General features: G+C 41.8%; 7 protein-coding genes across 10 annotated transcripts; 5 read left to right on the top strand and 2 right to left on the bottom strand.

Annotated features, from left to right (window-relative positions):
- Positions 1-1,620: 1,620 nt before the first annotated feature.
- LOC146645843 (GATA-binding factor 2-like) lies at positions 1,621-9,352 on the bottom strand. The gene is made up of 6 exons (XM_085395007.1): positions 8,836-9,352; positions 8,659-8,749; positions 5,922-6,234; positions 5,702-5,841; positions 2,084-2,209; positions 1,621-1,967 (listed from the first exon to the last, which is right to left on the bottom strand). Exons 2-6 carry the CDS (start codon positions 8,737-8,739, stop codon positions 1,806-1,808), a joined length of 822 nt encoding a protein of 273 aa, XP_085251133.1. The 5' UTR covers positions 8,740-8,749; positions 8,836-9,352; the 3' UTR covers positions 1,621-1,805.
- Positions 9,353-10,857: 1,505 nt separating this feature from the next.
- Positions 10,858-16,025, bottom strand: cdk20 (cyclin dependent kinase 20). Its single transcript, XM_085394153.1, has 8 exons — positions 15,337-16,025; positions 15,082-15,195; positions 14,319-14,507; positions 13,969-14,090; positions 13,318-13,380; positions 12,568-12,691; positions 11,709-11,864; positions 10,858-11,492 (listed from the first exon to the last, which is right to left on the bottom strand). Exons 1-8 carry the CDS (start codon positions 15,409-15,411, stop codon positions 11,301-11,303), a joined length of 1,035 nt encoding a protein of 344 aa, XP_085250279.1. The 5' UTR covers positions 15,412-16,025; the 3' UTR covers positions 10,858-11,300.
- uxt (ubiquitously-expressed, prefoldin-like chaperone) lies at positions 14,695-21,151 on the top strand. 3 transcript variants are annotated; one of them, XM_085394157.1, is made up of 8 exons: positions 14,695-14,983; positions 15,109-15,240; positions 16,673-16,798; positions 18,116-18,197; positions 19,283-19,350; positions 19,535-19,642; positions 20,217-20,280; positions 20,636-21,151. In XM_085394157.1, exons 3-8 carry the CDS (start codon positions 16,701-16,703, stop codon positions 20,696-20,698), a joined length of 483 nt encoding a protein of 160 aa, XP_085250283.1. In that variant the 5' UTR covers positions 14,695-14,983; positions 15,109-15,240; positions 16,673-16,700; the 3' UTR covers positions 20,699-21,151. The 3 variants fall into 3 exon arrangements, with proteins under 3 accessions (XP_085250283.1, XP_085250280.1, XP_085250281.1); XM_085394154.1 differs by having other exon boundaries at positions 14,697-14,983; positions 15,109-15,302; XM_085394155.1 differs by lacking the exon at positions 14,695-14,983 and having other exon boundaries at positions 15,034-15,302.
- Positions 21,152-27,337: 6,186 nt separating this feature from the next.
- elk1 (ETS transcription factor ELK1) lies at positions 27,338-63,394 on the top strand. The gene is made up of 11 exons (XM_085393253.1): positions 27,338-28,399; positions 41,361-41,569; positions 41,661-41,846; positions 41,942-42,115; positions 43,036-43,182; positions 43,833-44,255; positions 44,342-44,492; positions 44,635-44,783; positions 46,518-46,601; positions 48,289-48,390; positions 54,123-63,394. Exons 1-11 carry the CDS (start codon positions 28,375-28,377, stop codon positions 54,219-54,221), a joined length of 1,749 nt encoding a protein of 582 aa, XP_085249379.1. The 5' UTR covers positions 27,338-28,374; the 3' UTR covers positions 54,222-63,394.
- A 4,048-nt stretch (positions 63,395-67,442) lies between these two features.
- Positions 67,443-89,461, top strand: LOC146645847 (leucine-rich repeat neuronal protein 1). Its single transcript, XM_085394245.1, has 13 exons — positions 67,443-67,634; positions 75,455-75,617; positions 75,710-75,855; positions 76,779-76,880; positions 77,180-77,364; positions 77,878-78,120; positions 78,524-78,646; positions 78,776-78,898; positions 79,166-79,580; positions 80,757-80,886; positions 80,980-81,158; positions 81,768-81,926; positions 82,189-89,461. The coding sequence occupies exons 2-13, from the start codon at positions 75,536-75,538 to the stop codon at positions 82,735-82,737; spliced, it is 2,436 nt and encodes an 811-aa protein (XP_085250371.1). The 5' UTR covers positions 67,443-67,634; positions 75,455-75,535; the 3' UTR covers positions 82,738-89,461.
- Positions 89,462-93,313: 3,852 nt separating this feature from the next.
- Positions 93,314-132,866, top strand: otud5a (OTU deubiquitinase 5a). 2 transcript variants are annotated; one of them, XM_085393664.1, is made up of 9 exons: positions 93,314-94,265; positions 101,057-101,147; positions 120,323-120,387; positions 120,475-120,631; positions 120,707-120,855; positions 122,336-122,521; positions 124,046-124,250; positions 124,392-124,463; positions 130,924-132,866. In XM_085393664.1, the coding sequence occupies exons 1-9, from the start codon at positions 93,678-93,680 to the stop codon at positions 131,055-131,057; spliced, it is 1,647 nt and encodes a 548-aa protein (XP_085249790.1). In that variant the 5' UTR covers positions 93,314-93,677; the 3' UTR covers positions 131,058-132,866. The 2 variants fall into 2 exon arrangements, with proteins under 2 accessions (XP_085249790.1, XP_085249789.1); XM_085393663.1 differs by having other exon boundaries at positions 93,318-94,265; positions 101,054-101,147.
- A 2,688-nt stretch (positions 132,867-135,554) lies between these two features.
- pim2 (Pim-2 proto-oncogene, serine/threonine kinase) lies at positions 135,555-139,110 on the top strand. The gene is made up of 7 exons (XM_085394621.1): positions 135,555-135,877; positions 136,361-136,461; positions 136,575-136,625; positions 137,155-137,363; positions 137,463-137,632; positions 137,747-137,923; positions 138,044-139,110. Exons 1-7 carry the CDS (start codon positions 135,820-135,822, stop codon positions 138,220-138,222), a joined length of 945 nt encoding a protein of 314 aa, XP_085250747.1. The 5' UTR covers positions 135,555-135,819; the 3' UTR covers positions 138,223-139,110.
- The last annotated feature ends 844 nt before the right edge of the window (positions 139,111-139,954 follow it).

Consider the following 139,954-nt stretch of genomic DNA (forward strand, 5'->3'; position numbering starts at 1 on the left):
ACAGAAAACATACAAATATAGTACTTTTTAGTTCTGCTTTGTGGATATTATAAATGGAATCCAGATTGAAGGCGAAACAACAATTCTTAAGCGAGCAAAGATCCAGATACAAACGGGCAAAATAAAGAAGAAGAAGAAAGAAGAAAGTGTATTGTATTGATCCCCGTGGGGAAATTCCTCTCTGCATTTAACCCATTCACTCTGTGAAGCAGTGGGCAGCCATTGGGGGCCCAGGGAGCAGTGTGTGGGTACGGTACCTTGCACACAGGATTATATATATATATATTATATATATATATATACGTATATATGTATATATACAGGCCCAGGCCTCTGGTAGAGGACCCGAGCTTGAAGGATAAACCGCCCGCAGGGGCGTGCTGGGTGTTTTTTATATATATATATATATATATATATATATATATATAGGATGTGGAGGGTGAAGGTAACGGTGGTCCCAGTGGTAATCGGAGCACTAGGTGCGGTGACTCCCAAGCTAGGCGAGTGGCTCCAGCAGATCCCGGGAATAACATCGGAGATCTCTGTCCAGAAGAGCGCAGTCCTGGGAACAGCTAAGATACTGCGCAGGACCCTCAAGCTCCCGGGCCTCTGGTAGAGGACCCGAGCTTGAAGGATAAACCGCCCACAGGGGCGTGCTGGGTGTTTTTATATATATATATATAATAGTAATATAGTATAGTAATATATACAGTAATATATATATATCTCGGTCGTTGTGTCTTTGGGCAAGACACTTCACCCGTTGCCTACTGGTGGTGGTCAGAGGGCCCGGTGGCGCCAGTGTCCGGCAGCCTCGCCTCTGTCAGTGCGCCCCAGTGTGGCTGTGGCTATAATGTAGCTTGCCGTGAATCTGTGTGTGAATGGGTGGATGACTGGATGTGTAAAGCGCTTTGGGGTCCTTAGGGACTAGTAAAGCGCTATATAAATACAGGCCATTTACCATTTACTATTCATTTGTCAAGAAATGTAGAGGGAACATTATTATTTTTTATTATTACATTAAAGTTGAAAGTCTGCACTTCAAGCACATATTGACTGCTTAATGTAAAATCCCAAAACTCAGAGTTTCCCCACGTAAGGATGAATCAGATATTAATAATTAATCAATAACTGATCAGACTTTATGTTAAACTGAGTTTTTTCAAACCTGTTTTCTGGAACGGGTCCTGGATTTAAAGCCATTTCTAAAACGTTGAGTTTTACGTGTGTGAGGCAGCTGAAACTAAACCCAGGCTGTTAATGTTTATGCATTGGATCACATGAGTGATGAGTTCGTCCTGGTAGCTGTCAATAAATGCTGCTGTCAGAAGGAGGGGGGAGTGGAGGAGTGGGGACCCAAATGTAGGAGGCAAAATAAGATGTGTTAAATAACAAAAAGTGAGTCATTTATTGGGCTGGAGACAAGGTCCACAGTAAATACAGCCAACAAAAATCTAAAAACACAGGTGATCACAGAGGACGGCACACAGGAAGCAACAACAGCAGACACGTCTGAAAAGCTTTACCCTCACAAATTTCTCTTCAAGGTTGTGCGAGCAGCTCCTGTCTGCAGGGGTTCATGGATTTATTTATTCACTCGATTGTTCTGATAATGAAGAAGAAGGTCCTGAGCTGATGTTTTCCTCTGGTGGATTTATGAAGGTTCAAAACAGAGAGAGATCAGAGGTAATGAGATCCTGAGAATCTAAACATGCACGTTTCTTGCATTACAGTTTATCTCTGACTGAATTCTGACAATAAAACCTAAACTGCTGCAGATCGTTTTACCTGCAGCATCAGGTCACCTAAAACCCGACAACGCTGCTGTCAGCTGCTGTGACATCACTGGGCTGGACCCCCTTAAGCAGCTTGGTCTCTGATTGGTCAGTTTTCCTCTTATTCTTAGTGACTACTTTCCGTTTTCTGGTTTGGATTCCATCTTTCTTCAAGGCCAGCGGGCGATTCACCTGCAAACATTTAACAAAGACTCAGCCTCAAAGTACAAGGAACACCTTCTTTGCTGTTTTACTCTTACTAGAGGAAGTAAAGCATGTGGCCAGAGCAGTATTTTGGTTTGTAGTACCCGGTGTAGTCTGTAATAGAGTCCGCAGGCGTTGCAGACGGCTTCTCCTGCAGAGTTTCTCCTCCACAGCGTCGTGTGCTCGGTCAGACAGTTGACACACTGAGTTCCTTTCCTCTGAATCCTGCTCTGGAATAACACACCATACTGTTTTGAAATATATTTTGAGGTAATTTAACACAATTTTCTTTTTCAAACACGATGTTTTAGAGGGAACAAGAACAAGTTTCCCACAGGAAATCTGAATTTTTCAGTAATAAATAAGAGGAAGAAAACTGGCAGGACTTTCAGTGCATGCCCCTCATCCAGCAGATGGTGGTGGATCTGTTCCTGTTGTTCAATTATTTTCTTAAGCAAAAGCCTCAAAACCAGAAGTTTTACCATCAGAATATAAATGAAGTACCTAAAGTAAAAGTACTCAGTCTGCTGAATCACATTCATCATATTAGAGGATCAGAATTACTGATCGGTTATTGTGTCACTTTATTGTTTCAGCTGGAGGTGTTTTCCATTACTTATATGGGCAGGGTTAAATATAATAATACTTAATAAGAAGAAGAAGAAGTAGCTAAAAATTTTAAATAATGGTATGGAGTACAAAGTACATTAAAAATAGTATTTTCAATTTAATTTTATTTATACAGCACCAAATCACAACAACAGTTGCCTGAAGGTGCTTTATGTTGTAAGATGGACCCTACAGAGAAAACCCAGCATTCATATGACCCCCTATGAGCAAACACATTAGCAACAGTGGGAAGGAAAAACTCCCTTTTAACAGGAAGAGACCTCCAGCAGAATCAGGCTCAGGGAGAGGCGGGGCCATCTGCTGCGACCGGTTGGGGTGAGAAAAGGAAGACAGGATAAAAGAACAGTATAACAGCATCTAAGTAAAAAGTAGTAGAAACGTGTCAATAAAGTAAAAGTACATTAAAATTGTGCTTCAGTAAATGTACTGAGATACATTCCATCACTGGTCTTGTCAGCAGAAATAAAAAGGTTTACAGCCTGATCGCAGCTGTTTTAATGACCTGCTCACTTTTGAGTTTGTTAGTTTCATGACTGCTTTGACTGACCCAGCACAGGCGGGCGACCGCTGGGCTTCACCTCCACTCATCTGAGTCTCTACAATGGACCTCTAGACCTTGTTTTTGTATGAACAGACCATCGGAGCAGTCTGTGCTGCAGTGTGACTGAAATTCTGTGTTTTTGTTTCTGAATCTGCGACCACGCAGGGGTCCACATGGGTCCAACCGACAAAACTGATGTCATCAAATGGTGAGCATGAAGCTCCGCGCAGACGTCCAACTTTTTAATGACTGCTTGGACTCTTTCACGCAAACATAAAGTGCACCCAAATGCCCTTTGAGCCGACTTCAAGCAGACTTCAAATAAGTATAACAGAAATAACTCATCCATCATCTATGCAGTCGTTCTGGTTTGAAACCGAATGTAACCCCTAGTTATGTGCACAAATTAGTTAACTAGCATTTAACTAATGATTTCTGTGTCTGTGCACTGCCCCTGTACAGCTTAAGGATGCTGCTTACTAATGAAGCAGCACCAGCTGCTGAACAAACGAGCATTTGAAACGTGTTCCCTTCTAACTCGAACCAACCAAATAAAAACAGTAAAAAACAAAAATGCAAAGGTCCCGACGGCACAAACCGGAGCGAAGCATCTTTGCGTCTACGTCCATCTTTTATAAACAGTCTAGGATTTTAACCCCAACCACAATCTTTTCCTCAACCTCAGCAAACAGCAAAAGCAGAAGTAAACAAGGAGTGAAAACAAAAGTCTGCTGTGAGTGAAACCGAACACAAACCGAGCTCCCCAACGGCGCACTACACCTGCCTTCTTACACTGTTACCACCATTGCTTACACATTTACAACAGCACTCCAAATAATCGTTATCAATTAGTTTCCAAAGCAATAATTAATATTTATATTTTTATTCCTCGTGAACAGTAAAAAAAACCAAACAACTATTACCCAAAATTAACTTGAAGTTTTATTATAAAGTGTTAGATGGTGTTGTTCATATTGTTCATCACTGGGTATCATAAATAGTTAAGAATTAGTCTGTCAATCAGAGGAGCCACTGAGGCAGGCAGCTGTTCAGGGCCCACGCCAGTAACTTCAAACTACAATGACCTGATCTCCCTAAGAATGCCTGAGCTGGAGTTTTGATCAAACCTGATAACTGATGTGATCAATGAAAATGGTAAATGGTAAATGGCCTGCATTTGTATAGCGCTTTACTCAGTCCCTAAGGACCCCAAAGCGCTTTACACTACATTCAGTCATTCACCCATTCACACACACATTCACACACTGGCAATGGCAAGGTACATTGTAGCCACAGCTGCCCTGGGGCGCACTGACAGAGTGAAGAGGGGAAGAAGAAGAAAAGAGGAAGATGAGAAAACTTTGGCTTTAAACAGTGGTTAGCTTGGCCTGCAGAGCAGCCTGGTGTGTTTATCTCCGCAGGCTGTCACATGACTGAGTTGAGGGTGTATGGCGGGAGTCAGAGTCAGGACACCACCGGTACACTGTAGACCGAAGGAACTAGGAAATATGGCATAAATATCTTACAACCAGCCAGCTTGGTCCTGGCATCATTACTGAGCTAAACCTGGTCTCTTCCATTTCTACAGTTGCTGGTTTACTCTCTGTTTTATTGGGCACCAGTAACAGAGTGAAAACTGCCATCTTGAACAGTTTTCTCTAGTTCACTGATGACAGCTGTGTCTGCTGGGGCTAACTGCCAAAGCTGTGAATGCTAACTTATGAAACTGAGACGCAAAGAAATTTGGATGTGTATGCTAAGGTACTCTGATTACTCTGATGTACTGGTGTAAATTATTGTGCTGTGTGTACTTTATTGTCCATTCATCCATTCTCTTCTGCTCATCCTCATCAGGGTCACCCATCCCAGCTACCACAGGACAAACAGAGAGACGACAACCGCTCACACGTACATTCACACGTATGGGTAATTTAGAATTCTAATTCTATAATGTGAAATAATTTACTACATCCCTTCATTAAGTTTTCTCAGAATGATTACGTTTCTGGCACCAGCAGGAAAGAGAAGGGTTTGGTCCAACCTTTAAATGTTAACTATAGGTTCAGGATTCCACTTTTAACTGATTATACTGTATGTACAACGTGCTCTGAAGAGTCCCCATGACAGGACGTCATGTTCCCGTTTGTCATGTCAGTTCAGTCATCAGAAACAAAAAAAATGATCTTTGAAAGTGATATACTTTCTTACTTATATTACTATTTATAATGTGAATTTCTGCCAAAGGCCCCAACAGACACCAGAATCATCAATGACTGCAGCTTTGCAAGCAATTTTTATTATATAAAAGATAAATTAAAATAGATACAGATGCCTGTGAGGGACTTAATTAAAATTAAAACAATAATGTAAACTTCAAAAAAACTCTTCATATATCTATATAAAATGTTATATATAAAAGTCCTACCTGCTGTACAGTGTAGAATTTTAATTTTCTGATGCTCATTTTAAATTGGTGCAATATTATCAATAAAACACGATTTTCAAATTAAAACGTTAATACAATTTTTCAAATACGTGTGTGTCATCTTACAGCTCGTCTCTTCGGTCTCAGCAGCGGTGTGTTGTTGGCTTCCTGTCCGAGGCTGCAGGTGTTACACAGGAGTCGACCTGCAGCGTCTCGCCTCCACAGGGGGGCGCTCTGCGTCCCACAGCTCACGCACTCGCGCTGCTCTGAGCAAACGATGACAAATTACACATCAGCACAAAAGACACACACGCTGATCTACTAGCACAGGCAGGTAATTACTCACCTTGTCCACATCCCTGCCCCCAAGACAGACTGTCAGGTAGCATCCAGTCACCTGCAGAGGGGGAGGAGGGTGTGTACAGGTTGCCATGGTAACTGTTACATCCAGGTGTTGAGGAGAGGAGGTGGGTGGGGGATGGAATCAGAGCATGATTACTATACAAGGATGAAGAAGACGCAGGTGGGATGTAAGCAGGGCTCGGTGACTGACAGCTGGAATCATTCAGCCAGAGGCAGGGGCTGAGGAGGAGCGAGGGTGGGGCCTCTTGGGATGTGCATGGTGATTGGAGGAAAGTGTCTGAAAGGACAGGCCCCACCTGAAAAGAGATCATATCAATGTAAGAGAAACCTGCATCTGACATCTAACAGATCAGCTCATATCAAATCTACCGCAGGCTCTCTGACCCCTGAGGAGCCCGGCTGTGGGGTCAGTGACGTAACAGAAAAGGCGTAACAAGAATAAATAAATATATCATGTATACAGGGAGTGCAGAATTATTAGGCAAATGAGTATTTTGTCCACATCATCCTCTTCATGCATGTTGTCTTACTCCAAGCTGTATAGGCTCGAAAGCCTACTACCAATTAAGCATATTAGGTGATGTGCATCTCTGTGATGAGAAGGGGTGTGGTCTAATGACATCAACACCCTATATCAGGGGTGCATAATTATTAGGCAACTTCCTTTCCTTTGGCAAAATGGGTCAAAAGAAGGACTTGACAGGCTCAGAAAAGTCAAAAATAGTGAGATATCTTGCAGAGGGATGCAGCAGTCTCAAAATTGCAAAGCTTCTGAAGCGTGATCATCGAACAATCAAGCGTTTCATTCAAAATAGTCAACAGGGTCGCAAGAAGCGTGTGGAAAAACCAAGGTGCAAAATAAGTGCCCATGAACTGAGAAAAGTCAAGCGTGCAGCTGCCAAGATGCCACTTGCCACCAGTTTGGCCATATTTCAGAGCTGCAACATCACTGGAGTGCCCAAAAGCACAAGGTGTGCAATACTCAGAGACATGGCCAAGGTAAGAAAGGCTGAAAGACGACCACCACTGAACAAGACACACAAGCTGAAACGTCAAGACTGGGCCAAGAAATATCTCAAGACTGGTTTTTCTAAGGTTTTATGGACTGATGAAATGAGAGTGAGTCTTGATGGGCCAGATGGATGGGCCCGTGGCTGGATTGGTAAAGGGCAGAGAGCTCCAGTCCAACTCAGACGCCAGCAAGGTGGAGGTGGAGTACTGGTTTGGGCTGGTATCATCAAAGATGAGCTTGTGGGGCCTTTTCGGGTTGAGGATGGAGTCAAGCTCAACTCCCAGTCCTACTGCCAGTTTCTGGAAGACACCTTCTTCAAGCAGTGGTACAGGAAGAAGTCTGCATCCTTCAAGAAAAACATGATTTCCATGCAGGACAATGCTCCATCACACGCGTCCAAGTACTCCACAGCGTGGCTGGCAAGAAAGGGTATAAAAGAAGAAAAACTAATGACATGGCCTCCTTGTTCACCTGATCTGAACCCCATTGAGAACCTGTGGTCCATCATCAAATGTGAGATTTACAAGGAGGGAAAACAGTACACCTCTCTGAACAGTGTCTGGGAGGCTGTGGTTGCTGCTGCACGCAATGTTGATGGTGAACAGATCAAAACACTGACAGAATCCATGGATGGCAGGCTTTTGAGTGTCCTTGCAAAGAAAGGTGGCTATATTGGTCGCTGATTTGTTTTTGTTTTTGAATGTCAGAAATGTATATTTGTGAATGTGGAGATGTTATATTGGTTTCACTGGTAAAAATAAATAATTGAAATGGGTATATATTTGTTTTTTGTTAAGTTGCCTAATAATTATGCACAGTAATAGTCACCTGCACACACAGATATCCCCCTAAAATAGCTAAAACTAAAAACAAACTAAAAACTACTTCCAAAAACATTCAGCTTTGATATTAATGAGTTTTTTGGGTTCATTGAGAACATGGTTGTTGTTCAATAATAACATTATTCCTCAAAAATACAACTTGCTTAATAATTCTGCACTCCCTGTACATCAATATAAATCAACTAAATATCAGATGAGGAAATCTGGATGCGTCACAAAAGAAGAAACAAATAATTTCCTGTAATTACTTTTAAAATGGCCTCAGAAGGCCTCGTTCTTTGAGGAATATCAGGAATTTTTGTAAGACCAGGGCCACATTCATCGAACCGAGCTAAGCTGCAACCCCTTTAGTCCCCGGGTACCATCTCTGGTACACACGTTTTTTGGGAGTTTTTGAGACATCTGCATCATCAGTGTGATTTCTTTCCCCTGAAAAGCCTAAATAAATTACACAATACTTTTTTAAACATTTTTTTAAATGCCAGACGTCGCAAATACGATACAAATGTAAAGTCATATGCAGAAATTCAAATTTCAAGAATTTTTCAAACTAATTTGTCAGATGTTTCAATAAACTCTCCATTTTCAAAAAAAAAAATTCAGTCTTCTTTCAAAGAGCTAAACGTGTGCATAAGAATCACCAAATAATTTATGGCGAGCCAAATAACATTTTCAATAACATTATCAGGACGGCACTTTTTACTTCTGTACAGGTAAAAGCACATTAAAGCAAAAACATTAACTACTTATTCAGAAGAAAGAAAACCCCACTCCATATGTTTATTGAACATCAGATTACATACTTCCATACTTGTACTTGATTACATTTTGACTCCATAAGCAGGAATATAATAAAACACTCTCACCTTCGTACTGAAGCTTGTTTCAGATCTGTTGGACGTCACAGCAGAAGACCAATAAGCTAACGGCAAATAGTTTGACATCATCGCTGAATTTCTAAGAGGAGGAAAGAAAAATTAAAGACTGAGTGAGTGCTCTCTCTAACACAAAGGATCACTGCTCTATTTTCTGATGGTACTCACAGAGGCTGAAGAGCTTTGAGGGCTTTAACTTCCTCTGAATGCTGCTCTGGGGTCTGAAGGAGGGCGACCAGGAGGAAGAGGAGGTGTCTGACTCCTCCTACAAATTCTGACGTGGGTTTTTTGAAGGGGATTTTTTTTATTATTGAAATTTTGAGTTTCCAGTGTTTACATAGCTGTTATCATTTACTGCTGTAAACATGGTATAATATGAGATCACTGTCAGACTACTGGAGTCCAGGTTCAGCCCACAACTGGCCTCAAAAACACATCAAAAAGTATAGAAAAGAAAAAAATTCTTCTTCTACTTTTCCTGGTCTGCTGTTCCAGTTGTGGACGCTCTAGTTAAACATCGCCACACACAGTACTGAGGTCAGTGTGTGTACAAATAATCACTAATCCACAGGTTCAGTCTGCTCTTACACTCCGTTTCAGTCAGTTTTTTTTACTCTTGGTTCTGTAAGATGTCAGTGAGTGCATTCTTTGATATGGTCGTCTCAGGCACACAGCTCACGCTGTAAACACATCATTATTTTCAAGATTAATTCTCAGATTCACACCACCTGGGTCTGGGTGCAGTTCCCCCCTCCAGGGGCAAGGGTACCTAGACCCGGTTTGTAGAGCACGCTTGGGGAGTGTGATCGTGTGTACAGCGTCTCTTTATGTCTGTCTCCACGTTGGTTGAGTGTGGAGTGAGTGCATATGAGAGCATGGGGGGGGGGGGGGGGGGGGGGGGGGGGGGAATGGATGTTTGTGTCTGTGTGTGCCTGTATGTCTGTGTCTATATGTCAGGTTGGGTATCAGACGCCACCTCTCTGGGGACACCTCAGGCCCTCCAAGGTTTGGAGGCCTATCTCCACCCACCACCACTTCCCCTGCCAGTGGCGGACTCCCTCAGGTGTCGGTGCGTTGGTGGTTCTTTGTGTCTGGGGGTGGGCGTCCAGGTACACACCAGCTCACTCCTTGGCGGCCGCTTATCGGGGCCTGGAGCCTGGGGCTCGCTTGGGCCCCTTCGGAGGTGGGGTGCCCCCGGCCTCTCGGCCTGGGGCTCGGTCACTCAGGCACAGCTGGGGGCCGGCGGAGCTCATGGGCGCGTCACTGCAACTCCCCCTGGCTTCTGCTCCGCGGCTGCTGAGTGAACCCTCATCTGGGACTCTCCTCAGCTCTTACTGGAACAGTGGCGTGGCTGCCCCTCTGTTGGTCTTCCATGGTCTCTTGTGTTCTGGGGGCCTCTGGATGTCTGGAGTTTTGATCTCCTCCATACCTGCTTCATGCCCTGGAGGACGGGGCTGTGGCCCCCCCCCCCCACACTCCCTAGCAGATCGTTACATGGAGAAACCTTTGGAATACAAGCGCGCTGATCCACACAGGTATGCACACGGGTGTTCACTGCTCGTAGACCCAAATTACACCTTTCTTGGCTGCTACTTCGAAGCACATCTGTCCTGCGTGCTGCACAACAACATTGAATATTTAGTATTTACTGCTGTTTACACTTAGCTAGATTAATGCGATGGTGTTGTGTTTAGTATGTTGCTTTGTTTTTTTTGCTTGTTTTCTATTCTTCTCTCAACAGGTGATCCAGGAGATTTTTATTTTTTTTCTCCCCCCCTTTCTCACTGTCCCTCTCCCCTTCTGTTTTTCCTTTCCTTCCTCTTTCTTTCTCCCTTTCCTATCCCTCACTCATGTCTGTCCCGTCTGTAACATCTGAAAATAAAATATAATAAATAATAAAAACAAAGATCGACCAAATGGACCAATACGGCAATGCCACGATGATCCATTTGGCAAAGTAAATCCATTGGGTATCCTTGTTGGTCTTCAGACAACAATTCTGATGGCTAAAGAACCAAATGGGACAGGCAAAAAAAAAAAAAAAAAAAAAAAAAAAAAAGATTAATTCTCAGAAATGACATATTTAAAGGGAAAAAATTGTCAGGAACCAACCCAACTTCTCCACACTTTACTTTAAATAAAACTCACAACATGTTTCATAAACAGAACAGAAACAAATATTTTTAGAATGAAAATCTGCTTGATTTTGTGTGGTGTTTTTTTTCATTATTCCATCCTTTTACCAAATGGAGACCCAGTGGAGCTAAACATTAATTCCTTTTAGTCGATAAATTCAGTTTGTGGAAATTTAACTGTATTAGGTCATTTTCTCACGGTTATAAGTGGTTACAGAAGAGGTTCAGGCTCAGGAAAGACCGTCAGAAATCTTCTGTGTGAGCTAAAGTTCATAAAACAATGAGGATTCAGTCCGAAGGAGAGGATTTAGTAAACTAAGAGATAAAATAAGATAGAACTTTATTAATCCCTCGGGTGGGTTCCTCTGGGAAATTCGACTTCCAAAAAGCACAGCAACGACCGAAGTTACAGTTACAGAACTAGATAATAAATAAATATATAAAACAAGATTAACTGGTATAAGAGCAGCTGAGAGATGATAAAGATCAGCGGTCAGTTCAGAGGCAGGAAGCGTATCCATGTATTAGGGCAGGGTCTACCATACTGTTCTGCAATGGTAGGTCCACTGAGAAGTCAGTGGGCGGAGCCTGGAAACGTTGGCGGGGGGGTCGCCCTCCCCTTTCAGGGATGGGCAGCTCTGAGTGGTGAGCAGGAATTGGTGAAGTGAAGAAATATGGATGGAGGAGAGCCTGCAGTAAGGAGGAGAGGACATGGAGAGCACCGATCAATAATCAGGTTATTAACCTTTATCTGAGTGATAATGGGTGATAAACAGACCACAGTGATCAGGGAAAATATAACGGCTATGTCCAAAGAAATGATTCTTTATGTAAAAATGAGAGGACCTCTGACCGAGCCCTGAGGAACTCCGTTTTTAAACTTAAGCTCTGCTTCAGGTTTCTTACCTCTCTGGCTGAGCAGCGCTGTTTAGATGGATACACCAGGAACTTATAGAGCAGGTCCACTGCCTGAGGGGGCGTGTCAGGGATGATTTCCTCCAATGGGATCGCTGGATTCTCCTTAAAGGTGATTTTATTGTAATCTGGCAACTCCACTATCTCCTGGAGACAGACAGGAGAGGGATTAAAATGTTTTAACCAGTTTCACAGCCATAAAAGAAAAGAACAAGACAAAATTAAACTAAAGCATTATTTTACCTCAGCCTTCAGATAAAATCTCACACAGACCACAAAAATGGCACCAGACTTCAAACAGTTGTTGGTTTTTAGAGTAAATTACACAGGATCAATTTTAGGTCCAGTTTAATTTCTCTACATATTTATCATAATTTACTGCTAGTCTACTGGATTTCCTTTAATCTTAAACTAAACATTTTAAATAAAGCTAACTGGAGACCAACCAATATTTCAGGCAGATGATTGCAGGCCTATCACATATAATAATATACTGATGATGATTATAATGTAGACTATGCACTAAAAAAAATTATTTTTAAAAAATAACACATTTCGTCTTTTTAGCACATTTAAATTTAATGAACATGGATATCGGCGGATATTTATATGCACTATGTGCAAAGATGAAAGAGTAAACACTGCCACTGAGTGAATACATGTGGAAATTAGGCATCCTCATTGTGTTTACATTTTCAGAATATCAATTTATATAAAAGGCAGAATGTGTGAGATGATAATTTGATATAAAGCTTAATAGTTTAACCTAATACAAAAAGATCCCTAAGAGAATGAATGTATATTAATGTAACGTCCCCTGAAGTGATGGAAAAACCAGTGTGTGTCTTACAGGCCAACTGTCCTGAGTCGGGGTTCCCAGCACTCTGAGGACACAGCAGAGCTGCTCGATGTCGTTCTCTCCAGGAAACAGAGGAGACGAGTTCAACAGCTCCCCAAAAATACAGCCGACTGCCCTAAAACACACACACAAGCACTCACACACGGACTAAACAGAAAGCTGTGACTTCAGACTGCTGCTGCCCCCTGCTGTTCATCTCTGATCACTGGACCCATTTACACCTGAGCAGGAACTGTGAACACTAACAGAGTGAGTGTACGGAAGCTAAAGCTTACTCTTTCTATGTTACATGGTCCCATGTTACATAGTATGTTAAAGAATAATATATAATAAAATACGCTGATACAGGAAAAGAATACAAGCATGCACAACAGAAACAAAAGCATCCAGGTTTATTGAGTAAAAGCTAAACAGCGGAGGATTCACAGTAGATAATCAAATCAAATCAAATTTATTTGTATTGCACATTTAAAGACCAAAGTACACCAAAGTGCTTTCCAGTAAAACCATGATACAGATAAAATCACAATATAAAATATGAATTACAGATATAAAATAATTACATAATATAAATGCAGAGCCAGGTGAAAAATCACACTAATTAGCCTCGAATGCCTGGTTAAATGTAAGTCTATGTAATGTAAATCTATATAATGTAATGTAAGCTGTAATGGTCGAACAACAGCAAAAAAATAATACTGTGGGCGCTACTTTTAGCAGCATTTTCAGGGTTGTACTTACCACAGGTCGACTCCCTCGTCATACTTTCGGGCTCCGTACAGCAGCTCAGGGGCTCTGTACCATCTAAACACACAGTGGTCAAATATAACTGAGCACATTTACTGCACATTACTGATAAAGTACTGATGTCCAGTTGAAAGTGGTGATTATTTTAGAATGAACTGAACCAGCAAGTCACATGACATGGCGACTTTAACATGATTATTATTCACAGGCGTAATGAGCACCTCAAATCTGAATATGTGAATCTGTTCTGTGACACATTTGTTCACCAGTCGAGCTTTAAAGCAAGTCTGAGTGAATATTTAAAGTATCATCTGACTGCATTTTACATGTCACCACGTGGATTTTTCCCAGCAGCACTAAAGCTAATGCTGTGTTAGTGCTACTTTACTTTATAGAGCCATTTTCTGTATTACATTCAGCCTTTTAGATACTGCATTACTGCATTTTATATACAAAAGTACTTACTTTTAGGTTCATTATATTGCATTTAAATTTTCACTCGAGATCTTTCATTTTACTGTCATTTTTCTATTTAAATGAGCATTTTGCTCTTCGTGTTTTGTACCTCACTGAGTTCTTTTGGTAAGTCATACTGTATTTTATTTTGATTAGCTAAAGCTAGCTGCTAAATAAAGTCATATTTACCTGGTGGCCACCTGGTGGCTGTACAGCCTCTCTCCCTGCTCGCTGAATAGCCGGGCCAGACCAAAGTCTGCAATCTTCAGGTGGCCTGAGGAGCTGATGAGCAGGTTTGCTGGTTTCAGATCCTGCAAACACACAAACGTCACTTTATAATGGTTTGATTTATTTTGTTAAAGCAAAAGAAACCCAAACTCTCCACATATTTCACATATTTTCAGCTTTTCATTTATTATGAATAACCAACAGTATTTAAATATCCTTGTATGTTTAAGTGTTGCTTGTTACAAACGCAGGATTCACTGAGAAAACAGTCAGATGACTCATTAATGATAATAACTGTTAGCTGCGCTCACCCGGTGCATGACATTGTTGTGATGCAGGAAAGCCACGCCCTTCAGCAGCATCATCATGTAACTTTTGACCTGCGCAGGAGTCAGAGGGCGCTGGGAATTCCTGATGACCTCAGAGAGGTCAGACAGCATGAAGTCGAACACCAGGACGAAGCCCGTACCGTGAGGAAAGACGTCCTTCAGCTTCACCACCTGAGGAGGAAGTCACAGAAAGAAGTCCTGCATCCCTTCAGACTCCAGACACTCTGCAGCTTCTTATAATTTTCTCATATAGCCTAATCTCCTTTTTATTAACATGTCTGTTATGCTCGGCTCTGTTCTTGCTGCTCTGCTCTGATTGTCTATGTTTTCCATGTACGAATTTTTGGTTTCTGTTATATCTTGTTTGTGATATCCCCCCAGCCACCAGGGGAGCTGGAGTGTATCCCAGCTACCATAGGGGAGAGGCAGGGTACACCCTGGACAGTCTGTTGCAGGGCTAACACATAGAGACAGACAACTATTTGTATTCACATTCACACCTATGGGCAATTTAGAATTACCAATTAACCTAACCCCACTAACTGCATGTTTCTGGACTGTGGGAGGAAGCCAGTGTACCCGGAGAGAACCCAGGGAGAACACGCAACCTCCACACAGAAGGGACTCATACTCAGGACCTTTTTGCTGTGAGGCAGCAGTGCTACCCACCGCACCGCTAAACACTAATCAAATTTTAAGATTAAAATGACTCTTATCTGTAAAAACTCTCTGCACATTCACTCACATGCTCGTTGTCCTTGATCTCCTGCAGTGCTTTAATCTCCCTCAGAGCCTGGTTCGGAATGCCGTCTTCCAGCCTCCTCAGAGCCACTTTCTTCAGAGCCACCGTCTCCCCTGTCTAACACACAAGAGCATTTCCATGTCACATTTCTAAGCCGCTGAGGTTAGACTCCAAATTTAATGCTGATCGGATTACACAAAGAAAAGGGGGGGGGAAGAAATGAGGTAAGATGCAGACATAAAAGCACCAGTCCGTCACCTCAATATGTTTGGCCTTGAAGACTATGCCATGAGCTCCTTCTCCTGTCCGACCCAGAATGTTGTACTGCTCCATGTTTTCATGAGCGTGTAAAACAGCTTCAGTTAATCTGGATTTAATCTGGTCACAACTCTCACTGATTTTTTTTTTTAATTCAAAGAGTGGTTTGAAGTAAACCCCCAATGATGTACAGATTAGCTCCTTGGAGCAGAAAACCAGAGAGAGGAACGCCAACCTCGAACTTCACTCATAAATTAAGCTGTTCATGATGCTGCGCACGTTTTCTCAATAAGATATAGTTATTAAACTATTATTTTAAGCCCAGTAAAAGTTGAAACCGTTAACTTACATTCGGCTTGTATTACATATGCAACAACAAACAGCTGTAAAGAAAAGTCTCTCAGAAAATAAATCCTGAGACAGCTAGCTGTTGGCTAACGTTGCCTTGGCAACGTCTTAACTCCGATTACCCAGCTAAAATTTTAAAACTTGTTACTGTTTAACTTCTGCTCCCGCAGACACGCACGCTTGTTAAGAAAGAAACTACAAAAACGACGATATGTAATTTTTTAATACGCATTTTCATTTAGGACGTTTTAATAATTGTTTCGTGCTACAGATCCGCCCGTGGTCTGCCATGTTTGTTTACAGTGACGTCATGAGACAGGACCACCATAGAGCCAGAGCAGGTAGAAAGCATTAGGCAGAAACAATGTTTTATTTTATTTTATTTTATTTTTGATTCTTTTTTGTTGTTCTTGTTCGCTGTTTCATTTTTTTAACGTTCAACTTTGTTTTTCACCCTAGTTTATAAAGCACGTCTTTTGAACTGTATAGAGATGTACTTGATGTGTCTAAAATTTAAAATCTGCTCAGGCAAATCCTTCTAATTTCCCTGACCGACAGACAGACTTTTTTGAATCCAATTGGGAAATTCTTTTTTACAGCAGCACGATAAAGAATAAAAAATTATTCACTCCGTACTGGTATTGTACATAACGAAAAAGGCTTTCTATTCTAGTATATTAAAAAAAAATAAAGTAAGGCTTTTTTTGAAATTCCGAATTTATGCTATCATTAGTTGACAAGCGTTTGCTGTCGTTTTGTCTTTTCTGTTCTCACAAAATCTATTCTTTGGGTTTATTTGGAAACCCGGAAGTACTTGTTCACAGTTTCTTCCCATCCGGTGTAGAGTGGCGTGTTTACGTCCTGTGTTAAGCATGCTAGCCGGAGAGTTTGGTATCCAGAAACATTAACGTTTACGACAGAGAAATCGGGTAGTTGGCAGCTGGACTTTATCTGCAGCTCAACCGGATGTTTTTTCTGTTGTTTGTAGCTTCTTTAAAAGAGAAGACAGTGAAGAAATGTCTGCTCCCGACAATGCCACAGCTAGACCTAACGTGGACCAGAAGGTGCTGCAGTATGAAACCTTCATCAATGAAGTCCTGAAGAGAGACTTACAGTAAGAAGACACTACCGCTGATGTCTGAACACAGTTTATTATGTCCGTACAGAAAGCTTTATTCAGTTACAGAACTTTAAAAACTAAAGTAAAAGAAATGTAATCTGTAGTTAAAGTAGTGCAAAATACTTGTGTAGATAGATAGATGTAGATATGAACTCAGATTTTTTTTCCTGGCAGACTTTGAGCAGGTAGTAGAGGCGATATGAAGGTCAATGAGGAGTGACTACAAATTAAAGTAATTTAAAGCTTAATTAACAGCCTAATAAATGTCAAGTCTCACAGCTGCTGATTGTATAATAGTGCTGGTGTCATTTTTGGTCCCCCTCTGTGCCTTAATTACTTGCAGACTGATTATTAAATACTTACACTCACAGGTCACTTTATTGGGAATACCTGCTCAACCCAAATATCTCATCAGCGATTCATATGCCAGCAACTCAATGCATTTAGGCATGTAGACGTTGTCAAGACAGCCTTTGCGTGCAATGTGTTTTTAATACAGTGGGATTGTCATACATGTCACTGCTGTGCCAGCACTGCAACAACTGGGTCAACAAACCAGACAGAACTGGAGTGTTTTGACCACACTAAGAGGAAACATCTTAAATTCCGTACTGCTTCACATTCTGTAGCCAGTACTGCAGAGCAGAGCTCAGCATGAGCTAACAGAGTGCGAAGCACATCCAGTTATGTTAATTTACAGCTTTATATTGTTATTCTTGCACACTATGACACTAGAGTAGCTTTGCATGATTCATAGTAATCATGCAAAGCTACTAATTATTACTAAAATAAAAAATTTTTGCCTTTGACATGACCGGTGTAGCTCCTCAGACAGCAGGTGGGTGGGCTATATTAGGGATATCTCTTCTCAATGACATCATACAGATTCAAGACTTGGAAAAGTATTTAGAGGAATCTAAGGCCTTAGCCTTTGGTTCACATGGGTTACTTGTACATGCACAGACCCGACTGGTTGTGTTTAATGTGAACACTGAGAATTTTATTAGGGTGTAAGAAAAGAAATACAGAAATTACTTTGTACAATTACAGAACAAAATGGTGCAAAAATCTAAAAACTACATGTAAGAAGGAGCTCAGTTATATAGAAAGGATACAATAATGAGTTTGAATCTGTTGTAAGTACACATGTGTGATGGATAAGAAGGGTAGATCTAATCTTACAGGTATTTATGTGGTTCTTCAGGTTGGCATCTGACTGTTTGGTGACACAGACTAAAGAGCTGAATTATTTTGGTCCATCTGAAGGCGTTAATGTTCTCTGTAAATCAAGTGACGGCTGTCGTTTGGCAGGAAGGTGGTGGAGCAGAGGGATCAGGTTTATGAGAAGATCTCTCAGTACCTGCAGCTGAAGAACACCATACAGAGTCTGCAGGTAAACGCACACAAAATGTATTGTGTTATTTTGAAGGCCTGTAGGTTTTTCAGTTTAGAAAAGAAGAGATTTCCACATTAAACTGGAGATCGTTGTAGTGATTCCCAAGTGTTTGTGCTGGCTGTCATTCTCTGTTAATGTTAAACGCTTCAGTCTGCTGGTTAATGAGCTGCAGACTGAACTCTGCTGATATAGACATCTCTCTCTGTAGCTTCTCTGTGTGAGCTGTTTCTGTAATTCAGCACACTCTTCTGTGAGGAAAGGTGGAGGAGCTTATCGCACCTCCATCAATACAGCTGAGCCTCACTGCAGCTGTTTATCCAGCAGATCAATACGTGTGGCTCATTAGGCCGAGAGCTGTGAACCCAAACCTCCATCGTCTGGATCAAAGAGCCTGAAACTACAGCTGGAAAAAAAAAACATTCAGACATTTTACCTCCACTTTTCAGATATTTGAAAAGATACTTTTTTATTTGTTTTTATTTTATTTAGAGGATAGAAGTTTTAATTTTAGTTTTCAGATATTTTTAAAATAATTTTCATAATCATTGATGTCTGTGTAGGTTTTCAGTCATCCGGGTCATGGCAATCTAAGGAGCTTGGAAATAAAAGCGACTCAACTTCTTTAAGTTTCTTGAAGACGTTTCATCCAAGAAGCTTCTTCAGTTCTAAAACCAAACAGTGGAGAGTCCCAGGTATTTAAGTCCTAGTGGGAGTTGTCCCATAAGAGGGTCGTTGACCGACTATTGATCGTGTGCCTCATCACACACCTTGGCTCATGTGATGTAATATTTTGAATTCTCCACTATTTGGTCTTAGAACTGAAGAAGCTTTCCAGCTGAAACGTCTTCAGTCGCTTTTCTTTCCAAGCTCCTTACATATTCACTGATATATTTTTCTGTGGAAACCCCTCCAAACAAGCCAAACTCATTCAGTCTCTTTTCTAACTGTCATGTCATGAACTTTAACCTCTAACATGCTAACTGAGGCCTGTAGATGCTGAGATGGAGTGCTTTTTTTCTCTGAGCTTGGGCCGCCTGTTCCACGAGTGAATGAAAGTCACACTCTTCTTTGTGTTCCTGCAGGAGGCGGGCTCTCAGCAGCTGAAGACTGACGTTGATCTTGGCTGTAACTTCTACGTTCAGGCTGAAGTGTGAGTTGCTGACACACGAAGGTCATCAGCAGCTGTTCTGCATTCAAACAGGCACAAATGCTGCATTTAGGCTAATGAAATGTGCTGCGAGACTCCAGAGAGGCTAGAGGATCCGTGCTCTGTGTTTCCGAGAGGAATTCACTTCCTGTTTAAACTCAGTTCTCGTTTTCTTTTCCTCCATCAGCGAGGACTCATCCAGGATGTTTGTGGCCGTTGGTTACGGTTTCTTTGTGGAGATGACTCACGACGAGGCTCTGAGGTTCATCGAGAAGAAGACGAGTCAGCTCACAGCGTGAGTTCATTGTCACTGTAACACTGTTAAGATTAAAAGTAGGAGAAAAAAGCATAAAAATTTAATTGTTTCAGATATGTTTCAAATGAAGGTCAGGATTTCACTTTGTTGTGAAATTATTTGAAAAAAATATGTTAGAACTATTTATTTTGAAGTGTCCTGATTTTGTTTTTAGATATTTTTGGTGGGTTTTCTGAACATCTATGATTTTATTATTAATTTTATCTTTAGATATTTCTCAAGTATTTTTTTCACACTTAAATTTTCCAGTTTAAAACATTGATATTTTTGTTGTATTTTTTTTTTCTGACAAATTCCTGTTTTTATTGTACTTAAAAATTACGTTTTATTTGTTTTATTTATTTATTTAGAATTATTGGAATTATTGCTATTTTTTTATTTTATATCTTTTGTAAGATTTTTTTTTTAAATTTTTATTATTATGATTGATTATTTTTTTATGATTTGTTGTTGCAGACTGTCTATTAGCTAGCTCATGTTAGCTCTTTGCTAGCACTGTCACTTTCTCTGAATGAGAGATGCTAGCCATGCTAACCCTGTGTTTGTGTTACAGCTTCACTGAGCAGCTCACAAAAGACTCTGCCAAAATAAAAGCCCACATCCGCATGGTGCTGGAGGTCAGTTTCTTCTCAGGCGGATTATAGGACAGTTTTTATATAATAATAGTTTCTGTTGGGTGCAGGAGTTTTCCTCTGGCTTATACTTAAGTACTAAATAACTTGTTACTCATTTCTGAGGATTTTACAGTCAGTGAAGTTTGAACATTGAACTGGAAATAAAAAGTTTTGCCCACCTGATGAAAAATAATCAAGATCAGATTTGAATATGTTCAGTTAAAAAACTGTTTTTCAGTATTTACTGGTGACAAAAGGGTTAAAATAGTCAGATTTATCTGATTTATGATCAGATGTTAAAGAAGCAGGTAAAGAATCTGATTGGCTGCTCTTTTCTTCTTTATGTTTCCCTCCTCAGGGTTTGAGGGAGCTGCAGGGCCTGGGCGACCTGCCAGAGAGCAGAAGAGGAGACGTTTTTTAGACTTTCCCGCCTGACCAGCTGCAGAGGACGGGTTAACGAAAGCCGGCTGCTGATGTCAACGGTGTGCTTTGGGAAAACAGGGTCGAGGAGAAGGAAAGACTTCAGGTCTAAAGCCTGAAAGTCGTCACAGAGCTGAAGAGGAGGATTAGTGCCTGAGCCTTCTCAGAGTCAAAACTCACTGTCATGAAACGCGTACACTCGACGTGACTTTGTGTCTTTGTGAAACTCGTCTGTTGAAAATCAGAGAATATTCCTGTTTTTTGTTGTCTTCAGTGTCACATTGAAAAGGGGGCTGCTCAGAGATGATCCTGCAGCCTCTAAACAGACACTTTCAGTCAATGTGACAAATTCAGGTTCAAACAAACCTGATCTCATAGGTTGAAAACAATGTGACAGGAAGTGAGTGATGTTTCACTGTTTGGAGTTTGAAATAAATTGTTTTGTGAAAATGATCCAGACAGCTTTCCTTCCTTCAGTTTGTTGGACCTGTGCTCAAGGTGTTTCCTGGGTTTTCATAGAAATTCTTTGGATGTTTTACTGATCTTTGAGGATTTCACTTTTTTTCCCCTGACTAGCTGTTTTCTAAAGTTCTTTGAGAATGATGTGTTTATTCAGGTGTTTCAGAACTTTTAGCATCGTCCAGCCTCCTCCTGGAAACCCTGCTGAGGCTGATCCGACACCAGGATGGGTCCACATTAACGGGTGGTTACTCTCCTCTCCTGGTTCTCTCTTGAGCCATCTTGAAGTTTTCTCATGTGTTTCAGTGGTAATACAGATGTCTGTTCTCCTTAATCTTCTCTTTAATGCCCAACAAGTTGAAGGCTTTAGACACAACACCTCCTCATCCGGCCTCCACTGGGAGACACTTTGCTCTCCATTCAGCTTGCTGACAGCCGGCCTCTTCTACGGCGGTCAGCCATCCTCCAGGAGTGGGGCTGGTGACTCCCCTTTGCCAAACACGGTGTGTCTCTGGTTTCCACAGTTCGGTCCAAGTTCATGTTCTCTTTGATCCTGCTGCCTCATTCCCACCATCTTCCTCCTCGACTGCTGTTCTCTTCCTGGACTAAGCAACACGTCTTTCGCTTTGATGATGTCACGACAGGAAGCCGAAGAGGCTCCCAGACCAGCCCTGGCTGTTGTCATCACTCCCACCTGCTGCAGTCTGCTGCTCAAACAGCCTCCTCTGCCCCCCGCCTCCTCCCTGTCCCCACTTCACGCTCAGCTTTGGCCATATTTGGATCTCTGTACTGCCACACTTCTCTGGCTCTCCCCACTTTGAGCTTTTTGTACTATTCCTTTGTACGTTATTCCTCATGATAAACTTTTTACATGTCAGTAATTTTTTCAATAATATTTTTAAATGATGTTCATTCATTCTATGGACTAATAAGCTTCCAAAACAAGTTTCAGTTATTTTAATATTTTGAAATATTTATTTTGCTGAACATGTGTCCATATTTGTCTTATTTTCTTATTGTTAGTACAAACGTAGTACAATTTTCTCTATGTTAGTACTTTTTAATTATTTCTACTTTATTTTTATAAATATGTTTCAGACATTTTACTGATTTAAAAAAACATATTTTACTAATATAACATTTATATGGAGTAATTTAAAAGATGAGTACAGCGACTGTGACTCACGTCTTTCCACCATTATTTCAATCAGAATGCTTTTGTTGTTATCACATTATAAAATACAAAAAATCGAGTGCGAGTTCTGTCTCAAAAAAAGAAAAGTCAGCAGAAGATGATAAATAATGATCAATATTAAGGTGTCAAGCATGAAAGAGACGGTGCTTTACAGTATTCGATTTCAGACAGTAACTGCACTGTTTGCCTTTGTTTTGATGGACTTTTACCTTCAACCACCGGGCAACAGGTCAAGCAGAGTCCAGAGTGAGAAAACTTCTTCTGCTCACCTTCAAGGCCATTCATAACCTCACACCTCCTTACCTGTCTGACCTGTTAAGCACCACCTTTTCTGTCCACTCGCTTTGATCTTCTTCTTCTATCCAGCTTTCTGTGCCTTCCTTCCGCCTCACCGCCATGGGCAGCAGAGCTTTCAGCTGTTCTGCTCCCAGGCTGTGGAGCTCTCTGCCCCCAGGTAAAGGAAACATTGGTTCTCTCCCCCAGTTTAAATCCCAACCCAAAACCCATCTGTTCAAATCTGCATATTCACTGTGAGCCCACTGTTTGTTAATTTTATCTTGTGCTTTTGTTTTTTTATTGTTCGTCATTGTTCTATTATGTGTTTTTATCTATTGTACAGTGTCCTTGGGTGTCTTGAAAGGTGCTTTATAAATACAATTTATTATTATTATTAATCATATTTAGTGATTATAAGGTGATATTTTGCATTAACAGCTTCTTGTAGGGAGGGGAGTGTGCAGCCAGCAGTCTTTGGTAATGTGTTTGTTATTTCCTTCTGATTACCCTTTTTATCTGCTGCAGAGCATCCGGCTGTTAGGCAGTACACCGGGATGCTTTCTACACATAATAAAAGGCCACCAGCAGTTTGCCATGCACACAGTTCCTCTCCAGCAACCTCAGGAAGTGAAGTGCTGCTGAGCTTGTTAATGTTCACAGACCAGGTGAGTTTGTCAGAAATGAGGGTCCTTCTCTACACGGTTCTTACTATTAAACAAATAATTGAATAATCTTAGAAAGAAATCTTTCATTTGGGAGATAAAAGGTTGTGCCAGAACAGAAACATCCTGCTCCGAACGGGTGGAAATCTCTGCAGCAGGGTCACACGTGATCCACTGTCCACATACTTTTGGAAATCCTCCGATGAGATGCGATTGTGCGTCGAACTGACGCACAAACAGACCCTCAGCATATGTAACGATTATTGAAACAAGATGTAGCGGTGCTTGGCCATTAGCTCAGCTGCTTTTTAGAGATGCAGCGCCATAAAGAACCTGTTGCCATGGAAACTGGATGCTGAATAGAGGCAGTGGCGTAAAGAAGCAGAGGGAAAGAAAGAGAAAGATGTGATGCCGACTGAATGGCCAGAGCTCGGCCAGCATGTGGTCGATTCTAGCTGCAGTCAGACAGGAGGAGGTGATTTCAGCCAACGTCTTTAGAAGAAATCCTTAATGAGAGTCGCTGTAAAACAAAATAACGACGTCAAGTTTGAAATCAAGATTCAAACCCTGTTACTCTGAGTGAAAGACGTCATCCCAGTGCACTGCAAGAAAGGATCTGTGGACATTTGCTCTCTCTCTCTCTATCCTTCTTTTATCGATGTAAAACCTTCAAGATTCAACTTCAGGAGCCAAAAGCTTTTTAATCTTAGTCATTTTCGTTATTTTTATTGATGTATTGCAGATCTACAGTATTTTAGTTTTAGGTCTTTAAAAGAAATTAGAAACAGTTAGAAATATTCCGTTTTGCTTGCGATGCTTTGGGAATTTATTTAAACATTCCTCACAACAAAAAGACAAATCTGCAGCACATTGCTGAACTAGAACACCACCTGGGTGTAACAAGTGAGAAGATCTGCCTTTAAGTTTGCCATATGTTATTAAAAACAGTCTTTATACTCCAGTAAACTGCTGATACTGAGAGGAGACCAAAGAGGACACTCTGCAGGAGTGAGGCTCACGCTCACATTTGGACTTTTTTGAGCTTTTCAGGAAACAGGAAGGTGGCTTGGGTTTCCCCCAGTCTGAATTATACTTTGCTGATATATAAATACATTATCTTTGTGGCGTGGTTGATTTCCTGGCACTAACCTAGATGAAAATGGCTGTTTGGCTGTGGATTGAACACACGTCCTGCAGGCAGACGTCTCTCACATCACTCCCGAACAGTTAGACTTTTACAGTGAGAATCCTAGAGTGCAACACCCATTAAAAGTCTGGTCTCAGATGCTCACTATACTGACAAAAATCTATATGCTGACACACTGATATGCTTTAATCATGTATAGCAGGTCTGGAGGAGCTCGTCTTTAAAGTCTAGAAGCAGAAGGGTAAGAGTATGAGGTATTGATGGCCAGCTACAGCAGACGTTTTAGTTTTCACATTTGCATTTATTTTCATTTTTAGAGTTTGAAACAACTCTAAAAATCACGTCCTAAAGTATGAACAGAGACCTCTTCATGCAGCTTTACAGTGTCCTGAATAATCAGACGTCTTCCAGTGGAGCTGTAAAGCTCCATCCTCGGGATCATTCCGACTAGACTGGAATGAAGAAGTGGACGCTCAGATCGCTGATGAAGTCTGGGAAAAATCTTTGGAAAAAATTGGTGGTACTTGTATAAATGCTCACGTTCAAAACCGTCCACAGACTACACTTCTCTCCATCCAGATTACATAAATTATTCAAAGACATTCCACCTCTGGGTGTGAAAGTTCAACAGAGAAAGGAACCCGATCTCATCAGTGTAACAGATTACAGACTTTGTCACCAAGGATTTAAACAGGGGGGGCTTTGTTTGGCCCCTCTTACAGCACAGTGTAGGGTGATGATTCGAGCAGTGTGGAGGATTAGCACATTTCCTACAATCCAGGAAGTCTGAGACGCCTCCAACAAGTCAAACAATGCAAAGGCTGAAAAGTTGAACTGAAACTTTTTTGGTCTTATTGATGATGTCACACTGTCCTATAAATATGTATAACAGGTAATAATGTAATTGAGTCTGTATGCTAACACCATAAATACTAACACCTAAATCCTCCTTAAGTACCTTTTTTTTTTAGCTCTCTCAGAGACCTTGTAGTTTAATCTACCTGATGTTTTATAAAAAGATAAAATTATAATTAATTGATTATTATAAACAATATTATACTTCTTATAAAGTGAATATTATGAATAATTAGTGCTTGAGATTATTGCTGCATTTTAATTTTGCAACATGTTTGCAGTTTTAGTTCAATATTCCTTTCAGCTTTGATTTCATTTTACTGTTTACTGAAGACAGAAATATTTTGATAGCATTTTTATAATATTTTTCACTGCTTTCCTCCTTAAACGTAAATGAAAGATTACAGTAGTACTGTCAGTAGCAGTGCTCACACGATGTTTACCATGAGTATAGGTCAGGGTCACCTCATGGCTACAGCTGGTTCCTAGTGACAGACTTCAAACTTCAAAACAAAAAGGTTTTCGTCTGAATTATTAGAGAATGAGCTTTTTAACAAAAATAACGTCCAGTTTATATAATTTTGTCACAACCCGGTTCTTAAGGATATGACAAAGAGGCGGACACACCTTTAAGAAAATAGTTTATTAAGAAATTAAAGAGAAACTAATTCAGCACACGGCATGGTGGCAGGGAGAGAGAAACGCGGGAGTCCCAGCCACATATTTATAGTCTGGGAACACACCTTCCAGGTGTGCTCAGGAGCCCCGCCCACCGAAGACCTGAAACACATGTAGAGAGAAAAGCCTGGGAACAAGGGACAGAGATTTAACTGTGAAAACCTGTGAACAAATTTAGACTTACCTTATTTTATCACAGTACCTGAGATACGAGCACTATTCCCTGTTTCCAAAATGGGATTGGCCGTGCGAGCGGTTATCTTTGCAAAGACCGCAGCGGTGCGATGAGAGTGCAGATCTGACATCGATAAGATGCGTTTCACTGAGTTCGTTCAGCAAAGTTTGGCGGAGTTACTCAGAACTCCTGTCCATGGAGCGCACAGCCGTCGTGACGTCACCCCCCGTTGCTGCAGAAACGGCGCTTTCACTCACCGGAATTCAAACAAAGCGCGAAAGGATGTTCTTCAAAATAAGAGCACATAAAACCCGCAAACCTTTCATTTGAAAACGTAATTCCACACAGATTTATGATAATATTCATTGGCTGATTCGGTCACTGATTCGAGGTTTAAAAACAGGGCAAAAACCCCAAATATATAAAATAATTTTGCTAAAACCCAGACAACGAGCTGATGCGGAACTTTGAGAAGCAAGTCTGCACTCAGAAACCTCATTTTAATGGTTAATTAACCTTAATGTCAGTGGTCAATGAGACATGAAAATTACACGTGTGCACTCATCAGTCAAATATGAAAAGTTTGTCTTTAGTGAAGACTTGAGACTCCTCTAAACACTCTTTTACCTACACTGTCTTTTCTTTCTTTGTTTTTTACTCTTTTTTTCTATGAGGAAGTGTCTCTAATGACACTCTCAGGCAGAGAAGCCTCCACCAACAATTACAGCATTACAAAGTGCAAAAATATTAAAACAAGTCACTGTAACTGTTCTTTAACCAGTTAAATGATCAAAAATCTTTATATTTGTCAAGCTCTGCAAAAGGTGAATACCTTACTAGGTATTTAAAAAATGTGAGTAACTCAAAATTTTGAGATAATAAACTTAAATTTTGGCATATGGCTAGCATTAAATAAATGAATAATAAAATAAATAAGTAATAATGGTAAAAAAAAAAAAAAATACATTTAAATTAAAAAGTGCTGGAAACAAGCTTCCATTCCTGAGTTTAGGCAAATAATCGATTTTAAGTAATCTAAAAATATCAAAGTTACAAGGCTTGTTTAAAAAGATCTATGGTAGCAATAAGAATGAAAAACGATCATTTCCTACAGAGAGAGCGTGGGGCGCTTGAGCCATTTTAGTTTTAATCTGAAGGTACACCGGAAGTGATGCCGTTTGTGTTGAGGCTAATCTGACGAGAATGGAAGCGTTGAGGAGGCGTGTGGTTCCAAACAGGAAGAAACTGGGAAAACACGCATTAAATACGATATCCTCGGACACAGCCTACTAACAGCCTGGGGCAGATGGTACAAACTACTTTTTCTCCATGCCGGAGGCCTGTGGACCGTTCCTGGTGTACTCCTTTTAGATCTGTCCCGCAGTCGGAGGGGCTGTTTGGGGGGGCTGACGCACCAGCAGAAGCGCAGGAAGGCGGGGGGCTGTCATAGCAGCAGGCTAGGCTAGGCTAAGCCTGGCTAAGCTAACCTAAGCGCTGCAGCCCGGAGAAACCTTGAACTTGTGTAAACTTTGTGGAGTACAACACCGGAAGTAGCATCACCGGAGTGGTTAAACGACAACCACGGACTCCACAGATGAGACAAATATACACAGACGTCTATTATTTTTATAGGTTTTTTTTTTCCTAAAAAGTGTTAGCCTGGCAGCGGACTTATAGCCAGTTAGCTGTTGAACACATCCAGGCTCTGGCAGAGGGACGTGAGCGGGAGAAAATCGCCTCAGTTTGCCCCATGCACATCCGCAGAATGGATCTAATTTGCGTTGTTAACCAGTGAAAAGCTATTGGACGCTAACTAACACAGTGGATGTTAATTAATCACTGAGGTATCAGCGGATGAAGATTGTTTTTTGACACATAAGAGGGACTTTTTTTCTGTTTTGTCATATCGGTTTTTGTGATAACTTCTGCTTTCCGTTAGTGTGGTTATCATGGAGGTAGGGGAGCCTGGCAGCGGCAGCTCGGAGCGGTTACATAACGCCAGCAGGCCGGTAGAGAAGCTGCTGAACGTCGCCTCCTCTTCAGCCTCCTCAGCCTGGCTCTGACAGCTGTAAACCCCCTCCAGCGCATACACACACACACACACACACACTCACAGACTCACAGACGCACAAACAGACACAGACAGACTGACAGCAGGACAGCAGCATGGAGGTGGTGTGAGGCATCTGGGAGATAGAAAACAGCAACGAGAAGGATCGTTTTGCTGAAGATGGAGTCCAACCCACTGATTAACGGTGAGAAATACTGCTGCAGGATACAGTTGCGTGCGTGCGTGTGTGTACCGCAGTCCTGCGTGTGTTTCTGTGCACTTTGGAGGGAAGAAGCAGCAGCTTTGCAACAGGTGTGTGGAAGCTGCTGTGGCCTGCAGCTGGGTTGGACCTGAATTGTTTTCATGCTGCTGCAGGCGTGTACAAACTTGCAGCCTGAGAGAGAAAATCCACACTAAATGCTCTTTAACTATTCACAGTAGGGGGGCAGAAAGTCACTGCAGGGGGGATGGTGTGTGTTTATATGTTTTCTGTTGCTACAGCACTAATACCTGTTTATGATTTGGAGCAGAGCACACTACTAGAGATTAATACAGGGGTTATGAAAATGACAGTTTCTGCTTTATTTTATCAATTCATATGAACATAAATGGAAATGCAGCATGCTAAAAAAAAAACATTGTCAATCAGTAACTTCTGAGATGGTATTGCATAGTGAATCGAAATCTATTTGTACGTCTCTGCAGTTTTAATTACATCTTTTTTGAAAAGATCAACACCACTGGTTGAAATACAGTTCCAAACCATGACAGAGTCTCCACAGTGTTTTACAGGTGGCTGTAGACACTGTTGTAGCTTTCTCCTGACCTCCTTCATACATACTGATGATGATTTGACTCAGAAATATCAAATTTGGATTAATTGCTCAATTAGACCCTTTGTCAGTGATTTTCACTTGAGTTCTTGTGTAATTTTCATACATCAACCTTTCCTTTTCCATTCCCTTTCACTGCTTTCTTGACTGCCACCCTTCCACTGAGATCATTGCTGAAACTTCAGTGATCTCTCAGGTCCTGTGTCAGGTTTTTGCTGGATTTGTTTTAAGGACGTGACTTTCAGATGCTGTCTGTCTGATGTAAACAGTTTCTTAGTTCTGCGAGTTTTTCTTTTGTCCTTAACTTGTCCACTTTCTTAGATTTTTCAAGGACATGCTGCACACCATGGCGAGATATAATGCAAGTGCTTGGCAATGTGGTCGAGCAAAAATACTACAGTATGCACTACAGTTTTACAGTACTGTGCAAAATGGAACAACGTTGTGATGATACTGATTGGTTTTGGGCTGCAATTGAGGTTATCGATTGCTTCCATGTGTTCTGCTTTTGCTAGTTGGCACCAGAAATACCTGTTGGCTAAATGAATGATTTTTGTTTTATAATGTACAACGGCAGTATCTATTCGTTCAAAAATGACACAACTTCATTGACCACTAGCCAGAGCAAAAGCCCTGACACATAGCTGTGGCCCATCTGTCTGATCTGACCCATTTTTCCAATCCGATGCCAACTTTCTGGCTGTGAGTGTGTGATACAGCATACCTGTTATCAGCATTAAATTAATAAACCGTGTGTAACCTTGGCTACGTTCACTTTGCAGGTCTTAATGCTCAATTCCGATTTTTTGATCAAATCCGATTTTTTTGTCTGCTTGTTCACACTACGAATAAAATGCGACAGCAAACGTGCTCTAGTGTGAACGCTCAAAGCGGCCCGCATGAGCAAAAGATGTCACACACAACGCGCTCTGTTTAGACCCAGACCAAACAATATTGTTTGACTGATGGCCCTTAATATAAAGACTTCGGATTTTACGTTTCCCAATTTTTGCTTTAAGTTATTTTGTTATTTACATAATAATGTAAATAACCTAATAATGATCCTTATTGCTGTTTTAGAGGAGCGGTGCTTCAAAGGATAGTTGCAGATTTCTGTCAGAATCTGCAGATTATACAGTACAAATAAAATGTTAACGTTGTCTTCCCAACAGTTTCACTGACATCTACTCTGGATGGCCAGGAAGCGTTCACGATGTGTTCTCCAGCGCTGATAATTAGCATCTGTCTTGTGTCAGTGACGTAAAAGACGGATTTAATGCGACATGACTATTCAAACAGCAGTCGCTTTCTAAAACATCGGATATGTATCGGATTCAGTACCACATATGACAGTGACCCAGATCGGATTTGAAAATATCGGATTTGTGCCGTTCACACTGTCACACCATGATCGGATATGGGTCGCATAGGGTCAAAAAATTCGGATTTGATGTGCCACAGCCGCTCTATCACGTGACACATACTGCTCCGACGGGCTAAGGTTATGAGCTGAGTTTGGCTGCCACGATTAGTCAACTAGTCACGATTACGTCAACTATCAAAATCGTCGACGACTGGTTTAATCGTCGACGCGTCGTTTGAAGCTTTGTAAGATCACAAAAGACGCAGGAATAAGTAGCATGATTTAAGAGTGCAATAACGGACTGAAACAGAAGATGGCAGCACTGCATGTACAAGGATGCCAGCTGCCGTTAAACCCTGAAGAAGAAGAAGCAGTGTCCCAGAATTCATATCGCAGCCCAGCTCAGTTTCCAACAATGGCGGCAGCTAGTTAGTTTTAATATTACTCTTATTATTCTTTCTGGGTCACAAAATAAATGTTTAGCATATTTTCAGGCGAGAATGTAGCTGTGTAAACCTCAAATATCTTCTCAGTTTATCAAGACACTAGGGCTGCTCAATTAATCGAATTTTAATCACGATTACGATCTGGGCTTTCAACGATCATTAAAAATGACTGAGCCGATTATTAGCCCCTCCCTCATTTATCCGCAACACCTTAAAGGCCGGTCCGTGAAAATATTGTCGGGCATAAACCGGTCCGTGGCGCAAAAAAGGTTGAGACCGCTGATTAAGAGGACCCGAGGGAAGCTCGGAAAGCTAAGCAGAAGTTATTTGGAGAGGAGAGTGACTGCCGTTGGTTGAAAAGAGAGGTAAAAAAAAAAAAAAAAAAACTTCAGTGGTGTTGCACACTATTTTATATTATTTTTTAAAGTCATTATTCAATACATTGTTATTGTTAACCCTTTAAAGCCGGTCAGAGCAGCACGCTCCGTTTTGTGTAACTATTTTTAAATCCCTGTAGAACCTGAACCGTGTAAGCTAGCGCAATAATTTGTTTTGCATATGAAACTTACATCTTATGTCATCAGCTTGTCCTCGGTCACGGTTTCCTTCCACATAAATTGCATAAAAAGCGCTTGCAGGAACAAAAACATAATATTCCAGAAACACGCTTTGCCGATCCGATCAGCTGTTCGTAACACTTCGCACATTGAAACAGAAGTCACCGCTAACTATCACATGTCCGCCATTTCCTGCCCGAAACCGGAAGTGATGTCATTTTCGCGGAAAATGTAGTTTTTTTTTTTACTTGTAGGCCTTAAAAGCCTATACTGGTCATGTTTGACTTTTCTGAATAGTTTCTGGGATGCTTAGAACTCGAATTGCACTGCTGGAAATAGTTTATTTTGATGCACCTGCTGTTTTCTTTGCAAATTTGCATCATAGGATTGTTTTTGTTTTTCCTGCAGTATATAAAAATTGGTGTATCTCCAAAATAAAACTATGAAGACACTCAAAATTAATTTCCTGTTGTTGTAAACTATTTTTTGCAACTTTTTTGTATTTAAAGTTTTGAGGGATAAACCTCTTAAATTTCTCCAAGTAGAAATATATGTTAAAAAACAAAAACGATTTTCAATTTTTTTTGTAGTTTATTGCACTTTTTTGCAATTAATGTAGTTACTATGGACTTAATGCATACATATTATTAAAATATGGGCTATAACAGTTGTATAGCAACTTGAAATGCTCCCACAAATGGCACTACAACATGTAAAAAAATAATATAAGCTCTGGCGGACTTGGTTCTATGGTAGGTCTTAAAGGGTTAAATAAATATCGTCAAATAATCGAGATCTCAATTTCAGTGAAAATAATCGTGATTATCATTTTAGCCATAATCGAGCAGCCCTACAAGACACCACATATTTTCAAAAGCGCTCCGACGTTTTCGGAGACATCTGTTACCCACCAGCTCGATAGCTAGCCGGGGGCTAGGCTCACTAGAGCCGTGAGAACACCGGACTCCCGGCAAATCGTTTTCAAACCCACTGCCGTCTTTCGCTTTCACTTAGATACCTTAAAACTGTTATTGTTTGGCTTTTTCAGTATTTTATTAGTTCCTGAGTAAATCGGTTTGGCTGAGATTAAAGTTATAGTTTTTACACAGCTGAATAAACGTCAAGGAGACAGCTGATTATCAGAAGTGTGAGATGCTCGAGAATATACTGCGGTGTCCTGTTATATTTTAGATAGCAAGGAGTTTATTAAACTTCACTGAAACAATCTGCAAATGTCATTAAAATTTAATAACCCATCAACTTGTCTTTATTTTTAGTTAGCACTTACCTTAAACACTTAAAGCTGTAAGCTAATGATAGTTATATAAGAGCAGATGCTGCTGGGGCAATAAGCTGTACGTTTTACGTTCAATGGATGCATGATCTGATTAGTCGACTAATCGCAAAAATAATCGGTGACTAGTCGATAGGGCTGAACGATTATGGAAAATAATCTAATTGCGATTTTTTGCCCCAATATTGCGATGCGATATGCGATTATTTTTTAAGGTCTTTGTCTTCTGTATTATTAAACAAAGACAAGCAATACATCATATAGTATGGCCAATACTATATTACATTAATTTTAAACTGTTCTTTCCTGGAAGACAGACCTCTGTTATGATGACATGAGGTGATGCATGAATTGATGACTGACATTTTTATTTAACTTCTTCAATCACAACAGTATATTTGAACATACACAATAGTTTATTTTTAGCTTACAAACATCTGAGCATAAAGTGCTGACAAGGAACCCTGGTGTAAACATTAAAATGAAAGTCAGTACAATGTGCAGATTGCAGAAATATACATAAAAAAAATCAGTGGCTTTACCACACTCAGTTTTTCGACATCTGTGAACTACTAGACAGTCATTCAATTAAAAAATAATATTAAATAAATAAAACTAATAAATAAAAAATACACACATCTTACTGATCTCTGCAGTCAGTAACATTACACATAAAGTGCAAACATAATAGCAATTGTATAAACACACACACAAACACGCCTTTAAAGTTTAAAGGCGTGAAATTGGACGGTCTAGTTCTGATTAGCGTCACCGCTGTCTCGGTGGAGTTTAATAAACTCGGCCGTCTGCTTCTTGCTATCTAAAATATAACCAGACACTGGTGTAAATTCTCGACTGTCTCATACTTCTGTTTAATAAGTTTTCTGTTTGACGTTTAGTCAGCTGTGTGAAAACCAAGGAGGAACCCACCCGGGGGATTAATAAAGTTTTATTTTATCTAATCTAATAACTTTAATCTCAGCCAAACCGATTTACTCACGAACAAACAAAACACTGAAAAAAGCCCAACAATAACATTTTTAGGTTGTCTAAGTGACTTATATATTACGTTTAACCCGAGCAGCGAAACTCCGCGGTGATCTGAAAATGATGTGCCGGGAGTTGTGCCGTTCTCGGCCGCATCAGTAACCCTCGAGCTCCCGGCTAGCTGTCGAGCTGGTGGGTAGCAGACGCCTCTGAAAACGTCGAAGCACTTTTGCAAATATGGGATATCTTGATAAACCGAGCAGATATTTGATGTTTACACAACTACTTTCTCGCCTGAAAATATGTTAAAAGTTTATTTTGTGACCCAGAAAGATTAGTATGAGTAATTTTAAAACTTAGTAGCGGCCGCCATTGCTGGAAACTGGAGTTTGGCTGGGCCGCGCTATGAATTCTGGGATATGGTAGTAATTTGGACAGCCTTCGGCACGTCGCTGTGACGTAATCGGTCTACAAATGCGGCCTCAGGAGGATGCAGCCCATGAATTTGGACATGTCCAGAGTATAATCGCAGCCTTTGCGGTTAGAAAATTGCACTTGATCATGTCGCGATATTATCGCAAATGCGATATATCGTTCAGCCCTACTAGTCGACTATCAAAATAATCGTTTGTGGCAGCCCTAGAGCTGAGTTACGCCATGTTGCAAGTTTTGTGAGGTGCTTTTGTGATATTTAATGGATCGGATTACATTTTTCATTACTCTCCGATATCCGATCCAGTAATTTAGGTCAGTATCGGACCAATACTGATACGTAATATCTGATCGGTTCATCTCTAGTAAAAAGTAAGGTTTTGTTTTGTTTGGGGGGGTGTTGCAAACATAGGTTTTGCCCCCTGCTGGCCAATAGAGCGAATGCAGGTTTAGGGCACAGACTGCAGTAAAGATCCAAGCGCTCTGGGCCTGTGTGGTTTATGAAGTGTGGCGTCTGCTTGAATTTCACTGTAAAAACTGTCATTAACACAGCCCTATCACAGACATGATGCCTACTGTTATCATGGAGACAGTGTCAGGTCTGTGATGTAATATCACCTGCTGCCATGGCAACACTGACTCATTCTGATGTGTGTTGAGCGATGCTGTGAGATGTGACATGTTTCTGGTATGATGCGTGCTGATGAGGAGTCACAGCGCTGTCAGCTGTGCTATCGGGACCATCGTGTGGTTGGATTCCACGTCATTTCAAGGCTGAAGGTCCCTCTCACAAACATCCTGTTTTTGCTTTGACTTTATTCTGAAAGTTTTGACCAGAAGTGGTGATTTGTATCTTCTGAGCTTTCAGGATGTTCGTCTTCAGTTCTTTATCTGCTGTGTCAGTCTGTGTTTTTGGAGGAAAGTACATGTTCACTGCCATGTTCCAGACACCTCTTGACTTTGTTGACTCTGAAATAAGAGAATCTTTGGGTTATCTGTTCAAGAAAAGAGCTGATTTTAAACTGTGAGCCACTTGCCAGGTTCAGAGCATCTGCGAATCTAACCTGCCTGCTTGGCAGGTTATATTCTGACTCCTCCCCTTCCTGCTGCTCTTGAAGGGGCTATCTGATACTCTTTTCATTTCCTCTTAAATAGAATCGGTGTCAAAGCTCGTATTGAAGTGCATTAATGCTGTATTATATTAAACACAGTCAAAGTTTCAACATAATGAAGGCAGCGTATATACGAGGACATATATGTGCACCAAAAGAGCTTCAGACTGCCCAAACACCCAGTTTCAGAGAGTTTATTTCTACTCTTAGGTCTAAAGATTAAGATGGCCTTAATCATCAGGCGACTAAAATGACCAAGTGGGTGTCATTTATTACCCCATTGCATTTCATACAGGAATATATACTGTTTCCTTTATCTATGACAGATGACGAACATATTCTAATGAAACTAAATCATATTTCTATTATCTTGTTTTGTTTTTTTGGCATCACAGTTTCCATACTTTATGCCATACTTGGCTGGTTTAGAAGAGATGTGAAAACTCAGAAAGTGGCCAACTGTTCACCCACACAGAGATCAATAGCAGTGATATAGTATTTGAGTAACTGGGCTACAGACACAGTCCAAATATCCCTAAAAGCAGCCTGTCTGTCGGCTCTGGCTCATCGGTTGTCGAACCACAAGCACTTCAGGGGCATCTCTGAATCTCGACTTAGAGAGACGACCTAAAATGACCTGTTTCAGTCAGGGGAAGAACTGAGGGGCTGCACCACGGCTCAGTATAAGATTTATGAAGGTTGTTTTGAACTGTGAGTCATGCAGAGCTACTGTCAGAATGGATTCCTGTTTAATTGGCATTGAGGAATTAGCCACAAAACGATTTTCAGAAAAGCCGACAGTGTTAGAAAAAGAGGTGTCGGTAATGTATCTTAAACTGCCATTGTTTTAAATCGTGATTTCAATTTTAAATCCATTAATCAATCAGGCTTTTTATCCGACCAAAAGGTAACAAAATATTGTTTAATTTCCTTTGATATTATAAATCATTGACAAATTAATCTTTTATATTTTTAAGCTGCACAATCAGACAAAGTTTGATTGAAGACTAGTTTCCTTTAGTAAAACCAGACACTTTCCCCTGTAACCAGAACAGTATGTTGAGATCTGACTGACAAACTGATGTCAGGAAGCAGAGAAACCACAGTGCAACAGGACGTGGTTTCTGGGAACAAACCAGTGGTTCGACTCAGTCTGTGTTTGGGTTTTTCTGTTTTCCTCTCAGCGTTTGTTCTGTGGGAACTTCAGAAAAGTCTGCGTATTCAGAATATGGATTAAGACAGAGCAAAGCTGTCACACTCTGGCATCTAGATGTGTAATAGTTTATTTTCTGAACTTGTGAACGTGTTCATTATAAAACTACGGCTGCAACTGATGTTGACTCTGGCATTTCGTTTTTCAGTTGCTCAAGTATCTTGGCTGTAGTAGAATTAAGATTACTAAAATATCAGCCAGTTTAAGTATAAAAAGCAAGGGTACCAAAAACTGAAAATGCACTAAATAAAAACAAGTAGTAGCTAAACTGAGCTTCAATTGCTGAAAATTCCTTTTTCAAAACAAAAAAAGAGCAGAACTGGAGCTGAAGATCATCAAAATGAAGAAGTGCTGAAATAAATGCTGTACAAGAGAAAAAGAGCAGAAATTAGCTCAGCAGGCAGTTTCTGATTGGTGGCAGTTTGTAAACACCCCTATCACACAAATGTGGACACGCATGTCCCCACACAGCAATGTTTGCACATAAGGACACACACACACTGTGATACACACCTGCCTCTGTGTTTCTATGCCAATCAGTCTGAACCAGTGTCTTTTATACAGTCACTGGTCTGAATCTGCTGAATTTAAATCCACCTTTCAGGAGCAGCTTGTGTCTGCATCCTTAAGTCATTTTTATGCTCACTGCATCCTTTGTGTCTCAGGTGTCACATGACGATTTTCACATCACATCCTGTGTTGTGAGAGACAATCTTTGTAGCGCGTTGGTCAGTCAGTCACCTCTTCATTTTTGTAACTTGGAGCATTGATCTGCAGCTGTCGCAAAAATCCTACACCGAAGCTCAGACTCGTGCAAATACACAGAGTGAGATGTTGTAATCGGTTTGAGAACTGAGTCTTAGGCTACGTTCACTCTGCAGGTCTTCGTGCTCTATTCAGATTTTTTGATCAAATCTGATTTTTTTGTCTGCTTCTTCACACTACAAATAAAATGTGACAGCAAACGCGCTCTAGTGTGAACCCTCAAAGCAGCCCGCATGCGCAAAAGAAGACGTCACACACAACGCGCACAGCATTGTGTGACTGATGGCCCTTAATATAAAGACTTGTTTCGGACTTTACGTTTCCCAATTTTGCTTTAAGTTATAAAGTTATTTTGTTATTTACATTTGGCCTAATAATGATCCTTATTGCTGTTTTAGAGGAGCGGTGCTTCAAAGGATAGTTGCAGATTTCTGTCAGAATCTGCAGATTATACAGTACAAATAAAATGTTCACGTTTCTCCAACGTTGTCTTCCCAACAGTTTCACTGGATGGCCAGGAAGCGTTTGCGATGTCTTCTCGGGCACTTCTCCGGTGCTGATAATTGGCGTCTGTCTTGTGTCGGTGACATAAAAGACGGATTTAATGCGACATGACTATTCAAACAGCAGTTGCTTTCTAAAACATCAGATATGTATCGGATTCAGTACCACATATGAAAGTGACCCAGATCGGATTTGAAAATATCGGATTTGTGCCGTTCACACTGTCACACCATGATCGGATATGGGTCGCATAGGGTCAAAAACATCGGATTTGATGCGCTTTCGCCTGCAGTGTGAACGTAGCCTAAGTTTCTAGTTTTTCTTTTATAAATTTTAAAATGTCACTGTTTGAAAACCATCCATCCATCATGCAGGGCTTTTGAAAACCATAAAAGATATAACAAAACTAGTAATACCTTAATGGTGTTGGGACCGGTTTAAAGTTTTTTCTCTAGCTCAAAGTATGCGGAACTAGTTACGTTTCAAAGTAGGGTGGGTTTAAAGAGGATTAGAAGATTTTTCCATTTCATTCAAACCAACAAATAAAACTCATAAAAAGAACGGTTTCCGTAGCACAAAGTATACAGAAGTAGTTAAGTGCCAAAAAAGTGCAGAGGGTTTTAGTTATGTGAAATGCTTAAACAGCATTCACATTATTTATTTACAGGGATTGATGGAACAGAAGATCAGGCAGCTGGGGGGAGGAAGAAGCTTTTATAAAGGTTAAATAAATGCGCTGCACTGTCAGCAGAGAGGTGCACGAGTCGCTCGGCTCCGGCTCTTATTTTTTAACTCATCAGATGCAGTTTCTTTTTCAGAAACCAGAATTTCTAATGGGATTCCCACCGTCTGCGGCGGTGGTTGTTATGGTCAGCTCACAGTGTGAGGGCAATCTGACTCGTCTCTGTGCCACGCTGAAACCTGCGTGCAGAGATTAGCTGCTGCATTCATTAATTCGCGCAGCGCCCTTGTATCTGGCGTAATCGTCGTCATGTGTTTGTGTGAATTTTCCTGCAGAGATCAGGTTCACGGTTTTGCTCTGCTGTTCCTGCACAAGGTAAACAGCACACCAAGAATTCTGCTGAAGCCTCTGCTCTATCATTACTGAGCAGCAGTGGTGGAAGATAATAAAGTGTATTTACCCAGGTACTGCTTTTGTGGTGCTTTTATTTCCCTTTTGTCTGCAGCTATAGCGTTGTTTGAAGAGCAAAGGCTTTTCCTTTTTTAACCTCTCAAAGAAAAAGTAAACCGTTCTGCTCTGCTAGTTAAAACTTGTTTCTGTTGACGTCTCTGCAGTTCTTCACATTCACTTACATTCTTTTTGTTCTGATTTATTGAGTTTGACTGTGCCTAATTATGTGCACTTGCACTAGCGAACAGTAACAGTCTGGAACGGTGTTTGATTTGGATCTGATGCTCGCTCCCAAACTTGATTACCTGGTTTATCCAGTTCTTCTTTGTTTACTATGTGGCATGCCAGCAGTGGTTTGTGGGTTGCTGGGAGGGAGGGCTCACATAGTATGGAAGAAGCTTACAGCTTATGATCATTTGGATGCTTTTCAGTTTTCATGCATTTGTTTGTCACATTTTATTGTACAAAGTTAGGAAATCTGTGTTTAAGTGGAGCCACATGTTTCCGTATGTGTAAAGAATGAATCCCAGCCACCTCCTCATAGTAATTGATACAGATCATTCATTTTATCATGGGTGTTGGCTCAGTACTGGGAAAAGTTGGATCAGTGTCTTTAACTTGCACGGTGCAATAAGTTTCATGTACATTTGCTTGAATTATTTATTTAGATAAATATTCATTTAAAGGTTCTGCTCTTTAAATATTTTAATAGTCCAGTATAGAATAAATTAGACCATAATGCAGAGTCTTTACTCTGGGACTGGAGTGCAGCTCCACAGTGACGCACCGCAGCAAGCTCGGGAAGATGGAGCCCAGTCTAGAGGAGTCAGAGCTAGTTAGCAGTAACTGGACTTTCAAAATAAGAGCGAGGGGATTAGCTAGTGATAAGCTGAACATGGATGGTGGCGTCCCCTTGGATGCATAAAAAAATACACATCCAAGAAAAAAATTTAAGATATTTAATATATTTGGGTGGGTTATCCCGTCCAGGGTCAGGTCACGCTGTGTGCTGATTGGTGATTCTGTGAATCCTGTGATTGTGCTGAAGGTCAAGGTCACATTTGTCACTTCACGTAATAACCTGTGAATCAGGATGGCCAGATGAGCTACTGCGCCTGCTTTCAAAATGTGGACATGTATATTATCGCACTCTGACCACATCACATCCCTCTCTCACAGCGGTGACCATCCCACTATAGAGGTCAGCTTTTTATTGCTGCCAACAACAAATAACTGTAAACAAACTGTAAATACTGCTAAAAACCAATAATAATCTTCAGCGTTATCATTAACATTAATAAGGGCTTCACATCCTCCTCCGAGTATCCCTGGTCCTCCGTGTGTCAGATTCATGCTGACACCACAGTGGCTGTACTGAGTGCCTGTGAGCTGATGTCAGCAGTGAACCCTCCTCATTGCTCTGTTTTTCTCTCCTCACCCTTGGTTACCATTGATGAAAGGTCTCACCATGGCGATGGTTTCCAAGGTGTTCGATAGGTTAGTTGTGTACCAGGTCAGCCAATGGTAATGAGGTTCATTTCCATGGCTGACAGGCATCTCCCTCTGTGTAATCTGTTTAATGTTGACCTTCTCAGAGGAGTCTCTCTCTGGCTTCTGCTGGAGAGTACTCATTCTCTTAAATCCCTGACTGTGTGATTGTGTCTGACAGTCAGAAAGTATTACACTCCGAGGCTTTAAGCAAGTTTCAGCTTTAAAATGACTTATTTCCTCGTAAAACTGTGGCAGATTATTTTTCTGTTGTGATTTTATACCGTAAACTGATGTTTGTTTCAGGTGAGCTGGCCCACCTGTGCTCTCACCTGTCATTCATTACTCTGATGACCTGTTTGGTTTCCTGCAGCAGTTTTACGCTGAGCTTTATGCTGGATTTCTGACTGGAAACCATAGTCTCCATTATTTTAATCAGTCTTAAGTAATTGATTTAATAAACATGATTCTTCTTCAAAAATTGACAGATGAAAAATTGGGCACAGAAAGGAACGGTGTGATATGCTGGCTAATCTGTAAGCGAGTTGAAGCCAGTGTAGCAGATGGTTTTGAATGTAAAGCACATCTCCCAGGATTGATCGCCGTTTCCTTCTGGGTTGCATCCTCCACTTGGGATGCAGACGGAGCCAACAAGGTGTTCGGGGGGCAGCAGACTGCGTAGCAGCCGTGCAGACGGTGACACTTGTGCTCCTCGTCTATTTTATTATTTTTATTTTTTTGTTTGTTTGTTTTTGTAGGCTTGCGTGTGGCGCGCCTGGGAATGCCCGGGAGTGTAGATGTAAAGCAAAGTTTTGCCTCACATGTCTCCTTCAAATACAGTTGCTGAAGTGTTTTTAGAATATTTTGAAATCTTAAATATTTATTCCTGCCAGCCAGTGAAAGAACTCCTTTCTTCCAAAGTATAACTAATAGCTGGATTTAAGTGGCATTTAAGTGGTTATTCAGCTGCCCATAAATGACTATAATAAGCATGGTCTTTATTTTTGAAACAATCCTCAACTGTCTGTCCGTGTCCTCAGCGATGGACCCGTCCATCACGCTGTGGCAGTTCCTGCTTCATCTGTTGGAGGACCAGCGGCAGCGTCACCTGATCTCCTGGACAAGTGAGGACGGCGAGTTCAAGCTGCTAGACGCCGAGGAGGTGGCCCGCCTGTGGGGGCTCCGCAAGAACAAGCACAACATGAACTACGACAAACTGAGCCGGGCACTGAGATACTACTACGACAAGGTACTGCTGATAATACTACTGTTACTGCAGCAAAACGAGTACTACGTTACCTCCAGGTCGGCAGGCTCACCATTTTTTCCCCCTCTTTCAGAATATCATAAAGAAGGTGAGCGGCCAGAAGTTTGTCTATAAGTTTGTAAGTCAGCCTGACCCCTCCCTCCCCGATGGGATACGCAGTATAGAGGAGGGCCAGAGGAGGGACGTCAGCGACTCAAACAACCAATCAAAAAGCCTTGGGGGCGTGGCACCAACTTGTCCGACAAAGGGCTTGCCCCAGGTACGTCCACACTTCCTTTGTTTCCTACAGGGTGTTATGAATAATTGGCTGATTGCTTTTTTTCTTTCTTTGCGTCTGTCTGCGTGGATCACCAGCGCTCGTCACCCAGCAGCTCCCAGAAGAGCTCCAGAAACGACTACATGAAGTCCGGCCTCTACTCCACCTTCACCATCCAATCCCTGCAGGCCTCACCCAATCCACGGCCAATCAAATCAGAGCTCCTCCTGCAACAAGAGCCTGTCCCCAAAGTTGATCGCACACCGAGAGAGGTAAAAAGAGTTAAATGTTACCCCCTGACCCCTCTGTGCACTTCATAATAATAATAATAATAATTCAGCGCAGCTGCTGGACTTTGTGTTTCACACTGCTTGAGGTTGTGCAGCTAACATTTTTTTGTTATTTAATTCCTGTGATTTATGCGGGTTGTGAAAGGATTTGCTTTTTTTTTTTTTTGCAAACGTATTTATTTTACCAGAGGAGGACCTAGTCACAGTTAATAAGTGACCTGCTTCTGAAGTTGATCCAGAGTCACATCACAGCAAAATTGAACAGAAAAACGAGGTGCTGTTCATAGGAAATATTAGACACTTGTTTTCACATCACTGTCTTTGTACATTTAAGCAGTGAAAATTTAATCTTGTTGGGCTCCTAATGCCAGTCTATGCACAGATAGATGGTAAATGGCCTGTATTTGTATAGCGCTTTACTTAGTCAACGACCAGGACAGAGAGAGCAGGGGGTCGAACCGGCAACCTTCCGATTACAAGACAAACTGCCAACTCTTGAGCCACGATCGCCTCACAGCGCTTGAGCCCCATAGATAGATGGGGCTGGTTGTGTCTTCAATGACATTTGGTTAGAGTCTTTGTCAAATCAGTCTATTCTTCTTGTTATCGTTAACTTCACCCATCTTGAGGGTCGTAGTCATTATAAGTTGATTAGGAGTAAAAGCAATATTTAGCTTTTTCTCCTGTTAATGTATTATTTCTTTTTTTTAAACGCTTTTTTTTCTTATTTATTTTTCTATTTTTCAAATGGATCTCTAATACACTTTTTCTTCCTGACCCTTGCGCTGCCGTGCCATGTCTATGTCTGTGCCATATGACGAACACACGCATGTGCACATGCACTATTTGTGGCAATCAGCTGCTCTAACTCCAGGCCTTTTTTGGCGTGTCCTCCTCCTCAGGTGTGTGTGTTACCGGAGTCTAAATCCTCTCCGTCCGTGGGGAGCGCTGCGGACTCTGTTCTCCAGGTCATCGTCACTCAGACGTCTCCCTGTCCGACCCCGGCTCTCAGCCCACAGATACCAGCCAACTCCAATGGCCAATCACAGGTCAGTAAAAAGTCACGCCTGGTACTTGGTTACTTGTCCGAGAACACCTAAAGCTGGACAGACACTGTGCGATGAGCTTGCCTCATCCTACAAGTTGTGCCTCCATCGCTTGTGTCCAGATCACCCGCTGCGCTGCCGTGCTGCTCCGTCTTTTCACTTTCATTTCTGTGTTTGCGTGTGCGCAGTGTGAGAGGCTGCAGTGACACCCTCAGGACGGCCAACAGGATTTCAAACAGGTTTGATTTTCTTACGACCAAACGATTGATGATCGGGAGCTGGTCGTGAGGTGTTTATCGCTTCTCGTTACCTCACGTATACTACACGATACACGATGAAGGCGAAATTCGGGCCGATCACCAAAACGGTCGCACGACTAAAAAATCGGCTCAAAATGAGCCAAAAATCGCACTGTGCATGCCCAGCATTAGATGACTTTATTAGATATCTCTGCTCTCAGTGACATCGTACAGATCCAAGAGTAGAAAAAACTACTTTAAACGAAGCCTGTTTTTGACTCACAGGGGTTACTTGTACGTCTACTGAAGTCATTATTTGCACCTTTGTCAGTATTCAGTATGAACATCCACCACTGGAACGTTATAAATATGATGGAAAATAACATCGTTCTCGTCTCTGGTTGACATTCCCAGAATCCTCCTGCTGCTCCGCTGAGCGACCCTCCCCAGATTTATCTCACCAACATGGGGGACCCGTCCACCCTCATCACTCTCGGAGGGGGCACGGTGAGCCCCGTCCCCCCTCCTCATGTCTCAATGGGCACACAGGGCCCACAGCAGGAGGATTGTGGGGGCCTTACCAACCCCACCAACTTCCCCTCGCACCACCCGCATGCTGCTCCTCATCAGTCTCACCCTGCCCCTGTGTTCGTTATTATCAACCCACCTCTCAATCAGCAGCAGCAACAGGTGCCGATGACGACTGCTGCTCCTCCTCCCTCTGTCGCTCTTCCTCCCACCGCCCGTCCTCCACCCATCGTCATCAAGGAGGAGAATCTGCCGTCAGAGCAGGAGCTGCTGGAGATGGTGACACTGGATGGGAAACGGGTGGAGGAGGTAAGAGGAGGAGGAAATTCTGGGTTTTTAATAAAAGTTTAACAGAAACATGGTGCTAAGGTGGTGCCCTGTGCTCTTCCATCCAGGTTCCTCAGCTGATCTGTGACTCGGGAGAGCCAGAGCCTCCCCCCACCATTGTGGAAAGCCCGCCCCCGCCCTGCATTGATGCCAGTGTTGGAGTTCAGCAGCCAGCAGAGGAGGAGAGGACAGAGGGTGAGGGCCAGGACACGCTAACAGGTGACAGGAAAGCATTTTAGATGATCTCCCTGATTGAGGAAAGGGTTTTTCTTCCCTCTCTGGGTGGAGCCCACCGAGACCGCCTTTTTATGTCTATTCCCATAATTCATTAGATTTCATTCCTGCGATTTGTTTCCTTCAGATCCAGTCATCCCCCCGGTGACGACGTCCTTGCCGGTGACCTCTCCAGCAGCTTCATCCTCGGACGCCGTTCCTCCGAAACAAAAGAAGCCACGAGGCCTGGAGCTGCCCTCCTCTCCCTCCCTGCCCCCCGGCCTCTCCCTCGATAAGGTCTGCAACACTGCTGGTCACTTTACTAAACATCACATGTAAAAGTTCAGATGTGCTTTACAAACATAAAAAAAATATTTAAAACAGAAAGTCAGGAAGACAAAGTCTGAGGTCAGTAAACTATGGCTGCTATGGGTTGCTATGACATAAAATCAAATGTCATAGCAACCGGCGGGATAAGTGACTGGTCAAAACAGTTACAGTCACCTTTTCACCTCTGCTTTGATACCAGGCTCATCATCTAGCTGTGAATCCCTCAAAGACATTTTCTCATATAGTCATGTTTTAACATTGGAAAAATGCAGGTTTTGGTTGTGAAATGGAGAAACATCACTATGTGTGCTATGTAACAACTTGAACGTTAGACATTTATCAGATAAATTGAAGTTTCCAGAATCCTTTGAGTCTGTGATGTGAGTCTCACAGCACTTAAATAAAACGTCCAGGACGAAAAGCTTTTAGCTTTTTCTCTTAAAGCTTTTAGCCGCTCTGGATGTGTTCGTTTTCTTTTCTTTAAACATCAGCAGCACATACTGCAAATGTAAATGACTATAAGACAACTTCAGAATACAACAAGATTAGGTGTAACCACAAATTTATAACATATATCCTGCTAACAAAGAGTAAAAGTCCATATATATTTTATTGTACACATTGTAATACATATTTTTAAAGTGGCAGTGGATCTACTACAAATGACAACAAATAACAGGAATATGCAGAGACTACTGTTAAGACAGTAACAAAAATTAATTGCCAGTCATGCAGAAGTCCGTGGCCACCCCCACAGAGGCTCATTTTAACTCTGTAAAAACCCAGATATTTCCACTTCTGCATAAATAATCACTTTAAATATCTTTTATTGATTTAGGTTTTATTAAAAGGATCTTAAATAGGGACACAGCTGGGCAGTTATTTCTGTCAAAAGCAAAGCGACATCAGCAGAAAGATGTCGATGCTGTTAACAAAGTATGAAACAGTCGGAACATGCACTCCTTTCCACACGGCAGGAAACGACACTGCCAGCCTGCCCACTGGCACTGACCGACTCTTCTTCACAGCTTTTGGACTCGAGTGTCGTTTGCTGTGTGGAGTCTGTGCGCTGACTCTGCAGGAGGAAAGGATGGCACCAGAGTCAGGGAGCGATAGGACACGCCCACACAAAGCAGGCCTGCTACGCCCAGAACGTGTTGTTTAACAAACAAATAATTTAAGTAGAGAGTTTAGTCCTCGGTGATCGTTTTAAAGAGCTCTAAAGTCTTGAATATTGTAGTAAAGCTGTGTAAGTTTTCGGGTTGCCAAAAATGTTTTTATCCAGGAAAACCCTGAAGATATTTTGTGTGCTGCGTCCTCGAGTCCTTATCATGAGCGCACCAAGATGAATGTGACACGTAAACAAAAATCTTCTCCACAGTCCATGATTCATAAGTTTAATCATTCTGCAGTCTGTTTGTTAGCTCTGTGACACACTTCTAATCGACTGTTAGGTTTGCTGAAATCTCACAGCGTGTAGGCGCTTTCACCCTGAACTCTAACTCCGTGTGAGCCTTGGCTGTCACAAGATTAAATAAAAATCCAAAAACACATCAGAGCTTTTAACATTTTTATTTATTTTCTCCAAACTATGGGATTATAGGGATTTATATATATTGTGTATATGTGCAAGTGTATGAGTGAATGATCGTGCTGTGTTTAGAGGTAAACGTGTGCTGTTGCTTCCTGTTCCTTCTGCAGGTGAATGCAGCAGTTAACAGTTTATTGGCTCCTGGATCAGCGACCAACACGCTCACCCCGACTGTCATCACCTCCCACGCTCTGGTAAACACTCGCTTGTCTATGTGTGGCACACGTGTCTTTATTCATATAGGCGTCTGTTCGCAACTTGGAGGATTGTGTCGTTCTAGCAGCGATCCTCTTTGCATCGCTGCTGCTGACAACAAGTTGACACGAAACACTTTCCTCTACAGCACCACAGACCTTGAATTCCCTGGAACGTCACTTATCTGTTGTTTTGTCTATAGCTGTTTGTTTAAATTATCTTTATTTCAAATCACGTAACACACAGCAGACTGTGAGAGTTTAGTGTAGAAAACTTCGCTCTCGCTCTGCAGGCCTACTTGTTGTTCCTAGAGTATTTAAAAGTAGAACAAGAGGCAGAGCCTTCAGTTTTCAGGCCCCTCTTCTATGGAACCAGCTTCCAGTTTGGATTCAGGAGACAGACACTATAAGCATAAAGTTAGGGCTGGACCAGGTGACCCTGAATCCTTCCTTAGTTATGCTGCAATAGACGTAGGCTGCCAGGGATTCCCATGATGCATTGAGTGTTTCTTCTTCAGTCACCTTTCTCACTCACTATGTGTTTATACACCTCTCTGCATTTAATTGTAAGTTATTATTAACCTCTGTCTCTCTTCCACTGCTTGTCTTTATCCTGTCTTCCTTCTCTCACCCCAACCGGTCGCAGCAGATGGCCCCGCCCCTCCCTGAGCCTGGTTGTGCTGGAGGTTTCTTCCTGTTAAAAGGGAGTTTTTCCTTCCCACTGTCGCCAAAGCGCTTGCTCATAGGTGGTCGTATGATTGTTGGGTTTTTCTCTGTATGTATTATTGTAGGGTCTACCTTACAATATAAAGCGCATTGAGGCGACTGTTGTGGTGATTTCGCGCTGTATAAATAAAACTAATTAGCATAGAGGTGCCAAACGTGCAGCATGCATTTTAGTGTTCGGGAACAGAAATGTACCCAAAGTTCAAAGTCTCGGGAAACATGTTTGAATCATAAATAACTTTATTCATAAAATGATAATTTTTTTTCATCTTGTTGGTTGTTGTTGTTTTTAGAAATGACCTCAAAGTCATTTTCAATACAAGTGAATCAAAATATTGTTCTTCAGTCCCTAATTACATGTGAAGGTCTTGTATGTGTTTATAAATCCTCTGTGATCTGTTTTTCTCCCAATATCTCAGCCTGTCCATCAGCTAAAAGGATGGTACATTGAATTCAAACATTTTCATTAAGAACTTGTTCTTGTTCACTCTAAAACAAATTTAGAGTATATGCACATATGAAGACTTTCAAGTTTAAGTTTAACTGGCTGAGATCAGATTGAGCTCTGGTTTAGTCCATTGTTCAGTTAACCTTCATCTGAAATGCTGCATTGATATTAAAGCTTGTTTTGATGAGTCATTCTTCCTGTTTTTGATTTGTTCTGCAGTGTCAGGAGTTCTTGAATTAAAGCTTCTTCTTTTTTTTCTTTTTTTTAACATTTTCTGTCTTTAAATGTGTCATCTGCATTTGTAGAGCGGCTGATAGGAACAACCTGCATTCCTTCCACAGAAAGGAATAAAGACGGATTTCACTGTTAGATACTCTGACTTGTTGATGTAAACAGAACTGAATCTGGTTGGGACGTCCACACAGGAAGTTGAATCATTTGTCAATTGTTTTTCCTTGAAATGTTCGTTCCTGTCAAACACTCTTGGATGTTTCTGTCCATTTATCCTTCCAGACTCCGGTCCTGTTGACGCCCAGCCCTCTTCCCTCCACCATCCACTTCTGGAGCACGCTCAGTCCCATCGCTCCTCGATCGCCAGCTAAACTTTCCTTCCAGGTAATAAATACACTGAGCCCACTGCATGCAGTTCCAACATCCTGAAACACAAATCCACAAACAAATGGACGATAACAAGTGCGACAAAATTCACTTCAGTACCAAAACTCCTTCACAGTAAAATCCTTTAATCAGCTGGAAACATGTGCAGGAACTAAAAGACAATATTGTTTTGGTGAAAGAGAAAAGAATCAGTCTGCAGGTGAAGTTTGTGGTGAAAACTGAAAGAAAAAAGTGTTCAGAGCTGGTTCTCACAATAAGATACTCGTCTTTTAAAATATAATCTGTCGGTTGTTCATTTGCAGAGCTCACACTGAACCTTACCTTACAGCCACATAACGCTTTGGTCTTTGTCTGTATGCAGGTTTGGTAAATGAAACCACAGCTTCAGTTTCACAGAAAATTCACACGTTTGTGCAGCAAGTTTGCAGTTCTGCTTGTCGCTTCACGCACGCCGTCATGCACACTGGTTCACGTTCAATACATCAGCAGCTGTTAGTTGGGAAGTTTAGACACTTAGATGCTCATTTACACCAGAAGTGAAATCCTACTGCCTGTGGTGATCCGCTTCATTCCTTCTGCAACAATTCATGTCTCAGTCTGCGCTGAAAAGATCATTTTAGAGGCCGTCTGTCATCATTATCGTCCCTTTATCTCTGTGTGCATGTTTTCTGTTGAGTTTGTCATTAAATAAGTTTTCACCGAAATATTTTTCTGCAGCCAAGTTTTAAACAAATATAAACATAAAAGCAGAAAAATTCTCTTATTTCCCTAAGGCTGTGTTTTCACAGCCCGGCGTAGAAATGAGTGGTTAAAAGCATAAACTGTATAAAAGATGGACGTAGCCACCATCATGTCACCCTTTGGTTTTGGGTTCTGCAGCAAGCTGCAGCTACAGACTGTATGGGTGCATCACACACAGACACCGGCTAATTAGTGCAACAAAACAGAACCACAAACTTCTTGCAGGAGCCGTACTGTAGAATACAGGGAGTGCAGAATTATTAGGCAAGTTGTATTTTTGAGGAATAATGTTATTATTGAACAACAACCATGTTCTCAATGAAGCAAAAAAAACTCATTAATATCAAAGCTGAATGTTTTTGGAAGTAGTTTTTAGTTTGTTTTTAGTTTGAGCTATTTTAGGGGGATATCTGTGTGTGCAGGTGACTATTACTGTGCATAATTATTAGGCAACTTAACAAAAAACAAATATATACCCATTTCAATTATTTATTTTTACCAGTGACACCAATATAACATCTCCACATTCACAAATATACATTTCTGACATTCAAAAACAAAACAAAAACAAATCAGCGACCAATATAGCCACCTTTCTTTGCAAGGACACTCAAAAGCCTGCCATCCATGGATTCTGTCAGTGTTTTGATCTGTTCACCATCAACATTGCGTGCAGCAGCAACCACAGCCTCCCAGACACTGTTCAGAGAGGTGTACTGTTTTCCCTCCTTGTAAATCTCACATTTGATGATGGACCACAGGTTCTCAATGGGGTTCAGATCAGGTGAACAAGGAGGCCATGTCATTAGTTTTTCTTCTTTTATACCCTTTCTTGCCAGCCACGCTGTGGAGTACTTGGACGCGTGTGATGGAGCATTGTCCTGCATGAAAATCATGTTTTTCTTGAAGGATGCAGACTTCTTCCTGTACCACTGCTTGAAGAAGGTGTCTTCCAGAAACTGGTAGTAGGACTGGGAGTTGAGCTTGACTCCATCCTCAACCCGAAAAGGCCCCACAAGCTCATCTTTGATGATACCAGCCCAAACCAGTACTCCACCTCCACCTTGCTGGCGTCTGAGTGGGACTGGAGCTCTCTGCCCTTTACCAATCCAGCCACGGGCCCATCCATCTGGCCCATCAAGACTCACTCTCATTTCATCAGTCCATAAAACCTTAGAAAAACCAGTCTTGAGATATTTCTTGGCCCAGTCTTGACGTTTCAGCTTGTGTGTCTTGTTCAGTGGTGGTCGTCTTTCAGCCTTTCTTACCTTGGCCATGTCTCTGAGTATTGCACACCTTGTGCTTTTGGGCACTCCAGTGATGTTGCAGCTCTGAAATATGGCCAAACTGGTGGCAAGTGGCATCTTGGCAGCTGCACGCTTGACTTTTCTCAGTTCATGGGCACTTATTTTGCGCCTTGGTTTTTCCACACGCTTCTTGTGACCCTGTTGACTATTTTGAATGAAACGCTTGATTGTTCGATAATCACGCTTCAGAAGCTTTGCAATTTTGAGACTGCTGCATCCCTCTGCAAGATATCTCACTATTTTTGACTTTTCTGAGCCTGTCAAGTCCTTCTTTTGACCCATTTTGCCAAAGGAAAGGACGTTGCCTAATAATTATGCACACCTGATATAGGGTGTTGATGTCATTAGACCACACCCCTTCTCATTACAGAGATGCACATCACCTAATATGCTTAATTGGTAGTAGGCTTTCGAGCCTATACAGCTTGGAGTAAGACAACATGCATGAAGAGGATGATGTGGACAAAATACTAATTTGCCTAATAATTCTGCACTCCCTGTAGAAAGCCTTTATCGCCATTGTACATAAGACATATCCAAGATTTGGTGAAATATTCTGTACAGTGCAAAAACATTGAAGTAGAAAAATGAGAGAAAACAATGAAAGCTTATAAAACTATGTAAAGAATAAAGGCTGCTATAAAGAAGACACACACACATATTAAGGATTCACCATTCACTGTTGAACTTCACATTAGTTGCTAAATAATCATTTGTTTTGTTTATTTATACGAGCTCAAATTTGTGATAGCTCAAGGGAAAAAACTGAGTTTGTTTTACCCGGCGCTTGGTGCACCTGTGCTGCAGGGCAGGAGGTTGAACAGTTAGATGTCCAAGGTGAAAAGGGTCTTAAATTATTTTCCTCGCCCCGCTGAGACACCAAGATCTGGAGATGTCCTCCAGGGAGGGCAATGTGCAGCCGGTGGTTCTCTGGGAAGTGTTGATGGACGTCTGCACTGAGCAGGTCCCACACTGTGATGCATTCACTGCCTGTTCAGTTGTTATGAAGGTGGAAAATATTCATAGAGGCCCAAAAGGGATTTTGCACCAGGCTGTAAACATGCCTTTTAATGCTGTAAAGTTGTGCATTTTAACATGGGAGTCTGTGCGTTAACACACTTTCAGAACGAGTAAGTCAACTGTATGAAGCAACAACTGTCGCTCGCTCATGAAAACTGACTCGCCTTCAATTTACTGAGCGATAAAATGACACGATGAAGCATCAGCGTAGCATCAGTCATATGTTCAGTGGAGACTCTGTAGCATGGTGTCCGGCCACACTGGCTTTATGTAGTGAAATTAGAAGACGATTTATGGATGACCATCATTGATGGGAGGCCCTTATCTTTACTTATTTGGCATTGAAGAGGAAAGCATCATCACAGAATCACCAAAGTATAAAAACTGGTTTTCAGGACACAAGCTCCTCTACCACAAGCACACACACACACACACACGGCTACTGTGCACTGCGGGTACCTGAATCTGATCCAGGATGCCTGCACGCACACACATACACACACGCAAACACACACATATACTATGTGAGGACTCGTATTGACGTCAGCCTTAATCTGAATATAGTTCTAAACATGAATCGTAAATCCAGGTGTAAACCCTTTAAACCTGAAGGTCTCAATCAAAGTGAGGAGGGGCGTCCTCGCATGATCTAAGATACACACAAGTCCCCACATTGATAGATGAACGAGAATACACAGAGCTGGTTTGTGTGTCTGCAGGTTTCTGGCCCAGCTTGAAGTCCGTCTGTTATCTGTTATTAAAGGTTCAGTTCACTCAGTGCATAAACAACAGCACATTCTGAGTCTTCTCTCTGACGGAGTCGTAATAATGATTATAATGCACTAAAATACACTGCACATTATCTCGTTACAATGGGACCTGTCAGGATGTGGGTTATATTAGACAGCCGTTGAACAGGGAGCGCTTGAAGCTGATGTGTTGGAGGCAGGAAGGATGGGCGGTGCGAGGATCTAGGCCAAAAAATGTTTTAAAAAGAAGAGGGAAAAGCTTCAAACGTTAAATATTTTTTAATGTTTGCATGCCTGTGTGCACAGTTGGGTAGTTTAAGCATTTATTTGTCTATAACTAGTATCATTAAGTCATTTCGTCCTGTGTTCTGAAACAAAGGTGTTAAGTTTTCTCTGCTGTTTGTATCGTGACGCTGTGATACTTTGTCGCCTCCTTGTGGTGCAGCTAAAAACTGCAGGCTGTGAAAACCCTGCAGCTTCTCAGTAACATCTTTCATGACCTGCTAGAAAAAGCTGTGTTTTAACCCATTTTAACTCTTCAGTAACGGAAAAAGTGTTCAGCTGGTTTTTTACATTGTAAGATGAGGATTTGGGCTACAAGTGTGAAGAAACCAAAAGGAGAGTTTTTAAGCGTTCTGTGTCCGAGCGGAAATGTTCAAATATGAAAGATTTTCCACCATGTGCTCACCAGACCTCAGTGATCTAGTGAGACTATAAATAAATATCTGTTATTTAAACAGGTTGCCTCTTTATCAAGACAGACCAGTGTACAAGGGCAAAGTGTGCAGTTTTAGAGCAGGCAGAGGTACAGGTAACCCTTGAGGCCTGAGATTATGAGTACTACATTAAAAATGTAAGTAAAGAACAGGTAAACCAGGCAGGCTTAAATCATAGTAAGTACCCCTGAGTCCTGGGTTTCTCAGGGTTATGTCTGTATTTTAAGTAAATGAAGTGTCAGAATATTTTTTCAGCTTCCATCACGTGCCCAGTGGGACTTTACAGAGTTTACAGACACTGTTTGGGAGTTTTGCTTTTATATAGTTTAACCATTTCAAGTACTTTTCTCCAGAGACTCAAATGTTCGACCTTTAATCTGAAGACAAAGTGTTTAATTTGAGTCATTGTGTGATGTGTTATTCTTGGAAAAACGTAATGAGACGAGATACACTGCAAGATCGCAAATCTCCACCAAGACACCTCAGTCTCTGGGCACGATTTACTTTTAAGGGAATAGTGTTTGTATTTTGTATGCAAACATTGTTTAAGAGCAGCATGAATAACACCAACTTATGATGTAACATTATGCTACAGTTTATTTCTAACTAGGCAGCTCATTCTCGTTTTCTTGACTATATTTTAAAGATATAAAATATTTATAGGTCAACTTGAAAGAAACCCAGATGTGTGAGGTCAGAGGTCAAATGTGACATGATACTTTAAATTTTAATATGTTACTTTAACACACACCACACTTGTAAGAATCATGGTTTCTAAGTTGAGGCTGTTTTCAACCAATAAATAAATAAAAGACTGCAGAACCAAATTTTAATGGATTGTTAACATCAAAACTTTATTCAAAGCGTTTGTGTTTACAGATAAAATGGCATGCAGGCATAAAAAGGAATCAGTTACACATTCTTCCGTCAATGTGCAAACCTTAAAGTGTTCAGAAGCGACGGGCTCAGTTTGCTTAAAAATGCCTTAAATGTCCTAGAATCGGTAAATTGGCTACTGAGGAAGAAAAATAATTCATAAACCTCATCAGTGTGCATCATGTTCTACAGAAAGACAAAAAAGAAAGTGAAGCTGAAAAACAGCTGATTTTTACCAAGTTGGCAGGATATTTTCTAACATTCCTTCAAAATAAAACGTCAAGTTTTCATCTTCAGTGTCTCTTTCTGTCTCTTCTCAGTTTCCCTCTAACGGCAGTAATCAGATCCACATCCCGGCTCTGAGCGTCGACGGCCTCTCCACCCCCGTGGTCCTCTCCCCGGGGCCCCAGAAGCCCTGAGCTCCCCGCCCGCCTGAAGCAGCTCTTCACCGGGCACAACCTCGCCCAATGATCTCCTCAACTCCTGGAGGGTCGGAGGAAAAGCCGGATCTGCACTGACTCTGAAATGCATCACTAAAAACCCGACGCCATGAGAAGTTTAGGCTGCATCGGCTGACTCTTTTTGGGTAGGTGTCATGGTTTGTGTGGGCCTTTCACTGGTGGACGCGTTCACAGCCGAGGATCAGTCAGACCCTCCGCTGATTCTTACACTTTCCAACAGGTGGGAATCTGCGCTTTGTCCTCCTTCCACCTTCCTGTTTCTTTCATAGCTTTGTACTCAAACACTATGACAGCGGGGTTTCGAGAGAACCAGATGCTTCTCTCGACTTGAACCCGACACGAGGACATAAACGGCAACTAAAGGCCACGAGAAGACGGAGGGATGTTTTTCTCTTTTTCTACTGGTGTTTTTTAAACCTGTCGTTGGATTTCTTTCTATAATATTGTGAGGTCTTTACCTTGCGATGCAAAAGTGCTCTGACGTGACTGTTGTCAAATAAAACAGCTTAACCTTGAAGATGGCTTTTATAGCCGGTCTGCTTACTGAAAACTGACAGCAAACAAATGTCTGTTTTCAAACGGTTTCTTCAGTGTGTGACGGAGGGGAACCGGAGAAAAGCTGGAGCCGTCTCTTATTTGAGTTTTTACTAAACAGAAGATTTGACTTGACGTTTTCTGGGAGTAACTGATCGCGGACTGGAAGGAGGGAACGTTCACATGTTTGTGTGTAAAAGGATCTGCAGTTCCTCATAATCTCACATTTTTTCTGATGGGATCTTTTGTTTTTTAAATTCGAGGTTATTTATTTCTGTCTTGTTTTCAATGCACCTTTCTCTGCAGATTCCTTAAAGGTTCTTGACTGTTTTTAAAACAGTCTCATCTTTTTTTCCCTCATTTTTTAAGCTACCAGGCGACTCTCTCCCAGTTGGAATTTAATTTCAGCACCAACACTGACATTTTATAAACTCACCTTCTGCTGGATTTCGTCAGAAATGACTTTCAGAGCCATTTAAGGGTTGTTGCTTTGCTCTTACTGGCCGATTTTAAAGGTCACGCCTTTCTCTGGTTCTGCATGGCCTGTTTTTTTTTGTTTTTGGTTGTTTATTGTTTGTTTTGTTTCGAGTGGACTCCTCAGCAGCATTTCGAACTGACCAATCACAAAGGATGAAGATGACGGTGGACCTGAGGTTTTTCAAAGCCAAGTTCTTTCTCTATAAAAGTGTCTAAATGTGACAGATTGTATATTTTCTCACAGAGTTTAATGTCCAAACTGAACTGAAGTGTCTGTCAGACTTGATTTAAAGGTTTTACCGAGGACAGAGTCACATTCCTTTGGTTTTTAAAACAGTGATAGATGAGTTTGCGTTACTTATTAACAACTGCTTATTGTTTGAATCTCAGCAGTCATTCCAGAGATTTTATTTGAGCAGCTCTGAAAAATAAATGTTTTGTTCCAAAAGCCTTGGAACAAATCTGCAGTCATGTTGCCACAAGTTGAAAGAGTCGCATTTATTCTGCTTTCACTGAGAGTGTAGGATAGCCTTTAATATATTGAAAGCTTTTTCCGTGCAAAGACCAACAACAAAGGACCGAGTTTAATGACACTCTGTCATACCGGGGCTTATGATTGAAACATTTCAAATAATTTGATCAATTTGTGTTTAATAAAGCACCAAAAACCATAAAAAACATAAATTCTCCAACATCCAAGTCAAAGTCTACGTCCTCATTTTGTACAAACATCAGCACAACATTTCAAAATTAAAAAGGCATTAGAAAAGCATCAGATGGTCTTTAGTGTCAACCTTGGAACAAGATGACTAAGAAAATGTTTTTTTTCCTTTATGGCTTAAACGCGTATTTAATTGGATCTCTGAAGACATCCTTGATGGCAGGGGCTGATTTATCTGTTTATCTGTGTGTGAAAAAAATTTAGTTCTCTGAAATTTAAATAAAAACTAAACTTTCAGATAAAATACAAATACACAGGAACTGGCTCTAACTTTAGTCTTTGTCAGTTTGGTAAAATTTGCTCTCAGAGTTGAACTTAAACTCCTCGAGGTCATAAATAATCTGACCACATCAAATGTCAACGACCTCGTAGTACCATGTAATCCCATCACAACACCTTACTCTCAGACTGCTGGCTTACTTCTGTTTACTGAGTTTCTAAAATTTAGAGTGAGAGGCACAGCCTTCGGTGTTCAGGCTAATCTCCACTTTCAGACTCTCTCAGCTTTGCTGCTGTAGGCTCAGCCTACTGGAGGACTTCCCATGATGCACTGAGAGTTCCTTCTCCTCTCCCACCTCTTCACTCCCTGCTGCAGATCGCAACGTTTTCTTTCTTGATTCTCGGGTGACGTATACGTCTGCCCCTCCCTCAGCCTGGTGCTTCTGGAGATCTCTTCATGTTTAAAAAGAAAAAGTAGTTCTTTCTGCCCTCTGTGTTGCACACAGGGGATCAGCTGATTGTTGGGGTTTTCTCTTCAACCCCGTAGACTCTTTTTGATTTAATTCCAATTAAATTAAATTAAATAAATTTGAATGAAAAAGGAAGAAATGAAACCTTTTAAAAACTAACAACTAACACTAAACACTTTCATTGATTTAAAAACTAAACTCAAACAAACTAAAATTGAACTGAAACCTGATTAACGATTAAACATAACTGTGTTAAATGTTGTCCCGTCAGTTCTTACAGTTGGATTTGAGATTATTCAAAGATGAGCATCCTCTAATCTTCAGGGCACCGCAGTGATTTTTATCCACTTAAGAACTTTAAAAGATCAAAACTCTGCAGAACAAAGTATCAGATTATCAGTTTTAAACATTTTTTAAATCCTTGCTGGTAAAGTTTGATAATTTTAGGTTGTGAGACATGCGGTCGTATGTTTTGTTCTCTCAGCATCGGCTATGAAGCATATGAGTTTTACTGTACATGATTTACAAACAACTAGGAGGCTTCATGCATTAGAACAATGATTAGTTGGATTTTGTGCAGTCTTTAGTTTTGTTTACGGACCTTTTCCACTAATACCTGCTCGGCTCGGTTTTCAGGGTTTCCCATTAGGTGGTAGTACCTGGTACCTGCTCCATTGGGGTTCTGAATGGTCCTAAAATGTGACTGCATGTCAACAGACAGCATGCAGCAGATGGGCCAGTCAGTGGCGTCCCTTGATGTGTCATGAGAGCAAGTCCTTTACAAAATTCCAAACCGCCATTTTTGAAATCCGGCAGTGAGGGAAAGTGGCTCCACACAAACCAACACCGTGATCCGGTGATGAGGTGCAGACACTTGGCATCGGTTTGGCAGCAGGTATACCAGCGCTTCGATATCCTCCACTGTTGTGTTGTGGCGCATACGAATGACATCACAGGAATTTTGGCGGTGTTGCCACAGCAACCCCAAGGACACTGATGCGGTTGTATTATAATAGAAAACGACTGAAACAGAGTCGAGCCGAGCAGATCAGACTGGATACTTGGTTCTCTCCGATGACCTGTAGTTTTGCTTGATTTACACAAACATGTGATTTTTAAAGCGTGTTTGACGGGAACTTGTGGCAACATCGAAAACCTGCAGAGACAAAAAAAAAGTTTTGTTTTGTTTTGTTTGTTTGTTTCCCCCAAAATTGTAGACAGACACTGACTCATGTTCCTCTAAAAAAAAACAAAAAAAACCCAGACTGTTGATGTTGTTGTTGTTGTTCGTGTTATTTCTAATGCTAGCTGTGGTTGCCACGGTAACCTGACCCGACTGTTGCCGCCCTGCAGGTTGCTGTTGTCATTGCTGTTGTTATCGTTGTTGCTGCTGGAGCTGTTAACGTGTTTCTATGCTTCTGTGTGTGACGCCAAGGCTGCAGACACACACACACACACGCACAATGCAATCTTTGTGAGGATTCATTGGAGGGGTCGATCCGTCCATGCTAACTCAAGCTTTGCTCAGTTACTCGCTGTGATGTTGCTACTGCTGGCACATCTTGCGCTCTGGCTCGTTGCGCACTTACACGTCTTTATCACATAAATAAGATCATCTCCCACGTTTGCATCAAGGGTGAGGAGGAAGCTCGGGCATAGATACCCAGAAGGTGCAGAACATGCTCCAAGAAAACAGAAGTTAACGAAAACTTGTGTTCATATTTGAATTACCCCTTTCTCCAAATTCATAACATTACGTTTCGATATTTCAGTGACATTTCTCTTAAGATTACAGTTTAGGGTGCACTGCTGTGCCGACCACGCCACAAATTAATGCAGCATCACTGCTGTGCTTTTTACCAGCAGCATGGTGTCATTACCAAATCTGTAACTACCTGTTTCTACTTGAAAAGTATGATGGGGGAAAGAAAATACTGCACTAACTGAGCTAAGAGATTTTTGGTGGCAAAGGTGGGCCCACTGGTGGTAGTCTCTATGGGAAGGGCTGCCAAAAGAAATGCACAGTCATCCATATTTCTTCTGTACAATACTATGCTTTGGGTTGCAGACCGGTTCAGAAAAAGGCAAGAAAGCGGAAGTTGCTTTGCTCCAACAGTGTTTAAAGTTCAACAGACAAGTTGGAGAAATTTAGGCAGGCGTTGAAGCGCAGCAGGAGCTGCACTTTTCTGCACTTCCACTAATGGCCAAAGTGAGTCAGTCACTATTGACTCATGTTCAAATGTCCAACTTAGGTAAAATGGTCTTTGCACCTAGAGCAGGGCGATATGGCCAAAAATATTTATCACGATATATATTTGAAAATTTGTGATAACGATATAACCGACGATATAATTGATGCGAGACAAAATACAACTCCACAACATTACTAGCGGAAAAAGACAACCTTCCATTTATTTTCACTTAAACAAGAAGCTGGTTTTTATGTACATTAAAGCTTTATAAAAATGTAACAGTGCAAATGCAAATTCCTTGCTGAAAGTTTAACCAAAAGGCATTTCCAGTAGAAATGGGCTGACATATCCTGAGCATAACCATGTATAATATCCACTGAAGTTAAAAAGAGGTGCTTTGCAACATTAAACTGCAGTGTGCAGTACGCATTTTTCGGACCATAAGGTGCACGGGATTATAAGGCACATTAAGCGAAACAAAGCAGTCAGATAAATCAAACTTTATTCAACTCATTCTTCTTGCTTCCTCCACTTCTGTACCATTGATTCATTAATGTTGAATTCTCTGGCAGCTGCTCTATTCCCATGTTGCAGTATATTAATGACTAACCTCGTATTGTGGATGGATTATCTCAGTTGTTCTCCTGACTGAAGTTTGGTCCGTTTACAGCATCCTGCCATGCGATTGCATTTGTCTCTAACCATGAAGAACCTTCACGTTAACTTTTATAAGTGGAAAAGTGTTAGTGTTGGTCCTCCAGCTTCACTGTTTATGTTATGCTAACATAGCTGTGTCGCTAGCGATCACGTAGCACATCATTATATACCAGCTAGCCCAACTTCAGTAACCCTACAAACGTCACTGCTGTTTAGTTTCCTGTCTTCATTTATGTTGGAAGTGATAGCAGAGCTGTACGTTTGATTTTTTTCAGAAATCTCTCAGTCAGAACATGCAATATCATGCTTAGGTAACTAGCGAAACTAGCGAGCTAACTTCCGCTAGCTTCCTGCTAACTTCTAACTCCGTTAAATGTAATAACTTTTGTTTTCATGGATGCCTGGAAGTTAAACTTTATAGTTACACCTGGTAAAGCAGCAATGCTGATCGTTTTATTAAAGATGAAAGAATTTAGACAGTTTTTAACGCTCAGTGATGCTGCAGTGTTGTTTGACCTGAACGATACGGAGTTTAGGACCCAGATTACTCCCAGATTTAAGAGCATCTTAGTCCGACAAATATGACAATAACGACGGCCGCTTGCATGTTCTGCAAAAAAATGTGCTTTGTCGTGTATCTGACGGACAAACACCCAATCAGTTCCACATCACTGAAGTTGCACCATTTTTACAAACCAATTCTGGTTCATCTGTTTCACTCAACAATCGGCCATGTGCGTATGAAAACAAAGGCACTGCGCATGCGCGTTTTACTCCCATTCTATCGCGATATTTCATTTTCCTATCGTTGCCTAACATTATACCGGTATTACCGTGAACGGTATAATATGGCCCAGCCCTATTTGCACCCTACAAAATATTATTGTGAAAAATGTAATTTGTTTTGATTTGACAGATGTTCCCCTCTGCTAGTCGTAGAACTGGACCTGTCTTGTGTGTGCTGTTGGCACTTTTTGGATTATTTTTAATGGAAAAATGTGTCTTTGTTTACAGTCAAATGTAATGGCAGCAAGTATCAAGTATCTAAGCTTTTAGGTTCAAGGTTGGTTGAGCTAAGAGCAGTGCAGTGTCTGCAGTGAGGTTCAGGCTGAGGACAGGGGCGCTCTGGATTTGGACAGATGGTTCATAGATGAGAGGAAAAGCCCGACTACCCAACCTTTCAAAGGTGGGTCCTCACAAGGTTGACCCTCTATTTGGTTCCCACAAAGATAGCTGTGCAAGCACACACGCGCACACACACACACACACACACACACAGCTGGAGCGTCAGGGACTGAGTGAAGCTCGTATTCAGTGTTTCCACCTTCACTGAGGTTATTCTGCAACTCGTTAAATACCTGAAACATCTTTCTTTACTACTTAATTTTTTTTACAATGTGAAGTTTAAAAAGGAACAAAAAATCTGATTCAAGATAGAGGTTCTAGTTTTCTCTACCTGATCCAAGCTGGAACCATCCTTCATCAGCTCCTCTGAATTCAGCCTCAGATCGGTCCCTGACGGCGGGATTTCCCAGCCTTTGCGGCGACGTAAACGCAGCACCAAGCCATCGTGTTCGACTGTTCTCTCTTTACAGCATGACTCTATTTTTCTATCAGAGATGATGTGTTTATATTGCGTATAAGATTTAAAGAGTGATGAAGCCTTAAAGATTTCAGCTGCAGCAGAAGAAAGATGCATCCTCATTTAAAAAAAGAAAGAAAGAAAAAAGATACTACCTGTTGTGTATCTTTCTTTCAGAGCATGATGATGAAAAATAAGCCATTTATAACTTTGTGTATCGAGTTTTGGACGCAGGGTTTGAGTCTGACATGTTTAACTTCAAGCTAACCTTTCTCTCACCAGCAGAACATGACGAATGTCTTTATATCGATTAGAAACTGCTTTGCATTCTGGGTAATGTCCAGATTTCTGTTTTTGAAACTCATCACCATCTGAGCGAACTTGACGAGGGGTCTGCTTTGCAAACGCTGCCTGTATGCAGATGAAAGATGCTTGCAAAGTGACATTTGAGGAAATACTTCACCTGCAGGCCTTTAAGTCTTAAAACAATATTTTCAGACGTCTTTAATTCACAGAAGTCTTAAACTGTCTCTCTCGAATGTGAATCACTGAAAGGAAAGCACGTTATGGAAGAGGCAAAGCAAACCCCTGCCTCCAGTTACATAAGGCATCTTTTCACTGTAGGGGCAAAGTGTTGTAAAGGTATCTGCCTTAACAAAGTTCTTGGGCGCTTTCTCCAGGTTTAAAGAATCAGAATCGAAGCCACTCAGCGGTTCCTACCCCGAAAAGGGTTTCTGTAGAGTTGGTTCCTGAGATCTGAACATGCGAAGATTGAAAGCCAAAACAGCCGGCTGGTTCCTGCAGTCAGAGGCGGTCTGTGGACATGTACTCAGGATTTGGTGATGAGTTTCACTTCATAAACATCATCAGTTAGATTTTCTGCTCTGGTTTCTTGACATTTATAAAGGAAGCCGTTCCTTAAATCCAGTGAGGAACATCTGTTGTTCCTGAGCTTTCTGTCTGTTCACTTGAGGCCTGGAGTTTTCTCAGTGGTTTTCATCTCATAAACCAAAAGTTGTTTGGGTTTTTCACGTTGACGTCCAAAGCCTGGACAGACTTTGCTGCCGGTCATTCTGCATTTGAGCGTACCGTCCAGCTGCACTTCAGAAACTGTTCGTGTGCAAACCAGCTCAGTGCAACTTAATGAATCTTTGTCTTACTGTAACAGTGTTTAGAATTATAGTAACTTTGATATGGTAATACATCTAATGTATGACTTGTTCAATGACAAAACATAACATGAAAAATGAATAAATATTCACGCCTCTTTTAAGACAGTGATTTCTTTTTATAACTAATATTTATAATCTGCTTCCTGTTATCATATGTATGTATCTGCTTTACTTTTTAGTAATTTAAATATGAAATAGGTCATTTATGCTGGGAAGTATGAGCAGCTTCTTGTTATAATGACAAAGATAGAATAAAAGTTTAAAAAAAGGCGTAAAAAGAGAAATTAAATGATGACGGTTCTGGTTTTCACCGGGAAGAGTTTTTTGTTATAACAACAACTGCCTCCTTATGTCAAAGGTTTGTGGAAAATAACTAGAATTTAAGCTTAAAATCTTTCTTGCCAGAAAAGTTTAACATTATGCAAAAATAAAAAATTTTAAATGCTGTCATTCAGTTACTTTTTTTTAATTTTGCAATTTTGAATTAACATTTGCACGTCTGTCGAGCGGTTTCATCCTTTGGTTATTGAGCCTTAATTGCACAGTTTAAATTTCTAGTCTTGAGGGCAAAACTAGCAATTTAAACTTAGAGAAAGAGTACTGACCCATGATCCTTTGCAGCAGAATGACAGACAGAAAGCTCCGGAAGCCGATGGCTGACGCGCCTCCTAATTGTAAAGAGGTTTTCTGTCCACAGTTTGTGTGGAAATCTTCACTGTATATAGACACAAAATATAATCTGAACATATGAATTTGCTATATATTCTGTACCATGTGACAGGCCTGACCAATGGGCTGGGGGTTGTTAATGACGTGTTGTTCCTGTGGCCTGTCGTTGCTGTCAGATCCTGCGTGGCCCCTCCCCTCCTCGGCTGTGATTGGCCATGGAGTTTATTGATGTAAAGTGGCGGGGCCTGCTTTTATTTTTCTGAGATAGAGTGCTACATGTTTAACATGTTATTTACTGGAACCATTTAAAAGAAAAGCTATTTTTTATGGACGTGACTTTAGTTTTTGTTGGTGTACCATGTTATGCTGATGATTCCTCTTGTTTTCTACAAACACACATGCACACACACTGGGAGGACGGTAATAAAACTATTTTGTCCTGTACAGTTTGTACTGTCTCATTTATGACTTTTGAATGCTAAGCATACCTGGGCACGGGAAGCCGTTTAGTTCAAACTTCTAGCATACATGTTGAGTGCTTGTGATGAGTTACCCTTAGTTAAAAAACAATAAACTTCAGATTTAGAAATGTAAGAATTCTGAGAGGAAACGCTCGCTCAGGATTTTGCTGATTGTTATATTGTGGATCACTGTGGATGTGGGGTACTTTTACTGCACCGCTTTAATGCCATGGATTTAATCTCTGCTAATGCTAGCGCTAACTCGGGCCACCTCACTTGCCGCTCATGTGACACGCTCCCATTTCTCCATCAAGAGTCTCCCAGTGGAGGTTAGAGAGCCGGAGGCTGCAGGTCCCAACCTTAAACCAAGTCTTCACAGTTAAAGATAAAGGTTTACCAGGACCTCTTTTTGTCCCCACATGTCAGTGTGATAACAGACAAATGTCCCCATAGCATCAGTAATGCAAGTACACACACTTTTCTGATGGGAATAGTGAGTTTTAATCCAGACTAATCTGGATTTGAGAGGCTGCAGGATTGTTTTCACTCAGCAGGAGTTCACACAGAGTCTCTCACACACACATAAGATGCTGTGTGTGTGTGTGTGTGTGTGTGTGTGTGTGTGTGTTCGCCTCAACCAAATTTTCAAAGATAAGTTTTCCATTTTATTGTTTACACTGAACTTTGACCTGATTTGTCATAAATCTCCTGCAGATAACAACATGAAGGCTGATGACAGTTTATGTGATGTGTGTGTGTGTGTGTGCGTCTTCTTACACACACACACTGATTCTCAGGGTACAAGCTGACACACATTTACAGATAAAACAGGTTGGAGGAAAAACCTACTTTGCATTGTGGGAGAATTTGGGTTGAACTCGAACGAGGAGGGAATCAGATGTCGGTGCTTCCATCCAGCTGCAGCTCAGAGGTTTAATAAAACATGAATCCATGCTTTACTTTTTATTAAACCTCTGATCCTCTGAACATGAGTTCACCTCTGGTCAGGAAAAGAGCAGGTGGAGTAAATCCTCCTGTTGGCGTCCTTAAACCACACAGAAGAAAGGACGAGCCTTGGAGCTGTCAGTGGTTGGTCTTGTTGTTCTACGGGAGACGCTGATCATTTATTCCAGTATGAACAGAGATTAATGGAGGCTCTGAGGAGATGTAGCCCAAAAATGTATTTTCATCATCGATAGAGGAGAACAATTGCAGTTAAAGCCCCGAGTCTCATAGACCTCACATTACCACCTTACAGCATTTTGATTTGAAGCATGATAGCATCAGCTTCAACCCCCAGCAGCTGCTTCCTATACACACACACGCTGGTTTAACTGTACTGCTAATGTATGGTTACTGTTTTCTGCAAGGTGCAGTTTTTATGGTCTAATTAGCTTTCATGTTTAAAAAGAAAAGATTATTGATATTACATCTCTGAAAACTGAAACAAAAAGGTTTGAATAATTATCTCAGCAGTTTGACCCCGGCTCGCCCATATTGGCTAAGAAGGTGAACACAGGACTGCTGGCGTTTCTTTTGAGGAAGTGCTTTTAACACTAAATATTTGCAATTGGTTTTTGTTTTGTTTTAATTTAAGTCATGCTTTCATTTTCATATTCATCTCCAACAAAACAGGAATTTTTTAAATGATGTTTTATCCACAAATTGAGAAAAGGTTATAATAGCAAACAGCAAGTGTCATCAACTAGACGTTCACCCAAAGAAAGGACCCAAATGCACACCAAATAAATAACAAACAAATAACAGAATACAGAGCGGGCAAAGCCTTAAGTAAATAATAACCATGGAGGGTCAGTGACTGGGACGGAGAGGGAGTGGCCTAGTAAATCAGGTTGCAGGAGCGGGCACAGAAAAGGCATCAGAGGAACAGGAGGGATTCTGTAACAGACGGAGAGGCAGGAACTTCACAATCATAAGCAGGTGAAACGAGAAGGTCGGAGGGCAAAGAGATGGAGAATATCCAGGTGAGATTGAACCAGGGAATGCAACACCTCCAAACACAGGGAAAACAGAGTTACACGAGGAAGAAGCAACTAGCATGAGTCTCAGAGGGTCAGTCTAGTTCTAGTTACCACACTAGTGAGCATAACAAACTGGTGAGGAAAGGCAGGTTGCACAGGTTTAAGTAGCTCTCCCGCTGATTGCTTGCAGATGGAATACAGGTGAGGCGCTGGCCCCACCCAAAAGGGGAGGACCCACAGCCACAGATGGAAAACTCCCACGGACCATGACAGGAAGTGAGGGGACTTAATCCAACTGAACCACTCTGAACTTGAAACTGCTCTAAAAGGCTTTTATCAGTAACTTTTGTGACATCAGAAACCTGACTGGATCAAAGTCTCAAGACTTTATAATGTCCATCAGAATCGGATTTAAAAAAATAAAGATATTTAAAAGTCCTGCTGAAACACTGCTTTGTCAGTGTTTTAAAGATTTAAGGTCTGATATGATGAGAAGTGTTTGGTGTGGATTTATTTTTTACTGCTCTAATCTGTGACAACTCCTGACTGATATTAAATTAGCTGATATTTGTGTGGAGTTTGGTTCATATCTGTGATCAGAATGACGATCAGTCTTCTTTTATTCTTCAGCATCTTGTTTTCTTTTTCCTTTTCACCACCGTTTAAACGTCTTCATCATCTCCCTCCTCTCTGTCCAGTCATTTTTAAAGTGAGCCATCGTCACCTCGATGTCCTCATCCTCGCCTTCGCTCCATGTACAGTAACGCTGACTCACCCTGAGGATTTACTGGATCAATGTGAGATCACTCATGATGTCAGCAGGTGTCTCGCATTACTTTGGTTTCCTCACAGTGTTGAGTGCTGGACGTCCGCAGAGATCAGAGAACCTCGCTGGGACTCGCAGTGGAAATTAAATAAAAATGCAGTAACTAAAAGATAACTGTGGATGTTTCTGCGTGTTTATATTTGATCCTTTTTCCATTTTTGATTTCTTCATGTTCTCACCTTTCTGTCTGCATCTTTTCTGGGGAATATCGAGGCGTTCCCAGAAATAAGCTCTGGGTCTGTCGAGGGATCGCCTTCTGACTGGATTGCAAAAAATCCTCAGTTGGCTCCTTCTGATGTAGAGCAGTGGCTCCTCACAAATCTCTGTGGCTTTTTTAATACTAACAATTTCTTATTTACTTATTGCGTTACAATCCTAGAATTGTTGCTGGTATTATGAAGGCGATAATGATAATATTAATTCATTTATTCCATTTTATCATGAACACATTTGCTACATGTGATCAATCACAATTGTAGAACTTATCAAACTTTTCTCTTTTGTTTGTTGTTTGATTCGTTATCAACATTGTTTGTTTGTTTGTTTGTTTGGTTATTTTTTTATACTAAATAAGAATAAATACAAACAAAGCCCCCAAATTGTTTTGTTTTATGGAGGAAATGAAGCAATGTGTTGTTACATTGTTGTTCACTAAAACTAAAAAACCTTTTAATTTCAGTGTATTTAATTTATATTTATAGGCACTGATTGAATTTCCATGAAATGTCCCAATAAAAAAGAGATGAAGTGCGATGTAAGCTATAAAGCACTGACATCATGCTTAGATACTCTCTGTTTAACAGTAAACTCTTTGCGTCTGATGTGTGACTGAAGACATTTTGACTTGTGAAGTTTCAAACTTCCTGTTTAAACTTTCTGCTGGTTCGTGCCTCAGATCAGACAGCACCACGGAGACACCACAGAAGAAGAAGAAGCAAAGTAGAGAGAGATAACAAGGGGAGCGCAGACTCTCAGTCATTAGGTGAATCTGGAGCATTACGTCATGTCAGAAGACACCCACCCTCCCCTTCCTCCTCATCATCATCGTTCACCCTCCTCCTCCTCCAGCGCTTCTGTGCAGCATCCGAGCTCCCTGATTGGTCCCTCGTCCAGTGGCCTATAAATCCCATTGGCTGATGGGAAGTCAGCTGCCGCGGACCTGACAGAGGACAGGAGGGAGAGAGGGAGGGATCCTTCAGATAAAAGCGCCAGCAGCAGCAGGACTCGGCCCGCCCTCATCTGGATCACCAAAACATCAGCGGACCGGAGAACCGCCCGCTTCTACCGGACTCATTCCGCCCGGGCTCTGTGGGGCTCTGTGAGGCTCTGCCCGGCTCTGTGAGGCTTTGCCCCGGGCTGTGTCTGCAGCTGCGGCTGGGAGCAGGAGAAGCAGCAGGCGGAGGAGCAAGGTGAGAACATGGGCGTCTGTCCTCACTGGAGCACGGAGCTCTGCAGGGACACCACAGTGAGACGGAGGGACGAATCATGAATCAAACCCGGGTTTAATCCCGGGTACTCACCTCAAAGTTTAGCATTTCTTTATTTTCACAAAGAAAAAGAGTCGCTGCTGCGAAACACGAGCTTTGTTCCTAAATGAGCCGAAATGCAGCTGGATGCTGATGACACTGAGTGATAAAGAGAGAAAAGATGAACGGGACTCTAATCAGTCTCTGTGTTTACCGCACTGTGCAGGGAAAGTCAACTTCAGTCTTCAGGCATTGTTAATTTTTAACTTTAAGAGTTTTAGATATAAAACATGACATCAAAACTACTTACAAAAAAATCGGGTCTCATGTGGTGTCTTTTTAAAGTTTATACAGGTGTGTTATTCTTGTCGTCTCTTGATTGTGCTACACAATCATTTTATGAAGTTTGGGTTTCGAAGCAAAAGTCCAGTTTATTCAGGGATCATGGGAACTGTAGTCTTTGCTATAAAATGAGTAGAAAGAGTGTTTTTGAAGAAACCCTGTCCCTGGCTATCCAAAGACTGTATATAAAAGATGGAAATTGTCAGGACTTCTCATTTAAAAAATGTTCCAGCAGTACAAACATGGTTGAGAGGCCTGGTTCAGTGATTTTATTTAGCCGCAGTTTCGTCTTTCAGCCCGTGAGGTTGACGCTCGGTCTGCAGTGCCTCCACATTTTTATCAACATTATTATTCCAGATGTTCTTGCAGATGTATTAATAAACTGTGTTTGCTGCTTTGATCCGTCTGCACTTTTTATGGGCTGATTGACAAAGTTTTAAGACTTGGTGTCATGGTCCCTGGTATTTTTGTTGTGTTTGTTTTTACAGTTGTTCTTTTTCCTTCTTTTTATCATCTTCCACACCTTTTATTAGTATCACCTGTTTGTTCCACCTGTATGTGTAGCTTGCTATTCCTCTTTCCTCCGGTTCCTTTTATTAGATTCGAGTTTTGTTTGTTGGATTTTGTGTTTCTTGGGGTTCTTTTGACTCCGCCCCCAGTGTTTTATTGGCGTTCAGGCTCGTGGGTTCAGTTTCAGGGTAGCAGTTTGAGTGTGGGCCAGGTGTGCAGTTTTTGTGGTGCTGCTTTAAGACTTTAGTCATTCTTTTGTTTTAATTAGGTTTGCATAATTTATTGTGTTGTGGGTGAGGTTGTTGCACCACTTAAAGTAAAAATATTTACTGGGTTTATAATGTAGATTTGATGTCATCAACAGTATTTTTGAGTCTCACTCCATCTCCTTGCATGTGTATTTTCAGTCTAATTAATTCCCTAACGATGAAACAAAACACTAATTTTTTTCGAGCTATTTAAGTTTATTACAGATATCTCGTGTAAATGTTTTACCCGTCAGTGGCAACTCTTTTCTTTAGTCAGACTGGCGTTTCAGTGTCGGGCCAGCAGCAACTACTTTCTGGCTTTTTGTGCAGATTTTAATCAAAATCCATCTATATAGTCGTCATCATCCGTCTAAAACGAAGCTCCCTCGTCTCATCTTCCTCGGGAGACGTGAACCTCTGGCATTTTGATGCAGATTCAGACAGAAAGGAGGATGACTTGACTTATTGTTGCATAATAGATTTTTCTGAATGAAAGTAGGTCAGAGAGTTTCTGCACTTCAGTCGACTTGGTTTCACATCCACAAGGTTTCCACAGCAACACCGACTCAGCTTTATGTAATCACCTCTTACCTCTTCGACTCTCAGTTAACCCTCAGGTTTATTTTCCACAGAACGACTGCAGCAACACGCTCGCAGTGATTCAGACAGGTTAATCCGTCCCTTTGTGGTTGTTTTGTGTCTCTTTGTGGTTGTAGAGCAGATGAATTTAACCGAGAGACACTGAAAAGTCCCTGCAGCAGTGCAGAAGAATTAATCAAAATGCACATTCAGTTACAGTTATGGCTTCCTGTGATTATGAAAACTAGATAATTGTGTTAAAGCAATTACTCTGATGCATTCCTTTTCACAAAGTGCTCCTGGTGTGTCCCGTGTTATAAATCAGCTGCGCCTCCTTCCTCCTTTCCTCGGTTAGTGAAGCATCACTGTCTTGGAGTTTGGGATGAGACATTGTGAGCAAGGGGGTGGGTCTGACTCTGAGACGAGCTCACACACTCGTTATGTAACAATTTCTGAGTGAAACACCATCAGCTAATATTCATACTCTAAATCACAGGTGTCGAACTCCAGGCCTCGAGAGCCGGTGTCCTGCAGGTTTTAGATGTGTCCTTGATCCAACACAGCTGATTTAAATGGCTAAATGACCTCCTCAACATGTTTTGAAGTTCTCCTGAGGCCTGGTAATGAGCTAATCATTTGATTCAGGTGTGTTGACCCAGGGTGAGATCTAAAACCTGCAGGACACCGGCCCTCAAGGCCTGGAGTTCGACACCCCTGCTCTAAATAATCCTGCTTTCTTAATCTGGAGAATGACCAAAATTTTAAAACGTGAGATGTTTCAATTCAATTTCAGTTTCAATTATAAACTGAACTTTATAATTTAATCAGACCAACCTGACTGATCCGTGAGGTCACTGGTCGAAGGAGCCGAGTGTCCATAAACTTTGATGCAACCAGATGTGCTGCCTCCTACTGGCTGTTAAAAAGAATGCAGGTTTAAGGCACTTCAAAATTAGGTTGACTATTATGACAAATCTATGGCTTTGAGGACTTCCTAAGAGCTCAAACTCGGGCCTTAGCAGGCCGTGGCAGGTTTGCTTCAGCTCAAGCCACGATGACCAACAGAGAGACAAAATGGCAAATTTTGGTAACAGTTTATTGTTATAGTAGTTAAATGTAAAAGTAGACAAGTAGTATTCAATGATATCCACTCTAGAGCTCAAATGACAGCTGATTAGCCCATTATTTGATTATTTTTTTGCAAGATTAGTACATTTACAAGCTTTATTTAAGCAATTCAATTAAAATGTATTCATATTATTTTCTTTAGTCCAAAATCACAACACCAGTCATCTTGCTGCATTATAAGAGTTAGCATCTGGCAACAGTGGGAAAGAAAAAAATCCTTCTAACAGGAAGAAACCCCTGCAAAATCCACAGTGAAGGGGGGGGGCATCAGTCTGCTGTGGCTAGGGATTGAGGGGAAGAGGACTAAAAGGTTTTTACTTTTTAAATCTCTTTTAAATCTCACATTAACCCTTACTTAACCAGTCAAGTCATTAACAGTGCATTCCTGAATGGGTTGGAGTTCTTTATAAAATTCATTACAACAATCATGCAGAGATGAGTGGGCCAACATTCCTCCACGGCGCTGTGAAAGAATCATTGCCAGTTATCTTCAATGCTTAATCATCAGTTGTTGCTGCTAAGCGTGACCCAACCAGTTATTAGGTTTAGGTGGCAATCACTTTTTCACACAGGTAATAAAAGCAGTGATGCACAGTCAGGCATGAAGCATTGTAACCTTAATTTCTGTGAAATGCTCTTCAGGCTGATTTTAAGCTTTGGGTTCATACTTAAACACGACAAGAAAGATCTCGTGTGTTGTCATTAGGATAGGAAGTTATATCAGCGTGCAGGAATGTTGCACAACATTTTTATTGTTAAATGGTAGCTGTAGTGTAATATATCTCAGGACATGTTACAAAGCAATGTAAGAGGTACTGCAACAAAGTAGTTCATTTATGGAGTAATTAAGTAAAGTAATGTATTTTTTCCTACTTTTTTGAGTTCAACCCCAACAGCATTTAGTACATTTGTAAAAAGTGAAAAACTTTACACAAAATGGGGACATTTTCTTAAAAAAAGTTAATAGATGTTCACAAAATAATAACATCAGTGAAAAGTGAGGACATTTTTTTTTAAATTGGACATTTGTTGGAACATTAGAACAAGAGTAGACCTTTTAAATCCTATCTGAGTGTTTAAACATTTGTTTAGCTAAAATCAGGCAGGTCCCGGATTGGCATTATGTTTGTGATGGTCCTTACAAAGGCAGACGTGTGTGTGTGTGTGTGTGTGTGTGTGTGTGTGTGTGTGTGTGCGTGTGTGTGTGTGTGTGTGTGTGTGTGTGTGTGTGTCACAGTTCATTAACCAGCATCTCCTGCTTTCCTCCAATCACAGCCTGTAGAGAAGGACAGTAAATGAGGCACTCACAGCTGCTTAAATAATTAATATCAGCTCATCAATATTCCATCTGCTCAACAGCAAAGGGGCGGGGGGGTGTTCAGATGTTGGAGCAGAGAGACGAACCTCCTCTGGTCTGTCACTAACCAGAAGGAGGAGGTTCAGACATTTGAACGATCTGTCAGACAAATGCTGACATGTTCTTACCGTGCTGTGTTCAGGTTTGATGCGTTCATCGCAAATTCATCAACAAACCTTTGAACTTAATGAGCGATATTTAATAATATGCTAACGAACTAGTGGCAAATCTGCCCCACCCCCCTGTGCACCTTTTGTCCCAGTAGCTCTGCTGTCTGACTCACTGCACATTATATCCTCACAAAAAGCTTATTAAAAGGCAGAAAGCCACAGACAATCATTACTGTTTGGAGTGTATTATTATGAACCAGCAGCGGACTGAAAACACGACTGACTTCCAAAGTCAGCATTTATTTGGGGTTTTATGAGAATTACTGCAAAAACAACCTGAAAGCTTAATACAGACATGAACTAACCACAGATGCTAGACTGCCCGGCTGTTATTAGAGAATCCTTTCCTTTTACTGATAATACTATTGCACATTAATTGGCTGGTATTCAGCCCAGGGCACATAGAGTGGCACAAAACTAAGATAAATTGCTAAATTAATTGTTTACACCAGCTTTTAGACTATGAAAGACAGTATCAAGAAAGAACATGGTATCAATAATATGACCAAAGAGAAATAAAATGGCATTTTCTTCTGTTTTCTCACAGGAAAGCTCATATTATCCATAAAATAATAGTGTCCTGCTAATTCATACTTATTGGTTAATCAAGAATTTTGAAAATGTTGGCACAATAACTTCAATTTATTCACAGAAGCACAATTAAATCGGTCCACAGCATGAAGGAAATTACCAGAAATAAATGTTTACCCTTCCCAAAATGTGTATTTTTGGTCTACAGCTCCATAGGACCCAAAGTTCTTTGATATAGTGAACTAACCAGAGCCCCTTGTAGTATTTCCCATGATGTTCAAGCTGATTTTCTGTGTTCATTCATCTCTCTGATGATTTTTTATTTTTTATTTTTAAATGATGTGCATGCTGCCTCAGGGGAGGACAGCAGGTAGAGGCTTATTTTGTGTCCAACCTACCAGCCGTGCTTCATATCAGCCTGCCACAGAAACACACACACTGTTTGAAGCCACTGTTTTAAAGACTCGAGTTTTTCCTTTTTGTCCTGTTTGTTTTTAAGCAGACACGACCACATTAGGAAAGGAGCGAAGAACTGGGGAGTATGAGCTGAACCTGAAAATAAGATGACTTCATAGAATGATTTCAGTACAACTGAATGATGGGCTGTATGTGAAAATTGAAGTAGCTTCCAGGTATGAAAACTGAGGCCTACATGGAAGTGTGATAATCGTGCGTTCTTTCTAAAAGCTAGCAGGCAGCTGAAAGTGTGTTCGGTATTATAGGACTCGATGGGAGGAAAAAAATTGTAATTTTCAACTTTGTTTTATTTTAATGCCATTTTAACATCTTATTTTTAATTCAGTTTTGTTTTTGCTTTTTGAAAATGTTTTGTTTTAATTAGTTTCAGTATTAATTTTAGTCTTTTAATTATTATACGGTAGTATGGATGGCATATATAAGATGGAAGATTTAGGAAAATCAGGACAGCAATTACAGTAAAAACACAACTTCCTGATAGCCGTTGACTCAGTCTTGCAGTCTCAATAAACATGCCCATCATGGCCTCATCAGGCAAGTTGGAATACATTTTTTACCAAAGTAAGAAATGCTACAACTAAGGACATTTTCTCTGTATTTTTATTTTAGTGCAGTTTTCCAAGTTTACAAAATCATTCCAGTTGAGCAAATAAATAAATAACTAGAGAATTTAAGGTTTCATATATGATAAATACAAACATTAGTCTATGTTACACACATAAAGTGCATGTGATTATATTCAGTGTGGATTTGGGACACAGTGAGAACTAACTGGACCAATCAGGGGGCGGCACTGAGGTCAATCCCTCCCCTTTGTCCTGCTATGTCACTTCCTGGCTGGTTGCCATGGCACCAGAGGCAAGGTGTCCCCATTTCCTATCCCGCTGTACGTGCGTGTGTGCGTGTGTGTGTGTGTGTGCGCGTGTGTGTGTGTGTGTGCGCGCGTGTGTGTGTGTGTGTGTGTGTGTGTGTGTGTGTGTGTGTGTGTGTGTGTGTGTGTGGGCAACAACAACATCAACAGCAGCACGGCTGTCTGGTTACATTAACAGAGGCTGTGTGTGTGTGTGTGTGTGTTCTTGTATAACTCATGTTGTGGGGACTCAACTTCTTCACATTGAGGACATTTTAATTTGAAGACCTGATTTTGGTTTCATTTTAAATTAGACCGATATATTGATGGCTCTTTTATCCTATTCTGTTCATCTCAGTGCAATGTCAGAGCTGCTACTTTGCATAAAAACACGCAAAAACAACCTCAATGGTTTCTTTGCAAACAAATGTATAAAATATAATAGAGAAAAATAATGAAGACCAGAGCTGGAACTTGTGCAATAAAACTGTAGAGTAAAACAAAGAGTACTTTAAAGTTGTGGCCCCAGTGAATGAGCGTGAGAGAGTTTAATGTCCTCAGAAGTGTTGGAAACAGGAGCGAGTGTGTGTTTTGGGATTGGCTGGTCGGCTGCAGACACACTTTGATTTGATCCTGTGTGTCACCAGGCCGCTGCCCCCTCCTCTCCTCTGCGTTGTCAGATTAATTGCTGCTGTGTGTTGATGGATGCTGCAGCATGAGTTTGACACAGTTCCTGCTAATGAAATATTTATGTTTGTTTGCGAATGTGTGTCACAAGCTGTAAACAAAACACTGGCTTAGCTAACATGATGCCGCCGACTGGTTTATTCAAGCTTCAGTTTTAGCTGATGCTTGAATAAACCACGTTCCTATTTTTTAGGAACGTGGTAGGGTAGAGAGTTATCATCTGCCACTAGTAAGTTTGGTTTACTAGTGACAAATGTACCTGTGCATAAACTGTACAGATACATTTTAATAAATGCAACTACAAATCACTCAGAGACTGAGATTACCCATAATGCACCACTGAACGACACAGGAAATCATTCCTGTACAACTCCTCCATCTAAAGCGCAGTACACAGTGTAATAGCTTTACACCCTTTATATTTACACATCCTCTACAGAGAAAATAAGAAGGGCACCTCAGTTTCAACCATATATTTTTAATTTATTTATAATTTGTATATATTTGAGCTGTTTTGTTGTATTTTGTAACTTTGTAATATATTGTATTGTTTAATTTAGGTTACTCGGTTAATGTTCTCACTTTCTCTGTGACCACGTGCTTTCCTCAGGCATCAATAAAGGATTCTGATTTTCAAGTGGCCACTAAAGGAACTGCAGCGTTGTCACTTTAAAGTTTAGTTTTTCATGCTTGGTCTGTGACGGTTCCACATTTCTGCTGTTACAACATAATCAACCCAGGTGTTTCCACTTACTCAACTTCTTTAGAGACATTTAATTAAATTCTAAGCTAGGCTAACTAATGATTAACTGTATCTGCTAGCAGCAACTTCAACAGAGTAAATTCCTTTAAAAAAAAAAAAATTCTATCCTTTACTTTTTCAGTATTTGTGTAGATGAAACTCCGACCAGCCATCTGGAGGCACGTGTCATCGCTATTTATCCTGCGCCACAGCCCAGTGCATCATGGGATCTGAAGTTCTCTCCATTCTCCTCCTCTCCCTGGTTATAGCATCAGCGTGTGCTGAAATGAGCGGGACCAGCCAAGGTAAAGATTAGGATAAAGGATGCAAATGGACATTTAATGATCCGCAGATGTTGTTTAAAGAGAGCCCTGGTGCATGTGTGTGTTCCCTCCAGGTGGCGCTGTGCTGTGCCCTCTGCAGTGTGTATGTGAGACGCGGCCGTGGTACACCCCACAGTCTGTGCATCACCAGGCCAGGACAGTCGACTGCAATGAACTCCATCTGCAGAGAGTACCAGCCAACATCTCTGCTGATACGCAGGTAACAGCCCTGCATGGATGGACCTCCATGCAGAGCCTAAAAATGAGCTTTTACAATACATTTCTTATTATGTATTATGTCTCTAGCTTGCCTTCAATTTAAAAGCCTGCTCATACAACAGTGTCATAAAAATGTAACAAAAAACAACTTTTAGGCTTAAGTGTGAAGCAGCTTGGTTCACTTATTGCTAAGAAATATTAATAAAACACTCAGACTCCTTGAGTCATGGGCTAAACAATGTGAGAAGTGGCTGTCAGTCACGGGATGCAAACCCAAAGCAAACGTTGCTCTATCCTTTTTGTGCTCTATTCGGGACCATCATTTACCCAAAACAAAGCATGAGACTTTGAGCAAGTCAGACCATAAACTCATCAGGAACATTTTTACAGTGGTAATAGAGCAGGGGAGCAATAGGCTCATTTCCCAGACTTCTATCAATTTTTCAATGGCAACCAGAGGAACCCCACCCCCCACCCTCCTTGCTGGCTGTTAGCAGGTTTAATGCATTCATGCACTTGATTCACTTTTCTGGCCTACATACCTTTCAAATCCATCACTATATATAGTGTATGGTTGTGCTCTTTTGACCCTCAGGGGTGTCTGCAGGCACACAAGGATCAGACAACACCGAACTACTTACAAAGATGACAGAGATTTATTGTGAAATTTGATTGTTACATCTGCTCTAGTTCATGAACCCAAAGAACAAGGTAGCGTCTTTCTCAGTTCATGCCTGCAGAGAGCATCGCTTTGGGATTGAATCAAAAGGAGAGTATTTTCTGTTCTTGACTAATGAGACCCTGCATACATTAACATAAACTGGGGTTCTGACTCTGACCTGACTCTAATGAGCCAGTTGAAAGACTGACCAGTCATTATGTTGTTAATATATTCTGAATGTGATTTTTCATCATTCCTTTCAGGTGCTGCTGCTGCAGAGTAACAACATCTCCTCTATAACTACTGAACTGCAGAGTCTGACCAACCTGACAGAGCTCGACCTGTCTCAGAACCACTTCACACAGGTATGCGCTTCTCGATTCTCAATATTTATCCACAGTCTTGTTGAACAGCAGGATACAGATGTCAGTAACAGCTGGATGAAAGCTTTCAGCTGCTACATATTCACACGGGGTTCGGCGCAGTGGGTAGCTCTGCATGTTTGATTTGAGATCAAATCTTTACACCAGATGCCGGATTTTGCTTACAACTTGTAACTGAAGTGAAAAAAATGTGGTTTACATTTATCTGCATCCTGGTCCAACTTGATAATCCGCTCTAAGTCAGCTTCATACCGAAATACTGTCTCTTCTTGTCTGTTCAGGTGGGCTCCATGGGCCTGTCCTCTCTTGGCCGCCTGGTGACTCTGTACCTGGAGGAGAACCACATTGAGGAGCTGGAGGACTTCTGTCTGAGGAATCTCTCCAGTCTGGAAGAGCTCTACATCAACCATAACCACATCTCTTCCATCGGACCCAAAGCCTTTGCCGGCCTCACCAACTTGCTGCGGTAATCGCCACCACCACTTCTTCTATCAAACCTCATTCTGACTGTTAACTTATCCCAGAATCTTGCAGATGACCATCAGAACTGCATATGAGATGAATAGAACCTTAAAAAGACCACCAGAGCCAGCTAAAGCCAGTACACCTTTCTCAGTGAGGACTCAGGAGGTAGAACGTGGGGGTTTCTCTGAGAACAGAATCATAGCAGACAAAATCTGAAGGCTGGATCTAGGAGTCATCCATCTCTGATGTTAACTGTCGAAGATCTGGGCCCAGCAAATGTGAAGTTGGTCGTTGTTCATGTCAAATTCACTATACCGGTAGAAGTAAGATAAATAAGATTAAAGGCAATTTAAAAAAACACCAAAGACCAATATAATCTGATCTTGAAACTTTCTAAAGGTTCACTAGGTCACTCTCAGGGACTACATCCACCCCAAAACTTTCAAAAACCTGTCATGTTGCTACCATTCAGCTTCATCTGAATTAATTCTCTATTCTCTGATGTTTCTCCTAGGCTCCACCTGAACTCCAACCATCTGGTGGCTATCGACAGTCGCTGGTTCGAGTCTCTGCCATCCCTGGAGATTCTGATGATTGGGGAAAACCCTATCCTGGGTCTTGAGGAGAAGAACTTCTTGCCTCTGTCTCGCCTCCACAGCCTGGTCCTGGCAGGAATGGGACTGGCCTCTGTTCCCTCTGCTGCTTTCTTGGGCCTTGACTACCTGGAGAGCCTCTCTTTCTACGACAACCGGCTCAGGTTCGTCAGCACAGGACCCCTAGTTTACTTTCTCTTAGCCTGTTAGACCTAGCTATAACCCTGTTATTAAGTAGACTTTCCTGTCTTAAATGCATAAAGGGCAAGAATAGAAGCAATGTGGTGACCAGAGAGCATCGAAAATGGCAACTTGTAGTTGTTGACAGATGAAATAGCCATTATCAAAGGAAAATGGTGATGTGATTGATACGAGTGGTAGTGAAGGATACTGTTGATGTAACAGGGTGGGGGGAAAGTTGTTTTAAAGGGTTCTCAGCAGTCAGAGCCTTGAATGTCCACTAATAACACACTTTTAGCTTCAAGGCGATGTACAATGATTAAATAAGGTCTCAGTTCCATAACCTTCTGCCACTGGAGCCATGGCTGAATTTCATTCTCATGGCAGGTCTGTTCCTCGCGATGCTCTGAGCGTGCTCCCAAACCTGAAGTTCCTAGACCTGAACAGGAACCCGATTGGTCGAGTCCAGCAGGGAGATTTCCAGAACCTTGAGCACCTGGAGGAACTCAGGTTGGCTGGAAAACACAAAGTAGAGATCACGTTGTTCCAAGCTGTTGGAGTTTTCTGGCTTTGTTTTTCACCTTAGGATGCTGCCACGGTTGCACGTTGTAGTAAATGCAGTGTTGTGTTTGGCTTCAGTCTGAACAACATGGAGGACCTGCTGATGGTGGAGCGAGCAGCTTTTCAAAACCTTCCAGAACTTGCCAAATTGGAGCTCTGCAACAACCCACGCCTCTCTTACATGGACCCACAGGCCTTCAGGTGAGTGTCTAACGGTCTCTGAGCCACCCCACACTGATGTTATGTTTTATTTTTACATACGTTATGTTTTTCATGAGTAAAAGTGATTTTTTTTTAGATTTTTTTTTTTTTAGATTTTGTACATTTGTAACTCCTTCAGCTGTTGTCTCCTCATCTTCTTCTTCACATTCTCCTAGTTCTTCGTCTCTTCTTTCTTTTCTATCTGTCCATATTCTTCGTTTCTTTTTCCTCATTCAATGTCTTTTGTTTTCGGTCTTCTGCCCTCAGTAACCTGCCCTCCCTCCGGACTCTCCTCCTCCATAATAACCAGCTCAGCCTCCTCTCTGGAGACCTCCTCTCCTCCCTCCATTCTCTTGAGGAGGTTTCTCTTCACTCGAACCCTCTTCGGTGCGACTGCCTCTCCTCCTGGGGGCCTCACCTTGGCAACCAATCACACCTCAAGCTGCTGGATTCCTCCATCACCATCTGCTCCTCCCCGCCTCACCTGATCGGTCAGGAGCTGCAGGAGGTGGTGGCGGTTGGATGGGGCGGAGGAGGTACCAACAGCTGCCTGCCTCACATAACTCCTCACTCCTTCCCCCCGACCATAAATGTCAGCGCAGGGCAGCCAATTACGCTGGAGTGCTGGGCAGACGCCGACCCCGCCCCTCAGTTCTATTGGGTGACGCCAAATGGTGACAAGGTGGGCAGAAACTTTTGTGTGTGTCCAAGTCCCAGAGAGAAACACAAAGCTTTGAGCATTTTCACTTCATTGATTTCAGTTAATCAGTTATCACAACAGACAGTGATTATTACACGTTACTTCCTCTTCATGCTGGACGTGGTGAATAAACTCCCCAGTGTGTCGTTCCCTCTGCATCTCCACTGTTCTGTCTGTTCCACTGTATAATTAGCGATTAGCTAATAACAGAGCTACATTAATCAAGTGCAACATTAAATTGTACTAAATGACTCACTCCAGCAGACACAGCTTCAGCGTGAGAGCATGAGACACCCTGGAAATGGGTTTAAATCACCACAGCGACTCAATCTCCTGCCATGTACATTTACAGCTTTGACATCTGTGCCCTGATAGGTCGTGGGAGTCACTTACTGTCATCGTCCTGGGTCATTTGACCCGTTTTGAGTTTTCTTGTATGTTGATGTCATTTTTGTATTATGGTTTATTTTGTTAGTCTTGAGTTTATTCTTTATTGCCTAGGTTGTCCTGTTTAGCTCCTTGGTTATTAGGTTCCCCTGAGTCTTTGTCCTCTGTGTCCCTCTCTGTGTGTCTGGGTTTGTGTGTCTTTGTGTCTTGTTTCCCTTGTCTTCCATTTCACGTTCCCCCCTCTATCCTGTTTATCCCACATTTCCCCAGCCTGTCATGTCCCTCTTGTGCTCTCTTCATTCTCTTGGCTACTTGTTCCCCTCTCGCTCTCTGTGTTTTGCCCCCTTGACTGTTCCCGTGTTCCTCTACTCGTGTTTCATCCTGTCTCCCCGGTCCGTCATGTGTTCCATGTCCTATTGTCACAGTCTACGTCTGCTGTTGTGTGTACGTGTACCCCAGCTAAAATCTTTTCTTAACCCAAAACAAGTATCTTCACATGACATGAAGCAAAAATTTTGAGCAATGGCATCTGAAATAGAATTAAAGGTTTATTTATCCAAACAATTTATCATTAAGAAAAAAAAGCTCTGGCATAAACTGAACGTACATTTAATAAAAACTGAATGTGCCCATTCCTTAACTACCTGATGTATACCATATTTAACCTAAAAAAAACGAATTAGTCAAATAAATTCATGCAATGAGTGAGAACTAAAAAAGTGCATGATCCTGTGAAGAGACACCAAAGAGTGACATTATGAATCTGCTCAGGTGAGCTCAGAGGCAGTGGCTTCACCAATCATATCAGAGGAGGGGCGTGGCCTGAGCAAGAGGAAGAAAAAGCATCGGATGTCAGATCCTGGTGCGCTGGTGATCGAACACGCAGAGCCATCAGACGCAGGTCAGTCTGAGCTGCAGGCTCAAATCCAGTTCAGTTTAAAGTGGATTTTTAATTTGGACCTTCAGTGGCATAAAAGCTGCTCTTCTCTTACAGGTGTGTACACCTGTGTGGCTTGGAACATCGAAGGAGCAGACACCAAGAGTGTCTCGGTGTTCGTAGACTCTCAGGGATATGCCGGCTCTTGGTCTGGTGGGGGGAATGACCCCAGCAGAGAAAGGACCTGGTTGGGGAACTCATCCAGTGGTGCAGGGTCTCTGGTGGTGCTCGCTAAGGTACGTTTTGTCCTTCATGTGCTATACGAACAGGTGTAGGTGTTATTAGAAATATGCTGTGAGCTCTTAATATTTTTCCAGTTCTTGCACTAATTCATCTATATCTTCTGCATCTTCTCCTTCTTATTATTCTTGCCCTTTTCAAGTTCTTCATCTTCTTCTCTTTTGTTCTTCGTCTAGCGTGTGATTTTTATCCATATTTTCATGAAGTTCTTCTTCCTCTTCTTCATGTTTGCCATCGAGTAGTTACTCCTCTTTTGTTTCTTGTTATTCTTGTTCTTCTTCTAGCTATTTGTTCTTAAAGTTGTTCTTCTAGTTTAATTATTTGTCTAGTTTTACATCAAACTTACTACTTATTTTTTTTCTACTTCTGCCAGTTTGTTACGTTATTCTTCTTCAGGTCTTCTTCTGGTCCTTTCTTCTTCTATAATTTATTCTTTTTCTAGTTCTTCAGCTTCTACTTCATCTAGTTTTTCTTCTTTACTTCTTCTGGTTATATTTTATTCTTCTAGTGCCTCCTTCTATTCTTCTGCTATTAAACTATCTAATGCTCCAGACAGTTTGTCCTCCATGAATCTGGTGATTCACTGTTTCTTGTTTCATGTGCAGGTGGTTCACGCACAGTCTGTGGTGTTGGAGTGGAAGTTATATCCCAGCGGAGGAGCTTCAGCTGTGGGTTCAAACCATCATGACATCCCCGGCCCTCTTCCCCGGTGGACCAGTGCAACCGTGCACATTGACAACCCTCAGATCAGCTACACGGCCAAGGTGAACATATCACCCAATGACATTACTGCTGGAAGTCGTGAAGCCATCACAGGAGTTTGCATTTACAGATTATTTTGACTCAGCTTTAACTAAGTTTGACGCGTGGCGTGGGAAACACGAATAATATAAACTTGCTATCAATCGCTCAACCTGTTCGGGCTCTGTCATCAACACCCTATCTTATCACACTCGGTTTACACCCAGCAGGAGGCACTCGATGGGCTAATTACATTTTCCTCTCTGCCTCCCCCTCCCCCTCCAGGTTCCAGTCGACGTGCAGGAGTACAACCTGACTCATCTCCTTCCTGCCACAGAGTACCACGTCTGCCTCACTGTCTCCTCCTCTCCTCCTCACCCCACCTCTCCTTCTTCCTCTCCTAGAACCTCCCCTACCCCTCTGTCTCCATCCTCCTCCTCCTCCCTCCCCTCTGGTCCTGTCCACACCTCCTGTCTGAACATCACCACTAAAGAGGCGGGTTTCTTAGTGGAGCTGGTGGCGTCGCGGCGCAGCAGCGTGGCACTGGCGGCCGTCATGGGCTCCATGTTCGCTTTGTCAATCATGGCGCTGCTGGTGGTGTACATGGGCCGGCGCGTGCAGCAGCACAAGTCCTGCGGCCACTCACTGAAGAAGTACATGCAGCACGCCACATCCATCCCTCTGAATGAGCTTTACCCGCCGCTCATCACGCTGTGGGAGAGCGAGACCGAGAAGGACAAAGACGACAAGGAGGAGGAAGACAGGGAGGGAGGAGCGAGGGGTGAGGAGGCAGGGGGGAGTCAGATCGACACCACAAAGACGTACATGTGGTAGCTGGAGGAGGGTGGAGGGGGAGGTTTGACAGACACTCGGGGGGGCAAGAGGACCACAGAAGTGAAGCTGTATGGATGAAAAGGGTCATGTGACTCAGCGAGGAGCCTGACAGTCAAAGAGATGACGGCGAGGTCAGGTGTGTGAACTGATTAAAGCAGCAGGACACCCATCTCAGCTTTCTTAAGGGACTTTTTTTCATGCTTCAGTCCATCTATTCCAAACCAGCTCACTCCCGCTAATCACCTCCCATCATCAGCCGTCAATCTGATCGATTTCCTTTCTTCCAGGTCACCACTTGCATTCCAGGTAGACTCAGCTGTGTAGGTGCCTTTAAAGTCAGTTCATTTATGCAGTTTAAATTGAGTTTTTCTCAAATCATCAAGCGGCAAAAGCCAAGTTATGAAAAACTGCAGTTCCTCTAGTGGCCACTTGAGGCCGGCTCCACCGGTGAGTCCGTCCCCATAGACTCCCATGTTAAAATGTCTACTTTTAGAGCAGAAATAAACATGTTTTCTGCCTGCCACAAAAAACAGTTTTGACCTGTATGGATAGTTTCCCCCTTCAATGGAACCATACAGAGGTTCTTTTTTAAAAACTCCTTCATCTGGATGATTTCAAGGCCTTAAAATTAGGGTCATGACTGTTTTGTCAAGTGTCAGAAGCACAGAGCCTGGAGCCACTTGGTGTCTATTAATCTAAACACTTTCAAAACCAAAGGAAAAAAATGTGGAGTCCAATTTTAATCACAAATTTATTTTATGTGGGATAAAAAAATTTCTGTCTGCATTTTTTCTCTCAAATCTGCTTTTTAAATAATGATAAAAGTCATCCAGTGACGTTGACATGTGTAATGACCACTAGAACCAGTCAGGAGCCCAGCAACAGTTAACTGCAGTGGTTCAGCCCAGAGGTAATTAAATAAAGAGTTGACTTTTCGATTAAAGGAACGATCTGAATACCAGAACTAAAATAATATGAAATACTATCGAGTGCACTTCAGGCCGGCCGAATGATTAAATTTTTATATTTTATCGAGTTTGAATAATCTTAGTATTACGCTGTTTTTAATATCAGCCAGGACTCGGAGAGAGTGGGGAGAAAAAACTCCTTTAAACAGGATCTGACAGGATTAGGGATGCACACTTCGACTGGCTGTGCGTGCTGGGATCTGTGCGAGGATGAAAGTGGACGTCTGGTTTGTGTTTCGTGGCTGAAGCATGAAAAGAGGATGAAAGTTTCAGTTTTGGGGGGTTTTCTTTTCTCAAAGCATCCTTCTTCTTCTGTCAAACCGGAGCAGCTGAACAGTCTGTGGGACAGATTTAACACAGACACATTAACAGGAAGTCGCTGGATTTGTTTCTCCTCAGATCGGCTTCTCAAACGGTGGGTCGGGGTCCTGTTGTTGGGCCGGCAGCTGGTTCAAACTGGGCATTTCTTCAGAGGAAAGCCCAGTGAGTCCGGATAGTTTCACCTCTGCCCCCTCCCTTCTTTCTCTCCCTGTCTCGTCTCTGTCAAGCACACTGACAGTAGCTCTACTGTTAAAAAAAACGGATTATTGTAATTTAGTTCATCTGATGAACACAAATGCAGCACTAACACTCAGCACAGTGTGCAAGATCTCACTTTAAATATCTTCAGAGACGGTTAAAGGTCCCGTATTCAGGTTCACACGTCAGCCTGATGAAAACGAGTCTGGTGCTGAACTTCACACAAACCTCTTTCACAGCAATGAAACAGATTTAGGGTTTTGTTAAAATTATCTCATTTGTAGCTTTCCGAGTGTGACAGCGATGCTCAGAAGTTCATCAGGGAGAAGAAAACGCTTTTAGAGACGCACTGATATATCCGTCTGTTATCGGCTCAGTTGACTGATGCTGGCAGATGAGATTTCTCAAAGACCAAAAACCTGTTGAGTCAGCTTATTTTAAACATTTCCTCAGAACTTCCCAACAGCAGCGTCCATGAAAGCTGTCAGAGCGTCAGTCACTGAACTCAGACACCTCGCACCCTGTTTCATGTTCTGTTTTGGTTTCATGCTAAAAAAGGTACAGGACGTAACTCTGTTGATGCTGGCTGCGTCTGCTGGTGTTGTGACCTCAGTGGGTGGCGATCTATCAGTGTTTGAATTAACAGCGGGTAATTAATGAACAGATTCTCTCGAATTCACTCCAAAAACACCTGAAAAGTCATAAATTTTTAAAAACTTATTGAATAAACTAAATGAATAAAACCAAAAACAGGACCGCAGGTCACAGCCAGAGATAAAGATGATAGGAAAACAACATTTGGAAGGTAAATACGCCAGCAAACCGAGTGCTGTGAACAACCTGCAATAGGTTTTCATACTAGAAATGACCCGACCTTAGATGACCTCTGACCGTGGTCCTGTGGAGGTTTTTGTACTCACTATTGTGGTTTGGACGAACAAACAAACCTTCAGACATGCCTTCGTGTGCTGTTTGCTCACCGCTCACAGCTTCACGTCGTGCAGCAGGTGAGAAATGGTTTGATTTGGGGCGGCTGGGGCTCAGGAGGTAGAGCGGGTCAGCTGCTAACTGGAAGGCTGGAGGTCCTTGAAGTATCCTTGGGCACAACAGTCGCCCTCAATACATCCATCAGAGTGTGAGTGTGTAACTGTTAGGTTATAGGCCTCTGGTGTGATTGAGGATAGTAGTAAGAAAGCACCATGAGCAATCAAATAGAGTATAAAATTCCAATAACCGGCTTTCCCGCCTCCTTTTAATTGAGTTCAGAGGCTTTTTTAAATGAATAAAACGAGGAAGTCAAGAGCAGGTTCACCTCCACACTCAACCTCTAAGATTACTCTAACGAAAGTAATCTACTTTAGTTACAGTATCTAAACTTGTTTCAGTGCATCAGCTTGTCTGCTATTTCTGTATTCAATGTTCAGCTAAAGGCACTCCCACTGAGTGTGGATCCTGAACCTGTGAGAGGAATTGTAACAGCAAAGATGGTGGAAGAAGTTTAAGTTATCTACTTTTCTAAAACCTTGTTTCCGTGTAAAGTCAGCCAACCTTTAAGTGTTATTCATCAGATTTTACTGGTGATTCTTTACATGCAGCTTTTATGCCACGGTGACCGTTAAAGATTGCGTTTCTTTAGATAATACTTCAGGAAAACTGCCCCAAAAGATGCCCGAGGTGTTTCTGGGTGGATGCTGAGTGGCAACATACTGCGTCTCAAACAGCTTCTTACATACTTCTAGTGCGATCTTGTCTGATATTGTTTATATAAATATAAACAATATTTATGTTTTCCAGCTGTACTTTTAGAACTTGATGTCCATCCTCTTTCAGGTCAGCTTCAAACCAAACACAAGACTCCACTTCCTGTCTGAATACAGGACCTTTAATCCTCCTGAAACCCGTCGCCGGACACACTCGTCTTCATCAGCAGCATGAATGCATAACCTTTATATATTTGACTGCATCGGGAGCAGCGCTCTGCGCACGAACACTAACGGTGACCGTGTTCTGCTGCTGTTTGTTCGCTAATGCAGAGCTGTAATCTCTTTTCTATCATGTGATGTCCTCTGGGTTTGTGGGTGACGCCGCACCGGGAGGCGGGTACTGCTGCATGCCTTTGCACTCGTGTTTAGGACTGTTTGTATAAAACCATGTCCGTGTGACAGCCTGCAAACTGCTGGAGGAGCGAGGATCCAGCGTTACGCTCCGACTCTGACCACAAACACTCTGCTTTCACCAAAAGTGACTGAAATGCAGACTTTGTGCTTAAATTCAAGAGCTTTCAGAACAAGATTACGTTCATTGTTTAGGAATTACAACCATTTTTTACACCATCCTCCAGAGGATCAAAAGTAATTTGACAAAGTAGCAATTTTTAATATAAGAATTCTTTTTCATATTTGAAAAATTAGGAAGTCTAGGAATAATGCTGTGTTTCCGTCCTTTGTTCCGTTCGTGAAGCCTTTGAATTAAAGCTGAAAGTTGCTCTTCAGTCACGTCCACTGTGGTGACGTCCAGAAACAGGAGAGGCAGATCTTGGGATTTTCTTCTCATAACTACAGGAGAGATTGTTTTGGGGGTTTTTAAGTCTCTGATCTCATAACTGTGAAGCAATAATGTAAAACTATCCAGAGGTAATTATGAGATCTTCTAATTCTAACATACAGAGCTTAATATTTCGTTTCAGTCATCTAGTTTGAGTAGCCAGACAAATAAATCAGGGGGCAGAAAATTGATCAATCGTTTTGATCGGCCAGTTTTTCTTTAATTTTTATTTCATTTTTTCCAACCTCGACGTTTCTTGTAAGAGTCAAAGTAGGATTAATATTTTTTAAGCGGTAACGAGAATTACAGAATTTCTTCAATCTGTCTCCAAGTTTGGTTTTCTTTGGTGAATGCAGAGTTTGCCTTCACTCAGATCAAATCAAATCAAATCACTTTTATTGTCACATCACATGTGCAGGCACACTGGCACAGCACATGCGAGTGAAATTCTTGTGTGCGAGCCCCACAAGCAACAGAGATGTGCAAACACAACAACACAAACGAGCAAAATACAAGAATGGCCAACCTGAAACTAATAAATATATGTACAAGATGTGAACACGATGGCTGTTTGTGCCATAAAAAATGAATTTAATAAATCCATAATCCCAAATAAACTTTGTAATAACTGATGGACCAAGACCAGACCTCAAAATTCAAGAAAGTTGAGCTGCTGTGATGGCCGCCGTGTCACATGACCAGTGGATCACAGTTTGATTGGTTTGATTTCAGACAGAGCTGATTCCCTGATGTTCCCGATCTTTAAGATGACTTATGATGCTCAGATTTTGGGGTTTGATCTTCTCGAATACTCGAACAAATGTGATTTAAATTTGTAAACTTTTATTGAGAGTCAAAAAATCAATTCTCTCACTTTTACACCTGAAACAGCAGTGGGACAGGTTCACCTCGTGTGTTGATCCTCCTACAGATCCTCAGTTTGCAGGTTTTGTTGTTCAGACTTTCAGCCAAATATTCCCTCAGCTGTCTGTCAACCAAAACACTTCAGGAACAAAAACCCAAAGGATGCTCTGGGCATTTCAAAGAGTATGAACTGTATATACAAACATCACATGCTGTTTTAAAGGTGTCTCTCTGGTTCTGCACTGTGATGATGTTCTGCTTTAAACTGAAGCCAGACTGAGATAAACTCTAAACTAAAATCTAAGATTTTAACCACAAACTCAACATTTCTGCACATTCCTGGTTTCAGATTTGTCTCCAACATGCAAAGTGATCGCTGAACATTTTTCTCTTTGACCTTCAAGCTTTTTTTCTTGGAAACTGCAAAATGCAAACCTCACTCAGTGAACCTCACTCTGAGTCTCTCAGACACAAATGTAATTTACTGCTGTTTTTTTTAACAATCTTTAAAACAGACGATTGAATCACCAAAATACCAACTGAAGCAAAAACGGCAGCCCAACACTGTGCACCACCGCCAAGGCTAAACATGCCCTCCTTTATCCATGATTTGAACCTCTGGATCCAGAAGGACATCTGGCTCTGGCTCTGGTTACTTTGTGAAATTTCCTTGAGAGCATCAAGCTGTTACCTCCCAAATTCTCCTTTGATGGATGATGTGAAATGTGCAGTTTTGTCCATTGTCCCAGTGGTAAAGAACGCCGAAAATTCCTGGCTCCGGATCTGGATCAACTCCAAAAGTTATCCAAAAGCTGAACTGTCAGTAAAGTTTAAATGCAGATCCATTGATTGTTTTTTTTAAGCAATCCAACAAACAAACAGACAAACCAGGCCAACTGTGTAACCTCCTTGATGTTTGAAACAGCAGAAACAAGAAGCAGCTCACAATAACCTTCTGTTCATATTTACAAAACCAAAATGTTTGTTTGTTTGTTTTGATTTTTGCATGCAGCTCAGGTCGCTCACCGCGAAGAAACAGGAGCTTGCTCCATTTGACGTCCCTGTTATGTTTTCCCATCAGAAGTAGGAATGTCAAAGATGTGTGTTTTCTTCATGAGCTAATCTCAGCTTCCTGACAAATGTTTTTCTATTTCTGTCAAACAACTCCTGGACTTTACTCTGTGATGGATTGGTCACCTGTCCAGGTGTACCCCACCTTCTGACCAGTGACAGCTGGGAAGGGCTCAACCCCCCTGTGACCCTGGATTAGATACATGGTTAAGTAAATGGATGGATTTGATGGGTCTTTCTACTTTTTTGTCTAAGCCCAGTTTAATGAAAATAAAATACACCTCGTGGCTGTTGCAGTTATTTTTTTAAATTCAGATGGTTAGTTATCTCCTAGTTTAACATCTCCTGGTCTCTGAATGCTTTCCTTTGTTAAACATGCGCATAAAATAAAGCCCAATAACTGTGGACATGTGGCTCCTGCTGGCTTTTGAAAATCAAAGAATCCGAATATGTTTTGGTTTTGTAAACGTGAACAGAAATCTGAACCTTTACACCTGATAGAGTTGTTGGGGGCGCCCTCTGGTGTCCATCACAGCAAACAACAAGCAGAACCAGCGACTCGTCACACAGCTGTTCTCATTAACCTCCACACTTATATCCAGGGTATTTTGTATAAAGTGCATCACTCTATATTTCAAGAATTGCTTATATTATTATTGTTATTGTTATTGTTATTATTTACTCAACACTGAGCACCAACTGTAACTAAAGATATGTGTGTGAGAGTGTGTGTGGGAGGGGAAATTATATAAATACACTTTGTCACCTCACAGCCTGCTGCCTCTTTATTGTTTATACACTTCATGATAACATTTAAGCATCTGTTTGATGAATGATCCTGGTTATGATACATACATAAACAGGAAGTGGTGTTAATTCTGCACAATTAAACAACTGAAGAAGAAGGATTCAAAGACCTCACATGTATTGTCATAGATTTTACATAGATTTTAAACATTTCCATTTGTCAAGTGTAAAATATTGATAGATGGAAATATTGACACCCAGAATGGCTAACCGAAGGCCGGACAGTCCTGATCATCAAGGACCCCCAGAAGGGACCGGTCTCCTCCAACTACCGACCAATAACCTGCCTCAGCACCACGTGGAAGCTCCTGTCAGGCATCATAGCGGCTAAGATGAACAGGCACATGGGTCAATACATGAGTGGGGCACAGAAAGGGATGGGCAAGAATACCCAAGGCGCAAAACACCAGCTACTGGTAGACCGAACAATCAGCCGAGACTGCAAGACCAGACTGACCAACCTGTGCACTGCCTGGATTGATTACAAGAAGGCCTATGACTCAATGCCCCACAGCTGGATACTGGAATGCCTAGAATTGTACAAGATCAACAGGACCCTGAGAGCCTTCATCAGGAACTCAATGGGGATGTCGCGTACAACACTAGAGGCCAACTCCAAGCCCATAACACAAGTCGCCATCAAGTGTGGGATCTACCAAGGAGATGCTCTGTCCCCACTGCTGTTCTGCATAGGCCTGAACCCCCTCAGTGAGATCATTGACAAGGCTGGCTACGGATACCGACTACGGAATGGAGCAGTTGTCAGCCACCTCCTGTACATGGATGACATCAAGCTGTATGCCAAGAGTGAACGAGACATCGATTCACTGATCCACACTACCAGGATATACAGCAATGACATTGGAATGTCGTTCGGGCTGGAGAAGTGTAGTCGGATGGTAACAAAGAGAGGGAAGGCACACTGAGGCTGTATGTAAGCGGAAAGAAGGACAGGCCCCTGCACGGTATGTACCACAGATAACAGAGGTGGCTGATATCCAGAAATCCTACCAGTGGCTGGACAAAGCTGGACTGAAAGAGCACAGAGGCACTAATCATGGCAGCACAAGAACAAGCTCTGAGCACAAGATCCATAGAGGCTGGGGTCTATCACACCAGGCAAGACCCCAGGTGCAGATGCCCCTGAGACAATCCAGCACATAACAGCAGGGTGCAAGATGCTAGCAGGCAAGGCATACATGGAACGCCATAACCAAGTGGCCGGCATAGTGTACAGGAACATCTGTGCCGAGTATAACCTGGAAGTCCCGAGGTCAAAATGGGAGATGCCCCCAAGGGTGGTGGAGAATGACCGAGCTAAGATCCTGTGGGACTTCCAGATACAGACGGACAAAATGATGGTGGCTAACCAACCGGACATAGTGGTGGTAGACAAACAGAAGAAGACGGCCGTAGTGATCGATGTAGCGGTTCCGAATGACAGCAACATCAGAAAGAAGGAACACGAGAAGCTGGAGAAATACCAAGGGCTCAGAGAAGAGCTCGAGAGGATGTGGAGGGTGAAGGTAACGGTGGTCCCCGTGGTAATCGGAGCACTAGGTGCGGTGACTCCCAAGCTAGGCGAGTGGCTCCAGCAGATCCCGGGAACAACATCGGGGATCTCTGTCCTAAGATACTGCGCATATATATATATATGTATATATGTATATATGAGTGTGTGTGTGTGTGTGTGTGTGTGTGTGTGTGTGTGTGTGTGTGTGTGTGTGTATAACTTTTGAAATCATGAGCCAGCACCCCTCCTGGCCTTGAAAACAGCACAGGATAAATCCACTCAGTATCCACTAAAATAACCTGTGAGTTTTCACTCCTGACGTTTCTTTTGTTGCGTGAAATTTGTTTTGTTATTGCATATGTCTGTTTGGTTGCTTCCTGTCACTCTCAGCTCTTTGAGATAATGTCATCCTGAACTTGTTCTTAACTGGGTCACAGTCACAGCGGCAGCGCTGTTTCTCCTGACTGTAATAAGCACGTCGGCCACACGGTGGCGCCATCAGGGCTGCACATAAAGCTCTTTTTTAAATAAACAAAACAAAGCGATCAGGAGTAACTTCTGGTTCGTTTTGGTTTGTGAAGCTTCTCCCTCAGGATGCCGAGCTGAACGCAGCGGTCTATTTGTTCTCCATCACTAACTGATTCCTCTCCTCTGGTTGCTAGGCAACACCTACATGACCTGTTGTCAAACATCATTGTTCGGCTGTTTTCTTGCTTTTGTCTCAACCAGCAGTTGTTGCCGTGAATTATGTCGCTGTGTAAAGACAGATGGCCAGACTTTTCTATACATTTTATATAGAGAGAGATAGCTCTCTCTCTCTCTCTCTCTCTCTCTACACATATACATATATATATATATATATATATATATATATATATATATATATATATATATATTTAGTCAGTCTGTTTTACTGCCTGACAGGAAGAAATTTGTGTTCTACTATTTTCAATAGGGTTAAGTTACGACAGCCAATGACGGCCTTTGAAAACAAAAATGCTGTAAAAGAAACAATCTAGGCAAACAACTCAGAAGGGTCGAAATTAAAGATTAAACTCATGAAATAAAAATGAGAAAAGCTGTATTTTATTGGATCAAGAACCAACTCACTTTACTTTTTTCATAAATGTACCAGTTTTCAGCAGTTTTCTTTTCTAAAGCTTAACTTCGTGCTCACATTCAAATTACATATGTCTTATCTAAACCTGGTAAAAGTCACATCATTTAATTCTGTTCTCTGAGGGAAAATATGCCTTTTTAAAGTACAAGGTATATGTATTAGTAAATATCTCTGCAACAGAATGGTGACCTCTACAGATGTACCCCACCTATCCCCCCACAACACTGGGATGGGCTCAGTGGATGGATGGTTAGATGAATAGGGTTTTCCTTGGTTCAGATATCAAATTGAAACATTTTAAGTCAGAGCCTGCCAGGCAGTTCATTGGGTTATCTCTGTGGAGTTTTAGATTATGATGTTATGCAATGTGAACTTGTGTTCCTATTTATCTGAAGACACTTCATATTTCTGCAATTGCATTTAGAGTAAAAATCAGGTGTCCATATAGAGAAAAGTTCAGAGAGAAAGTTCCTAATAATAAACTGCAGATCTGCAGGGCCCATCTTCTGTGTGAGAGCTTATGTAGCTCAGAAAGTCTCCAGCTAGCAAACTGACCTGAAATATTTGGTCGTGAATCCCATCCTAACCCTTTCAAAATTACACCTACACAGTTTTGTTCTGAGAAAAGTTCTCATATCACACAGCAAGAAAATGTCACATTTAGATGCGGAGAGTTCAGATTAAAGAGACACTGAGAAAAAAGGCAACTTATAACTGCAGGATGTTTTTTCTGCATTTACATTCAAAATATACTAATAATACATACTAAATAATAACACTGATTACATACTTTTTGCATACTTAACTGAAATGAATAAATTGTATAACGTAATGTAATTGTTACTTATAATATGTATGTAACTTTGTAATTTCAAAATGTTGTCACCTCTTGGCCAGGACTCCCTTGAAAAAGAGGTTTTTAATCTCAATGGGACTTTTCCTGGTTAAATAAAGGTTAATAATAATATTACTATAAATTGCAAAAAGTTATATGTAAAAGCAATTCTATATTTAATTTAATTTATTTTTTTAATTAAGCTCATTATTTTGTGTATGTATTTGTTTGTCATGTCAAATGTATTATTAGTAATAACTATATATTTCTGCTATTATTATTATTAGTAGTAGTTGTAGTAGTAGTAGTATACAAACAAAAGATTTTTTCTAATAAATAAAATATTTATTATAAAGTTTGGATTTTAAAATAAACACGGAATAAAAACAAAGGTCTGGTTGACGTCCTGCCGTAAACGTGCCGTGGCAGCCGTCCCGGACGTGACGTCATGTTGTGTTGATGTTGTGACCGGACGCGCTGTGGACGGAAGAGGGAGACGCGTTTTGTTTTTATTCAACTAAACCGTTGAAAAGGAGCAGAAACGTCGCTTTTGTGTCCATTTCGGGTCGATAAGAGCCTTAGCTCGGTGATTGGTGCCAAACGGCCGGGCCGGAGGGCGAGTAGACCGTCTTATTTGATCTAGAAAGGGAGGACTTGTCACCCTCTGACCCCCTCCCTGCTTCCTCCACACTCTCCACCATGACTATTCTCCCGAAGAAGAAGCCTAGCTCCGGGGTCGGCGTCTCGGACCACGCAGATGACAGCGATCGTCGGACCGGCTCCGACCCTCACCAACATCCTCACCCGCACTCAGGGCGAACTGGAACCCGACCGAGGGCTTCCCCTCCGCCTTGGTCCTACCAGCCCGCTCCACCCTCCGCCAGGGACGACAGGCGGAGCATTGAGGCGAGCTCCCGGCCGCAGCAGGCCTCTCCGCCGCCCGTCGGCTCCGTGTCCCCTGTGGGGCCGGGCGATGGTCGGGACAACAGCGGCGGAATGGTTGCCGGGTCCCGCGGAGAGCTCGTCGTGTCGTCCGGCGTCGTCGGATGCGGCGGAGGCATCGGCAGCTGCTGCTCCGGGCCCGGGCTGAGCAAGAGGCGGAGGCAGGCAGGCACCTGCTCCGGTGGGGTGGTGGGGGCGCTGGCCGGCGGAGGCCAGCCCGGGGTGACCGGACCGGGAGGTGTAGGGTCCAGCCAGGACACGGAGGAAGGAGCCGGAAACAACAGCGAGGACGAGTACGAGAACGCCGCCCGGCTTCAGTCCATGGACCCGGCTACTGTGGAGCAGGTAGGACGCTAACGCTAGCTAACATTAGCAACAAGGCTAACGGAGCTGCTAGTGCTCCTGCACAGGTGATTTCCGGCACTTTTACCAGAACTCAGGTACTTAAAGACCGAAAACAAAACGTATAAAATCAGCACAGGCCACTAGGAAGCAGAAAATAAGGATTTAAGTTAACTTTAAGAGGGAAGAAATTGCTGTTATTGTTCGGTTTTACGCTTAAGCCCAATGAGTCGTTTCCCTCCAGAGGCAGGCTGTGGGGACAATTGGTGGTGGTGGAGGGGGGAGGGAGCGTTCATTAAGTAACCTGCTAATCATGTCTGCTCACCTGAGGTCTTAAGAGAAACCCGTTTGGGGCAACCATAGCAACAGCACGGACGTTTGATCACCTGGCAGTTAAACATTTACCCCAAAACTAACCACAAACACACTCTAGGCACACATTTAAACACTGTTAAAGAGAGCTGCATTTGTCTCCACGGCCCATTCAGGTGAGGCTAAAATAAACAGCCAGATGTTCCCAGATTGGAAGGATAATAACTGCTACATACACGTTTTTGAATCGTAATATTACGCATATGAAATATAAACTAAGAATTAAAATATTTTCATGCCACTATTTCCAGGACGCATTTTTGTCAGCTCTCTGTTGAATATAATAACACCAAACGCTTATTTTACCTATTGATTAATTTCAATTAAATGTTTTTCTTTGTTCAGAAGTCGCCCATGTTCAGGGTTTGTTTTTTTTCTTGGAGAATGTGATGAGGTTTTGTACAACTCTTTACCGAGATACTTGACTGCATGCTAGAAATTCTAAACACGTTTGTTGGACACCTGTACTATGAAACAAGTTCAGGGTACGGATATCCTCTCTGTATGTTCTGTAACCTTAACATGGATATTATCAATATACAAAAAAAACAACAAAAAGTCAGAAACACAGGCAGGTCTGCAGACAGCTGAACACCTGATTTTTACAAAGAATAGAAAACTGTGAACAATATGGTTAAACGGATAATACACACTGGGAGTAACACAGCTGCTGCAGACAAAGCAGCAGATTGTTAGTATGAATGTGTGCGCACTTTGGCGTTTTTGTCAATAAGACTGGAAAAGACCTGCTATGGTAATAAAGTTAAAGTCTGTTTGAAGCCAGAGAAGAAAGCCGACTGTGTAACTAAACAGACTTCTCACAGCTCTGTCATTAAGACATGAGCGAATTTGACTGATTAGAATTTTTGTTCAGTTAAATCATTGTTTATATGTGTGTAAGAAAGTGTTATTCTTTCAGCTGCTGGTGGTGTTCAACAGTCTGAGAGTGAGTAAAGAATAAATGTAAAAATCCTGAGTTTCATCCACTGACTCGGTCTCCATGTAGACTTGATAAAAGGTCTACAAGTACAAATAGGTTCTTTGTTTTAGGATTATACTTACAATCATAGAACAGTTAATTAAAAAAAAAAATGTAGTCAACCAGAGGCAAAAATCAAGTAATTATGTTGTGTCTTAAGAATCTGTATTTATTCCTGATGCTCATCAGGAAAACAAAGACTTTAAACACTCTTTCTGCAGTGCAGTGAGGTCAGCAGGATCTTCCAGGAATGGTGACGCTGTTTCCTGGAGAACTGATTCGTCACTAGGCGGTGATTTCATACCTCTTGCTCTCTTATCGTGAACATGGAGCAGGTTAGGTCTGCAGCCTAGTTGCCATGGCAATGGTAAACCTAAGCTTAAGATGTTAACTGCCTTTTTAACACTGAAAAGTCGGGATTAAACCAGAAGTTTTACTTGACTCAGTGTCGGGGATCCACAGAATGACAAACTGAGCCTGAACCGAAGCACTCTGCAGGGAGGCTTTTAATTTGAATCTCAAGCAGAATAGATGTTTGATATTTACGGATCAATAACGCGACTATATCAAGCAGAAATGAACTTTGAAGTGCTACTCAGTTTGATGTTGGAGGTGTTTCTGATTCAGTAAAAAGGACTAGATGTTACAGTCCCTGGTTGCTTTAAATGGAGATATTTCTAAGTTATATCCGGTCTTTAGTATTTTCTGGTGCAGGTTAAATAATTTTTTCTTTTGCTTTGATTTATATATGAAACTGTTGTTTTTTCCTTGTATTTTAAGTCGAGTTCATCTCTTTACAGCAGTTTGTTTTTTGCCCCTCATTAAATCCTCAAACTCGCTTCTTAGTTCAGATTGAGCCAGATAAAAAAATCTATTTGGAGGGAGTGATGAGGAACAGCCTATTATAAAATCATCCACATCTGATGGAAGTTCTCTATTTTGTGTGCTTGTTAGTTGTTTATGTGTTTGTTTTGGTGCAATAACTTTGTATATTTAAGGAAACCTTGCAAAATGTTACCTTCAAGATATGATAACAAGTTAGTGGCCTTCCAAGTACAGGGCACAAGTCAATTCACCTCATTTTGTTAGCGTTTTGTAGTCATTATACTTCATAACAGGAAATGCTGAAAAACACTTTAAAGTTTCATTTTAAAAAAACTGCAGCCAAATCAGTTTTGTTTCACAGTCTGCAGACAGAATGTCCTTTCATTTAGAAATTTAGATTGATTTTTCTGTAACCAGCTCTGAGCGTCAGCATCATGGGAAATGTCATAGTTTCAGTAGAAAAACGGCGCCAATTTCAAGTCAGTTTTTCACCAGAGAAAAACCTCAAGGGTCATATATCACAGTGGGACATGGATGGCTGCTTATAACAAATCATAGCACATGAAAGGTCTCTCTGTAACCTACATTTGCCAAACTCATTTTCCTAATATAGAAAAGTTACTGTACCAAAGAATTTGCTGATTACGAGGATGTCAGGTTGAATTAGGGATGGGAGTCGGTAACCAGTTGCGTAGAGAACCAGTTCCCAGTAGTCCAGTTCCTTGGGGCTGTTAGTCTGCTTGTCTGTCGATCACACTTATCGGTTCGTGCACTTGTGCTACGATCAGTTTGTGTGTCGGAGGAGGAAAATAGTGGTGCAGGATATGGTCATTAGTTTTATTTTTACTGCACAAAGAGTGAGTGCGGTGGTAAAGTGTAAACTGCAACGCTAACTAGCCAAGAACCCAGAGTGACTTAAAGCTGAGTGAACACTGACCCCAGCCCAGCAGACACACCCTGAACTTCAACAGGTAACAAACTGATGAGCAGTTTGCAGCCTCCGTTTGTACCTGTTCATGTCTCTACAGTAGATTCACCGTGGCGATCGCTTTAAAGTCTGTTTGTGCTGGTTTTCATCTTTGCTGTTGGCTTTGTTTTCTGCTATAAGAGGCTTTGACTAATACTAAGAGACAGATTATACGTGTGTCCTCAATAGGATTTGTGTTGGTGTGTAGGTCTGCAGTTTCAACTGTTAAATGAGAAATTACCTCAGGCGGTGTGTTTTAGGTCATTTTACACAGTGACGTGAAAGTAATGTAAGAACTATATAATGAATTACTTTCTTCTGGGAGTAATTAAGTAATGTACTGCATTTTTACATGTTTAAGAAAAGTGTCCTGTGTAATGTGAGTAATAATTACTTTTTGAGTGATCATAACAAAGAGGGGAATTGCGTCCACACAGCATGCAAGTAATTTGTATGAATGTAATGTCTTTGATGTGCTGCTTGGTGATGGTGGTGACTCAAAGAGGAGCCAGTGAGAATCGACAAGTCATATCGATAATGATAAATAGAACAAATAATACTTTACAAAAAGTTAAAAATAGCCCAGACGAAAGAAGCTCGATCGAAGGAAACGTGTAAACAAAACCGGGCAGTTCAGCAAGTAAACCTCTGTGTAAAAATCTAAATAAAGTACATTAAAGTGCTGCAATGAAACACAGCAATAAAGTGGCGCTAGGGCTGTGCGATATGACCAAAATCTCATATCCCGATATAAGACATCTATCGTCCGATAACGATATAAATCCCAAAAATGTAACATTTTCTGTAAATTCTGTAAATCTCGGGCAGCTCGACTTGCGTGAAGTGTTTGCAGCTGCGCGTCATGTAGCTGGAGTCGAGTGTTTTAACCGATGCATGAAACTATACATTTTTAGACATAAGTTGTAACAGCCTCCGTTTTCTTTGTGGGTATTTATTACACGGCGTGCTGCGGGTAGGGCTGCACGATTTTGCATAAAATGAGAATCACGATTTTTTTGGCTTAGAATTGAGATCACGATTCTCTCACCATTTTCTTTTCCAGTATAAATATTTATTGCACTTATTAACTGCACATCAACTTCGTAACAGTTGAGACTGAACATAAAAACAATAAATAAACATAAAAACAACAAATGTCTCACGTTTTGTCGTTGCTGCAAAATGTTGTACTGCTTGAAATTCGGTCTCCACCGTTGCTCGACGCTGCGTGTATAGAGCAGGTAGTGCAACAATAGTTGCGGGACGGCACTGTGTAGCGTTTGTCTAGGGTGTTGATCATTTTCCTAAATCCCTCGTTTTGCACAGTGTTGATGGAGCCATATCTTTGGTCAGGTGATAAGTGATAGCCTCCGTAATTTCTTTGTGCCTGCGGGAGGTCGAGGGGTATAGGGAAGCGCTGTATAAGGTTCCCGTTATTGATGTTTGGGTGGTTGACCGGGACGGATTTTCTCCTGTCACTTTCTCGTCATCCCTGACGTGCTCTCCGTTGTTTTTTCCCTGCTAATTTTAGCATCACACGGCACAGCTTCTGTATCACGTGGTATAAGGCTCCGCCCTTGTCATTTGTTGAGCAGGAAGAGTGAGCGCTTGTTTTCATGCAGATTACGTCCCGGATCAAAATGCGGTACAATCGTCGTCGTCGTCTTTTTTTTTTTTGTTTTTTTAATCGTTGTCATTTGGAAATGAGATCGCACATAAGTATGAATCGAGATCGCGATTTTCTAACGATTAATCGTGCAGCCCTAGCTGCGGGGAAAAGCCTGTTCTAACGTTTGAGTCTAAGGTTTATTTTTTAGCATCTGGCGGCTCTTTTTGGCTTCTCATCCGTAAATAATCTGCATCTTTCACGTGATTCAGTTTATTTTGAAAAGTCTCAACAGGATCTTGAGCTTTATTGTGAAAGGTTTATGTGGGTGGTTTTACCATCGTTATTGCTAAAGACAACACATAAAAACAGGCGCTTGTCCGTCCATAGTGTGGTTATATTAAATATAAGAGAAAGAGAGAACTTTAAGAAATTAATATAGCCACTACAGTGACCATCAAAACGTTTATTTTGCGTAAAATGAAACACAGACGTTTTTATATATATCGTTATATGGAACAGCCCTAAGTGGCCCTGTAGAGGCCAAAGCATAATAAAACAGAATTGTGCAATTTCTTTAATTCCTTGTGTCTCTTTCACATAACGTCTCTGGTTTGTTGTTGTTCTTCAGACGTGTTGTTGTATTAAAGTGAAAGCTGAGGCCGATGCCACGCCGCGGTCATGCTTTTTACATTCGTTCTGCTCCCAGCCTGCAGCTTTATTCTCAGAAATCGGAGCATTTTCTTTGCCTGAAGTGGTCCGACCGGCTCGCACAGCAGCGATCGAGCACTGACAGAACGAATCCGTTCAGAACTCGTCTTGTGACATTTGTGTCCTGCTGTTAAACCCAGCCAGTTTTCAGTCCTGTTCACGAAGCCGTCGCTGACTCGCACTTTCGGTATCGGTGCTTTTTATAACCTGTTTGTGTTATGACAGATGTCCAGTGTTAAACATGTTATTGTTTTTTTTAGCCTTTCTTCATCTGACTTTAGTTCATGGTTTCACTTTTTGTTTGACTAATGAGCCAAGTGTGACTTTTTATTTAAAGAGGAGCCATTATGCTAATTTCCAGCTGTGTGTTTTTTATTCTTGGACTCTACTCTAGGGCCTGTGAGGGATGATTACACACACAGGTTGAGGCGAACAAACTTTCTTACCTCGGTTGACACAGATTTGTCTGTTTTCCTGCTTTTTTTGGACCTGTATTTAAGTTTGAGTTAATTAAACCCTGTTTAAATTAAAATTAGGATTATAAATTATATAAATGATCACAGTCATAGCGGAAGTCCAAAACATCTCTACATTTTAGAGTAGCTTTGCATGACTCACAGTTCAAAATAAGGCTTATGTGATTTATCCTGGTCCTCGGTGCAGCTCCTCAGCTCATCAACAAATACAGAATATAATGAACCTGTGAGACATTTTAGACACATAAACAATAAAAATGATAAATATGGTAAAACTGGGGTTAAAAGCACAGCTATGTTTGTGATTGTAAGTTTTATTTCTGTACTTTTAGACTGATCCTCAGAGAGGGAAATATCAGGGTATGTCGTGATTACAGAAGTGTAAAAGTGCACATGATAAGGAAATAAACTGTTTTTAGTTTTGATTATTTGCTTCTTCTTCTTTTTTTATAAATTAAAAAGCATCCTGTTCAGCAGTGTCTCAAAGAGGAGTAAGTAGGTATTTAGGGCTCCTGAGATCACCTGAACATCCGCAGTGTTAGAAACCAGTGTGTCTGCTCCACTGTTATTGATCAGCATTAGATAACTGATGATCAGGATGGGAGGAGCTGCTTTTCCCTGCAGAAGATCTCATTCATTTGTTATGTCCAGCCACTAACCCTGGAGGACTTGAGCACCATTTTCCTGCTTTAGCAACCAAACGGTGAATTTAATTATTCTAGAAAATAACACAGCAATGAATCAATAATGAAACTGAGCAAACTGTCCTCTAGGTCCTCACATATAATGCTGCTCAGGCCCAGTTCACTGACTCTGTCTGTGTGTGTCTGTGTGTGTGTCTGTGTGTGTGTTCAGCAGGAGCACTGGTTTGAAAAAGCTCTGAGGGAGAAGAAAGGATTTGTGATCAAGAAGATGAAGGAGGATGGCGCGTGTCTGTTCAGAGCTGTCGGTGAGTAATTAAAACACACACACACACACACACACACACACACACACACACACACACACACACACACACACACACACACACACACACACACACACAGCGTTCTGGTGTCTCCTGAGCTGGTTCCCTGCACTTCCTCTGGCTGACAGCAGATGGCAGTGTTGCAGTAGGTTTGCCCTGATGTGTTTACATTTTACATATAACACTATTTTCAGCTACGAAGCTGAAAAAGGTCTTTGCTGTGTGTTAATTCTCTTGTTTAAGCTAAATTAATTTCATATATTATGTTTTTTTATTTTACATTTTTACATTTTTTAAAAAGATTTCACCTCGATTAAAATGATTTAGCAGTGTGAGAAACAATCAGGACATAAGAAGCAGTCATTGGTGATTAGGTGCAGTAATCATAGGGTGATCTGATAAGTCAGGTAATTTCCCACAATCGTGTCACTTCCTCTCCATGAACAAAAGAGAATGCTGAGCAAGAAAAGAGGTCACACAGTGATCGTTATTTAATGAAAAGCTGTTTAGAAAACCCTGTGGTAATTACCAGGTAACTGTAGCGCTGTAGATAAGGTGGAGCCTTACCAACAGCTGCGAAGCATCAGGTTTTACACAGAGGTGTAGCCAGGGGTGAGAGTGTGATTTGAATAATAATTTCTATCGTAGGTATTACATGAGCCATCGTGGCTACTTCCCAGCCATTAGCCAGTGTTAAGGTGGAGTTTGGCAAGTGTTCCAAAAGAAAATCAATTTAAATTCAAGTTAATGACCCCAGCCAGTTTGTCCTGTTACTCAGCAGCCACATCGACGCACATCTGGGCACTTTGCTTTGAAATGTCGTTTAAATTAACATTTGTTTCAATCAGCATGAAATAAAAAGTGCAGATACAGAATATCCAGTTAAGATCAGATTTTCAAAAATTATATTTTTGAAAGTGAGCTGACTCTGCCCAAAATAAAGGTTTTAAAAGATTTTCTTACTGGCAGAGAACTGATTCACCTTCATGCTGTGATTTTTTTTTTTTTTTGCTTCCTCTCTGCTTGTGAAATGTAACCTGCTCCAGAGCAGGTTATGTCGGTAGCACACACTACCATCAAAACACACCAGCAGTCCTGCTCTGCAGTCCTGAGGTCATACTGACACAAGCCTGCTGCTGGGGCTGCTCTGTTCCAACAGGGGGTGCTCTGATGCTGACAGACTGTTCTTTTGTATGAGTGTGTGTGTGTTGGAAATGTGGGTCACACTGTGAAAGATGAAGGTTTCTGTGTGTGTGTTCCTGTAAGCCACACAGAGGTCCTTTCAGTCGAGTCCAGGTTGTCTTTCAGGTAGAGGCTATTGTATAGCTGCAGTTATATCATCGCACTGACCCCGGCCCTGTGTGTGTGTATGTGTGCATGTGTGTGTGTTTGCGCTGCCTGTAAGTACCTGTAAACTCACACCTGTCTTCCTGCTGTTAGATAATAAACTCTGGTTGTTCCTGAGTTTCACCCTGTCAACCAGAATACACCGAGCCTTTATGCTAAAAACAAAACCCTCACATCAAAAATCACTCTTTTTCCTTTCGTTTTAAAATGATCATTTACATGCAGCACAGAGAAGCTGAAGTTGCTGTTTAGTTCATTAACTGTATATAAAGGATGGACGTAACCACAATGGGATCAGAGTGTTAGACGGAGTGTTGTTATGAAGCCTCGATGACTGATCTTTGTTGTCGCCGTCTTGGTGTTTTGTAACCAGAAGTGAAGAGACGCTCTGACTGTGATGAGTTGTTGGCTGGTGAGGACACTCAGGATAATCCTACCTGACTGTAATCGTCATCTTCTTTCAGCTGTTCCCTTTAGGGGTCGCCACAGCGGCTCGTCTCCCTATCTCACCCCGTCTCTACCATCCTCTGTCACACCAAGCCTCTGCGTGTTGTCCTTCACCACATCCACAAACCTGCTCTGAGGTCCTCCTCTTTCCCTCCTGCCTGGCATCATCACCACCCTTTGTCCAGTATATCCACCATCCCTCCCCCTAACTTACAAAATCAGCTTTGTTTTTTGAAATAAGATTTGAAACTAGCGATTGAGCCTGTGACATCAGCAGGAAAGTGTTTGCAGAGAGAAAAGGAGCCGGGGCCTGTGTTCAGAACTTCTGAACAACTGGTTTTTGCTTTGCAGCCCATAGGAGCCCTCTACTGGCCATTTAGAAGAAGGCGGGTTTAAGGCACGTGTTTTGAGCCATCTTTCTAACAACACAGAGGTTAGCACTGTTGCCTCACAGCAAGCAGGTCCTGGGTTTGAATCCACCATCCAGCCAAGGCCTTTCTGTGTGGTGGTAACATGTTCTCCTCTTCGGGTACTCTGGCTTTCTCTCAAAGTTCAAAGACATGCAGTTAGTGGGGTTGGGTTGTTTGGTGATTCTAAATTGGCTGTAGGTGTGAAAGTGTTCGTCTGTCTATGTTAGCCCTGCTGCCCTGGTGACCTGTGCATAGAGCTGGGCGATAGAACGATAACGATATGTATCGCGATATAACTTTTACTCGATAGAGAAATTAAGCTATCGCGATAGACCTCGCCGCTCTTGTCCTCTTAAAAAAAAAAAAAAAAAAAAAGGTCAGCCAATCCAAATTAAGTAGCGCAGAGCCGAACCAATCACAGCCGCAGCGTCACGTCGCGTGACTTGTTACGTACAGCACAAGTGCCAAGCCGCACGTGTGTTTGTTTGGGAAGCAGCCAGCGGGTAATGGAGCCAGCGCGTAATGGAGGAAATGAGTGTGCCGACTAGAAAAATCAACCGAGCGTGACCGAAGAGAAAACAGATGATGGTTCCAACGCCGGAGAGATTGTCGAACGGAAGAGCCATAGAAGTTCCGTAGTGTGAAGGTATTTCGGCTATTTCAAGTCTGACAAAAAACAGAGTAGCTGCACTGGAAATTGTGCCGAAAGCAAGTCTGGAAATACAATAAACTGGTGCATGCGTCACACTGCGCCACGTTATTGTTTCGGTGAAATGAACTTCTACAATACTGTTAATTCTACTCTGCAGTGTTTAAATGCTTACATATACACACAGTTACTGTCCCTCCACACATACGACTCGGTTCTGCTTCTATGCCCCAGCTTTGTTTACTTTTTCCCACCGAGGCTTCTAGACTTCTGATTGGCCAACATTTCTGCACGGTTAGGAATCTAGCGCCACCTGCTGCTTTGGCATGTTCATAGCAGCGTTTTCCTTCATTTCTGCCTTTATGTGTGGACGGGATTATTTTTTAAAACGAAAACGGAAAATCTCCGTTTTCAAAAATACCCGTGTACGTGTGGACGTAGCCTCAGTCTCTGACTGGAAGCGCTAATTCGTCATTCGGCTTTTGTCAGACTAAAGTAACTGTTAAAACTGTTTGAAAAGCTAAGCTATACAACAAGGAGAGATTGAGAATTTCCTTTTAGTTCTCAGTTTATTTGATATTGACAAAAGTTAGTCAGTTTTGTCTGTTCTTCTGTAAAACAAACTAAGATTTATTTTTAGAATTAATATTTTGTTTCTAAGTGGAATTGACAATTTAGTCTGTTTCATTTGTTCTATTTTGAAACTTAAACGCTTTAGCGGCTGTCTTTTGTGTAGTTTGCAATATTTGCCTTTATTTATCTGAAAAAGTCTCATGTTCCTTAAGTACATCTACCCTGTTGAACTTATTATGGGAAATAAATATTTAAATAAAAACAAGCTGCTGATTATTTCACATTTTACTTGTGAGCAACGGCACATTTAAATCTTACAAATATAGTTATTTGGCTTATATCGTGATAGATATCGTTATCGCCTGAAATGAAAAAAACATATCGTGATATGAAAAAATCTCATATCGCCCAGCTCTACTTGTGCAGGGTGTGCCCTACCTCGCACCCTGTGGCAGCTGGGATAGGCCCTGAATTAGACAAGCGCAGGAAAATAGATGGATGTTTCTAATAGCCAGCAGGGGTCGACTTTAGTAGTTTCTTGTCATTCTAGTAACTCCTTTAGAAAACAACATTTTTCTTGTAAAATAAAAAAATATTTCTTGGTTTCACACTCGGAGCCACCCTTCTCGTTTTGTGTCCACTTTCAAAACACCACAGTGGTGATAAGCTCAGCTCGAGGCTTGACTACCACTGATCTCACAGTGGCTCCGCCCATCTTTCAAACACGGTGGATGTTTTAGCTGCAGGTGCTGCAGTGGTTAATGGAGCCTGACCAAAGGGGGAATTTCAGAGCAGATTCTGATCATTTTTTTCTTTTATGGAACGTAACCAAATACAACCTGAATAGTTTTTACCGGACCCAGAAGGGTCGCAACCTCGGAACTGGAACTTGATTTCATATTCGTGTTACCTTCCTCTCCAAACTTATTCCCACATAGTGGGTCTACCTCCGAAAGGTGACTGACGACAGACATCGGCATCAGTGCTCAGACACACTGAAAACCTGCAACACATTCACAGAAAGTGAAGCTTATGTTGTTTCGTACTTCAGATAGGGGGGAAAAACCCCGATATAACTGATGTATGATGTCGGGCGAGCGCGACAGAGAGATGGTCGTGCGTATTTTTTTGTTTCCTTTTTTTAGGTTAACGATTGTGAGGCGATGGACGTGCACCTTAAAATGACACGTGCAATGAAAGAAAAAAAGTGTCATGTTTCATTTTCTCTTAGTCCACTTGTGGCTCATCTCGCGTCTGGTTTCAGAGGCCGTTTCTTCTCTCTGATGCATTTCCCAGAAGTCACCTCCTCTGGTGCCTATACGTTTACTTGAATGTCTTCTTCGCTTGGTCTCTTGTTATTCTTACACTTACCCGAACCCCTCTGTCAGCGCGATCACCGCGTACAGAAAATCCAGTGATTAACAGACGAAGTATTTATTGTTATTTTTTGACCCATATTTGAGCCTAATATAATAAAGCAACTACAGATGGTCAAACATCTGGAAAACCAGATGTGCAAAGATTGCAATCTGTATCGCATTGGCTGTTATGTCAGGGAGGAGCCTCTGGAACAGCACACAGCTCATTGGTACGCTGCTGCTGGGTTTAGGATACCCGAGTTTATGGTCAGAATTGTGAGTGTTGGGATGTTTTCTGCGGTTAAGGTGAGCCAGCATCAAACAACAGAGGCCATTAAAAGACATATTTTACAGTCCACCCTTTGTCCTTAACATCCTCATTTCTTATTACTTGTTTATTTGTTTGTTTGTTTGTTTTATTGGGGGGGGGGGGTATTCCCCATGAAAACACATGTTTTAAAATTTTTACTTTAATACTTGGAGCTGCAGTGATGGTCCAGCGTCAAACTCCTGCAGTTGGCCTGACCAGTCAAACGGTTATTTATTATCCTGTTTTTCTTTTAATGTAAAGAAATATAAGTAAACATTCACATTTAATCCATCTGCCAACAAAAGAGGTGATGAACACCCTGGGCAATATTTAAAAAATGATCCACATCCAGGGATTTTCCAGGCTCAAAGTTGCAACTACACATGAAAGCCATATAAATATGAGTTGCCCACATAATATAGGAAATGAGTCTTGGTGATTTTCCTTTGGTGGAAGGACAAAATCTTCCCTTAACATGCAGGAAAAACCCTGAAATCTGCTTATTAAATGTGTAATGGCACTACAAAAGCACAACACTGTCATATTTAGCGATATAATAATAACTACATATATTTATTTTACTCTTTGTGTTACATCCGTTTATATGCCTGTATAGTGATAATGGTCTTACCGCATACTTGACACCTCTGGAGTAAAACTCGCACTGTTCACGCACACACAAAAACAAAAACACACAGCTGATCTCACTTTGATGTGTTAAACCTGCTTTCACACCTTGAAGACCACTTTCTGTTTCGGGTGGGCAGGTGTGTTTTTGCGTGGGTGGGTGAGAGTTGTAGTTTCCCCCCTCGTTGCTGCAGGGGAAACAGCAGCATTTCGCATCAATGGCACCCAGCCCGAGGGGTTGTGACCGTGCCACGGGATGATTTACAGGAAAGACAATGTGGCAGAAAAAAAACAACAACGTTAATTTAGATTTTTCTCCGAGTTTTCAGAGAGTTGTGATGCTTGAAGTGTTTGCATTTCAGGTGACTTTGCTTTCAAAATAAGATTTTAACATTTTAAAGATGGAGTTACCGCACACGGTTTCAGGTTAGATCAGTTTCCAATCTTTTATCATTGCAGGTTTGACTCCTCCTAATGTTCAAATGTCTCAGCGTTCCTACCAGATCCAGCAGGAAGAGACATTTTCTTCTTTGTCTCAGTAACTGCTTGTGATCCTTACATTAAAGTATTAAAAATACAGGAAAAGTAAAATGTTGATTTTAGTGCAACACTCATGTCAAAACTTTATGCAGTGATATAATTGTTTTGATATTTTCCCTGTATTTGAAGTCAGCGCTGAAATGAACCCGAGTGCTTAAAGTTACAGCACGATAAGATTAGATCAGTTTCTGACGTGTGCGACTCACTTGATAAAGTCGGCGTGTGATTTTTGTCTCCCCGTCGCCTGTAAAGGTTTTTGAGTTCATTTTAGGTTCAGCGAACTCCTCGGTAACTTTTCATATCAAATACTCCACAAAAATCCTCAACTTTCACAGAAATGTCGAAAAAATGACATTTTTTTCATTCCTCTTTCTTTAATCATCTCATGACCCGTCACGTTTATGAGGTGACATTTAAAGTGTCCTGCCCCCCAGTAGTATTTCAGATGTGAATAAAATGAATAAAACCTTCAGTTGCAGCAGTCAAAGTGTCCCAGATATTTTCATTCACTTTATCTGCATGAAATTTCAAATATTTAATATTTTCTCCTCTTTTAAAACAAGCCCTGAAAAACAATCCCGATGGAAACAGATAGTTACAGGTGTTGCCGTCCTGGTGAATGTCCTTCAGGGGAAAAGCCAAAACGTCTCTTGCGTTTCACCTCTGTGCATGCAGGAACGCCTGATGCTGATGAACGACCTGTAAACACAGTCGGGTGTGAGTTCACATTCCTGCTGGGTCATTAAAAATGGCAGACATGCAGGTATTTCTTTTATTGGCGGGATAGTTGCAAAGGAAAACTCCCACAGTTTGTTGTTACGGAGAAAAAGTTGCAAAGGTTTGGCACGTCTCTTGTCCCGACTCTGTTTGTTGTAGAAACAACGCTGAAACTCTAACATTTCTCGCACGTGCGCGAATCGAATGCCAGCTCGGAAATTTGCCTTGACAGTTTGCTCTCTAACCTGCTGCTCAGCTCACAGTTTTCACTCCACAGGCTTTATTTTTCCACCAGATTGTTGGAAAATCTGTCTTCTTTCAAACAATCTTAGCGCCTCCTAACTGCCCACAGAGCTCCATTTTAGTAGATATTGGATTTAAGGTGGAAAGCAGAAACGATCGCTCTCTCAGTCCCGTGACCACGTTTAACACTCGGAGCACAAACAAAGCACAGATCTGTAGAGCAACGTCTTGTTTTCAAACCACATCGGTGCCAGATGCAGTTTTTCCCTAATTAATCGCCATGGAGACTGTAACTGACAGCACTCGTCAGTTGATGAGCTATGATTGATTTGGCTTCGATCGATCGCTTCTCTCACGCTCTCATTGGTGGGTTTCTTGTGATTGTGTGGAAATGCTAACAGTAGGTTCAGGAGTCGCACCAGTGATTTCTCCAGAAACCACATCAACAGCCAAACATCCCGAACAACACCGTGCACAAATGTTATGGATTTAACTTTCTTTGTCATGTGATTAAGAAAGAGTGCGTGTGCGTGTGTTCAGCCTGTTCAGGTGACTTTGTCTGGTTGTGTTTCTCAGTTGTTTGCTGCCTAACAACATCTGACACACACACACACACAGAGGAACAGCTGATACCAACACACCTGACCTGACTGCATGCCAACAGCAGCTGCTGCTCAGCAACAAACAGCTGATCTCAAACAGTGTCACATTTATTTATTTATTATGTCGACTGAAAGTTAATGGCTTTAAAATCTGTACAGTACAGAAAAAAGCTGCCTCCAGCATGTGAGCTGGACCTGAACCATGCAGAGTAAAGTTCAGACGGCTGAGACACGGTGTGTGTTTCCACTGACGACACATTCCTGTGTGTGTGTGTGTGTGTGTGTGTGTGTGTGTGTGTGTGTGTGTGTGTGTGTGTGTGTGTGTGTGTGTGTGTGTGTGTGTTTGCTTTTTTTTTTAAATTTAGACCCACGTGTTTGTGGGGTTTTTTCTTTCTCCAAATATTAGGAAACGTCTCCCATGTCTGACGTTGTGCAACGGCCGACTGGTCGCAGTCGTGCTCCCAGCATGCTCTGCAGCTGGTCGTGGTTAGTCACAGGAGTGGAAAGCAGAGTGTGACGAGCGTGTTTCATTGCTCAGCTCGCATGCGTCCAGTTTCACTTCATGTCGGTTCAGATCAGCCGACTGCGTTTAATAAAAAAAATAGTGAGTGTCATTGAATGCATCCACAGGTGGATTTCAGTTTTCAAAGCAGCAGCACCTCGTGACAGGCGGCTCATCCCAGCCTGTGCTGCAGCCGGGGCTGGTTTTACTGCATGTTTACTGCAGTTTCCTCGACGCTTTACTGTCAGCGATGAGATCAGGACAGAGTTAGGTTTATAACCCAGCAGGTTTGGCTTGTTAATCCAGGAGTCAGATCAGAATCACGAGGTGTTTGTTTGATTTTTAGCTTCAAAGTGTTGCTTTTCCACATCGACATGTCTGGCATAGATGTTAAACTCAAACAGAGCCATTTAAAAAATAAAAAAGCAAAGCTCAAGATTGAATCCACTCTGTCATTTGAGTTACTTCAGGGTTAATGGTAATTAACAAGATTCCCAGCTCATCAGTAGCATTGACACGCAGACTGGGGGGACTGGGTGGTCTGATAGGATCCCAGCGTCTCCCAGCGATCAGAGACACTTTGGCTCCCAGGTCTCCGACAGTCTTTTCCAGCTGTGAGTCGCCACTCTCCTCCTTGACTCAGCACTTTGAGTCTCGACTCATTGTTTTGGCTCACACAGCTGTTTGTTGCTCACATGACGTGACAGTCATGTGTCCCAGCTGTCACAGCGTGTACCGTGAATGGAAAAAGTTCTGCTGCAGAAGTCGTCGACCTTTCAGCCAATCAGGTGACCGAGTCTGTGGGTTGAACTCAGAGACACTTTGGCACTTTTTAAAGTTTAGATGATTTGTACTGCGGTGAGCTCATCTGTTTATGTGGCTGTGTTTACGGTGAGCAGATCCCAACAAACAAATGCGGGACAAAACTGTTATCAGGGATTTTACACACAAACAAACACAGAAATGATGCAGGTTCACGTTATTTAGCACGTGAACAACAAATAGGCTGAATTTACATGTCCGAACGAGCTCTCGGGCACGTAAACGTCATTCAAAGTTTAAATCTTTTGTAAAGCTTTAAGACTTTTTTTTTTTTTGTCTGAATTGGTGTTTTAAGTATCGTCTACACTTTTATTATAGTTCTGGTTTGATAACATTTTTGTTGAACTTTATTCTGGAAAAATCATTTTCCCCATGGTTTCATGCCTGCACCCTCTACATGCACGAGGTGTACTTCAAAGCGTGGCCATTTTTGTCCTCGTTCACTTGTTGTGATAGGACGTACATTTTTTTTTTAATTCCTCAGAAGGGCAGCGTGTGCTCAGCATACGTCCCGTAAACAGACACATTAAAACACAGCTTATAAAGTTCTGTTGAAAATCGGGAGTGGTTCTCCTGCAGTTATTTGATTATAATAATAAACACCGTGCCCATTCTTCATTGTACAAACGTGACTCGTTACCTGCACACATCCCGTTAGCTCTTATTGATGCTGATCATTTAAATGGAATCATTGACACACTCGGAAATTTTCTGGTGGTGTTTACGGTTCTTTGTTCATTCCCTTGCAAAAGTTTACATGTGCTCTCTTTTTGAAGTGTCCTCTGTAGTTTCTCATAATGTTATAAAAGAGCGACGCATGAGTCACATCTTATGAGAATCACACGGTATTACTTCATGTCATTGTGCAAAATTAAACTGAATAATAACAGCGGGAAACATAAATGGAATTCTTTCACTGCAGCCAGCAGCAACTTCTGTTTTTTGGCCCTCTCCAAAGACGCAGATTCAGTCGCTGGTCGGTCCAGCTCGAGTCAGGATGCCTGAAAGTTGAACTTGAAGAGTTGAGATGTTTCTTTGCTGAAGCTGTGGAAGGATCGGGGCCCTAAACTCTCTCACCGTCTGAATGATGATGTTTGGGTTGTCGCAGCAGCTAGACTGGAAAGAGGTCAGAGGTCACCTCTTTCCAGAGGAAGTGTCTTCACGAAGAAACCTCACTGAGGGGCACAGGGAAACTCTGACGACCTCCTGCTGCCGATGAGTCACGCAGTGTGTGTTAGAGAGAGAGAGGGACTTGTGTCAGAGTGACCTTTGACCTTGTGTTACTGTAAGAGCAATGTCTGAGTGTTTGTGTCCAGACAGTTTGTGTAAACATGGGAGTATGTGAGGTGGAATCTCCATAGTTTCTATATCTGTGTGTGTGTGTGTGTATGTGTGTGTGTGTGTGTGTGTGTGTGCAGTCTTGAGTTCATACTGGACACCCGTCGTTTGTTCCAGTTTGTCTGGTAAACTCCAAACTTGAGTCCTGATTAGTTTTCACAGTCTGTGTCTTCATTGCCTGAATCTGGAGTTACCTGCAGCACTGACGGGAACCTGAGCTACAAATACAGAGATTGGCTGACTAAGTGATATATTTATTAATTTTAGTCAGTTTGTCTTAATAATAATAATGGATTGGATTTATATAGCACTTTTCAAGGTACCCAAAGCGCTTTACAATTGCACTATTCATTCACACACTGGTGGAGGCAGCTACGGTTGTAGCCACAGCAGCCCTGGGGCAGACTGACATAAGCGAGTCTGCCATATCGCGCCATCGGCCCCTCTGGCCATCACCAGTAGGCGGTAGGTGAAGTGTCTTGCCCAAGGACACAATGACCAGGACAGAGAGCCGGGGGATTGAACTGGCGACCTTCCAGTTACAGATGCGCTTCCCAACCCCCTGAGCCACGGTCTCAGGGGGTTCTGTGTTTCAGAAAATAAAGAAAATGTTAAAACATATTACAGTGTTTAAAAATTCAGATAAAATATGAAGAAAAAAATCTATATTCTGAGATATTAAAAAATACTAATAATTAAAAAGCTAATTTATAGTGTATATTCATATAAAATAATTTTATAGAATCATATTTAGTTGTTTAAAAGCAAATAATTAGCAAAAATACAATGTTTAAAAAAAAAAAAAAAGTATCACAGCTGATGTTCATGGTTCAACTATGCTGTGATAATCCACATCTGTACTAGTACTCAGGTGCATTACCACAAAAAAGTTGCAACTACCCAACTCTTTCCTGCATACATGAATGTCCCAAAGAGCCAAACGAAAAACACTGGTGTTTAAAAAAAAATGTTATTCGGAGTTTCATTAATTCAAAGTCTAACAGACATTTTTAATGGTCACATGGTCAAAATGTAACAGTAACAGTGAACCAGGAAAAATTGCTGACTGCACCTAAAAATGTGGAAGAAGTCAGGTATCTTCAAAGTTTGCCCAGATGACCCCAACATAACGCTTAGCGACCAATATCAAAAATCTCAGTGAGTGTAGAAAATTACTTTCCCGTTGGTTTTCATCTGGAAATTTACCCTTCCAGCATCAGGCGACTCCATCTGGATTCGTTTCTCTGGGATTCTGACTGTTACGAGACTGAGAGTTATAAAAAGTTGTGGAAAGTTACAGAGATTGTATAACTGTGTGTGTGTGTTCAGGTGTGTCGGGCATCCTCAGGTGTTTACACCTGCCGTGGTTTCATGCGCACATTTTTTGTCATTGTGATTGAAATCATTGTTGTGTACCTGCAGTAGGGCGGAGCTGTTGTGTGTGGACAATGCGCCAGACGTCAAAACAATAAACATGGTTTGCATTTGTTCCTCAACAGCCATCTTATCTGTTTGACCGTGATGTTTGGCATCTTCCTGAAAGATCACTTACGGTTATCTTCTTCTTGGTCCTTGAAGAGTGTTGACAACAGACACAAGATGCAAATCTTTTTTTCTGCCCATCTATTGAAAAAAATGTGCAAAGTATTAACAAAAAACAAACTCTGAGCGGCTGTATCAGGAAAGAGAAGGAGGATACTTCCCCACCAAAGACTGTAGTTCCTACAATGGTCCAAAAGGAAGTTAACGTTACAGTATATCATTGACTGTTTCAAAAAGCTGTCTGTCTCCACCATTACATCCCCACTGCTCTCTGAACTTAGCATTTGGAAGCCTCTAGGGTTTTTGGTCTCCATCGTGCTGAGATCAAGAAGTGACAAAAGGGTTATCCGCTAACCCGACACAAGTCGGTAAACGTCCAACGTTATACTTCATTGGAGAGGTTTTCACTCACGGTTGTCATAGTTTCACTTATTTATGTTTAGAGGCTCATCACTAGGGATGGGTATCGTTTAAGTTTTTTCCGATACCAGTGCCAAACCGGTACTTTTGAAACGGTGCCGGTGCTTAAAGAATGGAGCACAAAATTGGTCCAAAAACCTCTCATGTTCAGCTGTTTTTTTTTTGTAAAAAGATAACAATGTTAGCCTTTTCTGCAGCTATGGGGCATATATGGTATCACTCTTGGCTGGAAGCAGTGCTTAAACAATGGAAAAAAACACAAACTTTGTCCAAAAACCTCTCATGTTTAGCTGTTTTCCTCTTTTTCTTTGGTCATTTTAGCCTTTTTGGCCAGGGTGAAGGGAGTATCTGCCATCAAACAAGAAGACAGCCGCATGTAACTATGATGATGTTTGCTAGTTCACCTTACATGCATTAATGTAATAACGTGGTTAGCCTACTCAACGTAAATTACACACGAACAACATGAAGCTACTCACGCAGAGAAGAACAGCTGCTGCTGCATCATCATCCTCATCATTTCTGCTACACTGGCAGGGTTAGGGGCCAGGACTCTCCTCTTCGGGTTTTTGGGGGATGTTGCTAACTCCGGGTCCGATAACAGGCACCACACCCGCAGTAGATGTGCTCGGTGTGAGGTCTCGCAGCAAGCTATCAAATACAGCGCATTTCTCAGCTTTTAAAAAAAACGCTATGCGTCGCCAGATGTTTCATTGGATTCGAGGTGTTACCTCCTTTGACAGTATCACAGTATCAGCTTAAAGCACTTGTTGCTGGCTGCTGAGTTTGCATCTTTTGCTGTGAAGTACAGCCGGACTTTTGACCGCTTCGCCTTGGACATTTTTAATCTGTAGCTCTGCTCTTAAAGAACGTACGTACCTGGCCCCGCCTACTATCCTCGGAAACGTAAAATGATTGGCTAGAATCTAAAGTGTATCACAGCTCAGGAAAAAAAAGCACCGAAATGTGTGCTGCTTTTCGGTCTGGTTACGACCGTTTATGTCAGAACCGGATACTGGTACCCATCCCTACTTATCACTGACTTAGGACCGGTCAGTGACCATCAGCCAGCCACTGCAGGATGGTTGCCAGGTGGTCAACTAACCATAGGAAAGACATTTTTCTGTAAAGGGAAAATGTGTTTTCTGTGGTTTCTGCAGGTTGAAATTGGTGCAAAGACATTGTTGCACCAATAACCTCCTTGCGATTGCTTTGGGGCTGCAGCAGGATGCTGTGATGCCCTGTGGTTTGTGTGGAAGAAGCTGACTTGTCCTCAAGCGCTTGCCAACTACTCGCTGAGTGGCAGTGAAACTGCAAAGAGTATGACACAAACCGAAAATGGAGAACGTTTCTCTCCAGAATAAAAGTTTAGCCTTACCACTGAAACCGCCGAGTTTCAAAAGACACAGCTTTTATTTTGAAATAGAGCATTCTTCATCTGTGCAGCATCCTGATAGAAAAGTGGAAAAGCTGCAGGAATGTTTCCTCAGTTTCACTCACAAAGTTCAGTCTGATTTTAAGGTTTCCATCTCAATTTCACTGACACAAGTCTAAAACCTGCTGCAGGATTTAAAAAGAACTCAAAGACCTGTACAGAGTGCCATACATATAACTGAATTGATTTGAATCGCCACATTATGAATTAAGTTACTCTTTGTAAAACATTTTGTGCCTGAGTTCAGGTTCCTGTTCAGTATTTATTCTCTATCTGTGTGTGTGTGTGTGTGTGTGTGTGTGTGTGTGTGTGTGTGTGTGTGTGTGTGTGTGTGTGTGTGTGTGTCAGTCATAAGTATAAAGCACCGCTGCTCAGGTCACGGTCACCTCAGCTCGACAAACAAGTCTTTTAAACTTGTCAAAGTGTCAGGTCGGCTGGAGCTGGTCACTCAAAACCGACCCAGAGTCAGTGCACAGACACACACAAATACAGACACACAAATACAGACACCTACACTGAGCTGTGAGGAAATTCCCTCTTAACTTTCCCCTTGAATTCTCTGCAATCTCCTTGTGAATCTCTGAGTTCATGTTGCATTATTTACGAGTAAATAAGTGACTCAGTGTCTAAAGAAACAACACAGTTAAACTTCTGCAGAATCAAAGAAAGGTCAGGCTGCAAGTGAAGAATGAAGGCGTTTTTGAAACATAGTAAGAAATACTTCAAAAATAGAAGGAAAACTATAAAACAAATCGTATGAAGAATATGAAAACCAGTCAGACAATTATACCGGTAGATAAAAATGTGTCAGAATTTGACATTTTAATTGGATTCACAGCTCTGAGGGTTGAAACAGCTGGATAAACAGCTGCAGGGAGGCGGACGTTGTGGAGCGAGGTCGTGGAGCGCCAGCTCGCAAACACAAAGAAGTTTTTGGGGTCAGTTAACTGCAGCTGATCTGAACCACTCGTAAGTTTACCTTCAGGTTTTGAACATATTAAAGGACCTAACAAAGTCGCCGCACTTCTCTGTTTGAGGTCGCCTGATGTTATTAAAGCTGACCTCTGACTGGAAGTTGAGGTTCCTGCTTGACAGTGAGCTTAATTCTGCAGAAGGAGGAAGGACGTGAGGCCCAGCGGCCCACACGTCACGTCACTGTGGCGCCTCTGTGGTCCGCGGCCCGCTTCCGAATGTGTAAAACAGGGGCGGAGCTTCGGAGCTGTTAAAGTTCTGCAGAAGAGATGGTGACGTCCCTCTGCTCTCTGATTGGTCAGCTGGAAGCTTGATTACCAAGATATGAATACTGCTACCAAGAATGTTGGTTCTGCTAATATTTTCAATGTCTGATATTTCTAATCAATAATAACTTGTTTTTATTGATCACTATGAACAAATACTAATAATAATGAGATCTAATCAGCAGCAAGAGGATCTACATTCCTTCTGTCCATGTTAGTGTCCAGCTGCTGGTAATTTAAAGCTTGCTTCTGAACTTCAGTACCCAGAAGCCTTTGCTGGTGTTGGCGGTCAGGGTGGAGTCAAACTGCGAGTTTCAGATAAAAACGTTATCGACAGCAGTGGTGTAACAAACAAGACGGACACGGTTCTGTGAGGGCCCACCTCTTTCTGAGAAAGCTGTCCAAGCTGACCAATCACAACGCTCGCTGTGGTTTATGTGTGCGTGTTTGTGTGTGGGTGTGAGTGTGTGTGCATGTGGTTTATTATTAATTCTGCAGAAGTCTATCTGTCGTGGTGTGTGTGGTATTTCTCAGCAACCAACTCAAATTCGCCCTTTTGTTTCCTTTTCCTCTGCATCTTGTCTCCGCTCATGTCTCCTACCTCATTTCCTTGTGTCCTGCCTCATCTCCTTGTCTCGCATCTCCTCTCCTAGCTTTGGTTTCCTCTTCTGTTTTGTTTTTCTGCCTTATTTCCTTGTGTCTTCTATCGTCTCCTGTTTGTCTCCTCCTATGTTTCCCTTCTCCTCTTGTTGCCTTCTCTTCTCCTTGTTGCATGTGTCCCTTCCTCTCCTGGTTTTCTGTCTTTTGTGCTTGTCTCCTGTCTGCTTTTCTTGCGTCATGCCTTTGTTCAACAAACTCTCAGATGCACCTGTTGCTGCTGAAAAACACTGAACCTGCACAAACCATCTCGCTGCCCAAGCCAAACTTGGCTTCCAAGGCTTCACGTAGGCAAAACGTGGTCCAAGGGTGGTTACTGACCCAGTGACCAACAGATCCTGGCGATCCTGCAGTGAAAGGGATGCAGTTTAATGCACCTTGATGCTTAGCAATAAAATAGTCTGAAGAAACGTGCAAAGATGGACGAAGACAACAGTGGTGTGAAAGTTCACGAGATCTTTTGCAAACTCTGCCAGTCAAAGTTGTGTCTTTTTGGATGAGCTGCAATGAAGAAAAGGTGTAATGATATCAAACATGTTTATTCTATCAAAAAAAGCCTGAAATTAGACAAACTGACGGAGTTTTTGGAGTTTGCACTGTCATTTGTACCAAACTGTCACAACTTTAGCAAAACTGAAGTTTTGCTAAATTTTATTGCAGCATTAAACACGTGTCTGCATCAATACAATCACATTAAAAGTCATTTAATCCCAGCATGAGTCAGTGTGGCTATCTGCAAAAAAAAAGAAGCTGCCCTTCTTTTACACCATTTTTCTGAGAACTTGTTGGTCAGTAAACTGTGGTTTTTGTGCATGTGTGACTAACCCGCGGGTTAACCTCGCTGCGCTCCAGATCCTGCACCGGGGTGCATGCCACTGCTCTGAGTGGGAGATTACTGGGAGATTCCCTCTTGAATGTTTCTGAGATCTATATATACAAACACACACACACACCTGCTGCTGCTGCTCAGCCGTGTGTGTGTGTGTCAGATGTGTTATGAGTGTGTCACTTTGCAGTCATACCGCCATGTTTATGCACAAAAACACGAAGCAAACCGCTAGTGAGAAAAAGGAAGTCATCGGGGGGGTTCTGAGAATTACTGCGGTGACAGATCATGTGACTTTCTGTAAACTGAACCGAAATGGGGCTCATTTACATCCCACCGCCATCTCAGACAGGAAGTGTGTTTGTGTGACATTATTTTTGTTTGTTGACTTTTTTTCTGCTTCTCTATTTTTTTGACATGTAACACAAAAACTGGCTAATAAACAGTGAAAATAATCTACATGTGAAATCAAAGGGAAATGAGCGACAGATTGATCAATTAATATTGTTTTAATTTGTTTTTAGTGTTTTTAGGTTGTTGTTTTTTTAATCCAACACTTGGCTTTGAAGTCGGGCTTCACAGACTAACTATTATGCATCAGTTGTCAGCAGCATAAGTTTTGTCACATCCTTGCAGCACTGAAAGTGTTTTTTGCTTTTTTTTGACCAGTGCAAAAAGTGCATTGCTTCTGTGCATACTCAGGACCAGCTGCAAAGGGCCGTGCAGGCAGTGCAGGGGACACTAATGCTGCAATTATGGCTGCAACATTGGTCCTTTGCTTGCATGCACAGTTGTGCAACTATAATGGCGGGCGCTCAGGCCACCCTGGACTCGCCAGTCCTCCTTAGCTTTTTGTTCCCTTTCCACACAAAAGGTCAAATCAAAATTTTAAGGCACACATGTTGTCATATCTGCACAAAACAGTGTTTATGTCCTCCGATTACAAGCATTCCTGAATTATTATTATTATTATTATTATTTTGAATTGTCAGATGAAACCACTTTTGAGCGTGATGCCTGCAATTGTTCTACTTTGCAGTAATCCTCACTAGCTTATAAATTATAGATCAGTGCTCTTTTACAGCAGACAAGGGTTTTATCAGAAGGGATGTTTGGTTTCCAACTGTCTCTTAACTAACACCAAGATGGTGTCTTAAGTCTTTCCAGCCAATGACGCGCTCAGGCTCCTTACATCAATAGTATGAGGCTATAAAATGTAACTTTTACAGTAAATTGAAATGTCTTTTTCTGCAGCTAGAGTAGTAATGTTTGGTGAACACAAAAATCACAAAGCGCACCTGAACTTGGCTTCAAACGCACTATTTTGGAGCCACGTCCTACAGGATAGTTGTCATAATCTAGAGCGTGAGCTGAAAGAGGAGACAGAGTGATCATAGAGGCATTTTCAAAGTTTTCTGCTGCAGTCTCCGTCTCTGTGCAATTCAGGAATCTCTGACCTCCTGCAGTGATGTATTGACTAAATGCCGGTAACACTGACCTGCTCAAAGTTTAAAAAGAATCGAGAGCTGCACCACAAGCCAAAACCAAACCAGAACACAGCCGTTCTCATAGGTTGATATGACCTTTGTGCATCCACTGCCATTTGCAAAGTTGTCAACGTCAAGCAGAAACTTCCAGTAAAACTTTCCACACTGAAATATTAGGCGGCCCGAGAGGGATTCTTTAAAAACTTTGCGTACATGAATGCATGCAATCATGCATGCACATGAATTAAAACAGTTTTTTTTTTAAAAAGCTGCAGAGGCCGAGAATGAGGACTGAAAAGAAGAGACAAAGCTTTGCGTAGTCTTAAAAAGACAAAACAGGGTCCATACTCCAATTAACAGACTGCAACAGTGCATGATGCTCTCATTAAAACTAACCTCTCTCAGGATCGCCTAAACCAAGCTCACTGTTCTGAGTGAGTCCAGTGCTAACGAGTGACGTCAAAGGATCACAAAGTAACCTCACTAGCCTCAAGTGACTAGTGGAAAATTAAATCCGCTTCCTCGTGGAAATCACCTACAGTATTCCTGCACATCCTGAAAAAATCTTAAAAGTCTTTAGAATTCATCCAAATATCAGTTTTCTTAAATGCTGGAGCTGTCACAGCGACAGGTCTCTAGTGATTCACAGCAACAGGACAGTTAATTTTTTTTATTGGAGTAAAAATGTCTTCAGTCATTCAGAAGTCTTAAAAGTGCTGAATCCGTTGGTAGGCTGGATGCTCGTGTCGTTAGCATGTCTGCTGGCCGGCAGTGAGATGGAGAAAATCAGCCATCATTGTTAAACTGACCCTGCACATGTATGCAGGCATTTCAAACTGACTGAAATCAAGACAGAGAAATTAGTTTGCTGGTGGTGGATGCGAACAGCGACGCGCCCCTAATGTATTCGTATTTTTCAGTATTTTTGGTTGTTGTGAATTAGTTATTAGTTTAATTCTGAGTGGCATTGATAAAAACCTCTTAAATCTGTTTAATGTTCTGGCAAATTACCAGCATTTATACTGAATCCCAAATGAATTGACTCTTCCTGTGTGTCTGTGTCTCAGCTGATCAGGTGTATGGAGACCAGGACATGCATGAAGTGGTGCGGAAACACTGTATGGACTACCTGGTGAGTAGACGCGTCCTTTTTTCCTCCTCCTGTGTTACTCTTACAGTTCGAGTCTGTGTTCATAAAGTTTTTGCTTTTGGCGTTCAGATGAAGAACGCAGATTATTTCTCCAACTACGTGACAGAGGACTTCACCACATACATCAACAGGAAGAGGAAAAACAACTGCCATGGCAACCACATCGAGATGCAGGCCATGGCGGAGATGTACAACAGGCCAGTGGAGGTTTACCAGTACAGCACAGGTGAGTCGAGAAACAACCTTCATCGCCGTCAGCCAGTCGCATCCATCTAACAACCTCCTCCTCCTCTTCCTCCAGAACCAATCAACACTTTCCACGGCATCCATCAGAACCACGACGAACCAATCAGAGTGAGCTACCACCGCAACATCCACTACAACTCCGTGGTTAATCCCAACAAGGCCACGATCGGGGTCGGACTGGGACTGCCCGCCTTCAAACCTGGGGTACAAAAACCAAACTCGCTTAGCACATCAGACTGACTTTAGTTATCCTAAAAGTTGGGAAATCCCAGTTCTGCAAAAACACAACAAGTAACACAATAAATAAGTAGTAAAGCTCAAGAAAGTAGAGCATGACAGATTGGTAAATCAAGCGAATCAAGCTTGATTTTATACACCTGTGGCCAATGAAGTGTTTGAAACACCCGAGTTCAACGATTTGGATGGGAGAGCGAAGACTCCTGCCTAATCCACCTCCATACCATCAGAGATGCAGGCTTTGAACTGAGCTGCATGGTCTCTCGCCTCCATAGCAGGACAAAATTCAAGTTGTCTGACCACAGAACAGTTTTCCACTTTGTCTCAGTTCAATCTAAATGACCTTTGCCCCAGAAAAGATGGCGGCAGCATTTCTGGATCATGTTCACGTTTGGTTTCTTCTTTGCAGCTTTAACCTGCATTTGTTGTTTGAATGGCACAGAGAACAGGCTGTGTTCACAGACCGTGATTCCTGGAAGTGTTCCTGAGCCCATGCACGGATTTCCATGACAGAATCATGACTGTCTTAAATGCAGTGCCGCCTGACAGTCCAAAGATCACGGGCATCCAATATTGATTTTCAGCCTTGCTTTCTGCGCCAGAAATTTCTCAAGATGATGTACTTCAGCATGCAGAGTCCAGTTTTTTTGGAGACTGGTGAACCTCTGTCCATCTTTAGCTTTAAGAAACTCCGCCTCCCCAAGACGCGCCTTTTACACCCAATCGTGCTGCTTACCTGTTGCCAGTTAACTTAATTAGTTGCAAGCTTTTTCTCTCAGTTTAAACAGTTGACATGTTTTCTGTGTTGTATTGTGAATAATCGAAGGGTTTGCTGGTTCCAAATCATTGCATTCAGTTTTTGATTACACGGCGTCGGGGTTGTTGCGGTCTCACGCCGTCTGTTTAACGGGCCTGAGAACAACTTCTTGAAACATGCCGTTTATATGTACAGTAGAGGGGGCAGATCAAAGCCTACAAGTCTCAAACTTGGCAGGGTTTTTTGATGAAAACTTTCCTGTGAGTGCTGTTACGAAACATTCGTCTACAGCTCCAGCGCTTCAAGATTTGTGATGCAGAAACGTATTTTTATGTAGATGCATGCCTGTTTTCAGTTCAGCGACTCTTTGAAGGCGCCGTTTCCGTCTGTGACTCCATATCTCTGCTGCTGCGTGGTTTCAAAATGACAACAGAGATACGAGATGGTCTCAAATGGATGCTCAGCCCCCCTCTTTACACTTTATAAAGACGTACTGAGTTTTATCACCTTAGCTGAGATTGTCTGTGTTAACCATCCTGCAGGCAGAAGTAAAATTTATGAAGGACTTTAAGTTTGACACATTGTGCCTTGTTTTGTCTCCTTTTCCCAGTCACTAATAAAATCTGACCAAATCCATTTTAGCTCAGGGAGTTGTGTGTGTATAATAAATATATTTCCTCCTCCTCGCAGTATGCGGACCAGTCTCTTATGAAGTCGGCCATCAAGACGTCAGAGGAGTCGTGGATCGAGCAGCAGATGCTGGAGGACAAAAAGAGGGCGACGGACTGGGAGGCCACCAACGAGGCCATTGAGGAGCAGGTGGCCCGGGAGTCTTACCTGCAGTGGCTGCGGGACCAGGAGAAACAGGCCAGACAGGTGGGACGGGGGAGCCGGGCCATGAATATTCACTGAAAATTATTTGACTCAGAACTGTGTGCTTTTATTTCACTTTCGAGAAAAACCTGTTGTTCTAGCAGCAGAATCCTTAAACCATCCGCCCTGTTTTCGTAACTGCTTATGTAATGTAGGAATGTGATGGATTTACTTTCATTTTTAATGCTTTCAGACAAACCATACAGACAGATATGAATCGTGCTTTCAGCTAAACACCAACTCAGTCGATGGTCATTTTAAACAGGACCCACAGTTGGACCTGGAACAAAAATCAGATTGCCATAGGTGACCCTAACCGTCACTCACTGTCGGGGTTAAAAGGTTTTGAACCTTTTCACTTTAATTTGTCGCCATCATTTAAAACCCCACAGAGCCAGCTGGCTAATTTGTGCTTTTCTTTGAAAGAAAATTATACAGCAGTTCATATCAGGCCACCAAAACCATTTATTTACCTCATTCAGCCGAACGACAGATGAGCTCGTGCCACAGCGAGGCGACAACACTTCGACCGTGCATCCGTAATTTACAAGAGTCGCTGTTCCTCCTGCAGTAGCAATCAGACCTGAATCAAACGTGCTCGTCCAAATGAACTATAAACTGTGACTTTTGATGGATTGTGAGCCACACAGTTGCTTTTGTCGACCATGTATGTCAGATACAAAGACAAGGATACCAACTACCCATACCCATCATTTCATTCACTCTCCCACACCCGGTGTTTAGTTTGCATGTTCTCCGTGTGCTTGTCCCGGTTTTCCAGCAGAGCATCGATTTCTCCCGTCATAAAAAAACATGCTTGTTAATGCTCCCTTTGTCGACCCACTCCTGCAGGAGCTTCCTGGTTAAACAAATATAACTGATGGTCAGGTGGAGGTGTTTTCCACAGAGTGAGACGCCTGTGAAGCAAATTGCCTCAAATCCCCTTAATAATGAGTAGGGCTTTTCCTTTTTTTTATAGTCGGTAGTTTCACTTTGGAATACCAATGAAGGTCCTTAAAAAAACCAAAAAACACCAATGTTCAGAGTTAAAATATGAAGAAGCTGCTCAGCACTGATTTGTTATATACAGCAACGACTGAATTAAGAAGATGTAAAATGAAAGATGCAAGCAGTATGCAGAAAAACTGCTGGATATTTAAATCTGGAAGATTTCTTGTAAACTGCAGGCTGACACAAACCTTCTTCCCTGTTTCTAACAGAGATATCTGCAGCATTCAGGGGAAGTTTAAAGAGGAGCCACAATATTCAATTAATATGCTATATTCTGATAGATTAACAGGATATACAGTAAATCAGCTGGTTATTTGTGGGCCTGTAAAACAGAAGAAATAGCCATTTATATTTGAACCTACTGACTCAGTGACTTAAAAAGCATCAGTTCTGTCTGCTTTAAACCATCCTGTCAAATAAAGGCATGAAAAATAATGAAAAAAATGTCTTAAATTCAGTTTAAGTGGATGAAACTTTGCTGGTGTAACAAAAACCAAAACTTTTCTCTTTTTTCAGCCTCGTAAGGCCAGTGCCACCTGCAGCTCGGCAACAGCGGCTGCTTCCAGCGGGCTAGACGACTGGAGCGCTCGGTCACCACGGCAACGTGACTCAGACCCCTCCCACTCTGACCTCACAACTCCCCCATCAACCAACAACAAGCCCCCTTCCCCTGCAGGAGCTGCCCTCATCCTGAGCAAACCCCCCTCCCCCTGCGCCCCAGGTATAACACACACATATGTACCTTGGCTCTAAGTCTGCACACTAAAACGTACCAATCTGCTTTATGAGGACTTAATTGTGTCCACACAGTGTGAGCTAATGTTTTTTCCTGACGTACCTGTATGTATCTCGGCCTGTGCAGGTCCCAGTAATCAGAGTCGTCACCATTTGGAGTACAGAGCCATCATGCAGGAGATGTCACCTACAGCGTTTGGTAAGCGTCACACACACTCATTCACACCTTTGAGGACCTTATTTTTTATACTGTGTGTTCCTGTGACGTGAGTCTGTCACACGGCCCTTTACAGGTCCATTCCACAGAGAGGTTCAGACTCCACGTTCACACATGTAAAACTGTTTGTCATTTCTGAATGGCCCAATCAGACTGCAAAAGCTGCAATGGCCACTTGAGGAAGTTCAATCAGTCCCCACAGACTTCCATATTAATATGTCTAACTTTACAGAAGAAATAAACATGTTTACAACCTCATACAAAAAAAGTTTTGGCTTCTATGTATAATTTCTTTCTCCATGGCAACAATAATTTTTATATAGAACTTCCTCCCACAATCATTTTGTTAAGGCTCGAAGGTTTGGGTCAACGCTGGTTGTGCTTTGCTAGCTGTCTGCTAGGCTTCACATCCACTAACTGAAGTTTGTGCTGTTGGCACCTCATGAAGCGTATTTACGGAAATTATCTGACAAATAATATTACTTTAGAAAGCTGTCTGATAAAGATGGACATGGCCACCGTGACATCACCCACTGATCTGCATTTTGAAGACTTAACATTAGCATGCTGGTGTTTTGGAGCCATAAGTTGGATTTGGATTGTAGGGTGGAATACTAATTTATCAGCAACTGTAGTCATCAAGTTGTCAGCCATCAGCACAGACCTCCTTACAGTAAGTCATAATATTTGTTTGATAACTTAATTTAAAACTGCTCCAAAAGTACAAACAGTAAAAAAACCCAAAAAAAAAAACACGTCCAGTTCAGATAGCCACTGGCTACAGTTCCCTGTGCCTGACAGTCATGTGTGGCCATGTATCTGTGACTCAGCATTTAAAGCAGGTCATCCACTAATAAGAAAGTCAGGGGTTCATTCCTCAGATCCTCCACTCTGCATGTCAAGTGTCTTTGAGCAAGATACCTTGATGCATGCATCATAATGTTTAAATAAATCCGCTTCCTCATTTATGAGGCATAGAAAAGTGCTTGTATGAATGTGTGTATGACTGGGTGAATGATGCTTTGTGGTAGAGTAGAAAAGTGCTACTCAAGTAGCCGTCCATTTACCATTTACTCTTAACCATAGCTTCCATTCAAAGGAAGCATGTGCATTTTCTTTGCACATGTGTAGAACAAATCTGGGTCAAATGCTGACACCCAGTTAGCTTAGTAGCATTAGCGTGCTAAGTTCCACCCTCCAGTCTAAATATGGTCACTTCTGGTTAAAAAAACCCCATCAATGTCGAGGCTTCAGAATGCAGATTGTAGACACCAGTCGGGGGCACATTACAAATGGTGTGGTCCTAGTTTTGCAGAGATGTCCCTCCAAGGTGTAAGTTTCCTCCTGGTCCTCAGAAAGACGGCTATAACCGTACACTCGTGTAGCTGACAGTCACTTTGTTTACAGTCAGTCCTCAACAGGAAGCAGCTGAGCCGCGTGTGTGTGTGTGTGTGTGTGTGTGTGTGTGTGTGTGTGTGTGTGTGTGTGTGTGTGTGTGTGTGTGTGTGTGTGTGTGTGTGTGTGTGTGTGTGTGTGTGTGTGTGTGTGTGTGTGTGTGTGTGTGAGAGGTTATCTGAGGACGTACATGCTGTTGTTGCTATGAAAAAACACACAGTTTTGTTGTTGTTGCTGTATGTGTAATAGTGTTATCACGTTTAACGCACAAAGCTGAATTCTGGAGTGTTTATCAAAGTACAAGATGATATTTAACTCATCAGGATGTCTCTCTGTGTGTCTCATATCAAATTGGCAATTACATGCAGAAACACACTGCATGTAATTGCCAATTTGACCCCATTCAATTACAGATCGTCTCATTTATGGCAAGTTTTTAATGACGGCTTTGGTTATGCTTCAGTCTTATTTTACAGTATAATAATAGCTTAATCAGGATAAAACGGATATGAACAAAACTGAACTTTGAGGGCGTTGTTTGAAAAAGGGTGGGAAATTGCAGCATTGTTATTTAAAAAGTCACCGTGTTGCAAAATGTTAAAAATTGCAATAATATCGTATCATGAGTGAGGTATTGTTATAATAACTGTGTCATGAGTATCTGAGTCTCCCCTGATCCTGCTTTGACTGTTAGTTAAACTAAAAAGACAACGACACGTTTCTGTCATCGCGGTGAAGTGGCGTCCACTCAGCGCTGCGAAATCTGTACGCCAGCAGTTTAAAACAAGAAGACCGTAAAGTAATATCAGGACCGCTTTGCTGAGTCATTCACTCCATCTACCTAACACACAGTTCAGCTGTTGGTGAGCCGTGATTTCAGATGTTAGTCACCGAGCCTTTGTAAAGTGGAACATACTGCATTCATGGTGCACACTACTTACAAGTGCAACACATTAACCTCATCTCCTGTCATATATGTACGGGCCACTGGTTCCTGTTTCTTTTAGTCGGGTCCCGATAGTTCCCAAAACCATGTTTGTGTCAACATGTATGTAGACACTGTTATTACTTATTTGAAGCGCTTTGGTTAGTGTCATGATGGTTTTTGGAGCCATGAGTGAAACATTTAGATGAGAGGGTGAAGTGTTATCAGCTAACTTGAACTTGCAAGCTGCAATTAAAGGACATAGATTCCTGCTAATTAATGTTATGTAACTGACTAATAACATAATAAAACTCCATTCGCCTAAAGTGAAGCACAGATGTCTTTGATGTTATGTTTCATTAAAAATGCTCTCAAAGACACCAGCAACACAAATATGGTGACAGTTCAGTTATTTCAATTGGTGAAAGCAAACTTTAGCATTTAGGAAGGAGCATCTACTTTGCACCTAAAGTGGCCTCGCCCCTAATTCTAAAAGATGCATGAGTTTGGGGCAGAAGAGTTGTCAGACCTGGTGGCTGTGGCTGAGAGGGGGGTCACAGAGTTATCCACCTCCTGTAAGGCTCAGACACACAGGTGAGACAGAGTCCTCAGGCAGATCGTTCAATGAACGATGTCTTTTCAAAAACAAATCTCAGAGAAAGTCACCCTCTCACCTTGTATTGAACTTATGGTAATGTAATCAGTTAGCTTCAACTGGTGCCAATAAGTGCTGTCAAAAGCCAAAGAGGAAGAAAAGTTACAATTTCCTTCCAGAAGCAGTCAAAGTGGCAGAAACTTGAGTGGTTTTGTCTCTGGTTCTTGAATAAAACAAACTCCACCTGATAGCAGAGCAGCTATCAATGGGGAAAGATACACACTGTGCTAATATAAATTAAGTACATAAGAAATCCTGATATCGGGCTTGATTAAACTCGACCTATTCGCCTTTTACTAGAGTTGATCATTAGCTTATTTGTAAGTTCATCACAAGCTTCCAAACATGTGTTAATGAGTTTAAACTAAAGATGGGCAGACCGTGACCCTCCCAGAAGCAGCTCAACTGACAGAAACTTGAGTGGTGTCTTTGTTTGACCATTTTCTCCTCAGCTTTACATGATGAACAATGTAACTGAGAGCAGGGGAGATAAATGAATGCAAGTATTTCCCTGAGTAGTTCAGCTTTAAATATGCTTATTAGCATGTTCTGTTTATCAAAAGCTTCCTAACACATGTTAATGAGTTTAAACTAGATGGCCAGGCAGCGAGGGACCACTCCTAAAATTAGTTAATCAACACTTGAGAGTCATTGTCATCGTTTGATCAGTTTCTCCTTGAGAGTGTAACCAAGAGCAGAGGAGAGAAAGTTCGGACTCACTGCGCTGAAATAAAACTGCTGCATGTAAATTGGTGAAATTACATGAACAAATTTTGGTGTCTTGTGTTCATTTGAGACTCTGATCAACAGCAGGTTTCACTGACCACATGTTTACTGCCGCATGCTCATCTTTAATTGGCCAGATAAAATTCCCAAGCGATTAGTCATAAAAATAAAGTAAATCTTTGTTTTTGTGTAAAATCTCACTGCCCTCTGCTGTGCTTCTGTGTCACCTCCTCCAGGTTTCCTGACACGCTCACAGCTTTAGGAGCTTCGTTTTCAGTGGTTCAGAACTTGTTTGTTTTTTAAAGTTTAAAGTTTTGACACATCCCGGTGGAGCTAGATGGATAGCGGTGTGCATTATCGTTTGAAAGATATTTGTTTGTGTTTATGGCAAATGCCAGATTAATGCAACCGCAGCAAAAGAAGTCACAACTGCAAAGATAGAAATAACAAAGTGCTCTGTAACAGCAGCACTCAAATCGCCGCAAAGTACAAGCAACACATGCCTGGAATTTGTCCAGCAGAGATGGACCAGATGGTCGTTCTGCAGGCGGGAGACGTCCCGATCGTAGTTGGTCGTATTCGCTTTTCCATCACCTCTCGGGACTTGCTGACTCTCGTTACTGTTGTTGGCTGTTGTTCCTGCAAACTCAGGGAGATATTTAAAACCTCATTACATTTGCTCTGATTATCAGAAAAGAAAAAGACAAAGTTGAAACCCTCTCTGCAGGAGTAGTTTTTCTACCAGCATCAAACTACTCAAAGTATAAGCATTATAATCATTTCCTGTAAATCTGTTTAACAACTATCACTCTCCCTGAATTTTCACAATAGACTGCAATACGTTCACCGTTCACAGCTGATAGACAGCCAGACCCCGGCTTGATTAACTGGGAACTATTCAGCTTTTGTCAGAGCTGATAACAAACTGTTTGTGCATCAAAAGCTTCCTGACACGTGATAATTAGCTTAACACCAAAAGATGGATAGACAGAGACTGAGCCCCACTCCCCAAAAATAAAGCAGAAACTCTGACTGGACGAGCTTTGTCTCCATCTGACCAGAAGCTACAGACACACTGTGAGACTAACACAACTTTAAATGAGGGCGAATGACACTTTCACTGTGTTGAGCTCAGTCATTTAGGTAAATAGCATTAAGTTGTTTTTAGTGTCCATATGTAGTCTTCAAACTGATTTCCTCATAAAAAACCACTGCAGGACGTCACATCTGAGGCCAGCGCTCAGTGCCCAGCTTATCCTTATAGTAACCGATACCATTCAGGGAATCGTGCTTCATTATTTTAGGCATTTTTGTTAATGTCACTGTTTGTTGCTCTGCATCACCTCCTCCTTTCTGACACTTTCACACCAAACTTGAGGGGATTTTTCATTTCTTTTGTGGCTCAGCAGCCACAGGTCTGTCACTTTAGGCGTTGATTAATTCAGCTGTTTGTTAATTGAGCTTTAATTCAATTTTGACAAACTTATGACGACCCGAGCTTCTTTGACCGTGACCTCATCTGCTTTTTTATTTTTTTATTTTTGAAAGAGCCTCTTGTCTTTTTTGACACGGTGCCCTGCTTTGTCCCTTTGGTTTTGAGGCTTGAACAGACCTGAGCACCCGAAACCTATTCAGGTGTCGTTGTCAATGTCTCTGGCTTTTTATTAACACCGTTCACGCTCAGCGGGTGTTTAAGATATGATTTTTCAAACTTATGATGTAGAGCAGCAGTCCCCAACCTCTTTTGCGCCACGGACCGGCCATTAAGGTGTCACGGATAAATACAACAAAATAAAACGATACGACCAAGACAAAAACGGTGGTATTCTGTAAATATATAATAAACGCGAATTCACTGTGTAAGTGTGTTTATTATTAGCAGCGTCCTCCTGAAATGCACCAACAACATTGAGAGTAACATCCTCCTCTCTGCCCCTTAATGCTCTCTGGTTGCTATGGTAACGCCTAAAAATGTCTTTCAAAATAAGACACAACTACAACACGGGAAAAGACCCAGAGAAACAGAGTTAACAACAAAAACACTGAAAACCATAAATTTCACACCCGAGCCACAACTCTCGCGGCCCGGTACCAAACAACGCATGGACTGGTACCGGTCTGTGGCCCGGGGTTTGGGGACCGCTGATGTAGAGGACAGCCCATGGGCTCACACTGCAGAGACGTTTGGTCAGTTTTCATCGCGTTCCTCCTGCCATGTCACCAAATGACACGATGAGCATTTCAACTTTTACTGAGAACATTTTGACCCCATACCAAGTCTAACATCGTGTATGGCTAAACATGAAAGCTTATTATAACACCTGGGAGAACAGCCACACTGTTAATTTTGCTGGAAATAATTTGGACTGTCTTTAACTCTCAACACTCCCTCTGTCTTTGTTTGCATTGGGACCTGAAGGAGCATCTGCACATGAAAAAGGCAAATGATGTCAGACTTAACGAGCAGATCATGTTGCAGATAATATCTGGGGTGTTCATATTAACTGTCACCATCATAAATTAAACCTTGCGCGCTAAAAGAACCCCAAAGTGCTTCAGACTGCTGTGAGTACTGTCACAAACAAAAAAGTACTGTCCCTCAGCTGGCTTCCTGAAGCTAGCAAATGAAGTAAGGTTTGTTTCAGAGTGTGAGAGTTTTGATCTGAACTGCAGAGGTGGATGTGAGCAGAGCAGGTCTGTGTATTAAAAGTTCTCATATGTTTTGTGTGTTTGTGTTTCAGGCCTGACAGACTGGGAGGACGACGAGATCCTGGCGTCGGTGCTGGCGGTGTCTCAGCAGGAGTACCTGGACAAAATCAAGCACCAGAGCGCCGCCATGCATCGAGAGAGAGAGCCATCACCCGACAGCAGCTGATAACTGGCCCGATACGCACAAAACAAAACAAAAAAACGCGCACACACAACAACAATGACCCTTCAACCCCAGCATCCCAACCCCACCATTACTCTCCTGCCCCTCCCCCACTTCACCTCTGACCCACTGAAGGAGCTCCACCAGGGAAAAAATAAAACATCCAACAATGATGCACTTTTTTTTTTTTTTTGGTTCCTCATCGGCTCATATCTCTCTGTTTCCACTCCGTCGACTCTCTTCCCTGCTTCCCATCTCACTTCCTCTTCCTTGCCTCTTTTTTTTTTTTCTGTCTTTTCGTTTCCTGGTTACCACTCGGACGGAGCTCGGTCTTAACGCTGACTCGGCGTCAGCTGTAATTTGTACTTTTTGACATTTAAACATCGTTCTGGGCAGCTTTGAATTTTAATCCTCGTGTTTAGGGATGTACTGAAATATTGGCGGGAGATCTGCATCGCCTGCTGCCGACCTTACTGACTGCTGTTTGACGGCATTCAGCGACGACAGCGGCAGACGTTTGCGCATTTGTTTCACTTCAGTTTCGTCCGGGCTAAATGTATAAAAAGTAGTGATATGAAGAGCTGAAAGACTTTAAGTTTTGATTCAGTGAGTTTTTTGTTGTTTTTATACAATGAAGGTTCCTTTGCATAAATAAAATAAAATAATTAATAAAAAACTTAAATAAACAAACATTGGTATCAGTATCAGCTGTAGGACAAATTGTACTTGTAAACATTGGCCCAGAATTTTGCAATCGGTACATTTCTACTCTTTGAAATCAGGCCGTTAGCTCTGCAGCTAACATCATCATTGGTTTGAATGAAGAACGCTAATCAGAAGTGGGGGGAAAAAATGGCGGCCAGTTGGTTGTTTGTGCGTCAGGGTCCTGGAGGCTAACGCAATTACCTGAAGTCTTACACCACTAACAAGCTATATTTACAGTTAGCTTAATTAAAGAAGGTGTGTTTGTTAGCTTTTTTTCCCCTCCCCACTTATCGTAGCACACGTTATGCTAGTTAGAATTGTTTCTTTGGCCCTTTTGTTACTCATGCTGGTAGCCATTCTGCGTCAGGGAATGACTGCATTTTAAAACTTGATCATGCTAATCAGGATTGGAAATATTTAACAATGTTAAGGTTAAGTTAGCATGCTCGTCCGTGAGCAGGCTATCACTTGAAGTCTTACTGTTTTAAGGCTAGGTCATTAGCAGCGCTGCTAATAAACGGAGTCGCTGTTAGCTTAGCAATCAGTAGCAAAGTAGTAATTTTTCCTTCTGGCAGTTGTTTTGCGTGAAGATTGCTAGTCCCATAATCATTGTGTTTAGGCTAAGTTACCCAAAGTCTTTAGCGAGCAAGCTATCATACAAAAAAGTCTTATTATGTTTTAATGCTAGCTAAGCTTAGCTTGGCTGTAAAAAGCCAAACCAACCCTCCACCGCTACTGGCGGCCATTTTATGTCGACACATTTACTTTCTAAAACAGAAAAAGCGCCCCCAGCTTCACGGCCTGTAACATCCCCCCACAACCCATTCCTCTTTTTGTCTTTCTCCTCTTCCTCCTCTACCTTCATCATCATCATCGGACTTATTTAGCTGCATGTTTAATTGACCACGACCAATATCATCATAGAGAAAAGCGTAAAAAAACCAACAAAAAAAACAGAGAAAAATAGAGAGAATTGTCATACTTATCCTCTTAATGATTGATTACTGTTGTTATTATTAATAATATAAGTTTGTTTTATTTTATTTTCTCGTTTGGGATGAAAAAACTTTTTCTTGGAATAAAAAGAGGAAAATGTTTCTGAAAAAATGTGGTTTCTTTTTTCTTTTCCTTCTCCTTTTCACTAAAGTGTAGCCAAAGGCTACATTCACACTGCAGGCGAAAGCGCATCAAATCTGACTTTTTTGACCCTATGCGACCCATATCCGATCATGGTGTGACAGTGTGAACGGCACAAATCCGATATTTTCAAATCCGATCTGGGTCACTTTCGTATGTGGTACTGAATCCGATGCATATCCGATGTTTTAGAAAGCGACCGCTGTTTGAATAGTCATGTCGCATTAAATCCGTCTTTTACGTCACCGACACAAGACAGACACCAATTATCAGCACCGGAGAAGCGCCCGAGAAGACATCGCGAACACTTCCTGGCCATCCAGTGAAAGTGTTGGGAAGACAACGTTGGAGAAATGCAAACATTTTCTTTGTACTGTATGATCTGCAGATTCTGACAGAAATTGCAACTATCCTTTGAAGCACCGCTCCTCTAAAACAGCAATAAGGATAACTATTAGGCCAAATGTAAATAACGAAATAACTTTATAACTTAAAGCAAAAACGTAACGTCCGAAACAAGTCTTTATATTAAGGGCCATCAGTCACACAATGCTGTTTGGTCTGGGTCTAAACAGAGCGCGTTGTGTGTGACGTCTTCTTTTGCGCATGCGGGCCGGTTTGAGGGTTCACACTAGAGCACGTTTGCTGTCACATTGTATTTGTAGTGTGAAGAAGCAGACAAAAAATCAGTTTTGATCAAAAAATCGGAATAGAGCACGAAGACCTGCAGAGTGAACGTAGCCAAAGTGATGGAGGTCATTCTATTATACGTATAAAAACACCAGAACGAGAGACAGGGTAATATACCGAAAGAGTGGAAAGATATCACAAGTTTGAATCCAGATGAGAAGTTGTGGTTTAATGATTCTGCGATGGACCTAAATTTACTCTTTACCCTGTAAAGAAGACACTTTTTGACACAGGACTTGTATATCAACAAAGACGTGGTTTGATGAAGTTCTGGGTTTTTCCAATTGTAGCTGTATTAAGTCGTGTAGGTAGAGGTCACCCTCACTAACTTCTGACACAAACCCGGTCCTTTTGTTCTGGACTGAAATATGACAAGAAGCAGTCAGTTCAGAAAAGAGAAACAACAGTTAACCTTGTCTCACAAACACAAAGTTAAACCAACAAAAAGCCAACACTATATTAGTGTGATTAACTAATGCAGCTTTCTCTCTGACCTCTGTGTTCCTCTCTGATTTACAAATGAAACAATGAGTTCCAGTAAGAATATGAATCATTGATGTTTAAGAGCAGTTGCTTCTGTTTGCTTTTTAGCACCTCAGAAACATGAGAAAGTTGGGGGGGGGTCAGTCAGCATTTTGAGAAATTAACTCGAAATTTTAAGTTATAGATGGCAAAAAATAAAAATCAGTGGCGGAAGCAAGCTGCCATGGACTGGTGTTAGAGCTCGGCCATCATGTAACTACAGTGCTGAGTACTCATCCTCTGATGAGGGCCACAAAGTATTACTAGTGAAACTGAGGTTTGTGAACAAATTCATCAGATCACGACTTGGATGAAATCTTTTTCTGCATTAGCAGTGGAGTAAAATCTGCTTTGTCCTTCTTACAGTCCTGTGATCCATTATGATCCATTTTCACCAGTTAGCCAGAGAATGAGACGGTACTCAAAGAAAGGTCAGATATGGAAGAACAGCAAAACTTTTTATTTGAGGCAAAGCTTTCAGTAGCTTTTATTAAATTTGACTGGTGGTTGTAAACATGCATGCTACTGCTTTAAAATTACTAACTTCTCAAAGCTTTCTGTGTTTACTTTTACCCCCCCCCCCCCCCCCCTTTACAGGTAATTGAACCAATAAAAAAAGTTGTTCTCTTTTAGTCCAAAGAAAACGGATTAAAACAATAAATCAGCTGTATTTACAGCACTTAGACAAACACACAGCACTTATAATAATAATAATAATAATAATAATAATAATAAGCATAAGAGCATGAGCACTATCAGCAGCAAAGGTGTTTTAAGCTTTTAAAAGAGGCGCAGGCAGCGTTTTTTATTTAAATGTGACAGTTTGTATGTTCCTGTAAACGCCAAATTAATTTGTAAAAAGCCCTGCAGGATGGTTTAAAGTCTAAGAAAGGTTTTAGCTTCGTGCTGGGGGAAAGTTTAAAACTTTTTAAAAATCTGACGTCAGTTAAATGATGGGATTACTTGATTCTGTGGTAAGAAGCTCAGACTGAGCAGCTTCATTAGGTTCAGGGGCAGTCTGCGGTCCTCTCGGACGGATTCTTGGCACTCACTTGTCTTATTTTGACCTTCTCGTAATTATCGCTTTCACCGTTTAAAAATACCGCATTTATAATGAGGCGCGACCCCAGTCAGCAGGTAACAAAACTTCGTCACTTTGACAGAAGCTCAACAAAACGACTCTTTGAGGAACCGCTGGTTTCGGTGTGTGCGCGCGTGCGTGTCCCTGAGGGGAAACCGCCCCGCTCTTTCCCGTCAAGATATCAGCGCGCGCTTCCTTGAAACAAATTCTACGAATTCTTCTCGCGGGATTTGAATATTCATGAAGGCGCGACTTGAATGTAGCCGGCTCAAAACATTGAGCACACGGCTCCGCTGATTGACACGGCTGATTGGACAGTGAGGGCGTAGTGGGCGGGGCTGCGTTAGATAGCTTTAAATAAGGAACAAAACACTGTAGTAGAGCAGCGAAGGCGGTCAACAGAGACGGAGCGGGTTACCAGGGTTTTGACTCTTCTGTGAACGCGTTTCCACCGCATTAACCAGGAGTAAATATATTTAAAGGACTTTTTCTTTGACTTTTCTGGGGTTTTAAAAGCATAACGCTTTAATCGGTTAAAGACGGAAAATCATCATTAAAAATCTGAAGAGCTATTCCGCCCACAGAAGAATGGACTTTTATTAACTTCAACTAGACGGAACACTTTATAAAATGCTGGATAAGAGAGCCATGGAGTTCGACTTGGAGGAAGAAGTCCGAGGAAAGAACGGTGAGAACTACAAGAAAGGTTATATGTGTGATTAAACATGTCAAATAAGGACGTGTAAACTGGTTTAATTTGCCTCCAAAACGCAGTAGCTGCTTTTGCACGCTGCAGCCAGACTGCATGCAAAAAAACAGCGATTTTAACAGCCCGCTCAGGGGCTGTGAAACGTTTAAAAGACGCTGAAATTTAAAAAGGGAAACCGTTAAAGGTGGCGCCTTTGAAATATTATATATTAAGTCCCGCTGGATTTGTTGGAGTGCATTGGTCCGACATTATAAACGATTATTTCGGTTATTTTAGTTTAAGAAACTGGAATATCAGACAGATATCCGAGTTGTAAATTAAAAATAATTGTGCGCAGTGACGTTTTTTGTGTACAACGGTAGAAATCTTAAGGTATTTTGAGTTTCTGTTGTCTTGTTGGGGGATGTACGGTCTGTAAGTGTGAGCCATGCACTGATGTGACCCTTGTGTTTTGGCCCTCAGTGAAGGAGCCCTTCCTCAGTCAGTATCGCTGCGGTCCTCTCCTCGGCAGCGGAGGTTTCGGCTCCGTGTTTTCAGGCCAGAGGCTCTCCGATGGACTACAGGTAAATAATACCCGCCTGTGTTTGTTCATTATAAGAGATGCGCCTTTTCTCCGTTATTATTGCTCGAGAATTCGATTTTTATTTAATATTTTACTCCTTTTTTGTCCATCCAGGTTGCCATTAAGCAAATTGCCGTTGACAGAGTTCAAAAGTGGACCAGACTGGTGAGTGATAATTTATTTTTAAACTAAATGTGTACCAAAACGCACGAGGTGTTTTGAGTGACGCCTGTAAACAAAGCTCAGATTGTTTAGCTCCGCCCTCTGCCGGTGGCTCAGGTGAACTGCAGCTGTGGGCGGTGGTTGTGAAATGTGTAACGTCACGGTTTGGTAAATGACACCTCAGGATTTCCCCACAATCACCACCACCTCTTTATTCATTATTATTCATTGCGAATTCATTTGGGTTTCCCCACCAAGGCAAAAAACACCTGAAGCCACCTGCAGGCGAGGATTCAGGGCACAAAAACACCAGGCTGGAGTTTCTGATTTTAAAACCCAAACCTGTGACTCAGAAAGTCCTGAAAACAGAGTCAGTTAATTTGCATACTAGTATCAGTCACTGTGATTTCCGCTATGACTCATTTAAAAACTAGAAATTAAAAAACAAAAACAAAAATTAGGACATGATCTACTTCTACTACTACAGATTATTTCTTTATAATTTATCAATCTTCCTCTTTCCTCCCCCCAGCCAGATGAGGTCAATCCTGTTCCGATGGAGATTGCTCTGCTGCAGCAGCTGTCAGAGGACGGGGGCCACCCTGGGGTCATCCGCATGCTGGACTGGTTCGAGGTGGAGGGGCGGGGCTTCCTGCTGGTGATGGAGAGGCCGCCGCACTGCCAGGATTTGTTCGACTTCATCACGGAGAGAGGAGCGCTGTCAGAAAGCCTCGCACTCAGGTTTGCGCTCCCGTCCGCCACCTTTGAATGATGCTACTGCGTTCTGCTGAGGTCACTGACATTTTCGCTAACGTCCTGGTTCTTTGTTCTTCCCGATAGGATTTTCCATCAGGTGGTCGAAGCGCTTCGATTCATTCACTCCCGCGGCGTCGTGCACCTGGACATCAAAGACGAGAACATAGTGATAGACACGAGAACGATGGATATCAAGATCATAGACTTCGGGTCGGGGGCGGTGCTTAAGGACACGCCGTACAGAGAGTTTCAAGGTACCCAGTCACTCTACACCCATAGCTTCTTCTCAACCTCTCCCTACAAAACCCCTCTCAGTGCCTCCAAGTTTCACGTTGTAACCCTCCTCGTCTCACTTCCTGCGTCCTTAGGAACTCGGGTCTACAGCCCCCCTGAGTGGATCGCATCGCAGTGCTACGAGGCCGTCCCCCTCACCGTCTGGTCTCTGGGGGTTCTGCTCTTTGACATGGTCTGCGGCGACATTCCCTTTGAGCACGACATGGAGATTTACAGAGCCTGCCCCAGTTTCACCAGGCGGGTGTCAAAAGGTGAGCATCAGGTTCTTCTCAACAGGAGTTTCCTCCTGACTGGGGTTCAGGGTCACATGACCCCCTCCTAAATATGTGGTCCAGTTTTTCACATCCTTTCTCTTTTGTTTTTTCCACCAGGATGCCAGTCTCTGATTCGCTGGTGTCTATCCTTCCAGCCGGAGGATCGTCCCACTCTGGAGGAGATTCTGTCGCATCCCTGGATGAAGGCAGGAAATGACAAAGAGGAAGAGGAGGAGGAAGAGGAGAGGGGAGGCCTGCGTGAGGAGCACGGCTCCCTTCCCTGTCAATCCCTTTGAAGTGTCAGGACTCTGGACTGTTAATGACTTTAGGATCGTCGATTGGGCGCGTTCCTGATCCGTTTCCTGTTTGTCACATTAAACCTGGCGGCACCTTCGTCTGGAAGTCATTTATCTCAGCTGGTTTGCCTATTTATTGATTATTTATTTTGGCCCAGGGTTTGTTCCAGCTGTTCCGGGACTGAAATTTAAAAGTTCGGACGGACAACCGGCTCCCCCTACAGGACGGAGGTCACATAAGTAATCACAACGGAGCTGCTGCTGTGATGGAAGTTGCTGATCTGCAGCTCTTCTGATAATCTTTCGGGTTGTTTGAATCGACTCTGAGGACGACAAACACTGACTTTATTTATTTTATTATTTTTATTTTATTTTTATGTGCCACAGAAGAAATTCGACACAAACACCTGCTGTTACTTTACACTGTGAAGCTGAGTTTTTTGAGGTGATACTGCTTCACTTTAATCTTAACACTGTTTTCAAAGGAAATTCAGCCTCTTTATTTTAATTTTTTAATTTTTTTTTTTTTAGCTGAAACCTGCAAGCTGTGACTTTTTTTCAATCACGCTTCAGGTCACTGAGTCACTCTCAGTTTCAGCTTCGATTTATCAGTAAAATGAAAATTCTGTGTTTTTAATATGGAAAAAAGACTTTTTCATTTTCTGATGTGAAGGTGGGGATTTTTTTTTTTTTTTTTCCCACGTCCTGTTTTTGTTGCGGATGTGCTGCCTCTGTAGATACTTATGTATTCGGTTTTTCTATGGTGAAAAGAAGAGAAAGTGAGTCATCGGGGTCACTTGGTTCAGTTTATTTACATTAAATAGAGAGTTTGGATCAAAAGCAAAACAAAACCGATCCAACGTTTGAATAAAAGATTCATTCATTTCATCATGTTGTTCTATTTTTTTGTCTTTATTTAATAATAATAATAATAATGGATTGCATTTATATAGCACTTTTCGAGACCCTCAAAGCGCTTTACAATTCCACTATTCATTCACTCTCACATTCACACACTGGTGGAGGCAGCTACAGTTGTAGCCACAGCTGCCCTGGGGCAGACTGACAGAAGCGAGGCTGCCATATTGCGCCATCGGCCCCTCTGACCATGTGCTCAGAGCGAACCTGCTCTCACCTGTGAAGACAACGCAGTCCTAGAACTGGACCTCGTAGCTCTTATGTCAACTCCAAACAAGCTGCACGACGCTGGGCTGTGAGCACAGAGTCTGTGTCTGAGCAGTGCTTTTAATTTGCTTTTTCATGTAATAAGCTGCTGCACCAAAACTAAGCAGTTAAATGTCGTTGTTTATATTAAACACTCCTATTAGCTCAGGAGGACTGTGAGGTTATGTCACCTTAGTCTTGTGTCTAAGAGCAGAGATCAGTGTCTGTGAGTGCTGTGGGAGGTGAAGTGGTTTTCCTCGACCTGCCAAAGAAGCCCCGAGGTGAAGCTTCAGAAGAAACTGGTTTGAAACTTGAAGCGCTTGATTGGTGACTTGTTAAAACTGGAAATGCTGCCTCGCTGCACAACATGCAATCAAGAAGAGTTACTGAAATGCACATGAGGTGCTTTACTGCATTACTTTAAGTATGTACTGTACAACAATCCAGCAGGAAAAACTACTTTTACAAAGAGAAACATGAAATATAAAACAATGAATATAGGTATACGTCACAAATATGACATAAAAATGATAACAAGTATTTTTTTAGTCACTTAGTAACTGTAGTG

Source organism: Rhamphochromis longiceps, linkage group LG20, assembly GCF_057381845.1.
Source record: "Rhamphochromis longiceps isolate RC_006_pf linkage group LG20, R_longiceps_female_GT1.1, whole genome shotgun sequence".
Classification (NCBI taxonomy): domain Eukaryota; kingdom Metazoa; phylum Chordata; class Actinopteri; order Cichliformes; family Cichlidae; genus Rhamphochromis; species Rhamphochromis longiceps.

Excerpts from the sequence above, each read along its gene's own strand:
- LOC146645843 (XM_085395007.1), bottom strand. The coding sequence starts at position 8,739 with ATGATGTCAAACTATTTGCCGTTAGCTTATTGGTCTTCTGCTGTGACG. Across the intron at positions 6,235-8,658 it reads AAACAAGCTTCAGTACGAAG|GTGGGGCCTGTCCTTTCAGA; the intron begins GTGAGAGTGTTT and ends ATCTCTTTTCAG. Across the intron at positions 1,968-2,083 it reads TCTATTACAGACTACACCGG|GTGAATCGCCCGCTGGCCTT; the intron begins GTACTACAAACC and ends AAATGTTTGCAG.
- uxt (XM_085394154.1), top strand. Across the intron at positions 16,799-18,115 it reads GTCCTGAAGAGAGACTTACA|GAAGGTGGTGGAGCAGAGGG; the intron begins GTAAGAAGACAC and ends GTCGTTTGGCAG. Across the intron at positions 19,643-20,216 it reads AAGACGAGTCAGCTCACAGC|CTTCACTGAGCAGCTCACAA; the intron begins GTGAGTTCATTG and ends TTTGTGTTACAG.
- cdk20 (XM_085394153.1), bottom strand. The coding sequence starts at position 15,411 with ATGGAGCAGTACAACATTCTGGGTCGGACAGGAGAAGGAGCTCATGGC. Across the intron at positions 15,196-15,336 it reads TCAAGGCCAAACATATTGAG|ACAGGGGAGACGGTGGCTCT; the intron begins GTGACGGACTGG and ends CTTGTGTGTTAG. Across the intron at positions 11,493-11,708 it reads AGCGCTGCTCAGCCAGAGAG|GCTCTCCTCCATCCATATTT; the intron begins GTAAGAAACCTG and ends TCCTTACTGCAG.
- elk1 (XM_085393253.1), top strand. The coding sequence starts at position 28,375 with ATGGAGTCCAACCCACTGATTAACG. Across the intron at positions 28,400-41,360 it reads GTCCAACCCACTGATTAACG|CGATGGACCCGTCCATCACG; the intron begins GTGAGAAATACT and ends CCGTGTCCTCAG. Across the intron at positions 41,570-41,660 it reads TGAGATACTACTACGACAAG|AATATCATAAAGAAGGTGAG; the intron begins GTACTGCTGATA and ends CCCCTCTTTCAG.
- LOC146645847 (XM_085394245.1), top strand. The coding sequence starts at position 75,536 with ATGGGATCTGAAGTTCTCTCCATTCTCCTCCTCTCCCTGGTTATAGCA. Across the intron at positions 76,881-77,179 it reads CTCAGAACCACTTCACACAG|GTGGGCTCCATGGGCCTGTC; the intron begins GTATGCGCTTCT and ends TTGTCTGTTCAG. Across the intron at positions 78,121-78,523 it reads TTCTACGACAACCGGCTCAG|GTCTGTTCCTCGCGATGCTC; the intron begins GTTCGTCAGCAC and ends TTCTCATGGCAG.
- otud5a (XM_085393663.1), top strand. The coding sequence starts at position 93,678 with ATGACTATTCTCCCGAAGAAGAAGCCTAGCTCCGGGGTCGGCGTCTCG. Across the intron at positions 120,856-122,335 it reads TGCCCGCCTTCAAACCTGGG|TATGCGGACCAGTCTCTTAT; the intron begins GTACAAAAACCA and ends TCCTCCTCGCAG. Across the intron at positions 124,464-130,923 it reads GATGTCACCTACAGCGTTTG|GCCTGACAGACTGGGAGGAC; the intron begins GTAAGCGTCACA and ends TTTGTGTTTCAG.
- pim2 (XM_085394621.1), top strand. The coding sequence starts at position 135,820 with ATGCTGGATAAGAGAGCCATGGAGTTCGACTTGGAGGAAGAAGTCCGA. Across the intron at positions 135,878-136,360 it reads AGAAGTCCGAGGAAAGAACG|TGAAGGAGCCCTTCCTCAGT; the intron begins GTGAGAACTACA and ends TTTGGCCCTCAG. Across the intron at positions 137,364-137,462 it reads TCAGAAAGCCTCGCACTCAG|GATTTTCCATCAGGTGGTCG; the intron begins GTTTGCGCTCCC and ends TCTTCCCGATAG.